Source organism: Alligator mississippiensis, chromosome 9 (genome assembly GCF_030867095.1).
Source record: "Alligator mississippiensis isolate rAllMis1 chromosome 9, rAllMis1, whole genome shotgun sequence".
In the NCBI taxonomy this organism is placed as follows: domain Eukaryota; kingdom Metazoa; phylum Chordata; order Crocodylia; family Alligatoridae; genus Alligator; species Alligator mississippiensis.
The window spans coordinates 46,378,857-46,493,156 of NC_081832.1; the positions used below are offsets into that span (position 1 = coordinate 46,378,857).

Consider the following 114,300-nt stretch of genomic DNA (forward strand, 5'->3'; position numbering starts at 1 on the left):
TCTATGACTGAGCAGAGTAGGGTGTATGCGCTGCAGTGCTGAGAACAAACAATGCTCATTTGGTCTCATTCTGCTGTGTAGAGCTCATTTCCATACCAACTTTAAACCCATGTGAAGTGCGCTCATTGTTTATTCATGCTGGAGATAGCTCTGCTTAGAACTCCTGTTAAACTGCTTTTCTATCCATTTATCAAAATTATTGTCTACAAAATATATATACTCCATTTCCATAATTTATCACAGATCTTTATATGTATATTTATACATAACCCCTTGCAGATAAGTTACATGTGGTACACTAAGCAAATGAATGCTCTTTACATGACCTCCTTTGCCTGAGATTTCTGGCCTGTTTTTTAAGTGTCTGATTCTCATCTTGCTTGCTGGGGGCTGCATGTTGATTCACAACAGATATCTTCTCAGATAGTCTCAAACACAGTTGTTCAGGGGAGGGTTTACAAAGCTCAATGTGAGCAGAGGAGGTTGCACTGGCTGCTGGCCGGGGTTGATTTTAGGCTGGGGTTTGAGGCCAGATCAGGACAGGGTTCAAATTTGGATTCAAAGTGATAGAAATCTCAGCATCTTAGCTACTGTGAAAGCTCATGAGATTCACAGGGTCAGCAACTGGGCATAAGGGGAGCAGATGGCATAGCCATTGACAGCATTAAGACATATACACTGATGCTCCTGAGCCTGCTCACTTCCTCCAGCACAATCAGCTATAAGGTCCCAGCATCCCGTCCATGGCAGGAATTATGCAGACTGCTCTCATTCCTTCCAGGTACAGCTTGAGGACCATGATAAGCACTGGTTCTGCAGTTTGAGAGCACTTGTCACAGGCTGAGATTTCCACAGATTTTGGTAGCTTCCAGTCAAGGAACTGACCACCATGCTCAGACACAAGTGGCTTCTGAGGGTGTCAAGGCATGCATCCTGGCAACTCTCAACACCCTGGGAGCATTTTCTCCTCATTGTACAGATGAAGAAACTTCAGTACAGCAAGGGAAGTGACCTACACTAACCCATGCCAGGGCAGCTTGGGACAGAATCCACAGGCCTAGTGATCAGCTGTACATGAGACGCACTCAAAATGGGAGCATAGGAAATGGAGGTAGAAGTCAAAGGTGGTTTTCTATTGCTTAGTAACCTACAATATTTACTGCCTGGCCCATGGCCCTTTTTAGCCTTTTGGAAAGCTTCACCTTACATTATGGCTACTATCGGTCCTAAGGGCAATTCCAGCAGCCTAGATTGGCTGATATATATTGATGCTCCAGCCACATCCATACATGGGTAACACCCAGTGGGTGACTGCAGTGGCTCCAAGTCACTCAGGGGCCACATCTACATGAGATACTGACTGCACAGTCATTACTGTGCAGTCATTTATTACTTGCATAAATAAGTACTAAATGACTGTGCAGTAACCTGAGTTACTGCACAGTAGCACCAACGGATGCCTTTTTTGTGAGACTACTGCGTAGAAGCTTAATACTACTGTACGGTAGTGTCACATCACAGTTCTTGGCATACAATGCTACTGTGCAGTGGCATTGGACTGAAGTGGTATTGGGCTCTTCATCCAATAACTCATTTCATTCTCCCCTTAATGTGAGCTTCTATTTTCCCATTTGGAAGTCTTTGAGAAGAGCTTCATGAGCTCTTGACAATCCTGTTCTGGTTCCTACACTTTCCCTTCTCCCAACTCCCACCTAAAACAGCTCCTAATTTATTACTGTATAAGAATATTGGTTTCCACAAATTAATAATTTTTAAAGACACCTGCACATATAACATCAGAGACTTTCAAACTGTTTCAAGGCTGAAAATAAAATCTACATCTGAAGTTACAGAAGCAATTTTAATGCAGCATTTAAGGTTTAAAAGTGCTTCAGAGTCAGTAAGGAATGTTTAAGCATTTGGAAGTCAAAAGGCTTGCTGGATTTGAAGAAAGTAAAATGAAATGTTCAGAGTGGGTAGAGATGAACAATGTCCTCTTTTGGAAGTGATTCAAGGTCATACACAGAACCTAATGAATCTGAGCGTCAGTGCATCATGTAAGGGTTTGATTTGGTGAATGCTGAAAGTAAGGCAGCTCGTAAAGCAGCCTGTGGAAGCTTCTGGAACCAGTTAATGTGGCAAAAGAGCCTGTGTGGTTGTGTGGAAAGTTCAAAATTGTTTGATTTGCAGATGTTAAGAGCTGATATCAGGCAGAGGAAGCCATTGGCCATGGGCAACCAAACGAATTATTAGTTCAATAAACAAATTATATGTAGGTTATGTACCCCATAGCACCATCTACTGGCATTTATCTATTAACTTGCTCAGGAGTGCACCCTTCCGCTCCTATTCTGTGCATGCACAAGCAGGGCATCTAAGTAGTGAAGAGCAGTCCTCAGTATGTGCTCCATCACCACTCTCAGATTCTCCTGAGACAGAGAGCCTGAGAGCAATGATGGGACCATGCCCTTGAGACCAACTAGGTCATCTGTGCTCCCTAATTGCTGGTGTGAGCATGGGTGGAGCAGGACCAAGTAGGCAAAGTTTACTTCCTGAGGCAAATAAATGTGGTCTGGAATGTCATTTCAAGTTATTACCAGGGATCCGGGTTTTCCGTTTGCTGTGGAAAAATGCAGCAAAATGCGGATTTTCTCTTTTAAAGGAGAAAAATGTAGGAAACCACAGGTTTCCCCTTGCAGTTTGGGAGAGTTCCAGCCTGCAAGGGCTGCTTGGGTCTGAGGGGAGCGGGACACTGGGGGCAGGGGGCATCATGTGCATATGTGTGTGCACACATGCACGTGGCAGCCAGACAGCGGGGTGGAGAGCAGCTTCCACAGCTCCCTTCACGTAAGTAAGTATGGGGGCAGAGGGGTGGAGCATAAGTGACATGTGGAAGTTGGAGTGGGGTATAGGCAATGTGTTGGGGGGACACAAGCAAGGCTTTGGAGGGTGGGGGGGGGAAACAATCAAAGTGGAGGGGCGAAGGGGCACAGGCAATATGCTGGGGGTGTGGAGGAGGCAAGTGCCTCCCCACCAGATTTCTGTGCCCACAGCAGGCAGCCACAGTACCATGGCCACCAAGGGGAGGCACCGAATGCCCACCCAGTAACAGCAGGGGGCAGGCACAACTCCATGCTACTGCTACTGCACCTCACCTTGGTGGCCATTGTAGCATGACACTCCTCCCTGCACTGGATCCTGCCTGCTGGGTCACAAAGGTAGCTTCTGCCAGGTACAGGTCCAACTAGGCTGCAGCCCTGCACCCCACAGTGGGTGCAGAAATCTGGGGGGGTACCTGCCCCCCCATACCTTATACATCACCTATGCCCACACCCCCACTTCTCCACACACTCACCCCATTCCCCATACACTCACCCCCTTTCTCACACACTGTGGGGCTGGGGCCTTCGGCGGAGTGGGGGTGCAATGGGTTGGGAGTGATGGGTACCAGCAGAGCCCGGGGTATGTGGGTCAGGAGTGGGGGATGCTGGCAGGGCTGGAGGGGGAGGTGGGGGATTATGGGTCAGGAGTGAGGAGCAATGGAATGGGCAGGGGCAGGGCACCAATATATCAGGGTTGCTCAGCACCATAAAGCAGTGGGAGGGGACAGCTGTAGCTGGACCTGCATCCTGGCTAGCGGAGGGGCAGGGGGTGCTCTGATTTTCTACGATAAAAAGTCCAAAATGAAATGCCAAAATATATAGGTATTTAGAATTTATTTTATTATGATGATTGAGGCACTGGAAGGCTTCCAAATTGCTTTAAAGTTGTAAATATATCAATAAAATGTTGTGTTCAACTGCTCTCTCTCTCTCTCTCTCTCTCGTGGTGTTTCATTTTAATCATGGAAAAATGTGGATACTCAGTTTTTTAATGAGAGAATTTTGGATTTTTAAACAGAGAAAACCAGCATCCCTGGTTATCATTGACTTGTTCTTATTGTAGCAACCACCACTTAAAATCTGTTTAACCTTTTATCAAAGATGTAATGAGGAAAAATGAAATGCAATTAAAGGATTTATAATGTATGTGGTAAGGCTTTTATTTTAACAAAATATCTTATACTCTCCTTTTGACCATAGAAAGGTTTTTCTTCTGGGGGAAAGGGAATTGTATCTGACAAGTTTATAGGTGGTGTTAACTGTCCATTTTGGGGGAAAGAGAAAAAGCTAGTTGAGTTGGTCTAGAGGTGTTATTGCTGATGTCTGATCTGATTTCCATAGGACAAGTGCCAAAACGGGGAGAGAAGAACAGCAATAGTAGAAAATACAGCCCGTCTCAGCTGCTGACTTCAACTTTCAGCCTTGCTACTAGAAAAAACCCAGGTCCAGCCCAGGGGTTGATCAGCCTCTCCAAGGCCTAGCAAATTTGTACATGTTTCAGGCTGTTTGGGATACTGCTTTTAGCTGCCTCTGTTGTCAGAGGCTTCCAGCAGTATTACAAAAGATGGAGCTGTCTTTCCCACTTAGCCACACTTTAACTGTGCAGAAGGCAAAAAGCAAAAAAATAGGAAAAAGGAGAAAGGGTGGGGGGTGGGGGTGGATGGCATCTGAGGGAGGCATTGAGAGCAGGAACCCAAGTTTCTCATTCTGGGTGGTGCAAAGCCAGTGGATGAGAGGATGTCCTTTTCCCTTTTTCTGGACTGGCCCTGGCTGACCTTGTCTTGCCAGAAGGATTTTATGATGATGAAGATCTAGTAGATCATGTTCTGAAGATGGGGGTGGGAGCACAGTTGGGATAGTAACCATGATGAAAAAGCATAGCTATCATGGATGTCAAATCTCTATATATCAATATCCCCCAAGAGAATTTCTAACGTTGTATCTAACAAGGACACTGCTTCTGTTTCCATTGCACTCTCCTACTTTGTCCTCACATGCAGCTATTTCAGATTTGGGAGCTCCTTATACCTACAAACAAATGACACTGCCATGGGCAACATATGGCCACCCAGTATGTCAACATATTTGACAGACCTTAAAGTCTGTTTCTTCCACAGCTGCCCTCTCATCTCCCTGATCTATCTAAAATACAAACAATGACATCTTCATTGTATGGACATGTGAGAACAGAATCTCTAGAGAAATTTCACCCCTCCATTGAACTATGGAATACTCCACCCAGCAAATTTATTTCCTACACACTAAAGTAAACGTTTGCAATGGACACATTGCCACCACACTGTTTTGGATACCGGCTAACCGCCACAGTTACCTTCACCACAACAGCTTTCATCCAAAGCACACCACTGGATCCATCACCTACAGCTAAGCTCTACATTATAACCTGATCTGTTCTGATCTCACTAAGTAGGATGAACACCTTAAGGATCTGGAGCAGAGATTCCTACACTTACAATACAATCCCAAAACTGTAGCCACTCAAATCAACAAAGCCAGACTCAGAACTCACTCCAACCTAGTAGGGACAATACCAACCCTGGGACAGAATCATTGGCTGTGTCTACACATGAATTTAAGCACACTTACATGTAATGTGCATTGTTTTTTGGCAGGTGTCTACACATTCTGTGACTTGGGACTAAGTTTACTACCAAGTAGCTCCAGCCCTGCCACATGCCCCTGTGGGCACTAGTGGGAACTCCAGCCTCCAGACACATGGCTGCCAGCACTTGGCAGCCATGCTGAAGGCAGACAGCTGCCAACACTTAGCAGCCATCTTGAAAGCACACCCTCTTCACTGTGACCTCTGTGCTGATGCTTCTTGTATCAGAGCAACAGCATGGGAGAGACACAGGCAGCACATACCTACTCTGCTCCTGCCACAGCTGCACTTCCCAGCTGTGGCTGGCCCAGCTCCTGGCCCTGGCGCTGGGTGTTTTCGGTGGCACATCAGTGTCAGGGAGCTTTGCCTGCATCCACACTAGAGCCATGCAGCTGGGAACTGTGCCCAAGCTGCCACCACTGCTTCTTCTAGCCCTCTTCTCTCTGGCTGCAGTGCAGGTACAACTTCCAGTTGTTGGGGTGCTGCATTGTGACCAGTCATCTACAGACTGTGTCCACACTGCCACCACTTTTCCTTACTCCTTCTCCCCCAACAGCTGTGGCACAAGCAGAGCTAGAAGCTGCCCATATCCCCACCAGCTGGAAGCTGTGCCCATGCTACAGGCAGGGAGTGGGAGGCTGCAGGAAGCAGTAGCAGCACAGGTGCAGCTCCCAGCTGCCTAGCTCCAGCAGGGGTGCAGACAGGGCCATATACCACTGAGGTGCCACCAAAACCACTCAGTTCATGTTGGATTGGAGCCAGGAGGATGGCAAAAAAGCAGCAGTGGCACAGGCACAGCTGGAAGTTGCCTGGACCCAGCATGGGCATAAGCATGGGTACAGGCAAAGCCCTCCAGCTCTGCAACCTGGACCCAGTGATTCCGTGAGTTGGATCCAGGTCATGGGCCTTATGTTACAAATCCCTGACTTAAACACATCATTAATGACCTCCAACCCCTTCTGGAAAAGAACAATCATCTCAAGGCAGCAAGGAGGGATAAAGCTGTCCTGGCTCACAGAGGCTCCCTCACTTCAAATGACATCTCTCCAGCAACAGTCTAACTCCCACTCTTATTAAGACAGCAGGTCTTGCAATGGACTCAGGTGCCTGTTGTGCCCCCTCATCAATACAAACCACATCATCTAGGCTGAATAACATGGACTGTAACATCCAAGGTTCATTCACCTGCAACTCTGCCAATGTCACATGGGCCATCACCTGCTTACAGTACCCATCTGCTTTCTACATTGGACAGATGGGGCAATCTCTGTGTCAGAATAAATGAATACCAATCTGAAATCAGCTGCAGAAGGACACAAAGGCCCATGGCAGAACCCTTTAATCTCTCTGGACCCTCCATTACTGACCTCAGGGTAGCTGTTCTTAGGCAGCAAAACTTTAAAAAAACAACTTGAATGGGAAATTGTAGAACAAGAAATCATCTACTGATTAGATTGTGTTATATATGGTTGAAACAAAGACTGAATTCTTATCCCATTACCTGGATTAGCTTTTGTGACTCTTTTGTTCCCATAAGTTTATTGTTTGTTTGCCTCTCCCAGCGTTACCTGCCTTGCCCCATCTCTACTCCCTCCCTGCCTTATGTAGTCAAATCACTCTCATCTTTCTATATGTCACTCTGTGCATATCATTTCACAACATCTGATTAAGCTTGGGCTCACAAAAGTTTATGCTAGGAGCTCTCTTGCTCTCTCCCTCTCTCTCTGTAGATATATAACAATATATATACTAGCCAATTGCCCGTGGAGGGGGCTGGGATGGAGTGCTGCCACCTAACGCCCCATGCTATAGATATATCTATCTATAGATATAGATATAGATAAATCCTGTTCTGAAAACACCTGTTCCTTAAGTTGTCTAACATAATGGAAACCCAGCTACATGGAATTGTTTATAAAAGCCAGTGAAAATTGGGACAAACAGACCAGTGTAGCATGGATTAAGTTGAAGAAGAATTCACAGGTATCTTCAAGGCTTTTGGCAGAGCTACAGGTTGATCTGAGAAACTTTAGAAACTGAGAAATTTCTCAGAAACTCAGAAATTTCTCAGCAATGAGCTGAGAAATTTTAGAAACAGGAGGAAATGTTTATCACTGAAATGTGGTTCTACTGGCTAATACTAACAGAATAAGATTGTCATCTGCTCTTGAACATTGTCTGGGGACACTAAACAAGAAAGGAGCATTGGATTGGAAAATGATCTTAAGCCAGGGTAGATTTGCAGCTTATAGACTAAATAAATCATATATATGAGATAGATAGATAGATCTATCTATCTATCTATCTATCTCATATATATGATATGATGAGTGGTTTTGGTGATAAATAATATATATGATTTAAATGGAGTTAGGGTGAAGTGAGGTGGTGTGGGGTGGGGTGGTGTGGGATGGCTTCCTTATTTACAAGCCATGAAGCCATCAAAATTGTACAGGGTACCTTCAGCTCATGGCAGTTAATGCATTATATTGCATTGCATGCATTCACATATTTTGCTAATGTTACATGTTTGAAAAATTCTATGGTTTGAAATGTTTCAGAGGCATGATCTAGTATAAATTCACCTCCTGCACAATCATGTTGCCTTACACACCACAAATGGGCCCCAAAATAACAAAAAATTTAAGATGTATGCATTTTTTTTAATTTCAAAATTAGACAAAAAATTGTCTATGAATTGTGTCACAGGTTCAAGGTCCAATATCTCACAACCTGCCTGGGTAGGAAATGAATGTCATAGATCATGGGAGAGCCTAGCTTTCTACAGAAGTGTTTGGGCAACTTGTGAGGAGCTTGGTGGCCATAACTTCTTGGCTATATTTATATGAATGTTGTGTTAGTTCCCTGGTGATGTGATTAGGCATGCCTTTCCATGATTGCAATATATATTAACTTTAAAGTCTTTTCTTTTCTTTTCTTTTCTTTTCTTTTCTTTTCTTAAATTCATTTTCTTTCCATCTGTCACTTTTCTTCTTTATCCATTCACTTCCTTTATGTTTCCTTGTTCCTTCTCTGCTTTCATCCCTATCTCACATTACATACATGACTGATATAGCTAGAAGACTAGTGGAAAGCTTCCTGAGAAGGATGGATTAGCTGGCACTATGGGTTTTGCAGATGAATGTAAGTGCAATTTATTTAATGTTTCTGTAGCTTAGAACTTGGATGAACAAATTAAGGTATCTACTCCATAGTTAGTATAACTCTGTACACTGTAATCTAGTAGACTGAGATGTTTTATTGGAACAATTTTTTTTCAGTTAATTTAATATTATTCCATTCACAAATTGTGATTTCCTCAAGTTTATGTGTAGAAGGTTATTCAACAAATAGCTGGCACCCAGTGTCATTGATATTCATGGCCATTTAAGCTGGTTTCATACCACACAAAATGCATGAGAAATTTCTGTTCACTGAACGAAGTTTCGAGAGCTAATAAATGTGACTATAAAATCATAGTTCACTTTCTGTAGTTATTCTCCCAATTTACACTTGAAGTATTTCTGCTTTCTGATCAGATGCTCATTAACATTGATGGACATTGGATCAGACCCCTGTTATACAATCCCGCCAATACTTTTATTTGGTAACAAATAGGAGACAAAAGCAGCCTGATCTCTGGTGATATTATGAAGGAAAAATAGCTTTTAAAAACATAATGTGTCTTCAAAAATTAGGTTAAAGTAATCAGGGGCTGTAAATAATAAACTGCATTCATCATAATGTATATGTGATGGGCTAGCTGGCAGTGACCTAGCCCAGGGGTTTTGAAGGGGTAAAAGATGACTGGAGGACTTGGGATTCCCTTTCCTCACCAATCAGGCCCCAGAGATTCACCCCTCATGTCCCCAGATTGGCCCCTTGGGTCACCTGGAGGGGGATAAAAGGGGCAGCACAGCTGACTCAGGAGAGACCAGCGAGGGACCACAAGGAAGGAGCTTCAAAGAGCTGGTAAGAGCTGAGCCAGCGGGGTGGAAGCAGTTGCCCCAGAAGAGCCTGAAGGAGCAGGACCTGCAGGCAGCAGTTGGACCCTCAGCAGCACAGCGTGTGGCCAGCAGGAGAGGCTCTCTGCTGGGCTCCAGGATCCCCTACAAGAGGCTGTGGCCAGCAGGACAGGCTTCCCCACTCCAGCAAGGATCTGAGCAGCGACCTGAGGGGTTCCCAGCTCGGCTTCCAGCTCCTCCAATCGGAGATCAGGCAGCTCAACGTGAGGCTGGGGCTCCAAAAAGGTCAAGATCCCTAGCACCATAAAGCAGTACCAGTACTGGTAGCTGTGTGGTGGTGTTCCTGGCTACTGCATAGGGGATCAGAGTTCAAGCCCTAGCTTGGGGTGAGTGAGCTAACAATGAGAAATTCCTTTTTATATTTCCCCAACCAGTATTGTTTGCTCTGCTGTTTGTGTTTTATATTTTGTTAACCCTGTCTTTTGCCAATGATTGTGTCTACCTTTGTTGAATCCTGCCCCTTGGGGCATTGTAGTGCCCACTATACCCCCTGATTTATGCCTGTTTATGTTCCCAGTATTGTTCCATCATTAAAAGGTATATGGTTAAGTCCCCAGTGGTGGTCTGGCTCTGCTCTATAGGGGGAGGAGAGTCCCTACACCTCCCACAGCGCTTGTGCACCTGCTTTGATCCCTTCGATTGGAGAGGGGGTACCTTTTGGAGTACCGCCTGGGTTACATATAGTTATTGCATTGTGTTGCTTACAGGTTTTGGGGTCCTTTGACTTTTGGAATTTGTTTAAGCTTAACATTAATTTTAAGTTACTATTAGGTGCCAGTCATTTTGTTTATAGAAATATGCCTCTCTGAAGGCTGCCTCAAGAGTAGGAGGTAAAAACCTTAATAAGTGTTGTGAATGTTTGTTCAAACAAAAGTACATTTGCTTCAGTAGCATTTCTGCCCTGAGGTTCACTTTCCATTAATATTCTAGTGAATGAGATTCTTGGCAGGAATGTTAAAAAAAAAAAAAAAAAGGTTTAGAAAGGTAGAAAAGCCACAGCTTCAATGGGGCTTCATGCAGAACCACATTGAAAGTACGGTTCTAAATGCAGGTCTGAGGCCCAAGTGAACACTAGAGAATATTTGTGGTAAGTCAAATTTGAAATCAAATGTCTTTGCACTGGATACCAGAATCTGAGTCAATCCCATCCAATCAAGAGAAAAGACTACCCTGGGGCCTCTGTATCCAACTGAACTATCCCACATGGCTCAATTTTTTAAATTCTGGCTAGTAAGGATTCACAATGAATTACCTGGGAACAATTTACAGCTCAAGAATTAGTGGCAGAAATTATTCAGTGAATAATTCAGAACAAGAAATAAATTTGACAAACTTCAACACTTGTGGGCATTTCACAGGGGAGAAAAGAGTGAATCCATTGACTATTAAAGAGAGTGAATCTATTGACTATATCATTCTGTGTTAGTTATGCCAGCAGAGGATGAAGGAAGTTGGGAACATTTAAAATCAGCAGTTGGAAATTTCATCCTTTTTCTCTCCATTTGGTTCTATTTAGGTCCAATTAAAACTAATGTGATTGGGAATATCAGACCCTTTCAGACCCTGACTGAATCACAAACTCAGTCAGAATCATTCAAACTTAAAGTTGCTCAGTCCCTTTACCTCAGAGCTGTCTTGTTTTGCAGATCTCCCTGAGATCTGTATGGTAAAGAAGAAAGGTTTTACTCTGCTATTGTGCTATTTGGCTGAGTGGGGTGTCAAGCAAATTTGTAGATGGCCCAAAAGATTTTAGGATAGAGAAGGGGCACCCCAAGGACAGTCATGCAGCCTCTCCTGGAGATGTAGGAAGCAGAGCATGATGCTCAAGAGCCAGTGAGAACAACGAAGCAGCCAGAGCTGGCCTTAGGGAAAATGGCACCATGGGCAAACTTGTACTTTGGTGCTCCCCCCACCCACCAGCACCCTGCCAAGTCAGTGGCACTGCTTCAGGCAGACACAGGCAAGCAGGGGCACGGGGACAAAGTCTAGCGGGGAGGCAGAGTGGCATGGTGCACCAGGCAGGTGGGGGGCAGACACTGCTGCTGCTACCTGCACTGCCTGAACCAGCTCCTCTTGAGCAGAGGCAGCGGGACAGGCTGGGCTGGGCACCCCTCCTCCTGCCTGGGGCAGGAATCAGCCAGGGCAGGGCAGGGGGAGAGTGCTGCTTTGAGCATGGGCTGCTCACATGTGTGTGTGGCACCTGCTTGACCACAGTGCACTGGGGGGTTGCCTACATTGCCCACCTCTAAGGCCAGCTCTAAAAGTAGCCACAAAGTGGTATGGAAAACACTGGTTAGCAGTACTCTTTGGAAGGTATAATGGGGTTGGGAGCACTATAGCTGGGGAGAAAACAAATATGATGCTTCTTTGGAGTTTACTGAATGCAAGCTTCTTAGGGAAACTGATAAGGTTAGTTCATTTTCCGCTTCTCAAAGATTGTATTGCTGGGCTTTGTTCCTAACATCTGCACGGTGCACACAACTCTAATTTCCAGCCCAGTCACAAACTACAGCTCTCACTAGATAGCCTCTTCCTTTTGACATTTCCAGCTAAATTTTGCAAATCCAGGAGATTCTAATAACAATCTAGCAGGTATTCAGATGCTTATGCAAGCCTAACTTGCAGAGATACGCCCATCATTCTCTATTGTTGCTTCATTACCTGCTTCTGTGCACATGGCAGTTACGGTTCAAGCAGAGATCAAAAACCAGTTGGGATCAGTGCACTTTTAATTAATGTCAATTTCATGGAAAATATAGCATGTCAAAAACCACCCTGCTAAGGGTTAAGGGCCTTGCTGTTTTGTTTTTTTTTTAATCACATGCATCAAGATTTATTGAGACATCTGAATCACATTACCTGAGCTTTAGGAGGCTCTTTCTATTACAAATGTGCAGATTTTTATGTGTTTAGTAATGTATTTCTGATGGAATTTTGAGGCTGAGAAGAAGTCATTAGCTGTGGATTCTTTGGGGCATAGTTGCTTTCACCTCAAGAAAAAAAATGGAGATATATTAAAAAAACCTTAATGAAAATATATATTTGTATAAACAATCAACCAGGATCGTATTTGTGTGTTAAGCAACCACCTTGAAATTAGTCTGCCTCAGAGGACTGAGCAAGTGCAGACTACCTTAGCATGAATGATTTATGACATTCATGAACTTGGCAACTACATCGGTTTTCCTAAACCTGGCAGCAAACACCACCTGCATATTAAGTGAAGATTTATGATTTATAAAACTCACCTCATTATGCAGAGGTACATGAATTGTCTTATGTGTGCAGTCTATAACTCCCCGGACAGATGAAAAAGCAGCTCTGTCACACAATTTATGCCTCCTTGCCACTGAAGTTTGTGAGGAAAAAACGGACAAAATAATAGTTCTTCTTCAAAGAATATCTTAAAACTACACATTCCACCCCAGAATGATTAAGTGGCTAAAATTGTATGGTAACTTGGAGTGGGGGAAAAACCCTACAAAGGTTAATGGCTAAGGTCATTTTAATCATTATGCTAAATTATGCCCACATTTTGAAAGGCACAGAAATAGACAGTATCCTAAATGACTCCTTGGAAATAACAAACATTGTGTTGGTCTAATTCTTTTTATTTTCTGTCCATTTTTCTGTCCTCGGTGATATTTTTCATCAAGAAACTCAGGCAGATTCCAGACTTAGTGACATGATTTTCTGAGACAATAACTTCATGCAGTGAACCTGTCATATTACTAATTCCAAGTGGTTATAAAAGAAAAAGCGGTACTGAAAATATCACATAATTAAACCATGGAACTCACTTCCACAGGAAGTTACAGAGCAAATTACCCTGAAGCTTTCTTTTAAAATGGATTTTACTTTTGTTGGGTGACACTAGCATTGGCAGAGATGTTAACTAGATTGAAAATTAGGAAGATTACCAAAGAGACAGCATGGGTCCAGCTGAGAAAAAAACATAGGAGGCAGAGTCCTGAGATTTATGCTACTGATCTGCTGTGCAACGTTCAGCAGGTCATGGCCTCTCTGCCCAGGGATGGATCCAGAAGGAAGGCAAAGGGGACGTGACCATACCCCCTTTGGCTGTGCAGTACATATGCAGTGAGGTCTCTGAGCTCGCTGGCATGTTAGTGAGGCCTCCTGCTGGACTGCTGCATGTGCCATGAGCTCTTGGAGCTCACCAGCTTATCAGCACAAGCTTTGGCTGGAGCCCCTGCTTTCACAAGGCTTCAGACCCCAGGAGGTGAGTGCTGTCTGTCACTGTTTCCTCCTCTTCCCTCCCCCCCCCCCCACTTACTCCTCCCTCCTTACCTGATCAATTAAACAGCAGAGGAAAAGAGGGGATGAGCAGGGTAGAGGGCTTATCTTCTTGTTTCTGCTGCTGCATGAAAGCAGGAGCTGTGGTCAGAGCTTGTGCATATTAGTTGGTGAGTTCAGAGCTCACCGTTCATGAACTACACAGTCACACACCCCTGGATCCACCTTTTTCTGAACCTCAGTTTCTTCATCTGTTAAAATGGAGATAACAATTCTGTTTTATACTTATGTAACCCACACAAAAATGTACAAGCCATTTTGTATTGCAAAGTGTGTTGTTATGTATATGGTTTTAGTTAAATGTGATTGTATTTTTGTTCTGCTGTGCTGTATGTACTCATGCTTTCTTTATGTAAGTACCTTGCCTCCTCTTTCCTACTTGGGTAATCTGAGGAGACATGAGTTGCATGTAAGCAAAAAAATCCCCTTTTGTTTAGGCCTTTTGCTTAGAAGACCCTGTTGTTTCCTGTAAACAAAAGGCTTATTTCCCTCAGGAGCACCAGGGAAATCAGACCCCCAGCTTAATTGGCTAGGTTGGGGCAGTGCTCTATTAAATTAATTGGTTAAAAGAAAGGCTAAAAGCCTGGTAGCCCCTAACTGGATAGTTGGGAGTGATGTCAGGCCACGGTTTATAAAGATCTTTCAGTTAAGGCTCAGGCCTCTTGGAGAGCTGCTACAGAGGCTGTTGTTGGAGAACTGGGGAGGTAAACTGCAGAGAACTGCTTCCCATGGGGGGGTTCACTGGAGAAGCAAGTTGAAGCTATGTGAAGGGAACACCCGAGGTAAAGGAAGAGGAAGTCTGTCTGAGTTTGGGACAAAACTCTCTCTCTTTTCCCCTTTTTCCTGGGTTTTTAGTGAGATAATTTAATAGATTTCATAGATGTTAGGGCTGGAAGGGACCTCGAAGATGATTAAGTCCAATCCCCTGCCCCAGGGGCAGAAAGTCAGCTGGGGTCAAAAGACCCCAGCAAGATAAGCATCCAAATGCTTCTTGAATGAGTCCAGAGTAGGTGCCTGAACCACTTCTGGAGGCAGTCTATTCCAGGTCTTGGGGACTTGGACATTAAAGACATTTTTCCTTATGTCCAGCCTAAAACAGTCTTGGAGGAGTTTATGACCATTGGTCCTTGTTTTCCCTTGGGGTGCTCTGGTGAACAAATGTTCTCCCAGATCCTGATGCACACCCCTTATATACTTATAAGCAGCCACCAGGTCCCCCCTGAGCCTGTGCTTTTCCAGGCTGAAGAGTCCCATGGCTCTCAGTCTCTCATCATAAGGCCTATTCTCTTGCCTTCTGATCATACGCATGGCTCTCCTCTGGACTCTCTCAAGCTTCTCAACATCCTTCTTGAATTGTGGAGCCCAGAACTGAATGCAGTACTCCAGCTGTGGCCTCACCAAGGCCGAGTACAGCGGGAGGATGACATCCTGAGATTTACTTGAGAAGCATCTATGGGTGCAAGCCAGAGTTTTGTTTGCTTTGCCAGATGTGACATCGCATTGGTGGCTTATGTTCATCTTGTGGTCATTCGTGACCCCCGAGTCTCTTTCAGCCATGGTGCTAGCAAGCATAGCACTGCCAAGCCTATAAGCATACTGCAGGTCTTTTTTCCCCGAGGTGGAGTACTTTACATTTATCAATATTGAATGTCATCAGGTTTGTATCCACCCAGTTACTAAGTTTATCCAAGTCAGCCTGGACCACTAGCCTGTCCTCAGGTGTGAACGCTATGCCCCAAAGTTTAGTGTCATCAATGAACTTAGCCAGTGTGTTTCTGACACCAATGTCCACATCATGATAAAGATGTTAAAAAGAACCAGTCCAAGGACAGAGCCTTGGGGGACACCACTGGACATGGGGCACCATGATAATTCACTACCATTGACCACTACTCTCTGGGTCCGACCTCAGAGCCAATTACCCAGCCATTAGCCTGTGGCCACAGTTGGCCAATTTTTCCATGAGGAGGTCATGGGACACCAGATCAAAGGCTTTTTTAAAGTCCAGATATATGATGTCAATCTCTTCTCCCTTGTCCAGGTGATATGTCACCTGGTCATAGAAAGAGATGAGGTTGGTCAGGCAAGACCTACCCAAGACAAATCCATGCTGGCTATACCTCAGGATGTTGCCCTCAGCCAGCTTATCCAGAAGGATCTCCTTGATTATTTTCTCCAGAATCTTACTGGGGATTGAGGTCAAGCTGATTGTCCTGTAATTCCCAGGATCTACTTTCTGCCCTTTCTTGAAGATGGGTACCACATTGGCCTTCTTCGAGTCTTCAGGTACTTCACCTGAGTGCCACGAGTTTTTGAATATTTTTGCCAATGGTTGGGCTGTGACACCTGCCAGCTCCTTGAGTAGCCTCCCAGTGTGTGTGTGTGTGGGGGGGGGGAGGTGTGAAGCATGGGGGGCCTCAAACAGTCCCTTGCCAGCCTGCAAAGGAAAACCCATTGTTTCCCATGTTTTTCTCCCTTAATGGAGAATCCATTTTTAAAGTTTTTTCACAACCCTTTCATATATTCTTGCAACCCACTTTTAGGTCATGACCCACAAGTTGAGAAACGCTGACCGACAGTCCAAGCTCTTCTTGAACAACTCCAGTCATAGAAGCTAGGGACAGACATTCAAAAAGCCAGAACCTGAATTGATTCATTCTTTGTAAGTTAGTCTAAGCTGCGCAGCTTAAACTGATTAATAACTAGGCAGACATTCTCTGTTAAATCAGGAAATGCAGGCACATGCCTGCAGTGGCTCAAGCCAGAAGCCAGGTGGTACTAGAGCATGCCTGCCACCCACTGCCAAAGGGGAGGGAAGAGATATGCCCTCCAAGGCTCTCACCCCTCCCTGCTGGAGCAGAGTGGGCATGGTCAGGCAGCAGCCAGGGCTAGCAGGACACACAGGATGCCAGCCACCAGGCTGGGGGGGGGGGTGGGGGAAGAGCTGCTGCCAGACTGAGGAGTGGGGATGGGAAAAAAAGTCCTTTCTCTGAAGCAAGCATATATTGAACACAGCAATTTGCAAAGCATACAAGAGGAAACTACCAAAAGTCTTCACCCAAGCTAAAATACAGCCCAGTAAAACACAGCATACATAATTTGTCTTCCTGCTTTACATTTTCAGTTAAACTAAGAGAAAGCCTTGCATAAGTCTTTCTAATCATGAGGTCAGAGTGCCTCCTTACAGCCAGGCATTCAGAAAGGCTTTGTTTAGGTTTTACAGGTTCTGCTTTATAATGTAAATGTAGCTTTCTGCATTCTTTGGTCTGCAACTGCCAGCCAGAAGGTGTCTGCAACTAGCAGCCGGAAGGTGTCTGCAACTTCCTTTAACTCCATCTCCAGCACATGTGGGATGATTGTCAGGTCTTTGCCAACACTTCCCACTTCTCAGTATGGTCCTGCAGGTCTTAGCTTTGGGCTCACAGGTGCAGGTCGTGCTTTCTTTCCCTGCTCTGGGATCGCTGTGAAATTAATCTTTAACAAATTCTTCACCTCCATTTTCTTGTGCAGGGACCGGGACTCCCCCACCATGTTTCAAGACAGACTCAAGGGGAATGCCTCCAGACCTAAGGTTGAGGACAACCGGGTTAGAGTGCTTCTGCAGGGGCTGGACGTGTTCAAGTCAGCAGGTCCAGATGCTCTCCACCCCAGGGTGTTGAGGGAGCTAGCAGGGGTTTTTGCTGGGCCCTTGGCATGGCTTTATGAGTGCTCATGGTGCTCGGGCCAGGTGCTAGATGATTGGAAGATAGCCAATGTGGTCCCCATCTTTAAGAAAGGGAGGAGGGAGGACCCGGGCAACTACAGGCCCATCAGTCTTACCTCAATCCTGGGGAAACTCAATGAGCATATCTGTGATGGGCTGGCATTGGGGATGATGCTCAAGGGCAACCAGCACGGTTTCATTAGGGGCAGGTCATGTCAGACCAACCTGATTGTCTTTTACAATCAGGTCACAAAAGCATTGGATGCAGGTGTCGCCGTGGATGTAGTCTTTCTGGACTTCAGCAGGGCCTTTGACACTGTCTCCCACCCCATCCTCATTAAAAAACTAGGCGACTGTGGCATCGATGCCTACACAGTCAAATGGATTGCTAATTGGATGAAGGGTCATACTCAGGGTGGTGGTGGATGGGTCATATTCGACCTGGGGGGAAGCGGGCAGCGGAGTCCCCCAGGGCTCGGTCCTTGGGCCCGCACTGTTCAATTTCTTTATCAGCGATTTGGACGACGGGGTGAAAAGCAACCTGTTCAAATTTGCTGATGATACCAAAATTTGGGATGAGGTGGGCATGCTAGTAGGGAGGGAGGGACTGCAGAAAGACCTGGATAGGTTGCAAGGGTGGGCTAACGAAACAGGATGCGTTTCAATACGGACACATGCAGGGTGCTGCACTTGGGCAGTAGTAACCGGCAGAACACTTATAAGATGGGAAACTCTCTTCTTCAGAGCACGGAGGCAGAAAGGGATCTTGGAGTCATCATTGACTCCAAGATGAACATGGGCCAACAATGCGAGGTCATGGTCGGCAGGGCTAACCGGACCCTATTGTGCATCCACAGGTGCATCTCAAGTAGGGCCAAGGAGGTGATCCTCCCCCTCTACGCGACACTGGTCAGGCCACAGCTGGAGTACTGTGTCCAGTTCTGGGCACCCCGCTTCAAGAGGGATGTGGAGAGGGTCCAGAGGAGGGCCACCCGTATGATCTGGGGACAGCAGGGCAGACCCTACAATGAGAGGCTACGGGACCTGAACCTGTTCAGCCTTCACAAGAGAAGGCTGAGGGGGGATCTTGTAACCGTCTATAAACTCACTAGTGGGGACCAGAAGGGTTTGGGGGAGACCTTGTTTCCCCTAGCCCCCCCCCCCCCCGGGATAACAAGGAATAAAGGCCACAAGTTGTTGGAGAGTAGGTTTAGATTAGACATCCATAGGAACTACTTCACAGTTAGGGCTGCTAGGATCTGGAACCAACTTCCAAGGGAAGTGGTGCTGGCTCATACCCTGGGGGTCTTTAAGAAGCGGCTCGATGCCTACCTAGCTGGGATCACTTGAACCCAGTTTCCCTCCTGCTCAGGCAGGGCATCGGACTTGAAGATCTACAAGGTGCCTTCCAACCCTACTTCTATGATTCTATGAATCTCCTCCCTGGCTGCAGGCAAGCTGGACAGAGGGAGGAATTAACTCTGTCTCTGCCTGGCTGCAGGAAAGCCATGGAGGTGTGGCTGCGGCTGGCTAACCCCAGCTGTGGTCCACAGGATTTTCCAGCGGTGGGGAGAGGGGATGGAAGGAGGAATTTGCCTCAGGGGCCATGGCAGGCCAGCATCTGGTCATGCCCCATCCCTGTTCTGGCTAGAGAGCAGAGGAGAGGGTCAAGCCCTGCTGTGGAGCAGAGAACCCCACCCAGCCCAGAGAGCATGCCAGGGTGCTGAGGGTCTCTGATTTAACTTAAACCAGCAAGGGGTCTGGGACAGTCATTGTATATACCAATTTGAGCCAAATCAGTTAAATCTAATACTACTACATTCAACCAGGTTTATCTCAAACCAGTTTTGGCTGCTGTCAAACTGGTTTATGTGCACTGAATGTCTGTTCTGTTACAGGTTTAAACCAGTTTCTGATCACTTCAACTGGTTTGTGTGTGATGTCTGTCCCTAGCCAGAGAGTCCACAACTTCCATAGACAGTCTATTCTACTGCTTCACTATTCTAACAGTGAAAGGAGTGGAGGAATACTTTTGGAAGGAGTGGTTCGCTGTCTTGCCTCAAGCTAGATGGCAACGCAGACAGAGGATGATGCTCTCGACCAGACCACCACCGTGCTGTGTCCTCAATCTTCACTATACCTGAGGTGCAGCTGCATATACAGCCCTGGAGCTGCATTTGACTGAGAAATTCAGGAAAGTATTAATAGTAGAAGGAGATGGAAAGGGGAAAAATAAAAAGGCCTGTCCCTCAGTCCCTTTTGTCCTTGCTAAACTTATCCTCCTCTTGATGTAAGTGATTTGATCTGAGAGAGGCAGCTCAGTGCATAGTCTTTTGTGCAAAACTAGAATGCTTCCAAGCCAAGCCATGCATCTGCTAATTATACCTTTTGGTATCAGCTGCACAGGGAAAACCGCTCTGCCATAGGCACAGAAATGCAGCCCCTCTTGTGAATATATGTGGTACTATATGAAATGGGTTCATGCCCCAGCATGTTATGGGGTAAGCTGCAAGTGCTATTTGGCATTTATGACTGTTCTGGCACTAGTACAAATCCCTTCTTGGCCTCTTGTCAGCTAAGATCAAGTGTGGTACCTATGGACGTCTTTACATGTGCTGCAGGGGAGGCAGTTTAATTAGTGTGGCTCCAAGAGCCGCTCTAATTTACATGCCTGCAGCATCTTGTTTATTCAGCATCCCATGTTTCAAAATGGTGGCGGGGCACTTTAACTAGAGCTTGTTCAATGAGCTTTAGTTAAAATGCCCCCACTGCCATTTTGAAGTTCAGAAAGTCTGAATACATGAGATGCAGAGTCTGCTGGAATGTGCTAATTAGCATGCTCCAGCAGACTCAATTAATCAAGTCTGCTCCGATGCACTGTAATTACACCGTGTCAGAGCAGTGTCCCCACACGTCTACAAGTACCCTATGTTAATACAAACTTCCCTCCTGCTGATAAGCCCTTAATGAGAGAGTCAGTATTTGTTAAAGAAAGTTCCAGAAAATCTGGGGTCGTGATCAACCCAATTCTGACTAGAATCCCCACTTCAAGGCCCCCAATATAACCTAATTCCACTTCAACCTTCCCAACTCCAAAGTCAAAGAGAAAAATTCAGTCCCACAGTGAGACAACAGAGAAGTACTGTGGGTACAAAGGGATTTAGGGTGCAGATAGAAGTGACAATTTTTGCCTGATCTGGCCCCTGAAAGTGCTTTAAAGCCATGACCAAAGAGAAGTGCACAGCTGCAAAGTACTTTAAAAGGGCCTGATTCCACAAAAATCTGAAACCTGATGAAGACATTTCAAAACATAACATCTTCTGTAACTTGTGTCTGCCTGCCTCCCAGCATCTGAGCTGTTTTCAAAATGGGAAGGGGGGGGGGGTGGAAAGGGCGTGGAGGGAGTTTGGGGTTTTTTCAGCCCTCACTGTGGGGGTAGGTTGGGCATATTTGAGCCCCCCAAGGTAGGGGGGATCCAATTCACCCATTCCACCCTCCAGAGCTGTCTGGGGAACCCCTAGATCAAGCTCCCTCTGCTCCCTTTCCCCCCTCCCATTCTGAAAAAGGGACAGGCTGACAGGGAGGAGGGGCCATGGCTAGGGGAAACCAGCTGGAGGCTCATAGCCAGCAGCTAGATTCCCCTCCCCCCTGGAACCAACAGTGAACTTCTGTTTGGTCCGGGGGATCATTGTAACTCAAAATGCTTCCTGCAAAACCTTCTCAGTTACAGCAGGGAGCTGCATTTTTGTCTGCACCCTTAAAGGGACCTATGTATGGAGGTTTCCGGACATACTGGAATATACCTGTGGTGCACTTCTGCCTGGCATGTGGTACAGGGAGGAGACACTCTGATTCCTGCAAGGACCCCAGTTATGACTCAAGGGCCATCATATGAAGTAGTGTGCTGACATTGCAGGTCCAGAAATGGGCTCAGGAAACAAGGGGAATTTCACATTTTTATATAGAAAATCATAGGGGTTAGGGACACAAGTCAACAGACCAAAAGAAGGGAACAGGTAGGAGGTAAACACCATAGTAACATACACTCAGCACTTTAATCCGCCCCCGGTGGTATCCCCAGAATAGCATTTAGTCCCTAGAGTGCTCAAACAGCAGCCTGCAGCTGCCCCCAAGTCTGAGTCCAGCTCCTTCAGTCCACAGCCCTGGCTGACCCAGCCAGTGAGATCTCCAGCTCCACTGTGCACTCCTCTGTGTAGGGCTGGCCAGGCTCCATGCTCACGTTGCTCTGTCTTCCCCCTCCTCCAGCTTTAAGCAGCTTCTACCTTTTTCCCTTGCCCCCTTTTTTCCCCCCCCAGCCCTGAGGGTTTCTGGAAGTTACAGTACAAATTAACAATTAGGACAGCTCTGCAGACTGCCCCTGGTTCCTCCTGCTGTTACACACATTATATTCACATTAGAGTAGCTTGGGTATTTCCCTACTGCCTGCCTGGTATGTACATGTTATCATTATATTTTCAGCTCCAGTTTGGCATGCATTTAAAATGTAAAGAGCATGGTCAACAGAGCTCCCAGTAGTTAATCCTGTCTCCTCTCTAACTTGTTTTCTTGTCTCTTCTCTTCTTAGTCAATGCCTCCTACTCGGTTCTAATGGGAAACTGGATCTAAGCAAAGAGGCCTGAAAGAACTGAAATACAGAAAGCAAATCTCTGCCCTCAGAGTTATGCTTTGCATCTCTATTGCCATACTGTGCTGACCTCTGCTTCACGGACAGGGAAAACATACTAAATACGAAGTAGCAAGCCACAGCACATTCTAGTATTATAAAAGTCTTAATCTGTCTGTTTGTCCATAACACTTCATTCATGCTCTGATTGGCTGACAAACAGCCAATCAGAGTGTGAACAAGGATTCAAACAGGAGCTGGCGGCACGGTGGTGTGCCACCATGATGGGGGGAAAAGGGGGACGGTGGGGGGGTCGAGGCCAGCACAGTTGGCCTCACCTCCTCTGCTGCCCTGCTCCCTGTAGGTAGGGGCAATGGAGTGGACAGGACAGGGGGAACGAGGCCAGCAGTGCTGGCCTTGCCCCCCCGCCCTGCTCCCTGCAGGTGTCAGCAATGGGGGGGGGCAGGCCACCGGAGCTGGCCTTGCCCCCTCCCCTTACTTCTTGCAGGTGATGGCAGCAGCGGCGTGGTGGTGGGGAGCAGCGTTGGGATGCCGTGGTGGGGGGCGGGGAACAAGGATGCAGGCTCTGACCTCAGCCTGCCCCTCCCTTCTTCCATCAACGCCACCTGTGGGGCCCAACGCAGGATGACGTGGCAGCAGTGGGGGGAGGGTCAGGCGCGACATGAGTTGGGGGAATAGCAGGCATGCCGAGGCAGCATCAGTAGTTGGGGGAGGGGAAGAGCGAGCCCAGGCCCGACATGGGGGAGGAGGAGGACCGAGCCTGAGCTGGAGGAGAAGCCGGCACGCTGTGGTGGTGGCAGGGGAACAGCAGGCCTGGCCTAACATGGCCTGATGCGGGAGCAGCTGGGGGAGGGGATGAGGATCACTCCTCCCCGCCCTTGGGCCTGGGCCCACTCCTCCCCACCCACCCCTTCCCCCACGTCGGCTCTGAGCCCGCTCCTCCCATTCCTCCACCACTGCTGAGTCAGCCCAGGTCCACTGCTCCCCCAGCCGCAGCAGGCCGGCTTCTCCCACAGTGGGCCTGGGCCCGCTCCTCCCCTCCCCCTGCTGCTGGATCGGGGAGGGGGGGAGTGGACCCGGATCCCAAGCAGCAGGAGGTACAGGGGGAACGGGCCCAGACGGGGGGAGCACAGGGCTCTGCCCCTATACACTCCCATGCATCATTCCTGATGGGCAATTAGCTAGTATATATATATATATATATATATATATATATATAAGGTCAAAATTTTGCCTACAGTTTTCAAACCACAATGATTTATTCTGCCAGCAAAAAGAGGACTTTAAAACTAGATCTTTATTCTTATTACATGTCAAATAATATGACTGAGTCTACAGGTGAGATTCTCCAGGGCATGTATAAAGTACTGGACTGGTTTGGTTTGTTCTGGTATGTTATTAGTAGATTTTGAGAGACTGGTAAAAGAAATAAAACATTTATAAGCTACTGTAGAGCAAAGCAGAAACTGGGGAGAAACCGCAGTTTCAGCAGAACAACTTTTTTTGCACAACCCTCCATTTTTTTCAGCTACATCCAGAGAAAGTGAGGCTAACTACACCCACCTGCCAGTGCCAGTCACCAGTAGTTCCCCTGAATCTCATATAGGAGGATTTAGTACCTAAGCCTATGCCCGCTCCTAGGGTGGCCATACTGGTACTGGAGTAGTGGTACCCTGTACTAGCCAAGCACTTCTAATGTGAACAGTGCTGTACTACCAAAGATATGCTCTGTTCTAATACAGGGAAACCACCCCCCACAAGCAAAATAAGCAATCCAAGTAAAATCATGTATCTGTCCTGTGGGCCTCTGTTGGCACAACTCTGTCAGTCAGGGATCCCACCTCTTCACATCCCTGACTAACATGGATGTCTCTGTTGACTCAGTGGAAGAACCTTGCATTAGAAGCTGCCTCCTGGTTACAGGGAGATATTTCCATATGATTTTCAATCAGGCACTTTAAATCCCCTCAGTTAAACTGTCCCAGGAGCCTGAAAGCAGCTGTGCCTGTGTGTGCAGCTGTGCAGAGCAGGGCCTATCTGGCTTTTCCCTTCTTTTTACATAATATCACAAATGGGGCTGCTGAGACTGAGGGCTGGAGCAACTTGAGGCCCTGCACTCCTGCTTCAAGAGTTCCAGGAGACTCCAATAGTACCTCAGGGGGTGTGTCTACATGTGCTATTAATCCCACCACCACTTCCAGGGGGTCATTGACTTGGTGCACGGTGTGACCCAGCATGTTTTAGAGGGCACCACAAACCTCCAGAATAGCCTCTCCAGAGGTTGCCTTGCCCACCCCAAAGAAGTGGCCAATGTACTGCAGGCTGACAGGTGTGGCCAGGTTGAACAGGGCAATGGAAGGGGCGGCCACATAGTGGTGTCCTGCCACTCCAGGTGCAAGTGGAAGTGGTTGAGGAGCTCCTGGAAGGTGGCTCAGGTCATGCAAAAGGACTCCAGCCACTGCCTGTCTTCCCAGGTGCTCTGGGCAATGTGCAGACACCAGTCTTGGATAGCTGAGTGGCCCACAGGTAGTGCGGCTGTATACCACATGTACATGTTCATTTGGGGGGGCCCCTTCAGAAATTTCAGCTATGTACCTTTTGGCAAAAGCTAACATGGGTACTAACTTATGGTTTGTGTTCTACTTCTATGTTGGTTCAGCCTGCTTTTGAGTATAATTCAAAGCCAATTAGCATGTGTAAAGGCCTGAATAGAGGGGACCTGGCCTAGCTCACTGGAAGCATTGTCATTACTATGGACACATGATCCAATATTTTTTAATGAGAGTAGTAAGACAACAGGACTGAATCCAGTTTCATTGCAGCCCATGAAATTTTGCCATTGACTTCATTGTGGGGTAGGAGTACACCCAAGTAACACTGTTGCTTACTTTGGTCTAGTCAAGGTCCTGGTAGCTACTGCATTAGAACTGTCAATTGGTGTTCGTCAGAGTAAATACACATTTATCTGAGCTACAGAACATGGCATGTCCACCTGGGAGGGAGTGCATAAAAGGCCAACAAGAGCCAAGGAAGTCCATGCTGAATATGAATAATCAATAACCTGTGAGATGCACCTGTCACTGGGAAACCAGAGACAGTGCAGTGCCCAGCACCTTGCCAGAAAGGTCTCTTCCAGAGCAGAGTTAGCATCCCCCTACGCTCTCGCTTGCGATGCCTGTCTATGGCACAATGCAGTGCTATGTTCTAAATGAGCTGGCTCAGGACCCATCTACAGCATCACGCATGCCACACATGCAAGCATTCCCTGCATTGCTAATTTGCAGCATGGGAGTTGTGGGGAGGGCTATACTGGAAATCCCAGTGTAAAAAAACCCCTGTGCCTAAAAAAACACAGGGCAGCATGTGGCAGCAGTGTGTACTACCCAAAACTGGTGTTTGGCTGGTTGAAGCCATGTTCCTTCCGGCTGCCAGCCAGGTTCCCTTTTGCCAGATTGCCACAGCTGCAGCCCCTGGAGGCCTCCAGAACCCCAGGTAAGGCTGCTGGGGCCAGCATAAGTGCTGGCCCCCAGACTCCCCTACCCCACCTGGGGCAATGTGCCACATGCCAGAACACATGTTCACATGTTCACAGGCAAGTAGCAGCAGCACATATTGTGCCACTGTTGTTTGTCCCCAGGGAAATGCACTCGTTGAGATATGCCCATGGGGACCATTACAGTAATACAGCTATGGATGTAGAGAATTCAGGAGCAGCAATCTGTCTTCCTCAGATTCCTGTATGGCCTCTTACCTTAGTGCAGTGATTCCCAATCTGTGGTATGGGTACCACCAGTGGTATGCAGACAACCTGTCCAGTGCTACGTGTTAACAGATTTATTATAATTATTTCATATGACAAAAATGTGGTGGTGGTACTTAAGGTTGTATCATTTTAAATTGGTGGTGCACAGTCTGTCAGAGTTTGGGAACTGCTGCCTTAATGCATGAGCACCTCTCCCTCTCCTTTGTATTTACCCCCAGTACTTTAAGGCTATTATTCCCCCTGTACTGCTGGGGGAAATTTGCTACAGAGAGGCTGTGACTTAGTCACAGTCACATTGGCAGTCTCTGGCAGAGTAGGGAATTGAACCCAGGCTGTTATATCTTACACTTGTGCCCAAACTCCTGATCATGCCATCCTAAATCTGTGACACCCCAAAACTTAAAACCACTCAGGCAATGGGTTGACATGCTTCCTCACTGCAATTCTTTCATTTATACTAGTCTCCAAAGCCATCCTGTTATCCAGGATCTGCTCATGCACACAAGTCTCTTTTATCTCTATTGTACAGTAACCTGCTACATTCTGCACATTATGTAGGTTGCATTAATTTAAACTCACACTGAATATTGATTTTTTTTTATTATGCCAAATGACTGTTTCCAGATTAAAGTTCAATTTCTCATTCTCAGTATCCCTGAAAATATTTGCTGGGTATTTATTAAGATCAATAGTGATATTGGCCCTAGCCATTATATAGGTATCATCTCACTCAAGTGCTGACTGGTGGGCCAAGAAGGATTTATCTCCAGGAAAATAAATCTGCTCTTGTTGGCCTGAAACATTACTGTGGAAGTGCCATTGTCTGACTTCAGTGGTGGCATAGAGATTATGTATTCCTTTTCTCTGTGTTCTCTGTGTGTTCATTGGTTTACCTGCCCAACCTTGCCAAAACCAAGAGGTCCTGACTACTGTCTTAACTCATATTGAGTTGTATTCCACTACTCAAATACCCAAGTTAGTTTAAATGGTACACAGAAAAGGTAGAGCGCTACTCAATAAAGGGAACAGTGGCAGGTTTCGGCTGACAGTTTGTTCCTAGGGATATACAAACTTCTGTAAAGTGAGTGTCCTTCACAGGGGAGTCATAGTCAGGCTGTACCATTTGAGAGGTCTGTTGGGTGAGCCTTGTGGCTTGATCACAGGATCCAATGTTTCTAGGATAAGGCAGCCTTGTTCACTCAGCACCTCTGGTGCCTGCCTCTTCCCTTTTATGTCTCATTTCCTGCTGATTATTAATGACGGCTGGAGCATCTTCTTTCCAAGCTTGACTCTTTTGGTAGGAGTTGCACAATGAATTTAGGTTCTTGGACCAGATCTTTATCTGATGTAAATCAGTGTCGTTCCATTGAAATCAAAGGAGATATGACATTTGCAACAACATGAGGATTTGGGCCTTGCTTCCAGGAGAAACCAACCATTCATCCTGTCCTGCCCTGTTGGGAATTAGAACAAACACTCCATCACAGAAACAAATATGTATTTTCTCTGGAATAAAACATGACGTTATTTCTTTCTCCAGTTTAAATGTAAGATATTCTAAAAGTTGTGTCATGGGTGTAACTATTACCAAATCAAAGCTCCCACCAATTAGACTGCTGGACTTCAGGACAGAGGCCAAACTATCTGTAGATGTATCTTTTTTAACCTGAGCATATAAAGGGCTAGCCCTCTTTGAACATGGCTGTTTATACAGAGAACCCCACCTCCAAATAGAACTAATTTTTGTGGAACCTCTCTTTTTCTCGTTTGGACCTATAAATATATCATTTGGAAATTTTCATTTGTGACATGCTAATTGCCCTCATTATTGTGATTTCTGAAGGTACCTAACATACCCATTACAACAGGTGCAGTCATATAAGGGTGAAATGCAGTTTGGTGTTCCCCACTGCAGCCTGCACTCTTAGCCTGAGTAACAGGTCACTGCCAGTTCAACAGCAAGAAGGATTTTTTTTTGTAGTGCTTGCAGATTCTACAGCACACTTCATTTTTGTCTACTTGTTCTGTTGTTTCTAGGTAACCTTGCCATTTATTTCTATCTTCTTCTGTGCCATAATCAGCAGGTTTGCAATAAGATTCACACCCATGCATCAGGTAACATGTACTATGGTTATTGCAGGCAAGGTTCTTTGGGTACATGTGATATCTTTTATTAGAGCAACTAAATAGTTGGAAGAAAGTTCTTTGCAAGCTTTTGGGCTCAAACTTTGCCTGAAAGCTTGCAAAGAACTTTTTTTCCAGCTATTTAGTTGCTCTAATAAAAGATATCACATCTACCCCAGGAACCTTGCCTGCCTATGTCCTTAGACCAACATGGCCACAACCAACAACCCTACTGTTATTGCAGCACTCTGGGCTAGATTAGGTTACCATTTGTGGCGGGCTTGCCTATCTTAGCCTGGTTCCTCAGGCTTAAAGAATTGCCAAAGCGATTGGTGGGCTAAACCCACCAATCAGAGACCAGCAGGGGAGGAACCTTGGGAGGAGTCCACCCCACCCCTACATCAGGGTGAGGCGAGGAGTGGACCTAATTGAAGACTGTGCTCCACCTCCCCCCAGTTAGTTAGTCTTCAATCTTGGGGCAGAGCCCCAAAAGGGTATATAAGGAGCTGCATGCACAGCAGGTGAGAGAGAGGATGACAGATGGAGAAGAAAGAAGAAGCTAGGGCTGAGGAAGAGTTGGGAAGAGCTACCCAGAGGGTGCTTCCAGTTGCCCTGAAGAGCCTGAAGACTCTGCCATTAGATGGGAGCAGCAGGCAACCGTGTCCCCAACCCCTTGCTGCAAGAGAGCATGGCGTGCCAGTGCAGGCGTCGCTGCATGGAGGGTCCACGAAGGACCGGGACCCTGGGAGCTGCTCAAGGAGGCTCAGGTTTCTAACCCCGGCACAAGGACAGCAACCTCACTCCCAGGGCCCTTGGAGGGGGCAGAGGGCAGCTCGGGCCCCATTCCCCGTTGCTAGGCATGAGGGCCTGTGGGCAGCGCAGGCTTTGCAGCACAGCAGGCCTGTACTGGAGCCACATATCCCATGCGGGGACTGAGACAGAGTACCCACTGCAGGAGCCACTTGCCTAGCTGGAGATGAAGCATTGGGAACCCTTGCTGGATGCCTACTCGCTAGGGAGCGTGAGTTCTCAAGCAAGGGGCTTCCCATCAGGGAGGGACGCAGTGGATAGCCCCATCAGAGGGGTTTTAGGCTAGAGAGAGAGAGACTTCTCTAGAGGAGGGGGGTATTTGGGATTACCACATCTTATATTTTGGAGTGTTTATTACTTGCTTGTTGTGTTTTCTATTCTGGAGAGTTTATTAACTGTTTATTGTGCTTTACATTTTGGGGGTGCTTACCCATCAATTGCTGGGACATACTTACCCTCTGAGGATACGTGGGTGAGGTTTCTCTTGTTGGTCTTGGGGACTGCTATACTTACCTGTTCTGTTATTTGTTGATTTGAATGTATTATATGTAAATGTTTATCTTTATCATCCATCCAGTTTATTCTGTCCCTTCCTGTTTATTCTGCATCTGAATAAACCATGTATATAATTAAGATATTGTGTTCTGGTCTTCCTCTTTAGAGACACCAGAGAAGGGGAAGCTGCGAGAAAGCTGCATTTTCCACCCCCAGGACGTATGCCCCGCTGATCATCCCCTTCTTTTGGAAAAGGGGGGTACACACTCCAGTATACCTGGGTTACACATATGTCCAGGTTTTCCCAGACGTCCTCTTTTTTGGACCTCTGTGCTGCATCTAGACAGGTTTTTAAAATAAGAGCCAAATGTCCGGGTTTCATGAACGATGCGTGCCCCCAGAGGCTGGGGGGGGGAGGGGGGGGCGTGGTGTACAGCAACTGTCTGCAGGTGGCAGCAGCGGCAGCAGGGGTGTGGCGGTGGCGAGCTCCCACAGGCAACGGTGGCAGTATCGGCGGCAGGAGCAGGCCGAGCAAGGAGCTCCTGCAGGCGGCCGCAGCACTGTCGGTGGCGGGGGGCGAGTGCCGACTGGAGGTCGGCAACTACCCGCAGATGCCACCAGCAGTGGCAGTGGCAGCCAGTGGCAATCAGCGACCACTCACAGATGCCACCAGAGGTGTCAGCGGTGAGGGCGGAGGGGTATGGTGAGTGGCAACTGCCTGCAGGCACTGCTGGCAGCATTAGCAGTGCTTATGTCAGGGGGTGCACCGCCAATCTCACGGGGGAGCATGTGCACCTGCGTGCACCCCCTATGTGTCGCCAGTACTGGGGTTTTTTCTGTTCCTCTGCTCTCCCAGGCTGGCCATTTGGGGATTTGCTGTCAGGGGTCACGTGCTCCCTGCATGGGCACTGGAGGGGGAGAGAGAGAGAGAGAGAGAGAGAGAGAGAGAGTGTGTGTGTGTGTAAGAGAGAGCAGGCTCCTGTGCAATGCAGGAGCTGCATGGGTAGCAGGGCTGGGTGGCAGGGGTCTGCGGGTTGGGAGCAAGTGGCACCAGCAGGGCTGGGGACCAGGGCAGGGGGCTGCAGGGTGGAAGTGAGTGGCACTGGGGGGCAGGGGGCTTTGGGTCAGGAGTGAGGGGTACTGGCAGGGCTGGGGGGCAGGGAATTGCAGGTCAGGAGTGAAGGGCACCAGTAGGGCTGGCAGGGAGCAGGGGCTGCGGATCAGGAGTGAGGTGCACAGGGAACAGGACAGGTGACTGTGGGCTGGGTGTGCAGGGCACTGGCAGCACCCGGGGGTTGTGGGTCAGGAGTGAGGGGCACCAGCAAGGGGTGGGAGGCAGGGTACTGCTATTTGGGAGTGAGAGGCACTGGCTGGTGGAGGATGCAGCTTGTCAGTGGGAGGCAACAGAATGGGCAGGGGCAGAGCACCGGCATGTCACTGCCCCCCACCCCCCAATCACATTCCCTCTGCCCTCTGACAGGTGTCCTTTTTTTTGGACCTAGAAACATGGTAACCCTAGGCTAGATTCAGTTCTGCAAATCTGGAGAAATTCTTGAAGCCAATGGAAATACTGTGGTAACAAGCGTGGGACATCTGTCTTCTCCCTTTGTGATAAATGGTTACCCCAAATCCATTTACACATCCATTCCTATTTCAAATAATTTATCAAGTCTCCCATTTTCTGTGATGCCCATGTTAAGCTGCAATTAATAATAGCTAACATACAATCTATGAACCCCTCGCTCACATGCAGCCTTATGTTCCTCTGATTGTCACTGCTGTCTTCCCAGCCCTTCTGTTGTCTGTGTTGTGTCCCTGATCCAGCAAACAGTTAAGTGTGATTAACTTTAAGCATGTAAATACATCCACTGACTTGAATGTTTTTCCCTTACTATGTACCATATATGTAACAGAGAGCCTGGGGCTCCCTGTTACTTTAAGATAATAGCAGCTCAGTTAGGGAGCAGCACAGGCTAAGCAGCAGCTGCAGGTCACCAGGGCAACAGGCTAATTGAGTAATTAGCAGGCACCTATAGGCAGTAAAGGGACCAAATATAGGCAGGGCCCTGGGAACATATAAGCTCAAGACTGGGTCATTATTTCCATCAAGGCATGGCAGGAGAGGTGGGATGGCGCCCTAGGGGCAGAGCAGGCACAGTTGTGGAGCCACCAGGGGGCAACATATCCACCCTTGGGACCCCAACTTTGTTACACTATACAGTTGGTGCACTGCATAGTAAAGCAAATTACTGTGTAGTAAGCATCACTGTCTATGTGTACAGATGCTTACTGCACAGTAAGTTGCTTGACTCATGAGTTAATTTGCTACCTGTAAATACAAGTAGCAAATTAACTCCTGAGTATTTATTGCACAGTAATGCTCATGCAGATGCTGACCAGGAGCAAATTTGCTGCTGGACAGCCCCACCACCAGGGGACAATCCTCAACCTAGCCCCAGGACCACAGGGCTGGGAGCTTCTCCAGCCTCAGGGCTGGAACAGCTCTTTGCTTGGACCAGCCCCAGGTCCTTAAAAGCGTACCCCAGGCCACTCACAGCAGCCTGCCTGTGCCTGGTGCCCAGCACAGCATCACTGCACACCTATCTGTCTTGTGCCGTGCCCCTTCACTGGGCACTGCACGCACCTGCCCAGGCCTGCCAACACTGAGACTGCTGCCTGAAGGCCCAGTGAGCTGTCGAGGGAGCCATTCCAGCATCCTGCCTGCAAAGGAGGATTAAGGTTTACTGGGGCCCTGGGCAAAAACGAAATTGGAGGCCCCTTCCCCCTGCCGGAGCTGGGCTCCAGCTGGGAGGAGGGGCCTCTTCTCCTGGTGCTGCCACTGCCAAGGGTGGGCCTTCATGCTTCGTGGGGGAGGCTGGGTGGACCCGGCTGGCCTGGGGGTGGAGGGGCACATCCCTGCTTCCCCCCCGACACACCTACCCCCCTTCCCCCACAGCCGCCATAGCCAGAGCAGAGCCCAGAGGGATGAGGGCAGATCTGGGATGCTTTATGCGGGCTCAGGGCTCTTCACCCTGCTGCTTTTGCCCTGGGGGCACTCTCACTTCCTGACGCACACGCACACTTTCCGTTGGCAGGATCTTCCCTACCCCCACACCTCAGCCAATTCCTCTGAGGATGCTTCTCCTCCTCACTGTGCTGTACCCCCAGTCCCAAGGTTTCCCTGGGAGGTGGCATGCAGGAGCAGTGGGGAGCAGATCCTGGGACACAGGGGCACAGCAGCAGGGCACAGAGGCAGGAAGGTGTGTGCAGCAGTGGGGAACCATCCTCTCTCCCCCCCACACCTCCTGGATGAGCCATCCATGGCTCTGTCTTGCTCCATGCCCCGGCCCCAGGTCCCCAAGCCCCAGCTCCACTCCCTCCCTCCCTCCCTCCCTCCCTCACCATGGGGGCCTCTATCTGCCCACACACTCCTTCCCTCCTATTAGACTTACCTGTAGAGCACTGCCTGGCTGCGTTCCTGGCCACGCCTCAAGCCGGACCTTTTGCTGGCTAGACTGCTGCCTGTCTGCAACAGAAAACCTGTCATTGCCAAGGAAACCCAGGCATCTGGGAGCCCCTGGGCCCAGGCCCCACTGGTCTGTGCGTTAATCTTCCTATGCCTCCCCCATGGCAGATGCTGCCTTCTGGGGCCACAAACGGTCCCAGGAGGAGACTGTGGACCTTGTGGCAAGGCTGAGGTCCTCAGCCAGTTTGCATGGAGTGGGTGCTCTAATGTACACATCTATGAGGACCTGCTATGCCATATGCAGGAACACAGGCACAACTGGTTGTTGCCACATAAAGGTCAAGGCCATGTGAGCACAGTGGGTCACCAGCACTGGCCGCAGTCGCCAGGTGGGGGCTGCCCACAAGTCCATACCCTTTATACAGAAGCTGGACAACATCCTCGTGCCCTGCGACTCTGGCCAGAGCAATGCCATGTACATGAGCACAGGTGACCTGCCTGAGCCTCTAGTGTGGCCTGGCACCTTCGATAAAGTGTCACCAGGGGAGGGCCCTCGGGCTGCCAGGAGCCCATCCCGGCATGGTCCCTGCCCCTGGCCTTGTTCAGCAGCTCCAGGAGCCCAGGCCAGCACTTGCCCTGTCAGCTCCAGACACATGGCCCTGCCCAGGAGGCAAAGCCAGTCATGGCATTGCTGGCCTTCAGCAGCATTAGCTCCTCCCTGGAGGGGGCCTCTACCCGGGCAGCTGGACGTCATGCCTCTTCACCCCCAGACACAACTGGAAGCCACATGCCCTCACCCTCAGCAAGGACTGACTCAGGCTGCTGGGCACATCTGGCACACCTACCTGGTAAGCCCCACACTACGGAGTGGCCCTCTCTGCCCCTGCCCCTGCCCCTGCCCTCCCTCCCCACTTGGTCTGGCCACACTCTCTTGGCACCCATGTTCCCACCCTTTGCCCCCCCCCCCCCCCCCCCCCCGCCACAGCACACAGGGAGGTGGAAGACAGTGCAAAACTTTATTGAGTAGTCTGTGCCCCTGCAGCAAGGTGAGCATGGGCCTCTCGCATGCGGAGGAACGTGTCAATGCCAGTTGTCCTTGTCTGTGGGGGGCACGGATGTATAGCACAGCCTCCAGGTGGTGACAGAGGTTGCAGGACAGCATGGGCTTACCCTTCGTACCATCAAGGTTCAGAGTCCCACGCCAGGTTTGCAGGCGCACCTGGGGCACCATGGCAACCAGCAGCCACAGGGCATATTGGGTCAGGCACCCCTTGGTCCACACAAACAGCTTCTCGCAGCGTGCCTGGGACACTCTCAGTAGGGGCATGCTTAAGGCACAGAGCTGACGCAGAGGGGGGTTGGCCACAGGGCACCTCTCTGGAGCGGCTGCCTCTGGGGAGGACAGGAGTGCCACCAGATCTGTATCCCAGTCATCTGGGAGCCCCTTACCCCCCACCACCCCCAGGTGCTGTGGGCTTGATGGCAGTGCAGGAGACAGGATGGCCTGGAGGAGAATTGGGGGGGAGTCACTCTGGAGCCATGACAGCAGGTGCTGCCAAGAACCAGGCCTGTCCCAGCCTGGGAACGGGGTGGAGAAGGCAGGATGCTGGCAGCCAGCACATAGCAGCCCAAATGCCCCTGCTGAGCAACCAAGGACGGGAGCTCAGCCAGCGGCTACCTGTGCCAGGGCCTGCCAGGCCAACTTACCATGTTGTCCGTGGGCACCCATGCACGTATAACCCCCAATCTGAGACTGGGTAGCACACAGCCCCTTGGTATTGAACCTGTTGTCTCAGAAATGTTGCAAACCCTCACAAACAATCTCTTTCTTCTGGCTTTGTAGGACATGCAAGTACACATGGGGGAAAGGCACAAGTTGGTAGCCAGGATCACCATGTGTATGTGCCTCAGCCAGGGCCATGTGTATGTGCCAACTTTGGCAGCATAGGACCCAGGACCAGACCCGGCTGCTGGACTGCCTGATCACCGTGACCAAGGAGTGGCTGACAGACTTGCAGGCCTGGTGCATGGAGGACATCGCCTGTGAGTGGGAGAGGGATGCACGCAAGGTGGCGAGGGACTGGGTGAACCAGTAGTTCCACGATAGGCTCCTGGCCCTGGAGGAGAGGCACCTAGAGGCCCAGGAGCTCCAGGCTGCTGTGGTGGCCAGGGCAGTGGAGGCCACGGTGGAGGACTGCTGGGTGCTGGACACTGTCTTGGCCCTGGTGGTTGCCTTCATGACACCCACTGCCCTGCCCCTGACCCTAGCTCTGCCTGCTCCCTAGCAGCCACCCACTGCCCAGCAGCAGGGCCTCTGTGAACCTGGGTTGAGGGGCAGTGGTGCCTCTACCAGTCAGGTGCCCCTGCCCCAGCTCCCACCCTGGGGGCCACCCAGACCCCACAGCTGGGCCCTGACCTGTCACTTACCCTGGCTTCATGTGGCCCCGGAGAAGGAGCTGTTTGCAGTGGGGCCAGTACTGCATGCAGGCCCTGCTGGCTTGGCCCACTGGCCACAGGAGGGGGAGCCAGTTGCACTGGCAGAGTAGCACCTGCTATCACCCCTGGAGATGTGGTCTGAAGCCAGGTACTGGGCACCTGTCCCTGGGCTCTGCCCCCTAGGTGCCACCGCCCCGCTGCCCCCCACCCTGGAAGTGCACACATATGGACATAGTCTGCGTGGGGAAGAAGTTGCTTTATTGTTGATAGGTGGGGTGGATGGTGGAGGGACTGTGTGGTTCGGAAGGGAGGGGAGGGACAGGGTCTGCTCTGTGTTTGTGGAAGGGAATAAAGTGCTTTTCTGTGAACTGTCCACAGTGAGCATGGTGCTGGGGGTGTGTGGTGGAGCTGGGATCTGGGGCTGGCCTTCCAGGCAACTTACAGTGGGGAGTGCAGGAGGAGCTTGTCAACCAGTCCCTCTTGCACCCAGTGCCCTGGCCCCCACTGGTGGGTGAGCAGCTCGCCCAGGCCCTTGCCAGGGAGGGCATTCCACTGTTGTTGCCACCACAGCTAATGTTCCTGGTGCCAGGTATCCTACTCACACTGTACCTCCCCTGCCCAGGCCTCATGAAACAGCTCCTCCTGGGTCTGGCAGATGTTATGCAGCACACAGGCTGCAATGATGACCCGGGAACATTCGCCTCATTGACCTCAAGCCAGGTAGTGAGGGTGTGTCAGCGTCCCTTCAGACAGCCAAAGGTGCACTCCACCAGCACACAGGTCTGGCTCAGGCACCAGTTGAAGTGTGCCTTGTATGGGTCCAGCTGGTCAGTGTAGGGCCGCATGAGCCAGAGGAGGACGGTGTAGGTAGGGTCCCCAGTGAGGAGGGGCATAACCTGCATCACACATAGCTGGAAGTCCAGTACCCCTGGCATGAAGCGCTTGCTCTCCACCAGGGCTGGAAGGAAGGAGTTGTGGAAGACATGGGCATTGTGGGCACTGCCCACCCAGCCAGCGCTCACATTGGTAAAGGCACCATGGTGGTCAATGAAGGCCTGGAACATGGAGTAGAAGCCTTGCCGGCTGTAGTAGGGGCAGTCACTGCAAGGCAGGCAGGTGACAGGGATGTGGATTTGTTGGCTACAAATGTCCAACTCGGGATCCTTAAAATTCTGGTTTATTAGGCGGATTGAAACACTGTAGTGAGTTAAATCATAAACCTTGGGGCTGGTCCTTCCACACACACACACACACACACGCACGCACACAGTAGCAAGATACAAGAGTCAGGTATACCTATCCCACAGGTGCTGGAGTCTGTCATTAAAGCTTCTTTCAGCGTGGTGTTATCTTCCAGAAGGGGGTCACTGGCTGGTCCTTCTGGCTGGACAGGTAGGGTGCTGGTCAAGTTGGAGATCAAGAGGGCGCCACTGAGGGTCACTTTTCACTGCCTTTTATCTGTCCTTGGCAGACTTTGGTGACTCCCCAGTTTTCAGGTTTGCCCAATCCAAGGGTCGTTGACCCTCATGGGACTTCCCCCCTCGGTGGCTACTGGATAGCATCTGTCAGCCCCAGGGGTCGTCCGCATGTACATGCAGGTTTGGGAGTCCATTGATTAATTTTGAATAGGGCTCTGGGAGCGGTTGATTTGGAGTTATTCAGCCCAAAAGTTGGTCCCCGGCATTGATTAACTCAGACCAGGGCTTCTAGCCCTTGATCAGTGACATTTAGAGATGTCCTGGTTGCTACATTGTCTTCTATTGAGTTCTTCCTTTGGTTGATCTGCAGTTTCCTTAGGTGTTAATTGCTGCCTGCTACCATGTTACACATTCAATCACTGATTCACTCGCTCTTTCAGGGGCCAGCCTGATACAGGGAAGGACAGTTTGATTCCTGCCCTTGTTAACATTGTTACAATGTATAACTTACTTATGAAACTAAACACATTTAGTTAAAAGTTGAAAGGTGAGGAGTATAAAATATAAGCTACAAAAGTAATGCCATGGCACACAAATAGATAAAAATACCAAAATACAAGGGGAGATACAAAATGCACACATACAAATTTCAAAACACAATTCCTTATCTTAAAGTGAAAGAAAGAGGAAGGAAGAAAAGGTAGAAGAGGAAAAACATATCCAAGGGGGGGAGAGCAACTTCAGGCAAGAGGAAAAGGGACTTTCTGCTACAGATTCTGTCTAGGTTTCCATACACTGCGGGAAGCCTAGGGTGCAGAACCCCACCACCACCTCCAGGGGGTCATGCACCTGAAGCACAGTGTGACCCTGCACATCCTAGAAGACACTGTACACTTCCATGTCAGCCTTTCTGGCAGTTGCTCTGTCTACACTGAAGAGGTGGCCAACATGGCAGACATTGGCGTGCGTAGCCAGCTTGACCAGAGCAATGGCCGGCCGGGTGTCCGTTGGGAGGGGCGGCTGCATGGTGGTGGCCTGCTGCTCCAGCTGTGGGTGGAGCTGGTCGAGGAGCTCCTGGAAGGTGGCCTGGGTCATGTGAAAGCATTCTAGCCACTGCTTGTCATCCCAGGTGGTCTGGAGGACGTGCAGCCACCAGTCTTGGCTGGCCAGGTAGGCCCACAGGCAGCAGGGCTAAAGGTCCAGGAGTACATGGACAATACCGGTGGTGACGTTGGCATCAAAGCCGACTCGTGCGGGGTGCGGGGCAAGTCAGCCCGTGCAGGGCCCTGTCCCCACTCTGATCCCGTGTGCCACGGACCCAAAGAAGCTGCCGTTGCCATTGGCACCCTCAATTGGGGGGGGGGGGGCAAAGCGAGAGCTGGACACAAAGCTGTCAACAGCAGTGTGGAGTCACCGTGGCCGTTCCGCCTAACTCCATGGGGACTCCCAAAGCATGGGACCCGGGGCGGTCACCCTGATTTGCCCCACCCCCCAGGGATGGCCCTGGTTGGCATCTGGGCAGCAGCACAGGGTCAGGCCAGCAGAAGCACAGTGGCTGGAGGCCTGGGACACTGTGTTGAGCCTGGCCTGGTGGCTGTGTTATGTGGGGGGGCCACCAAGGACATGACTGACCTGGGCCAGGCAGCAATCACCACAGCAGGCCAGCATGGTAAGCAGGGTGATTAGCATGAGCCTGGGGCAGTGGACATTGCTGCCGGGGCCTGGGGGTGGAGCAGCCATGGTGAGGTGGGCACAGACTCCGGCGATAGAGCCGCTGCATTCTCACACAGTGCTCTGCAGACTGCTCCAGGAAGGTAAGTGGCCAAGGAGCAGCACACAGGACTGCCTGTTAAAGATGTCCACCAGTTGCAGGCAGCTGCGCCTGAAGCCTCCAGTTCTTCCTGACTGCTGCAGGGGGCCAGAGCAGGGCCGGGGGGGTGGGAGTAGACTGCTGCCAGGAGCAGCAAACCTACTCCCAAATGCATGCATGTGTAGGCACCTGCTCAGGATGGGTTTACTCCAGATTAGACTAGAGAAAACTCAGCCCGCCGCATTTGCACTTGAAGACATGCCCAAAGTGTAGCACACTGAGAATGAGGACCCAGTTTTAAGACGGATCTCTAATCACATAGAACAAAGGCTAGTGTCTTATTTTTACATTTGTATCCTTGATACATGGGTAAAGCTTGACTGCATATTATGTTTGATCAATCAGTGTCTTGAACTTCATTGCAGTGAGTAGGGAAGTGATTGAAGTGCAGCTTTGACAGCTGCACCTCTGCACCCATCCATACCAGGGCAGCTGAAGCAATGCTTTTATAACATACACATAGGAGCTCCAGAACAATAGTCGCCGTCGAATTGTCACAGACAGGAAAAAATTACCATGGAGAAGCTAATGCATAGCTCCCTGCAGAACTTGTCATATTTGTCTACTGATTTAAGCTGCCTCAGCAATGACAGATGCTTTATACAGATTTGTTTTATTGAAGACTGCATGTAGCCCTCTTGGTTTTGCCTGGTACAGGGGAGCCTGCTTAAGACAGATGCAGAATGAACAGACGTTTCCCAAAACAAAGTGAATATGGCACAGAAAGTCTGTAAGACCCAATCCTTTTTCCTCTGAAGGCAATGAAAGTTTTGCTGCGGGAACAGCACCAGACCCTGCGGAGAATATTTCTGTGGATTCTCTCTCCTCACTAGCAGACTCCATTATTTCAGGATTACACTGCTAAGAAAACCCAGCTTCTCAAAGCCCATGCTAATTAACATAAAGCCAGTTACTTGTATTCACAAACAGCCATCCCTTTGTCCATTTCTGTACCATTGCATTCTGGGACCCAGGGTTCACTGCATAGATCCTTCATGAGAGGCTTGTACAGAAACGTGCAAGGTACTCTGGGTCTAGACAGGCAATCTTGGAGATCATAGACATGCCAAAGTCCCCAGGGCATCACACAGTGATCCCCAAAATAGTAGTCCTAGTTTCTGGCCTTTGCTCCTCCTGCCAGCTGCTCAGAGGTTCTATACCCTCTACAACTGCTCAGCTCCAGGAACAGCAGATATAAAATAGTTCTGCAAGATGCATTCCTCACAACACCCGAAATGAGGGCAAATTGAGAGCCCTGGGCATCTTTCAGGCAGGCTCAGTTTCTTACAGAATGGGTCACCACCTGCCCAGGTGCTTTTCTGGAGTGTTTTAACATATTTGTAATTAAGTCCAAGACACTGATTAATCTCCTTTCTAGCCCTTGTTTTGGCAGGAGGACAAATGCTCATAGGCTTCACAGAAGAAGTGTGGCTTAAGGAGGAACAGGAAGGAGAGGTGGATATGTGGCAGACCAGGTCAGGAAGGACACTGACTAGACAAGGATTTGAATGCAAAATGTTTGAGGTCTGAGAAGGGGTTGCATGGGAGCAGGGTTGAGGATGAGAACAAGGCAAAGAGGGAAATGGGTATAGCTGTGGCAGTCTAAAGAGGTAGGTGAAGGGAATACAAATAAAAAATTCTGCACTCAGTGGGGCCAACAATTGACTTGCAATACTTCATTAAAGAAGTACTCATTAGGCCTTGAGTCCAGCACTGTTGTAGGGCCCTGTTTGGAAACTGAAACACGTGCCCTGACTTTTCAGGAATGTGCTGCTTGGCTAAAATCAATAGACTCTGAAATATTAAACAAACCAGTGTTTTGTAGTGTTTTGGTAGACTTGATGAAGAATGCCTTGCACTTGAAAACTTGTCTAACTATGGAATAGGTCCAGTAAAAGATACCATCCACAAAAATCCTTGCCTCTAAACATACCACTATCCCAAAAGTTGCCAAAGGACATTTCAGCTTCTTCTCTTTTGCCAGCACCTGGAGAAAATTTTTCATCCCTGATATTGTTCAAGAGTTTCCTACTTCATTGGTTATAACAGCACCCCCAGAGGATACTGAAAGGTATTTGCCTGCTGCGCTCTTGATGGCATTGTGTGCTGTTAAGTGTGAGCCAAGAATTAGCAGCTCATTTTCTGCAGGACCGGAAAGCCATTTTTTCTTGCGTTGACTCTGCAGATGAAAAGAAAACAGAGGGACTGTTGCAGCCTAAGCTAGAGGACAGCTCCCTCTGAGTGTGCTTTTGCTTAATTGCAGCCTTGCCAATACTTGAAAGTTATGTGTCAGTTATTTGAATTAAGTCCTTTTTCATACTGGTCACGATTCGTGGGACAAGTCTGAAGGAAATGCAGCTTAACATGGCTGCGTGCTGCCCCCCCCTGGTTAGTGAGGACGGCTCACAAGATATCCACGCACGCGGGTGCACCTCGGTAGGAAATGGAAGGTGGCCCGTGTCTGCGTGCACGGCGGACACGGACTGGCCGCTGGGAAGGGCTCCTGCCCGCAGACACGCGGGGCCTTTCCAATTCGGACTCCCAGTCGTGTGAAACGCCCCAGCTGTCCTGGAGCGGGAAGGCCGCGGCTCGGAGGAAGGTCCGGGGCTGCGGACCCCGCTGCGGCACTGACTTGCTACCCAGCCCCCGTCACGTCCCTTGGGCCGGAAGTAGGGGGGGTCACTCCCCCCCCGGCACCCTCCCCCCCCTCGTGACTCTGTCTCAGCCGCCCAGCGCGCACGCGCGTTGGCTCCACCCCCGGCGCAGGCGCCCCGCACTCGGCGCACGTGGGCGCTCCCCGTCCTTGCATCGGCGCGTGCGCAGTAGGCCCAACGGGAACAGCCCTGTCTTTGCCTCACTTGCGCATGTGCGAGGCGGGGAGGGTGGCGTTTGCACCCAAGCGGCGCAGGCGCAATGCGCCCGCTCTGACGCAAGACAGCTGCAATCTTCCTGCGCTGTAGCCTGTCCGACCTTGAGGCCGCATTTTCACTTAGGACCCCGGCTGCCCTAGCAGCGCCTGTGTGGAAAGCTGCTCGCGGATCAGCGAAACGGAGGGGGTCTCGCCCACAACACGGGGCAACAGGCCGGGGGAGGCGGCGCTCGGTGTTTCTGCGGGGCGTTTGTTGCGGGCCAGGGGCGGAGGGGCTGCTTTGCCATCGGGCGTTTGGCAAAGGCAGCCCGCCGGGTCCTGCCCCTTCCCCACGTGAGAGGAGGTTCTAGAAGAGCCGCGAGCCGCCCGCCGTTGCTGCCGCCGCACTCCTCCTTCTCTTCGACCGCCGCCATCGCCATGTTGAGCGCCCGCCGCGCCGTCTCCCGCCTCCACCTGCTGCTGCTGCCGGGCCCCACGGCCCCCGGCCTCTCCCAGGTGCGCGGCCTTCACGGGGAGGCCCGGGGGAGGCAGGGCCGCGCTACGCGAGGGGCCGGCCCGGACTCTGCGGGGCCGGGACCTGCCTTTCCCCGCGACCTTGCTGGAGCCGCTCCATCTTCCTGCCTCCCTCTGAGGGGCCGCCTTCGGCGCGGGATTGCCCCGCGCCCGGGGTGAGGGAGCCCCGGAGTCTGGGCCCAGGCCGCAGCCCTGGTGGAGCTGCGATTCTCATCGGCAGCCGAAGGGCGGAGGCTCTACGGGGGGAAAAGCACGTGGCCGAGGGTGGATGGGGCTCGTCCTCTCAGGGTTGAGCTGCTGTCCGGGCCTGCGTGCGCTGAGGAGTCTGGTTTGGTCCCGAGTGGGTGCGCGGCGGTCGATGCCCGACAGCCGAGTCGCTTGATGCCTCTTTGTTTTTCCTGGTCCCTCACGCTTGCAGCAATAGGGCAGGGAGCCTTGGAGGAGATGCTCTTAAATCCAGAGAAGTGAGGGTGTTGATTGGTAGCACTTGCAGTCTCCTTTCTGTAGTTGAAGCAGTTCCCTCAAAAATAAATGAAGTTTTCTCTCAGTAGTAAAGTGAGTTGTATCTGGCTTTGTAATGAAGGTTCTGAATAAGGAAACTAAAATGCTTCAGCACAGACAGACAAAATATTATGTCCACTTTGTGGCAGGGGAAGCTGCAAAACACAAACCTTAAACAATTTAAAGTTAGTAATTGTTTCACTAGAGGCTGTTTTCGCTGATTTTAACCGCAACCTAATTCATTATTTTGTACGCCCAAAATGCTGTGATAGATCCTGCCTACTGCCTTTCCTTCCTCACCTCGAGACCAGGTAGATGTTAAATAAGGGGAACCTCTGTTCCCTGAACACGTTACGTGAAGACAGTCCTTTGTCCACTCAGATGCTAAAAGTGAATAATGTGTCCCATTCTTTGAACCCAATTCACAAAGTGAACTGAAGGATTGTTGGTAGTTAGTCTAATAATGCTTCTGAAAAAAAAAATCAGCAAAATCAGTTAATATTTCTTTTGCTGTTATGGGATGCTGATATATTTTTAGCAAGTTTCCCATAATTTATGTCCAGTCATAGCAAGGATCAACTGAGCAAATCTGCCAGTCCAGGGTAATATAGGTCCCTTTCCATACTAATTAACAAAAAAAAGATTAGGTCAATACTTCTTGTTCTATGGCTATATGATGTTAGAGTGAAATTGTCCTTGGTTTCCCTTGGTTTAAAAAAAATAAAATTAAAGATTAAATGAAATATCTTTAATCCAACTAACTTTGCAACTTCTATTATATGGTAACATTGTTTTGTTTTTAAAATACTAGATGCGATCATCAGAAACAAAATTAAGCTCTTACAATTCTACCATGATTTTATTTTATAGGCATTCTGGAACAGTCTCAGTCAGAATGTCCTCAGAACAGTATCACATAGACAATATGCGTAAGTATTCCCTTTTTTTAGTAATGAAAAAAAACAAACTGGAAAGCCTCAAGCTTGATGCATAAATGGACATACTCTAATAGTCTCAGTCAGATGTATGTATAGGTAGCTCAAAAAAACCTGCCAAGACTTCACAAAATTGCAGTTGCTGGCACTGAAAAATATGAAGCTTAACAACAATTTTTTTTCTGTACATGTAAGTTTTTACATTTCAAGGTTCTGAACAAAAACCTATTTGAGAACAAAGAGTTATTAAATGAAGTAGAACAATAATCTATCAGTTTGTCTCATTGGAATCAATAATGATTGATTTACACTGAAGATTAAACAAATAAGTTTTGTTTAATGAAAGCCATACATTGCGACCCTAATAGTTAAAAGGGTTGCAAACTGAGATTGTCAGTAAAGTGAATTGTACATAATGGTGTATGTACTAATGTGTAAAACCTCCCTATATATGCTCACTGCAGTTGAATAAATCAGTCTAGTAATCACTGACAGCATGTTGTCAAGTGCTTTTTTCCTTGACTCCACATTACCTGTGTTTGTATATGGGCTCAGAAGGCCTTGCTGCAAAGGAAATTTAAATTCTAATGGAGAATTGATAACACCTTATTATAAAGGATGAAAAAACCTTCACTAAATTAGATTAAACGTGTTCAATACCTCTCTAATCACAATCTCCCTAGAATTAATTTCCTTCAGAAATACTACTATTACAAACCATCAGAGTTTAAATGTTTGTGCATATTATTTCAAAAAGAAAGCTAGCTGTTGCTCCTAATATTCCAGGCCCAGGGTAATCACAAAGCCTGAGTTGATCCTTTTATCTGTGGGGTGCACTTTTTGCCCTACTTAATGTTGCCTAGTAAACAGAAATGGGCCTTTTTATAGCATTTAATCTTCAGGCAATTGCTTCTAAAGCATGTTGCAGCTCATTTGATACCACAGCCTCTCAGTTTATTTTACTTTTACCACCCCCATTGAGTTCTAATATTAACCATATACCTTTCAAGGGTGCTGCAGGATGCCATGCAGTGTTAGTCCTGTTAGGTGTCTAAACATCATTCACAAAGATAAACCCAGAGATTGCAAATAGGAATCCATAGTGTTGAAAATCATCTGACTGATGGCCTTTCTGAGTTCTTTGCAACAGAAGAAGAGTTTTCTTCATTTTCGGCAGTTAAAAAAATGAGTAAAAACTAAGACCTGGCATTTTCTGAAAGGTGCCTTTAGTCTAAAAAGGTTGAAAACCATTGGTTTTGGGGAATAGTCTTCTGCATTGGAATTTGTAATCAAAACTAGGTGCATGATTGACTGTAAAAAGTTTTGAATAGAAAGCAAAGTGATCAGTTCTCTACTTCAGAACAATATTACTTCAATGTACTTCAATCAGCAGAAGTAAGGCCTTGCACATGAAATGTTTGGGGAGAGTAGAACTGTCTTGATGTCCGTTTTAGAGACAGGCTCACTGGTGTAGACTCCTAATGTTTAAATCAAGGTGCTAGGAATTGGTGAAGACCAGTATATTTAACCACAGAATAAAGAAATAAAATAGGGATTGGATGTATTACAAGTCAGAAACGACCAGATCTAATACAGAACCATGTAGTATAGCTTTATTTTTTCACCTGCCAGTAGAAGTGACTCCTTCGCCCTCCCATCTCTAGTGTAGGATGTTTTTTGGCTTTCTCAGTCTTCCCTGGCAATAAGCCCTAACCTTTATCTTAAATATTCTTTGCAGCTCAGAAGCAATCAAGGGTGCTGTTATTGGCATTGATTTGGGCACAACTAACTCTTGTGTGGCAGTTATGGAAGGAAAACAAGCAAAGGCAAGTTACTACCAACTACTAGCGCAAATCAGGATTTCCACTGTTGCGGACCATTTTTCTTAGTTACAGCCTGTCGCTTTTTCTTATTTAGGTGCTAGAAAATGCTGAAGGTGCCAGAACAACCCCTTCTGTTATAGCATTTACAACTGATGGTGAGCGATTGGTTGGGATGCCAGCTAAACGGCAGGCAGTCACTAACCCACACAATACGTTCTATGCTACCAAGCGTCTCATTGGGAGGCGCTATGATGATCCTGAAGTAAAAAAAGATATGTAAGTAAAATACCCATCATTTCCTCTTTCTGAACAGAGTCTGCAGGGTGTAGCAAATACATGATCTCAGCCATAATTAATCTAAGTGGTAGAAAAGTGCTGTTTGTACCTAGTGGCACTTGGAATGTGTGCTTCGTGATGTGTGGGCTAATCGCTCATGTTCCCTAAAAATGTATCCAGATTTCACTTAATTTATTACTGACCATTTTTAGGTCTTCAGAGGCAAAATCATGAATGTAACTAGGTGTTTTATGGTGGACCTGGTGCTTGAACTACATGTGGCACAAGGGGTTGATCCAGGGTATGTGCTACCAGACTCACCCTGGATGCTGGCTCCTGGGGCCGGTCTGGATTGGGCCCACAGACTGGCCCCACACACAAAGGAAAAGTGGACAGGAGAGTATGAAGCTTAATGGACAGAGAGATTGGGCTGTATATTTGAAGTATTAGGACAGAGAGAATGAGGCAGATATCGAGCTGCACTGGCACAGGTAGTGTCCCAATTATCTGTTTTAGATTTGAGTAAATACTTCTATCTGGAAGCTACCAGACGGTGACAATTCATTTATTAGGGAGGGGGCAAAGGAGCAAGTCAGTTGACCCTGAACTTAACCAATGATGTTGGCTTAAGCTGGTGTCAGCATGTTAGTCCAGCCAACTTTGCTTAGTATTGTCCTTTCTTTGCAGTAGTTGGGATCTAGAATGTTAGTAAATGACAGAAATTGCACCATTAAAGCTAAGGCTGAATACAGGATGTTTTACTTTAAAATCCTGCAGCAGCTAAAATTTGCCTGTCTCAGGTTAATAATATAGGGGTGTATAATAAATTCAGTATCAGTTATACAGCATTGTTTAAGCTGTGAAATTCTTGTTTTGCAGTAAAAATGTTCCTTTTAAAATTGTCCGTGCGTCCAATGGTGATGCCTGGGTAGAGGCTCATGGAAAACTGTATTCTCCAAGCCAGATTGGTGCCTTTGTGTTAGTGAAGATGAAGGAAACTGCAGGTTTGTATGATGAAATGCAAGAGCGTTTGATTTGTTTGAACACAGCTATAACCGCAGTATTGGTAGCAGGAGCTTGGCAAATCTGTTGTACGATCACAGTAATTTCCCTCATGTAGATGCTTGCTGATTCCATGGTCTGTAGTGGATTAGGTTATGTGGGGATAAGTTATTATAGCTTAATGGAGAATGAAAGGCCCTTAATTTCATATTGACCCAGTCAAGGTATATGCTGTACTGGAACTGAGGTAAAGCATATTACTGAAGCTGAGTACAGCAGTTAAGTAGTTCAGTTAGGTACATGCAGGGGTTCCTCACTCAGTGCACTGTTCTGAAGCTCTCACTTGAAGTTTCTCTTAGTATGCAGATATTTGAAATTAGACAAATCTATCTGGAATGGTATGTCTGTCTCTTCAGTGCATTTTTTTTTTCTTGCAACCCAACTCCCAGGACCCTGTGTTCATGCCATATTTCAGTGGCTGCTGGGTAGGTTGGGCTCTGGGTACACTCAGCAATTACTTAGCTTCCAATTCTAGAAGGGTTAAATGCCCTTAATTATATAATGTTTTAGCTCCCTATTCAGGCTCATTCCTGTACAAGTTGAGCTCTGCCAGGTCACCTTACATGGCAGCCATGCTTCCTGAATGACTTTTGAGGGCTGGTTCTTCTCTGGCTAGCAGATGTTCTAAATGGTCCTTGTTCATGGCTTGAGGCTCTCCTGCCTAGCTAGTGTGGAGCTCTGTCAGAGAAAGGTGGGATGATCAGTTTAGTAGACTTCCTCAATTACTATCATTATCTCACGGTAAACCCGCATGGACGGCGATACAGTGCAGTGAGACAGTGTGATAATTTTACATCTAGTCTAGGATTGGTGACTTCTGATCAGCAGTTTGGGTTTTAAAGCATTCATGTACCCCAACATAAAGGCTGCTTGCAGACATTAAAAAACCCCCAGTGCTTTATTTTAAACTCTGCATGCTCCCAAGCGAGTCCAGCAAATGTCCAGATGAGGCAGCACCTTAATTGGACCCGGCTTACCTGATGTCTTTATAGATCGGGTGCGTTAGTGGGACTCTCGGCACTTCTCTTTAATAGCTGATTGATTTAGCTTTCTATAGAAGTGCCAAAAAGCCCCACTGAAGTGCCTGATCTATACAGACGCTATGGAGGTGGGTCAAAGTAACATGCTGCTGCTTTCAGTAAAGTGTGGTGGTGTTTTTTGTTGTTGTTGCTTGGTTTTCTTTTTTATATTTGCAAGCAGTCAAAGTGTTCAGCAAGGTGAGACAATAGGCATGTGTTGTATTTGCATGCAAATACACACAACCTTATGGTTGAATTGTTAACTGCCAAGGTCTAGTAAACACAGGCTGGAAGGTGCGGGTGCTTGAACAGATTCACTCGAAGGTCCTGATCACCTCCAGGTTTTGGGAACAGTATTGTTTGGCTTTGTAGAGGAGCCCTCTTTTACATTGGTCTGCTCACACTATAGTCAGCACAAAGGCTGTATAAATTACACTTGAAAGTGAGGAAATACTCTGAGAGCAAAGCAAATAGTTAGGCATTGGAACACATGTAGAGTGGTTGTGGAATCTCCATCCTTGGAAGTTTTTCAGGAGCACATTAGATGAGCACTTGAGTAAGATGGTTTGCATAGGGATGATCCTGTCTTGAGCAGAGGGGTTGGACTAGATGACTTCCTTAGGTCCCTTCCAGCCATTAATGTGATTCAGTTAAAATAATGTTCATAGGTTGAGAGCCTTTGAGATGAGCAGTATCCCTCCAAAGATTTAAATAGCTTAAAGTATGCATTTAGTGATGGAGTATGGAGTGACTTCCATGTGAGGAGAGACTAAACAGGCTAAGACATTTTAGCTTAGAAAAGAAATGATTAGGACGTTGGGGAAGTGTGACAAGCTTAAAATATGATAGTGCAGAGAAAGTACATATAGGTTTGTTGTTTACAATCTCTTTAAAATATTAGAACTAGGGATTGTATGATAAAACCCTTAGAGTAAATTTTAGACCAACAAGAGGAAGTTTTTTCATGCAGTGTATAATTTGTGGAATGTGTTGCCATGAGTTGTTGTGGATCGGTTCAAAAGGGGATTGGACAAGGTCATGTAGGAAAGGTCCATCAGTAGGTACAGGTTTCCCTTGATTTATGTGGGTTCTTTATATGTTAACTCGCTTTTATGCAGTGAGCATATTTAGACCCATAATTCGTTATATGCAAGGTAAATTCGTTCTTTTAATGTGATCAGCATAGACTCCTGCCCCCCCCCCCCCACACACACACACTAACACAAGTAGGTAAGTGTGGGGGGAGGGGAAAGGGCTCTGGCTCCACTCTCACCCCAGCCCTGGCTGCAGCGACCCCGGGACTGGCCGGCACCAGCTGCCTGCAGCTGCTGAGCTGCACCATGCTCCACCTGTTTCTTCTTCTTCCCCCTGTGCCTGGGCTCTGCTTCTCTGCACCCACCTCTGTTCCTGGGTTGGGCTGTGCTGTGCCCTGGTGCAGGTAGCTGGTGTCAGCTGCTCCCAGGGCCACTCCAGCATAGGCTGAGGTGAGTGTGGACAAGCAGAGCCCCAGGCAATGTGGGGTGCGGCACTCACCCTGGCCTCAGGAGCAGCCGACACCAGCTGCCTGTAGCAGCTGGGTTGCACCGTGCCCCAAACCCCCCCGGGGCTCTGCCTGTCCTAACTCGCCCCAGTTTATGCTACAGCAGCCCTGGGAGCAGCCAAAGCCAGCGACCTGTAGCCTCTGGGCCACACCGTGCCCTGGTGCAGACAGCTGCTCCCAGGGCTGCTCCAGCATGGGCTGGGGTGAGTGCAGACAAGCAGAGCCCTGGGCAGCACAGGGTGTAGCACTCACCCCAGCTGCTTGCACCAGGGCATGGTACAGCCCAGTGGCTATAGGCAGCTGGCATCAGCTGCTCCTTGGGCTGCTGCAGCAGGGGCTGCGGTGAGGACAGGCAGAGCCCCAGCGGGTTCAGGGCACAGTACAGCCCATCTGCTACAGGCAGCTGGTGTCAGCCGTTCCTGGGGCTGGGGTAAGTGCTGTGCCGCATGCCGCCTGGAGCTTTACTTGTCCACACTCACCCCAGCTGGTGCTGGAGTGGCCCTGGGAGCAGCTGACACCAGCTGCCTGCACCAGGGCATGGCACAACCTAGGAGCAGAGGTGAGTGCAGACACGCGGAGCCTGGGCACAGGGGAGTCCTAGCCTCATTCCTTCCCTTCTTCCCTCACCGCCATGGGAACCTATCCCGATTTATTACACTGTAAAGTGGGTTCACTTTATGAGAGTTCCATTTATGTGCCGTTCTCTGGGAATTCATGTACCTCATAAATTGAGGGAAACCTGCATTGAACATAATAGCAGTGAAGTTTCTGAATCAAAACTTCATAAACCTCTGAGTGGTAGAAGCTGAGGTAGGACAGGACAAGGGGTGGAGAATCCTGGACATGCCTTATTCATCCTCTCCCCATGCATCTACACTTACTTTGTGTGAGAGAGGACATTAGCTTACATGATCCTTGATGCCCTGCACCATGTGGGGGGGCTCTTCCATGAACCCCCGAGGCTACACCAGGAGTGGTGAGTCCCAGGGCTTTTCTCCATTGTTTTTTCTTAAAGGGCCGGAGCTGGCCTGGGTGGGGTACCCGTGGAGGGGCTGGGGGAGTGATGGGGGAGGTCAGGGGGGCTCATGCAGAGTCCCCCCCCCCCCAATACAGTAGGGGTAGTGAGGATTGCCTTCCTGCCTGGCAGCACCGGGTGAGCACTCAGGCTTTTTTTTTTTTTTTTTTTAAGTACCAGGAGCTAGAACGGGCAGGGCAGAGCAACCGTGGCGGGTTGGGGGAGCTGGCAGGGGTTCTCCCATGGTCCCCTCCCCACTCCCTTGCCCCCTACTTACCAGCCCAACTCCAAGTCCAGCTGCAGGTTCCTGCTGCAGCCACCGGGGACTGCCCAAATCATCAAAGCTCTCTGAATCTTTTCCAAAGATTCAGAGAGCTTTGAATTGATTGGGACCTTTTAATTGGTCCCCTGATTCGACTCGGAGATTCGGCCGCCGAATTGGGCTGAATCTCCACCCGAAGCTTCACGCAGCCTTATTGGTTACAACCCCCAGGATGAGAACTTTGTATTCGTAGGTGAGGGAGTAAAAAGCAAATACAAAAATAGAATACTAGAATAACTTGGCATTCTCTTTCAGAAAACTACCTGGGACACTCGGCAAGAAATGCTGTTATCACAGTCCCTGCTTATTTCAATGATTCTCAGAGGCAGGTAGGTTCACAAGTTCTTTGTATAGTGTCATCCTCTAAGCAGAGGCTTAAACTTCTCTCTGTCTAATTACCTCTCTTTTTCAGGCTACCAAGGATGCCGGACAAATTGCTGGATTGAATGTTCTGAGAGTGATTAATGAGCCAACTGCTGCTGCCTTGGCTTATGGTTTAGATAAGTCTGAAGACAAAGTGTAAGTGTCTGTCAGTAACCATGCCCTCTTCTTTAGCACAACATTGCACAGTTCTGTTTTGACGTGTGGCCCAGAATCTTTACCCAGGTTCTGGTTAGTTGATGTATAGGAGCCAAGGTTGTGCCCCGAAACACTCGTTTCTTTAGTGCCTGTTAGGATACAAATAAACATGACCTATTTGAATCGGTATTACTTCACCAGTTCATCAAGAACAGACCTAATGCAACATAAATTTACTTGTTTATAATGTTAGCATGTGAGCATCCTTTGCTTCTCCTTGTTTCACCACCCCCCCAAAAAGTATCGTCATAACTGAGAAGCATGGATGTGAGCTCCATACCTGTGATTTTTCTTGTGTTTTTATATGGAGTAAAGGCTGTGAATGCAGACTCTTAACACATGTTGTGGCTTTTTAACTGCACTCTCCTGTTCCAGCCTTTCTGCTCCTTTTATTAGGAGCAAAAAGTATTAAAGCCTTCCCTTGGAGAAGCATTCCCTCATATAGTAAATAATGAAAACAATTACCAGAGTTACATAATTGGACCATCTTGCAGTCCTTGTCATCCCAGATGTCCTATTGGAGCTCAGGGAAAACTCCAGGTAGGCAAGGAATGCAGCACTGGGCTCATAATGTAAGTTTGATAGCTTTATTAGGGAAGGCTTCTTCAGGGAAAAATTTAATCTTCTGTAATTCTCACACAGAAGAAAGGAGTGAATGTTGCATTAAGGCAGATACTGAGATTCCATAGGTTAGTGTCACGCCTCGGATCCTTTTCAGAGTTCAAATAACAATCAGCAGTCTTGAAATGAGAGCAAAAGGAATGTAATGATCAGGCCCACCATCTTAACAGCCTTCCCCTTCCTAGACAGTAATCTCTAAATGGTATATACTTCCTGGGGCTGTCCAGACTCATCTTGATGCTCTATCTGTATGTTACTCAAAAGACTCCTAATGTGTAGGAATGACATGTTTTCTCTATGTTCTTAGTATTGCAGTTTATGACTTGGGTGGTGGCACATTTGATATTTCTATCTTGGAAATTCAGAAGGGAGTCTTTGAGGTGAAGTCAACCAATGGTGACACTTTCTTGGGGGGTGAAGATTTTGACCAGGCTTTGCTGCAGTATATTGTTAAAGAGTTCAGGAGAGAGGTAAGAGACTTCTGCACAATGAAAATAACATCCTAAGTTGCGTGTTGATTTATGAAGAACGTGAACTAAGAAATACAACTTTTAGGGAAGGATGAAGATTTCTTTTTGCCATGGAATGTTCCAGGTTTTGGGTGTAGACCATGAACTTCAGCTTAGGAAGTATAAAACCGAGATTTGTTGGGCTGGTTTTTGGTTTGTACTTGCCTTTAGAAATTTAGCTTGAAGTAGAGTTATTGGAGCTGACATCTTCTGAAGGACAAACAGGATAGCAAGATTTCTATTTTTCCTATAGGATTCTGTTTTTTATCACAAGTGAGTCTGTGTGAATACAGATTTTGTTGCCAGATGCATTTGGTGCTGCTTCTGACACTACTGCCCATCCAGTGCATGGAGTATAGTGGTAACAGTCAGGGGAGTGAACATGTTAATCATAACTTTTTCACTCGCCCAGTATTGCCTTCAGCAAATTGCAGTGTCAGTGCCCCATTAGTTTAATTATTAGTGGTTATATCACTAAGAAACTGCATTACAGGCTGCTGAAGCTAACAGGTTTTTGTAAAGTGTTAAGTAGAATGTGTATCTATGGCTAAAAATATGGGGAATCAGCAAAAAGCACAAGGTATCGTTACGTATTTTTTTGCAACCTTCAAAAAGACTTGAGATGCTTTTTTTGCAGGGGTAGGGAAGGATATCATGGGTTTTAAAGAATGAGCCTCCTTATTAATACATGTTTCTCCTCATTGGTTAGACTGGCGTTGACCTGACTAAAGACAACATGGCTCTTCAGAGAGTGAGAGAAGCATCAGAAAAGGCGAAGTGTGAGCTTTCTTCATCTGTGCAGGTGAGGTGACTAAATTTCAAAGCACTTCAGTGGGTTACTTTGGCATATTGCTTTTTGCATTGTGTTTATTTTGCAGGTAATATGATTGCTTTTCATAGCATCAGGGGGGGAACTTTATTATAACTAAACTAAATTATAGGAAAATACTTTGGCAAAATAGTCTTGATATTAAATTTTCTCAGGTTATTAGCTTGTATAGGTAATGCGACTGCTTGAGGTTTAGAATACCAGTGGGTGCTGCTGTTTCTGCCTCTTACATGAGAACATTAGTCTGTTAGCTTTAACCCCAGACAACATTCTCTCCCTCCTGTAGAATTGTTCCCAAGTACCAGAACTGTACAAGCCATCAAGGAATAAAGTTGTTGATAATCTTGCTTCTACTACACTAGCTTTTGTTCTGGCAATTCAGAGTCTCATCTTAACATAATGAGAACTTAACTGAATGAGTTATTTGCCTAATGGCAAAAAAATGGTACAAAATTTTCCTTTAAAAAAAACAAAGAACACCCAGCACACAAGGGGCTAATCACTGCACATGCTAGGCATATTGACTCTACCATATCTCACCCACTTGTTTCAGCTCTTTGATTCTCTGAGACGTGCCCTGTTTGTCTGCAGTGGGGACCAAGGCCCCTGTTACTTTACGAGGGGAGAAGCAGCAGGCCTAAGCTGCATTCTGATGGTGGCAGCTAAGCTTAGGCCAGCTACTAAAGAAGCAGCTCAGCTGTGCAAGCTGCAGCAGAGAAGCAGACAGCCCCTAGAACTAAAGGGGGTCACTTAGGCTCAGTAAGGGAGCTAATATAGGATGTCATGTGACCAGGAAGGTGAGGAGTTCAGCTCTGAGCCAGAGCTGTCAGGCCCTGCTCCCCAAATGGAGACAAGCTTCCACCTGCAGGAGCGACTGTGGGTAAGCTGGCAGTATAGCCAGGAGTTTGCAGTTCATAGAGACCTGAGGTGAGGGTACAACCCTACATTAGAGATTGAATTTGTTTGCATTTTGTGTTTTAAGTTGCTGGAAGAATGGGCTGTGGCTATAGGAATGTTCTCAAAGCCACAGGAGGGTGCTTGAGGGCTGTTTTGTGTCTGGGCCCTACAAGGGTCATGAAGTGGTTTATGCTGGGCGGGCCCACAGCTGAGCCAATCAGTAGTGATGCTAGCAAGGCTTGGGCATGGCTGAGGGAAGCTGGAGGCCCTGATTAGAGCTCTTAAGGCGCAGTTAGGGCCGAGGGCCTTGGTTAGTGCCTCACGGCAATATGGTCTAGAGAGCCCAGATAAGTGCCAAGAGGGCACATTTTGTGCTAGTAGGGCATGAGTAGTGCAAGGCAGCCAGTAGAGGGACTTTTGTTGGTGGAAGGAGGGAAAACTGAGGGTCCAGCAGGGGAAGGAAGGGAACCTATGGATAGTGCCACCAAAATCACTCCAGGACTCTGGGGTAGCCTCCTAATGTGCTAAAAAGTTATATCAAGGCATGGCAGGCAAGAAAGCAAAAATGCATATGCAGAACTGGAGCGAAGGGCCAAATTAGTTCAGCCACTAGGGGGCACCACAGCTGCCCTTAGGCTGGTTCAGTCACAGGGTGGTTCTTGTATTGGAAAAGAAGGGAGGTCACAGGAAGGATGTTTCTTAGACCGGTCACAAAAGATAATTTTGTATAGGGCAGTGGTTTTCAGTTTGGTCTGTGGACCCCAGGGGGTCTGCAGACTGTCTAACCTGTCTGCAAAAGATGACTGATCCAATCAAAAGTATATAAATACCCACACTTACAATTCAAAGGGATCTACACCTCCATTCATAATTTTATAGGGGTCTGCAAATGAAAAAATGGTTGAAAACAGCTGGTCGAAGGTATAAACACAGTTCTCGCTTGCTAGGTGACAGAAGAGCCATAAAATGCAATTCATTTGTACCAGGAAAAGCTGGCTAATTTAACTCCTAACGATGCAGTAAAATTACCAACTTTAAGGCAGGTCTTCTGGTTTTATTCATGCTACTATGTATGAGGAAGGAGTTTGGCTTTCATCCATAATAACAGATCAGTTCTGGCTTTACAAACAGTCCACTGAGTTTGTGCCAGCAAGACATGACTCAGCATGTTGCTATGATTTTTGCTATGCATTGATTCAAAATTAGTGCTGTGAACTTGCGAAATCCAATGGGTCTATTTAAACTCTTGTATCACTAATCAAAGGAAATGTGTATTTGTAATGTTAAGTGCAGATAAGCTAGGTATGTTGAGACTCAAGCAGGTATTGCTTTGGATACCAAAAAGGGCAGAAGGCTGCCTTATATAAAATATTAGGAAATAAATAAATGATATTTGGCTAACATTTTTCTTGGCCCTGCAACAATTCTAATGCTTGTCCACCTGAATGGTGACTTCCCTTTCCTGCACCCCGCCTCCCCACTTAGTTTTAACTTGGATATGGACCTTTTGACTCGAGTATATTGGGTGTGCACCAAAGAGCCAACTGCTGTTCCTTGTGTCTTCACATGGTTGTCTGCAGAGCTGCAAATCTTTTTTTTTCTGCAGCCTTAGTTTAAAAATAAAATTTGAGTGGAACATGTCCAAAAAAAATTCAAAACTGAGTAAGCTGGAAATAATACTACCTGGGATTGTTGTTAGCCCTGGAGAAGTTTAGTAATGTTAAATACTAGATTCCTTTTAGAAAGTTTTATTTAATATATTTTCTCCAGCTTGTGAAAGGTTGTTTTATCTCTGGTTATTAACTTTTGATGTTAGCAGTTCAGGTCTGTCTACTGTGCTTAATTCACCTTTTACTAATTCTTTATAAACATAGCATAAATGGGATCTTTTATAAAGGGTGATAAGTCTCAATTGGGGGGGGTGGTAAATTAAACATGCAGAAGCTGTGTGAGAACTTCTTAGGCTTAAGCTCCATATAGGGACCCATTGTCTTTAAAATTGATTGCTTCCCTCAGTGGCTACACTGAGAACTCCAGATCATTGTCTCCCACTTCTGACATCTGGAGATTTCTTGTGTTTCAGACCGACATTAACTTGCCATATCTTACTATGGATGCTTCTGGACCAAAGCACTTGAATATGAAATTGAGTCGTTCACAGTTTGAGGGGATTGTTGCAGATCTGATCAGGAGGACAGTAGCACCATGCCAGAAGGCCATGCAGGATGCTGAAGTCAGCAAGAGTGACATTGGTGAAGTCCTCTTGGTTGGTGGCATGACCAGAATGCCTAAGGTATGTCTCATTCCCTCTTAATGGGCAGCACTAATTCTGCTTGTCAGAGTTTCCCTCTCTTCACCCCCAAGTCTCCTATTGAGCAAAAGGATTTTTATAGGGGACTTGCAAAGGAAAAGCCCTTATTCCAGCAGTCTTGGAACTGGTTTATGCTAGGGCCACTTGCAGCTTGCAGAACACAGGGCAATATCAAGCACATGCTAATGGAGTGGAGCAAATGCAAGTGACTTTGTTCCCTGCTTTTGTTGTGTTGACCTTTGAGCTGGGAGCTTCTCAGGAGGATACTGTGGGCTGGGTTTAAATTTTACAAAGGCAAATTATAGCTGGCAGAAGTCGAATTCTATTCCTGGGTGGTAGTAGATTAAACACGAACAGCATAGAGATGCAAGAATTTAAGGCTTTCTCTAGCCCCAGAGAGGTGTATCTGAAGTGGCTGATATATTTAAACTCTTCTAACATTTTTTTTTCTTTCCAGTTAATTTACCTTTGTCATTATTGGGCACTATGCTCACAGCCAGCAATTAAAACAGATCCATTCCATAACCTGCTTCTAGTGTATAACCTAGATGAATGTCTGTTCCCTGGGCCAGGCACTGTTTAGCCTATTTGGGTGACCATGTGGTCTAGTATTGGTTACCTAGATGCTTAGCTGTTGTGTAATGTGGTGATCTGCACCAGCAACCTGACTTGCCAACCTTGCTTTGCTGCTACTCAGTTTTTTGCAGATGTGGTACAGGCTTGTGCTGATGTGCTGTCCCATTCTGATTATATACAGAGCACTGTTCCACTGCCTTGAACTTGATGGTGACCATTCATGTACAGTGTTGTCTTAAGAATACAGGCTGTGCAACTACCCTTAGTTCCTCATAATTTGGAGACCAGTAAAAGCAGCTTTGCTACAAGAGCTGTTTGGGGATTCTTCCTGTCTTAGTGTGTTATATAGTTATTGCCCAGGCTCCAGAATGCTTTTGCTGGTGCAGAGTACTGACTGGGATTGCATTGGCTAATGTGCCACATGCCTCTTGCAGCCTAGGTGTGGGTGATGTTCAACACCTGCATAGCCAGTTAGTGAACAGTCTTGGCTTTCTCTTTTATTCTCATCAGACTTTGACAGGTCTTTTTGGAGGAGGTGAGTAACAGCTGTCCAGGTTGAGTTCTAGTGTAGGGTGACTGTACCCTGCCCTGTAAAACAGTCTCAGCTGGATGTAGTGATTTCCTTTGTTCTGTTATATAATACTGTAATTTGTGTAACAGCTGCTTCCTTACACCCCAGAAATGACTGCATTTCAGTAGTGGTGGAAGCCCTTTCTGAAGCAGTAAGTGTCCCTTGGGGTGGAAGATAGTGCTTAAATATCAGTTCTTTATTTATATCTCCCCAGCACCTGTGGCCTTGCAAGGTTACATAATGCTTCCCTGAATATCTATAGTCAGAGCTATAACTGCAGGCTCAGCTGGGTGCTGGGCATACCAAGATCTGTTCTTGCATATTGCGCACAGTGTAGCTTTCTCCTTGTATTGAACCCAGCTCTCCTTCACAGCTTTGCTAGGAGTGACACTTTACCTTACTTGGATTATTCTTTCAGGGCCAGTGTTCTAGGAAAATGTCAAGTCTGTGATTAGAAGTAATGCTTCCTCTGTATGTAAAACGTGCCCCTAAGGGGAAAGTCTTCCAGTTAATTACATAGCCTTTAATATAGGTAACAGGCCAAGCCTCATGTATAGGAAGCGTTCTCACATGGAGGAGTTAGTGATGTGCTTGAAGTATACATCTCCCTGTGAGCATAGTTCTCACCTTTTACAAAAAATGGTGACTATATTCCTGTAGCTTGTCTTGGAGAGAAATATGAGCTTCTACTGAAAGTCCATACCAGTCTTGGCTGTGAGGTGCCTTCCCTTGGAAAAGAACTGAGAACTGTGTAGTGCTGCAAACAGTTGCATTATTGCCTGGATATTTCAGTATTGTATCTAATTTATCTTCATTTGCATGTCCTGAAAAGGCAGAGCAGTGTCATGTTAATAACACAGTATCTGCTGAAACAGCAGTTTCACCACCCTGGTGAAATAGCACATTAAATAAGGGGGTGGAGTTACTGTTCCTATTTGACTGTTCATTTTTTAATACACCCCTCCCTCCCTGAGATGTCCTTATCTTTTGCAGCTTGTCCCTGGGGTACTGTGACTGCCACTGCATTTCAGTCCCCAAACTGTGACAACCCTCAGGAGTATAAACTAGGAATATGCTAATTATTACAGGAAGCAATTCTCAACTGGTGCACAGATGGGGTCTCCATTTAGCTCAAGTGTGTTGCTATGTCATTGTTGTGGGCAGGGGCTTAGCAGAGGTGGGAGTATTATCCAGAATTTGCTTTGAACTCTGGAGACCTGTTCTTTGTCTCCCTCTGTAGCTGCTTCACTGCCCATTAATTTGCTTGGAAATGAGGCTGTAGACAAGGGGTTGATTGGGTTTTCCCTTCTAAATAATATGGATGCAGGGTAGATGCGAGTATACCAGTGAAAGCTCACTAGAGCGCCTGAAGGTATTGGGGCAGGGGGAGTTGCAAGTCACTCCTGAAATTTAATCTGGTCTCTTACTATTCAGACTCTGTGCTGCAGAAGTAGTGAGGAAGAAAATTGAACTAGTTTGGGGACTTCGCAGGATGATGGGACCCCTATTTCAAATCTTTCACGATAACCTGAGATGGACACATGGCTGCAGTCCTGTGTGGCAGTAGTTTTTGATACACGTGCTCTGTGTTCTGTACCCTTTTAGGTGCAGCAGACTGTGCAGGATTTGTTTGGCCGTGCTCCTAGCAAAGCAGTTAATCCTGATGAAGCTGTTGCTATTGGTGCTGCCATTCAAGGCGGTGTGCTGGCTGGTGATGTTACCGATGTACTGCTCCTGGATGTGACTCCCCTCTCCCTCGGAATTGAGACACTGGGAGGTGTCTTCACTAAACTCATCAACAGAAACACCACTATTCCCACGAAAAAGAGCCAGGTGAGGTTAAAACACCCAAGTTACTGGTTGTGAATGGAGTTCTGTGCCACTGTCCTGGTACAACTGCAGATGCATAGGGCCTGTCTTGCTTATTCCTGCCTCATCCTTGTATTTGTCCCCTAAAGACTGCAATCAGTATCAACTTTTTCTCCTTCCTTGCTGCACAAGAAAGTCAAGCTGATGCTGTTGCCTTGTGGCTTATCAGCCTTATGGCACTTGTGGCAGAACCACTGGCAGAGCATTGTGTTTAGAAGTGGTAGCACAGCTCTCATCTTTTTGCTGGAAAGCATATGAAGGGAGGCAGAGTGAGAAGAGGTATAAAGCATTTGGAAAGGTACACCCAGCGAAGGTGCAGTTGCCCTGGTAGTGGTCCAGTGCTATTACTGTTGGGTGCAGGGTTAAGCTGTATCCTCTCTACACAAGGCTGGGAATCCTATTGAGGCAGTGCTCTGCCTAGGAGAGAGGTTATTTCTCATGTCACCCTCTAGTGATTGCTCGAGGCTGAGAAGAAACCTCTTGTGGATACAACGTGTGGCCTCTGGAGGGGTGAGTAAAGGGATCCTAGGATAGTCCCTTTTCACCCAAAGAAAGGCCTAGGCAGTGGTAAGGGAGTTGGAAGTAAAGACAGGTAGATTAGTGAATAGCTTTTCCTCAATAAGGGCTGTGCATGTAAATATTTCTAGTTACTAATGCTGCCTCGACTTCCCTGCCCTTTCTTGGGGAGCATGTAATAAGGAATGTGTTGCTTCTCTGGTTCAGGACAGAATCAAATTGTGTGTGCTATGATGTAATATCAACACATCATTCTGAAGAGAATGGAACATGTGGAGACTTTTTTTTATTACTGAGCACAACACGCAGATAAACTGCCTTTAGTCTAGGTTCATAGGAATAGATGCTCTTTTCTTACACGCTACCTTTCTACCAGAACTAGATCTACTCTACGGCTTTGACAGTTATGCCACAGGGAGTTATGTGCAAAACAATTCGAAGTTATACACAATTAATTACTGGGGGTGTTTTTACATTTCATCTTATATTCTTAATATCTGTGCCAGAAACCCCATCTGGGTGGGTGTGCTTCACCCCTCCACCTTGGTGCATAGCCCCTGCTGGGGACATTGCTCCCTGGTGGGAGCAACAGTGGGCCTTTGGAATGCTCGTGGCCACGGCATGTGGCTCCATCTTAGTCCTAGGAGCTGTATGTCGTGGTACGGAGCCAGCCTGGCCCGTTAGCATGCATCTTCAGGTGAAACCAGGTTGGCTCACAGCACTGCAAGTAGGAGCTGCGTACCATGAGGCCAGGTGGGTTCTCTGCTTCCATGTGGGGCTTCTAGCACTCCAGCAAGAAGCTGCACATGTAAGCACAGAGTCGCATGCTTTCAGGGCGGGCAGGCTCTGTGCCTCCATGTGTGGCTTCCCACTGGAGTGCTGGAAGCCCCATGTGGAGGCATGGAGCCAGCCAAGCCCAATGGCATGTGGCTCCTGCCTTCAGTGCCATTTACTCCATGTGCTGGCTCAGAGCCAGCCTAGTTTGGCTTGAAGGCATGTGCCAGCAGGCTGAGCTGGGAGGTCTGTGTGACACCACGTGCAGCTCCCAGGACTTGACCGGAGTCACGTGCTACCAGGGGCTCTGCCTTCTGCTGACATGAGTGCCCCAAGGTGGTGGTGGTGCTGCTGCTGCCATAAGTGGCAGATGTTGTGCGTCCCCCCCATTCCTCCTGCATGGTGGTGGTGAGGGGATGCATGTGTGGTGGTAGGGTTCCCTCCCACCAACACCCCCTGCAAGCAGGAGCTCACCTCATTCACCAGCTGTCTAATCACATGCCACTGAGCTTGGTGCCTCCACGTGGAGTTCCCAGCTAGAGTGCCGAGAGCCCTGTGGAGTTGGAGGGACAGAGCCTGCCCAGGTTAAATTATGCAATTATTATGCAGCCTAGCTTTACTGAAATCCTGTCCTGTTACCTGCTGGTATGTCTTCTTTTTTTGCTGTATTAAGCCTTTGGTCTTGGGCGTGACCATAAACTCCACCCAACTAGAGGGCCTGCTAGTTTTATAGGAGGGGTAATTCCTATAAAATTCCACAATGTTGCAACCTGCAGAATAAGGTGAGTATAGGGTGCCTCAGTATCCTAGCCCCCACTGCTTTGTGGGTACTTCTTGGTTGGAGAAAGGCTAAGGGACATCACCCTGACAGAAACGTGCCATCACTGAGGCGTTGGGCAGTCAGCGGCAGTTCTGATCTGTTGTTCTTTGTCAGAAGCTGCAGCCATCAAGGCACTGAATGTCTGGACTTGATCTGGCCTTAAGGTTCTGTCTCGGTGGTCTAAACTAAAGGGGGCATGATAGGTCTTGGGCAGCCTCCGCTCCTCTGTACTCTTGCCTATGTGTACATGTTAAAGGTCTTGGTATGATGATTGCACGGCTCCATACAAATGGATTCATCAGGTGCCTGTCTAGACCTCTTATGCATATACCATGATCTGGAAGATTGACAGTTGCCTGCTGTTGTGAGCTTTTGAGCCATGGGGGAATAATGCATGCTTAATTGTTTCTTATCTGTTCAGCTTAGCTTATTTTTTATGTCTTGCGTTGTCCTTTAGTTGTTTTGGGGTAACCAATTTAATTTACATATTGCAGGTGTTTTCTACAGCTGCTGATGGGCAGACTCAAGTGGAGATTAAAGTATGCCAAGGGGAGAGAGAGATGGCTAATGACAACAAGCTTCTGGGCCAGTTCACTTTGGTATGTTGGCTCTCAGTATTTATGACCTTAAGCTTAACTTGATAAGTTCAAAGCCTTCTCCATTTTCATTTGACCCTTTCTCTTGAAGGTGATGTTTTGAAACAGAAGTCACTTGATTGTCTTCTTTGTTTTTACTTCTGAGAAACAAAGCAACCCTCTAGGCATAAATCTTTGGATTCTGGATCAGTCTTCCAGTGGCAGTGGAAGGAGGCAGCAAAGAAGTTAAACCTTCAAACTTGTTAGACTAAGTTTATGGACAAGACAGCCCATAGTTTCCTTGAGAAGCAACTAAGTGGCTCAGTTGATCCATTTCAGTCTTAAAATTCTTGTGTTTTGTATGCCCTGAGTGATACCAGACTTGCATGTCACTGGACCATAAAGTTACCTTGCCTTCTATAGCCATCTGTTCTCAGGTACTGATTTATGTAGCTCAGAGCTAGGTTATGATGTCTGGCCCCAAGATCTAAATCAGTTCAGATTCTGCTTCTCAGTTGTCGGTTTTCCTTGAGGCACCCTGTAGCAGGCCCATCACTACCTCCTTTTAAATCCCTTTGGAACAGCTTAGTTAGATAACTGTCATGTGCCAAGGATGAGCATAGCCTGTGGCTATTGCACTTCAGCATGACTGGCTATACCCAAAATCAACTGATCAGACTGTTAAGATACGTCTTCCTGATTAAATGGAAATTTGTGTTAATACTGTGCCTACTTCTAGCCACCTTCTTAGAATGGCTATGAAAGTGGCTGTCCTGCATTTGGTCTTTCTAAGCTTATCTGGGCTCCTGAACTCTGGCAGACTGTCAGCTTCTTCCTTCCTGACCAACCCCATTCTAAATGAGTTGTAAGAAGAAGCCCTCTAATAAGGTAGAGGTTAAGATCTCCTTAAGAAGCACCCCAGACGGACCTTCACCTCTTAGATGTGGTAGCTCCACTGAGTATATCAAGGTGAGGTGGCCACGCCCAAAGTAAAACTAAGCAGTTTGCTAGAGGAAAGTGAAGCTGCTATGTACAAGGAGGGAAAAACAGCTAAATAGCATTGGCTTCTGCTTTAATGTTCTCTGAGCCAAATTTGTTCTTGTGGCTTTCTTGTAACTTGTGGGAAGAAATCTGTATCCACATTTAAATTAAGTCTCTCCCATTTAAATCTATCAAGATGCTGCTAATTCACTACATGAGTCTTTTGACAGGAGTATATTGGATTGTGCATTAAGGTTGTTTTAGTTGATTAGCTAGTTGAGTTTACACTTCACTGAGAGTCTGTATAGTAAAGGTGTATACACCAAGCCCCTGTCTGGGGGAGCTGATGGCTAACCATTTCTGATTTTTGCAGGTTGGAATTCCTCCAGCTCCACGTGGAGTGCCCCAGATTGAGGTCACTTTTGACATTGATGCTAATGGTATTGTTCATGTTTCAGCCAAGGATAAAGGGACTGGACGTGAGCAGCAAAGTAAGTGTGGGTTCCAAAAAGGGAGGGAAATGTATGGAACAATAAACACGCTCAGTTGGCTGAGGGATAGGAGGCATTAATCCCTTGATATCCAGCAGTGTGTTAGGTGCCTCTAACAGAAATAATCCATTCATTAGTCGTGGTTAAGCAAGTGAGGATGACAAGCAGGGAAATGGGGGCTGGGGAAATGTATGTAGGGCAGTCAAAATCAACTGAAATGGAGAGGAGGGAAAAGGTGCTAGTAACAAATTGGTCTGAACTCTGCTACACTGAAGAAACAGCTCCTACACTCAACCCAGTATCTTTTCCATCATTAGATATCCAGGGGTTGTCCTCTGACTTGCGTGCTTTTGCATGCAGAGTAGTACACGGTATGTTCAATATAACCACCCTTTTTCTAACTGTCCTCTATGGCTCTTCAAAAGTTCTGCTTGTAATTCATAGGGCTGGAGATCAGTCAATTCAACTATAGCCCCTAGCGAGTTCCCAGACTTGCACATATTACTACTTTACATCCAAGGGTTACAAACCCAGCCAGGGAGCATGTCTTGATTTGGCCAAGCCTTGTGTCAAATGAGTCCTGTATGTAAGCAGCCTCTGGAACTAGCTTTTGGTGGAAAAGTAGGGCCAGGGTTCAAGTCCTCCCTTCAGTCAGGAGGACTCGAAAGCAGCCTGTCTTTTGCTCAGTTACACATGTGATACATGCAAAAGACCCTTGTGAAATGTCAGATAAGATCAGCTGTTGGATTCTTCAAACATCCAAAGAAATTGTATAGCTGTGCAGAGACTACATGTCTTTGCACTACTTGGGTCAAAGGCTAAATTAGTGCGCTCTGAAAACTAGACAGGTTTCTGTCACTGAAGGGAATGGAAGAGAATCATGGTGGGGAATGTTCTTGTGGCTTGCTTCTGAGGGGGGCTGGGCCACTTTCCAAAAGCGAAAGGAAACTCCCATGACCTGGTAAAATGATTCCTCCTGTTGCCTTGCAGGCCAGTGTGCCCCCTTGGCCTAGTGACCAGGTACACAGGTTCACTTTCAGATGAAGTAACTAAAGAAAAGTTTGGAACTTGCAAACTGTTATGTAAGAAGTGTCTGATAGAAACAGCCCTGATCTGAGGTGCCAAATACTCTTTCCTCTCTACCCCAGTGCTCTTCCAGTACTGTTCTGTCCTTGTACTTCCTGTTATCTCCATGGATACACTAACTAGAATCTGTATAAAACACTAACCTTAGTGAGGTTGCAGTTATTCAAGGACTCTAATATGCTTTGCTGTAGTCTCACCCCCTCAAAGGTACATTTTGAGGATTGTTTTCCAAAACGAAATGCCATGCATCATCAGTTAGTACTACCTCTGCATGCGAGATCAGAGAAGTGGTTACTTTCAGTTATTATATGCAGTGCTGAGAATGAACTAGGGATGTAAATATTATTTAAAACATTTAGCCATTTAAACTCTTCTAATTATATTGGTTAACCATTTAACCAATAATACATACCAGCAGAGTAGCCAGCACCTGCTCTGCTTGCCTTAGGGCAAGACAAGTAGTGCTCCTGCTTCCCCTTCCCTGCCTCTCCTCTGGGGAAGTCTGGTTGGGCTGGGCTCCACTGCCTATTCCCACCACCCTGGCTCCAGCACTGATTTACATGGTGTGAACTGCTGGTGGAAGGGGGCAAGTGGCCTGCAAAGGCAGGCTGGGCTGGAAAGGTAGTCTGGACAAGTAGTACCATTATACCATGCACAACCTGGTCTGTTTTAAATGTTAACTGTAATGCATTAACAGAGCAAATATAGTTTAACCTTTCACATCCCTAGAATGAACCTCTTTATTTTTGCTTTCATCAGATTTCCTACTTTGTTTTTACTAGGCATTTTTAAGGTTACTAACACACTGACTCAGATACTACTTTTAAGTTGCTCATTGGCACAAGGAAGTTATTCTTGGCAATGCAAGCTTTGTGTGGGTTCCTCACTAAGAGTTGCTTTGTCCTCAAGATGGAGTTAAAGTACATAGTTCAGCTTTTAATCCTTATTTTCTAATGCAGTTGTGATCCAGTCTTCTGGTGGTCTCAGTAAAGATGAAATTGAAAACATGGTGAAGAATGCAGAGAAATATGCAGAGGAGGATAGGCGAAGAAAGGTAACTTGATGATATGTATTTGGGGTCTTCACTTGGGTACCAGTTCACCAGCCAGTTAATAAGTCTTCATTCCCTATTATGAAACTGCACCCTATTTGGGGACTTGTGGCAGTGCATCCTACCAGGTGCAGCTGCAGTATTGGTGTGAGAGCTTACCTAACAAGAGCATAAGTAGGGACCTACCTAACTCACGGTGAGAGAGAGCAATTTTTGTGGCTGGGTCGTAACCCGAAGAGCCAATTTTTAGTAATTTTGTGGCGGCCCTACCCCTCAGCACTGATTGGTGGAGAGGTGCCAGGGAAAAGAGGAATGAAGGGGTGGTTGCCATCTTGGCTGTTGGCTGCCCTTTGTGAAGCCTTGCCCCTTGTCATTGATTGGCAGAGAGGCACAAGGGGACACCTGCCATCTTGTCTGCTGCCCCTCGTGCCATCCTACCAGCTGATAACTTCCCTTTCCAGGTTGGCTGCAAGGCTGTGCTGCAGTAGCAGTGAGGACTGCTCCTCCCACTAGGGAGCCAGCATTTTATTTTTATGAAGTTGGTGCTTTTGGTTGATTTCCTGGGAAATTGTGGCCAGTGCCATTTTTCATGGACATTGCTGTTTTTCGCAGTTTCCGCAAAAATTGCGAAACTGCAATTTTTAAGTGGGTCCCTAGATGCAAGATCTCTTCCCCTACTTGAGAACTTCTGTCTTGACGTAAGGGTCAGATTAAGAGGCCTTAAATGTCACTAGTTTTGCATGTGCAAATGTTTATTTAGATATCCACTTACCTCTGAGTTATACGTGCAGTTGTATCAACTGTGCAAGAATACATAGGCACCTAAAATGCACAGATTTTTGAGGCCTCTTTTTAAATATAGGATCAGCGATTTAAAACGATCCATAATGTTTGAAGGGACAAGCTGGGCTTTCCTATGCTTCTGCAGCAACATGTCCTGGGAACACAGGGCTGAGCATGCCCCACCGATCTTGAGTCCATGGGTATGATTCAGACTTGGAAGCTTACCAGTGAGGCTGTTCCAGGCTTGTCTGCAGCCCCTTTTCTCAAACCTAGAGCCATCTCACTAGCAAGCTTCCAGGTCTGGAGTGTGCCTGCAAATTTGAATAGGTAAAGAGGGCTCAGTCCTGTGCTCTCTAGGACCAAGCATTTTAGATGGCAGGCCAGCCATATGCAAGCTGGCCTGCCTATTAATGAGACCTGAATTGAGTTTGAAAAATCTAATTGAATCTATTTTTTGTCACTTGTGTTCTTATTTCATGTATCTTGCACACTAAGGGTAAATATCTCATGGACTAAGGCAGTGGGGGCCAACCTCTTGGAAGGCATACCACAAACTAAGCCTTGTACCCTCCCTGGATGCCACTTCCCCAACCAAATCTGCTGCTCTGCTTTTTGCTCCCTGCCACCCTCCATGATCATCTGTGTACCCCACGCAAAGGTTGTATGTGTCACGAGCGCCATAGGTCATCCACCCCTAGACTAAGGAAGTCTATCCTTAAATATCCCCTGTTGCATTGCAATCAAAACTGTGTTCACCAAGCCTCTTGAAATGTTTGGGTTTATTCTGTAAAATTTGAAATGATGCCTCAACTGACTGGTAGTCCCCCTGCATTGTGTAGTTCTAGTATATAGTTTGTTTAAAAGCCTGGTCCTCAGCACCTTGAGTGCCAGATCTCAGCTAAATATCAAGGTAGAAGCAACTTACCCTGTGGCATAGAAGGTGGATTTCTACCTACACAACACTTGCTCTGCAGTAACGCCTTTGTAGAAAATAGTCACAAATAACCACCTTGTCCCAGGGTAGTTTCCTTTTGAGCAGCTGATGAAGGGCAACATCCTGTCCCTTCCAATGGTGGTGACTTCTATTTGTGTCCACCCTGAGCCTGGGTGTTTGTTTTGAGGCAGGAGAGGCCACTGAGTCCCTATTGACTTCCTCTTCCTATACCTGAATGATTTCAATCCTATGATATTCATAATGTCAATGCCTGGATTTAATTGGCTTAATAAGGGTTATACTAATGAATTGCACTACTAAATATAGAATGTTGATTTAAGCAGATGTGCTGAAGAGCTGCTCTATTTTGTGGCACCAGCATATGCTTAATGATTGCTGAAATTGTAGATGCTGTAGATGTTTTACTTCTGTTCTATATATAACTTGTAATCTTGTTCAGGCAGCTCTTGTAAATCTGACACTTTTTAGGGAAAAGTTCGGAGATGGGAAAAGAGAATACTTGAAACAGCTTTCTATGAAAGGAGTTGAATCTTTTTGAGAATTACAGCTGTTTCTTTTATTCTTCAGAATTGTTGCAGCCCAGAGGCCCTGACTCTTGCATATGGGAATTACAGGCATAAAATACTTTTAATACTCCATGTTTGGCAAAGAGTCTTTATAAAGAGGTAGTGCTTGTATAATAAGATGTTCTGAAAATTCCTGCCTGCTGTCTCCACGTATTATCACCGGGACATGTGCTGCTACTTCTGGCCTCTGCACCAGACTGGTCCTATGCCCCTTATCCAACCCACAGGGCTGGATGAATGACACCCGTGTGCTGGTGGATTGACAGCCCTGAAATGGTACTGCCCTTCTTGAATCATGTATACAATAGATAAGAGCAGCGGAAGATTTCCTGTGCTGCCCACTAAGCTACTTAAGCCATGGCCTGAAGCAGCGGCTCTGAACCGGGGGTCCATAGCTCCCTGGGGTGCTTCAAGCAGGCTTCAGGGGGTCCATCCTGCCTGGGGAGGAAATGCCTCAGCTCCCCAGGCTGAGGCAAGTTCTGAGGAAGGGCCAGGGGCAGGCTTACCCTGCCCAGCCCCACAGCCTCCATCAAGTGGGTGAAGCTCTGCAGTGCTGCTGCTGCTCAGGTGAGTGCGGCCCTAGGGATCCTTGCTGCTAAGCCCCACCCTCTGCACCTGGAGCCAGGCAGCTAGTGAGCTGGGCTGGTCCTGGGGGGGGGGGGGGGGGGGGGGGGGGGGGGGGTGTTGAATACCCCTGACCTGGAGTAACCAACCATGAATGAATGTAGTCTAATCTCCAAAGTCCATTTTCTTAATATTGGTTCTCCTCTCACCCTGCTGGCTCAGGTTGCCAGTTGTGGGCTGAGAGCAGGTGTCTTCCAGCTATGAATAACTGACAGTGCAGCGGCCAGTAGAAAATAATGGAGAATGTTGGCAAATGTTGTTGACCTTTTGTAACTGTATTCCTGTGCAGCAGTATTTCAAACAAGTAGATCACCCAGCTTGCTGTCACCGGTGCAGTAGTTTGTGTTGACACCTGCATTGGGCCACATTCTGGTTATCTTGGCCCCCAGAAAAGCTATGGCCTTGGAGTTTTTAACAAGCAAATCTGGTTTGGAAAAAGCATCTGGGAGACCAAATCTGGATGACCCAGACATCACCATGCACAAAGTTCACTCTAATGCCCCGGCTGCTGTGAGGCTCAGTAGTGTCTTCTGAAAGCGAAGGCTGCCTTGTCTGGCCCAAAACAATAGAGTAGGGACATCGTATTGCCTAGGCCATGCTATGTCATATTGGGCCCCAGCCATTTGGGGAAGTAGAGAAAAAATTTCCAGTGGTATGAGGCTTGTCTTGTATTCCCAGACATGGATGTACCTGCAAGTGACCTGCTTTCTTTGTTTGGAAGGTACGGGTCATGGGAGAAGATCCTCAGAGAAAAGATTAGCGGTTGTGCTTCAGTTTCACTGATTGCAACTCTCTTCAGCTGTCCAGTTCTTTGCTGTTGACATAGTGACAGGTGTGAACAATGTGTAAATTCTTACCTGAACTCTCTTACTCAGGAACGGGTTGAAGCTGTAAACATGGCAGAAGGCATAATTCATGATTCAGAATCCAAGATGGAGGAATTTAAGAATCAACTGCCAGAAGATGAGGTGCGTGTTTTCTTGTTCCTTTGTGTAAGGAGGCAAGAGTCCCTGTAGTGTTCTGGTGAAAACTTGATATAACACTGTTCTTGGGCTTTGCATGTGCTTGGGACATGATAGAGACAGACTTTCCAGTTGGAAGGAGTCTAACTCTGGAAAACGAGCACTGCCCTTGACTAACTGCTTTTCATTTCACTTGGTGGCATAGGCAAATGAGGCTGATAAGGGGGACCTCTTTAGAATAGCAAAGATCCTGGTTCCAGTCTGAGCTGAGTGACTGAAAATCTGAGTGACCTATGAAGTCTATTTAATGAAAGGCTTTTAAATGAATTAGGCCCTTGATTTGACTTTACATGGCTTCTGTTAGAAGCCTTTACTTTTTGAGTGGGAAGCTCTCTTCCAAAAATAAATATTTAAAAAATGCTCAACTTACAGGCAAAGCAACTTAAAAGAAGGCTCCTATTTTGTCCTGGGAGTCTGTAGATAGTGGGTATGCAGTCCCCAGAAACTTGGAGGCAACTTACGCTCTTCCAGCTAATTTAATTTGGGTGTTCCTTCGGTGCCTTGAGTGAGTCATGCTTGGTGTCAAAGGAGGACGTTTAATATTGCTCTAAAAGTGACTGTCTCATCTCTGCATTATTAATTTCAGAAGTAAAGTATAAAATATACTTCACAAGCTGTGAAATGTCTTGACTATCAGTATTGTGCAAAGAGTACAAATGGCTTGTGGGTTTTAAGATGATGGAGCTTCTTGTCAAATGCCTTTGATCAGTTTTGGTGAAGATGTAAACTATGGGTTTCTCTTTAAGATGATCCTGAGTTCACCAGGGATTTGGGGAACACAGTGACAGGAGTTAGAATTATTTTTCTCCAGGGCAGCAGCATCTGACAAGGCAAGATACTGCCTAACTAGCCTTCAAAGTGGGAAGTTTATGAGAAGTGTGTACAACTGTACCATTGTCTGTGTGGGAATACCAAATGGGCAATGTTAAAAGGAACATTAAGAAGCTTTGATCAGGGAAGAGAAGCCTATCATTGGCTCAGGCCTCAAAAACATCTTTCCTCCACCATTCGGCAGGTCTGAATGTAAAGAATTAATTGTGGCTGCCTACATTCTGACCGCAAGCACTGCTGAGCAAGCTCTCGATGCAGCTGTCCTACAGTAACTTTTTTTTCTTAAATCCTGGCCCTCCAGCAGAGTGCCAGTCTGACAGAAGTGCCAGATTGTGTGATGGGTTTGACAGATTGCCATAGGGACTGGGATAGGACCATACTACTTCTGCCTCTCTCTTCCTCCCACATACAACAAAGGGATTAAACTGTTTAGGGCCCAATGTGCTGAATAGCAACTTTCCTGAATTTCTGGTCGCACCTTTAAGTTTAAACGACGAACAGCTTTTTCCGCTGTTCTTGATTCATGGGTGATTTGTCATTAGCTAATGTAGTGTGCCAGTGAGACCAGCTCTCATCTGAAGGGGGCCTTTTGGTCTCCATGGCCCATTCAATCCTTTGCATCTCTGCTGAGACTGCAAACAAGAAGACCAATTAATGCCAACTGTGGTGCTTTTAGTGCTGTGGACACATGCCCATTGGGAACTGGAAAAGCTGCTTGTTCCTGCAAGCTTTATGGCTTAATTTGAGTCTTAAATTAATTGTATTTAGCAAAAATTGAGACTGCTAAGACCAGCAAGGTAGATATTAATAAAATAACACAGTTTTAATTAACTTGCATGCAAAATAACCTAATATTATTTGTAACTTGTTTACAGTGCAACAAGTTGAAAGAAGAAATAGCTAAAATGAGAGAGCTTCTGGCTCGTAAAGATACTGAAACAGGAGAGAACATAAAACAGGCAGCATCTAGCCTGCAGCAGGCTTCTTTGAAGCTCTTTGAAATGGCATACAAAAAGGTAGGTGCTCCAGACATCTGTCTTGCATTGAAACTTGCACCAGAAGAGGGAATCAGTCCAACTGAAAATTTAGCCTGAGAAACTGGTGAATATTGGAGGTAGTATTTGAAGTTGTATCACAAATCCCACTGACTAGTAAGTGTTGTATTAGTGATATCTAGAAAAAATGAAATGTGACTTCAGATGTTGACTGTGTAGCTCATTTTCTTCGATCTTTGGTAGTGTGTGTATGTTGTGCTGTCACTGATGACGTTACCTTTCTATATAAAATTATCTTGTAGAATCTAAGTTGTTGCAAAACTTTATAAAACAGTATTTGAGACTATGCACAAAAATATGTAGGCATTGGGTAAACAGGTCTGTCATCCAAAGGATTTAATACTTGGCTACATGTTGAGTATGCAAAGGGTATTTAGAGGATCAGTTGCAATTCTGAAAATCTTAATAGTAGAAACTGCTAAACATTTTCTAGCCACTGGTTGCTGCTGGTTCTGCAGGAGGCTTCTGATTAAAACATTTTTTGCCTTTATCTTCATGCAAGAATTCTTATCTGTCTAGAACAACCCCCATCACCTGCTTCCAGGGTAGCTGGAAGCTATTTATCTGCAACTAATCGACTGAATCTTTCACAGATGGCATCTGAACGAGAGGCTTCGGGAAGTTCTGGGGACCAGAAAGAGGAGAAACAGTAAAAGCCACAGTCTTATGGAGAAAAGAGGAAGGTGATTTGTTCTGAAGCTTGGGAGCCAAGGAACTTTCCTGAGCAGAAGTGGGCAGAATTCAGTCTTACTGTGTTTTGGCAGTATTCTATATATATATAATTTCTTTTAATGTATACATTTAGTGATGCGTCTACTAGATAATCATCACTTGATGAAAGTTAATTCATGAGAGAGTTCTAAATGTTCAGCCCTGTCGCATTAAACTGAGCAGCCAGGGGACTCGCTGATCATTTATTCCTAATACTGGGTATGACGGTGTACTGAATTTTGTCCAACACTTAAAACCATGTCACAAATCTAGGGGTGGGGGCAGGCGTCTGATGGAGCTTGAAACACTTGTGGATCCTCTTTGAAGCAAGTGCTTGTGAGCTGCGTGCAATAGATCCTGGATATACCAGTGGCAGGCCCAGCTACATTGCTAGAGATCGTTCAGTTTTGCAGCTAGCCTAGTATTCTTGTATTGAAGAAGATGGGTCACTTTAATTTAGGTGTAATTTTTTTTTCCCAGCAAATAAGATCACATTTGAAGTTACATGCACTGCTTGCATAAGCTTTCTGCTCCATCCAATGTCTGTTCTTTGCTTATGGTAAAACAACTTCCCTAATGATAAAATTGTTGGTTTTTTTTTTTAAATAAAGGAAGTATCCAATTCCTCTGGCATTCTTGGCTAACTGATTCTTGGTGTTGGGGCATTTGTTGGTGGCCAGACTGTATGAATCTGAGCAGTTTCTCTGTATTGGAATTGGTTAACTTCAGTAGCAATTAAACTCCCTAGTAAACCTTGCTTAAGGATTCTACTGCCTTTTTGGTAGCTAATGCTTGTGTAAATTTCTTGACGCATAGGAATTACTCAGCTAGAACAGACCAGTGGTTCCACTGAATCACTAACTACTGGAGAGTAGGAAGGTGCAAGAAACCTAAATGCGCAATTACAGATTAAACAAATCCATATGGTATTACTTCAGACATTTTGTGGTTGACTTGTGCTGTGAGGCATGAGGGTTTATACTCATTCCTGCACTTGTGCTCTAAGTTTATATTATGACTTGTTCGTATAAATGTCTGCTTGTTTGGGCTGGGTACACTTTTTTGATAACGTTTTTAATCATTTTTTAGAAATCCTTCATCTGTACTGCCAGGAAGGGAAGCAGCAGGGAAGAGCTTTTAGTGTCTAGTTTTTATGAGGAGGCAAGGAGAAAATTGTCTTGTATAATAAAAATGCTTCCTGAATGTTGCAATCTAAGCAAATCAATACTTAACTCCTGCAGTACTGATAATGGCATTCTCTTAGCTTCCAAGTACCCTGACGGAACAGAGAGGTCACAGGATAAATCAAATCCAGTCATCTCAGTTGCAAAACGTGCCCACTACTTTCTCCCTTCAGGTGTTGTACAAACCTACCCTACAAACATTTGATTCTGCTGGCTTTCCAGAGCTGCTTCTCATCATGATGAGCATCTTCCCCTTGCCTCTGACACTAGCCATCTTATTGCCCTCAGCCTTCCCACCAGTCCTCACAGCTGCTGTCTTAAGTATTTAAGCATCCTACATCCCTTGCTACTGAACCCTCCCCCTAACCATAAATCAAGATTTCCTCCTGCCCACCAACCCTATTCTTGGCAGTGAAGCCAGCTCACTTTACTGGTGCTCTTATCTTGCACCCTAGAATGTAGCCTGTCTTCACGTGCTGCTGCTCACGATGTTTGGTGTCATAATGCAAGATTGTCAGCTTGGAGTCTCATCACCTCCTCTCCTGTTCTTTCTTCTGGAAAAAAAGTGTTTAATGGGTTTTCGATAACTCCTTTTTAGAGAAATTAAGAGCATGTCGAGTCCATTAAATCTAGTGCATTGTCTAAATGTGATGGAAAGCTATAATTAGCTGCACTCAATAAATCTGATCTGCAGGTGCTGCTGCTTAATTGAAGCAGTCCAGTGAAGATGCTTTCACTTCCAAATTTAAACAACAGGGATATGTCAAAGACTGAAATACTAATCTAAAAATGCGGTATAAGGTGGAACAGATGTAATACCTGGATTCTTAAAGAGCACTTGACACATCCTCTCTTTTACTTGCAAAAGAAACTTGGTAGAAGGTTGGTACCAAGAATAATAAATAACATTGTACCAAATGATCTACTGTAGTACTACAGGGAACAGTTTGATGAAGTGGTTAACGCAGGAGTGATTTGAAAAATGGAGGTGGGGCAGGGCTAAAATTAACAGTGATCGAATGATACGAAAGGGGGGCAAAGGTGTGGAGATTAAAATATTTGCAGTGGTAATGACAGTGATGAAACTGAATACACACAAGTCAAGTATGTAGCTTTAAAAAAAAAAAAAAAATCCAGAGTCTCACAGTGGAAGAAGGTCTGAACTCTTCAGTGCAGAGAGATGTAAAGGTGTGGTCCTAGGCGCTGCAGCAGGCAACGCTTTCTACAGTGGACTTTGGTTGTCTTGGCACAGGAAAAGACATGCAGAGAAACTGAGGGTAGCAGTGATGCATGCTGCATTTCTATGCTGTCTGTTTTTTTTTACTTAAGTGGAAGCACTGGTAGCCAAAGATGCCTTTTGCCTGTTTATGTGGGGTATTCATTCAAGTGAACTGGGATTGGGAGGAGTGTATCCAGTAGAAACAAACGATGTTTCTGCTTCCCAAAGAAAAATCATAGGGTTACAGCCTTTATTTAGTTCCCTTTTCATTACAATCTAAATGTGACATGATGCCAAAAGGCCCTTTAGCCCTGGACATCTATGGATGAAGTAACAAAAAGGACCTAGTGCAATAGTGGCTGAGAAAAACCATTTACAAATTAGATTGAGGCTCCAGCTTCTCCAGCAGAGCTAGGATGATTCATGGGGGGGGCTGGAGGCCAGTGTTCACAACCTGTTTAGCTCTCAGAAGGTTGCTGCACTGAGGATGAGCCACTCAGCTGTTAGCTGTGGTTTAACTTCAGTGGGCACCTCTTTGCTCAAGTGGAGCTCATCAGCAGCCCTGCACAACTGCTTGTTGTGGCTCTATATACTCCTGGTTATTTTGCAGACCTGCAGAATGGAAGGCCACTTAAAGAGATTTGGTGAGCTGTTTGGGGGTGGGGTGGGGAAGGCAACTTATTCTGTCTGGCTATGTCTGGGAGCCTGAGGAGGGAGGGCTGTGCCACTGCTCTGCCACAGCCCAGGCTGGGCCCCCATGATAGACTCCTCTGTCTCTGTGCATCCATTGCCCATGCCCCCCAACATCTATCTCCTTCTTCCAGCTTCCTGTTGGTGCTACAGCTGTGCAGTCCTGGCAGTGTGGCAGCTGGGCTTGTATGGGACTGGGCACAATGCAGTAAGCTAAGTAGCTCTCCCAGTTAGCCACCACCATGTGCCACTGCTGCTGCCATCATGCCACACGGAATATCACGGATGGCTGCTCTGGGCCAAGGCCCCTTGCAGACAGTATGGACAAGTGCTGCCACAACAGCGGTAGCTCACTGTGATGGGTGGAACAGCTACTTGGCATACTGGATCACGCCCTGTCCTGTGCATGTCTGGTGGCCCTGGTGCCAACAAGAAGCTGGGGAGGGTGTGTGTGTGCAGGGGAGGGTGAAGGAGTCTGCACGCTGTGTGGCCCAGCCTGGTCCTGGCTGCAGCAGAGTGGAATGGCGCAGCCCTCCCTCTCTCAGCCTCTTGGCTGTGGCTGGTGGGCTGGATAGGATCAATTGGCAGGCCAGATATGGCTCATGAGCTCTAATTTGCACACCCCTGGGGTGGAGGATGGTAAAGAGCCAAACCCAGCAACATAATAAGGTTCTGCTGTGGCATGGATGAGGCTCATTCATTCCTTACAAAGGAACAAGGTGATCATGTTTAGGCGGGACCTCTGCAGACTTGAAGCCCAGCTCTACTGTGCTACTGCTTTGCCAGGTTTTCCATTAAAATCTGAACATGTGAGGACTCTGAATTCACTTGGAAACTAAGCTCAAACCTTCATGGGCAAGCATCCTGTTTAACTGTGTTTTCCCCATTTTGGGGCAACAGTTGTTATAGGTCTGTGTACAGCGGAAGTCTGTAGTTGTGCATGCATTTGGTTGCTCTAAATTGAGGCTTAGCTTTTCCATCTCATGACCCTAGATGCTTTTCTGCATGTAGACTTTGCTAATGGCAGGAAATGTGTAGCAATCAGAATAACCTTGTTTACAAAATTAGATTATCAGCTCTGATCTTTTTCCTATGCTTATTGATCTTGTCAAAGTAATACCCCAAATAGACTAGGGACAGACATACAAAAAGCCTGAGCTTGAATTGATTCTATCTTTGCAGGTTAGTCTAACCTGACTAGGCTAAATCAGTTTTGTAACCAGACAGACATCCCAGAAATGCAGGCACATGCCTGCAGTGGCTCTGGCTAAAAGCCAGAAAGGGTGGGGGGCACTAGAGCAGCCCTCCCTTCCCTTGTATAGAGCTGAGTTGAAGGGGGTGTGGCCAGGCCCCAGCAGGATGCTGTGATTAGGGAGGGTGTTGTCCATCCCTGTCCCCCGCCCCCAACAGCCTAGTGGGGAATGTTTATCACCCCTAAATCAGTTCTTTATCATCCAATTAAGAAAACAGAGGGACATTACCAGCTATCTGATGATTCTGCCTTTGTCCCCTGTGCCACAAGGTAGCCAGCATGTGGTCTGCTAGCTAATACTGAGAGGGTCTGTGAAGGATGGGGAATGCCTGCTTAGCAGAGAGTTGGGGGGCAGAGGGGGAGCAGAAACCAGGCAGATGCCTGCAGAGACTGCCCAAGCTGCATCCAGGGAGCAGAGGGGAGGGGACAGCCCTGCTGTGGAGTAGAGAGTCCCGCCCAGCCCAGAGAGCATGCCGGGATGCTGGGGGAGTCTGATTTAAACTAGCAAGGGGTCTGAGACAGTTATTGCATAAACTGGTTTGAGCCAAATCAGTTAAGTCTGATACTACATTCAACCAGGTTCATCTCAAACTGGTTTATGTGCACTGAACATCTGTCCTGTTACAGGTTTAAACCAGTTTGTGATCACTTAAACCGGTTTATGTGTAATGTCTGTCCCTAGCCATAAAGTCTAGAAAGAAGAGGTGTTGGCTGGGTTTTTAAAATAAAAATATACCTAGCAATTTAAGTAGTGGTGCACTACAGCTTTACTTTGAAGACTCAACTTTTTGAAGCCACGTGAGCTACTCCTGTTAAGTTAATGCAGCAGCAGGTGGAAAGCAAAGGAGATGAATAGTGGGAAGACTGATTTCCTTTTCCTGTTCTAGGAATCAAATTGTTCTGTGTTAGGAGTCTCACCCACCCTCTACTATTAAAGCAGCAGGGACACAAAGTGAGGTGCAGAAGAACTATTACTGGACTTCCTTTGCCTATACCCTGCAGGGCTGGGGTGAGTACTGAGCATGCTGTTGGGGGAAGGGATAGGGAGAAGCTCAGTCATAGGCCCTGATGTTCTGAAATGCTACATGGACAGGTTGGGGTGCTGAGGGCTTTGTAAGGCAGATGGATTGGCAAGTTTGGATCTTAGGTAGTACTAAAGACATATCTCTGCTACCTTTGTAGCTCAGCAGGAATGGAGTTCTGATGTCCTAACTGCTAATCACTTGGTTTTGATGCTAGTTCACACTTGTCATCAGGAAAAAGGCATCTCATGAGAACACACAATTGCCTAAACAGCCTTCTGGGTTTTTAATTACTGATGAAAGTTGACCTTTGCTTTTTGAATGAGTCCTGTATCTTGCTGTGAGAGCTTACAGATGTGTCACGCAGGAAGAGGTTGTCTAATGGAATGTTGTTAGCTCTGCCTTTCCCTTGGAAAACTAAGTAATTGAAACAGTTAAAAAGGGATGGAATTAAAGAATTCCTTCTCATGGTGAGAACAGCTCCCTGACGGGGAAAACCGGTGAGATGGTGAAAGAAACAGCCGTTCAGCCACTACTCAGAAAAGGGATTAGTGTCCTAAGCAACAGCTGCTTTGGAGATGCATGTTTGGGAAAACATCTGTCAGCACAAGGACTGGATATTTTAGATTCATTGCTTTCTGTCATCTTTAATATAGATTCATATTCATTTTAGGAAGTCCCAATCTAGGGCAATGCTAAGCTCCTTGGATAATTTGTGCTGGATCCTGCATAATTTGGTGCCTTTTCTGTATCTGCACTGAGGGTTTTATGGGGCAGTAACTGCCATGTGCTTGCCAGGTGCATAAGGGGTTCCTCGCTCAGAGCTTAAGAATAGGCAATATGTATGATGTCATAAGGACTGATGTCATGAGCCCAGTTGAATAAGAAAATGAGATCAGAAGGCTCCTTGGAGGAACCTCTCAAACCAGGTTATTGATGCTATTTTGAGAGTACTGAGAATGCTAATGAAAGATTTGGGCATGCTGAACTTGTGCATCAACACTTCCACCAATGTCTAGTCCTTGGCATTAGGAGGAAACAATGTGGGGCCCCATAATCCCCACCTGCTTGCTGTTGAGTTTTTGTACCCTTCCTCTGAAGCATGTGGCGCTGGCTCGGGTGGACTGCAGAGCTGATCCAATATGGCTGTTCCTAAGTTTTACAGCAGGAGCATCAAAGAATCAGCCAGTGGGCTTGTCCTCTGGTTCATGGGGCTCCTAGAAGGCTGGGAATTTGGTGGTGGGGTGGGACAGAGCCCCACTGGGGATGCATGTCTGCAGCAGGGAGCAAACAATGGTCATGTTTGCCACCATGGCTCACTGTACCACTGCTGCTGCATCTGGATCCAGCTTTACAGTCTAGGTCTGGCCCGGGAGTCTGACTGAGTTTGTCACCTCTTGTTTTACAGTCTTACAAACTCAAGGAGTAGTACATATGGGACAAAAGGAAAGATGGAGAATGAGATATGTGGAGTAAATAGGTAGTACAGAAAGGCACTATTTCATTCATTAAGATGCTTGGGATTCCAGTGAAATGTATTCATTGAACATTAGTGACAGGCTAAGAAGTCCCCAGGTCTGAATGTGAGTCAGCTCTTAGCCAGCTCAGCTCCAGAGGCTCTTCCTAGAGCTCCTTGGGAGCTTCCAAATCTTGATCAACATATTTATGAACCCGTTTGTAGTGGGCATTATTCCATTTGTCTTGGGAAAGGCATATTTATTGGCCATTGATTTCAAGGCTGACTCATTTCCACACATGTAACTGTCCTTGGCTGAAATATAATTTTGTAACATTCTCTCAAGCAATATGCTAAGTGAGGAGAATGAGGCTCTCTTTCCTATCCCTCTGGTCGAATCCCATAACTATCACAAGGGTGTGCTGTGTCAGTACATTTTGCAAAGCACACTTCTGCTCTGAAACATGACTACATAAAGAAGATGCCTTTTTACTTCAACAGATCTGCTCCCTGGAAGTAGCGGTCACAGCTGCTGCCTTTCCTAACTGTCTTTTCATCACTGCAGAAGTAATTTAGGCTTGAGGGAATGAGCTGCTTTGTAATCTGGCTCATCTATCATCAGAATTGTTTAATTTAGCTTTGATTGCAGAATCTGCATTGGTGGTTATGCATGCATCAGAAAGTTTCTTTAGAAAGTGAATAAATCCAATCCAGACTGAGTGAGAGGTGCTAAATGTGATGATATTTTTCACATGGTTACTTCCTAGAGTAGAAAATGGAAGGTTGTAACTGAAGCAACAGGGAAAGTAGATGGTGTTGTCTATCTATCTCTATCTTATTCTCCTCATTAAATGTATAAATGCATGTCCCCACATATAAATGCTGTAAAGGTGTATGTAATCCACCTTCCTGATGCTTAGAAAGGGGCTTCTGTTGGGTCACTTGTGACCCCTTCTGACGGTAGAAAAAATCAAAATAAAAAAAACTGTGTATGGCAATTCAAAGTTAAGTGCTTGAACAAAGCTACAATATCCACACAGTTTCAGTGACATTTCCTTAGACATACTGTCAATAGGTAAGCAGACCTAGACTCAGAAATAAATGATCAAGACCTACAGGGACAGAACTTCAGCACGGGAATAAATGACACACTTACTCCAGAATATTCTCAATATATTTAAAGGGGTGGGAGGGGAGGTGGTGCAGACTCATGGCACAGCATTTACCCAGAAGGAAATACTGTTCTCTGAGATAAAGTTACTTCTGAGGAAATCAAAAATAAATTTACCCTGGAGAGAACTACTGTGGTGTGTGTTTGTGTGTTCCCTATTCTCAGTTTCACAGCAGGGGTTAGCATCTGCTCAGTACAAATCAGCCACCCTACTGCCTCACTGCCACAGGCTGGAGCAGCCAGCTTGGGAGACTGGTGATGAGACTCCTTGTTACTACATAATAAACTTATTGTGGGGTAAAGTATGGGGTAAAATACTTCAGAATATTCGAGTCCTATATTCATCACCATAGGTGACCATTTCAAAGCCAGCTTATTTGGACCGAAGTGCTTTTGTCTGACTTCTGTTCACATGGCCGTGTTGTTCAGCTATTGCTAAGGCATTATGAGAATATAAATAAAAGATAGAGATGAGATGGCCATGTCCTCTTTATGGTTCCCCAAGACAAAAATGTTCGCATCCCCAAATCCATCGCTACTCTGTTGTTAGTCTCAACAGAGCAGCCAAGAACTGAAGAGGCCATATTGACTGGACTCAGTTTCATAGGTGGTAGGGTTGGAAGGGACCTGCGCAGATCATCAAATCCGACCCCCTGCCATGGCAGGAAAGAGTGCTGGGGTCAAATGACCCTGGCTGGGTGTCTAGCCTCCTTTTGAAGACTCCCAGGGTAGAAGCAAACACCACTTCCCTTGGATGTTGGTTCCAGATCCTAGCCACCCTGACCGTGAAGTAGTGCTTCCTGATGTCCAGCCTGAATCTACTCTCAGTCAACTTATGACCATTATCCCTGGTAGTGCTTGGGGGAACAGGGACTCATTGCCTGCCGGTCCTCTTTGGCCAGTTTATAGATGGCCACCAGATCCCCTCTCAGCCTTCTCTTGTGGAGGCTGAACAGGTTCAGGGCCCGTAGCCTCCCTGTAGACTTCATTCTCAGCTCTTACCGTGAGTCCTTTAGGTTAGGTATAGAAGTGGGAAAGAGGGAAGCTGGCATTGCTGTATTTTTTTGTTCAGTGGACAGGGAGAGCGTATTAGTCCCCTTCTGTCAGTTTGGCACCTTTCACCAGCATGGGGCTCCTCGAAGTATGGTGCTTCCCCTGCAGTTACTGGGCAGAGCCACGTTACCAGCTCTCTGATAATTTAACTGGTGACGAACAGCAGAGGGGCTGGGTTTTTTATCATGACCTGTCTTGTGCAGGATTCAGCAGGCTTTGCCTACCTGAAGCTGTTACTTCATCCTGCTTCTCATTAGAACACAACCTGACCCCAGAGGACTGGCAGGGCCCTCACCCTCAGCTGGCATAATGGGACAGTCAGCACAGCTCTAATTCCTTATGCCAGACAAGGATCGGGCTTTGGGTGTTTATTCCAGGCTTAGCAGACAGCACCGTGCTGCTGTTAGCTACAAGCTGCACAAAGAATGGCTCAGTGATGAGAAATTGCTGGATCAGATCCTCCTGCACCTCTCCAGGCCAAACTGTGCTCTTAGCAGACTTGTGTAACTCTGGAGTAACCCCAGTGAAATCGGGAATCTCACTGGCTTTCCAGCGTCTGCCTGACAGCAGAACTTTGGCCTTCTGTTTGCATTTGATTTACATCATTTAATTAACATGTAAAAAACTGCCTACAGCCAGTTCTCTTCTCTTGTAAACTTGCACATAAATCCCTGCTTCCAAATGTTCCTCAGTGGGGGTGCCCTGCAAGTGCAGGCTCCTCCTGTCTGGCTTGGGGTGTGTGCGTGCTGGCAAAGCAAAACTTTGGGGTGGAACTAGCAACAAGGAGCCAAAGAATCCTGACTATCCCATGTGTGTAGGGAGATGGAGGCAGCGGCCCCTGGGCAGCAGGCTTAAATCTAACAGCCAGTGCATACGTGGCAGTGAGCCAGGATTCTCAGTGACCTTAGCATCGCAGCCAGGGAAATTCTTTTAGAAAGCCATGCACGTTGTACTTCCCTGCCACACCTGAGCACACTTGTCTTCAACACGCTCTGCCTCTCTCCACTATCGTGCATCTGAGCCATACATTGATTATCATGCATGTCCTCAGGTTTTCCTGACAGAGGAGGCCTCCCTCCCTCAGCCCTTCCCTGTTTCCAGTATCTGTGTTTATGATAACATTAGGGTGGTCTGCTGCCTTCCAAACAAGGGCCTGACTCACCCCACCCCACCCCAATGCTCCTTTACTCTGGTCTTGTGGCACAAAGCAGCTACAAAGCTGCCCTCACTGAGCAGCCAAGATCGTCCCAGGCCTGGAGGAATCTCTCTTGGGCATAGATATTGCACAGCAACTCCTTCACCCCACTGTGGCATCAGATATACTTGCAAGACAGGACTGGCAGGAGTGTTGCTGTGCTCTGGCAATCTGCAGCTGGCACAAATGGCCCTTTAAGGGCTGTTTCCATTCAGTCTGAGTGGAAACCACCTGAAGCTGCCTGGTGGATAGACAGTATATATGCATCTCTGCCTCCTGTATATCCCCTGAGCACAAATGCTGCATTTGCCTCCTATATACACACTGATCAGGGCTCAAACCCGTGTATGTGCGGGAAACAGTCAAGATGCCAGTGAACTGCAGCCACACCAGGGTTGAAATATGACAGCTATTTACCAGTACATAGTGTGAACAATGGATTTACCCAAATGCTGAGTGCACCTCTGAAAGTTAGGTCATTCATTACCTCCCCAAAAGCATTTGGAAGTTGGTTCCATATCTTCATTTAGGGCAGTGGTTTTCAATCTTTTTAGACATAAGACACCCCCACAGGAAGTGCTGGCTCTAAGCTTTCACTTGTTTGCTGACTACAGAAAAACAGCAGTGCTGTTGTGAAGAATTCAGATAGACCACAACAGGCTCTCATTTTTTTTTTTTTACACTGGATTTTTATTTGAAATCTCTGGGTTCAGCTTGTGAATCACATGTAGGGGTATGCACACCTCATAGTGATAATACTGAGCAACACCTTGTGGCACCTGGTTGGAAATAACTGATTTAAAGCCTGACCCTGCAAAATCTTACCCCTGTGAGCCAGGGTCTTACTCTAATCTACATCATGGCAGGGGCCTGGCAGGGGTTCCCCACAATGTAGAGCACTGCACAATTACCCTGTGAGCCAGGTGTTCACCAACATTCACAACAGTGCAGGTCTTGGCCACAGCCCCAGACAGATTTGAGGGGGGCAACAGTCTAATGTGATAATATTGGGTGCCTATACACGAGCAGTGAGCCTGCTCCGACACGCTGTAATTACAGCACATTGGAGCAGACTCATAGATTCATAGATGCTAGGGTCGGAAGGGACCTCAATAGATCATCGAGTCTGACCCCCTGCATAGGCAGGAAAGAGTGCTGGGTTTAGATGACCCCTGCTAGATGCATATCCAACCTCCTCTTGAAGACCCCCAGGGTAGGGGAGAGCACCACCCCCCTTGGGAGCCCGTTCCAGACCTTGGCCACTCGAACTGTGAAGAAGTTCTTCCTAATGTCTAGCCTAAATCTGCTCTCTGCTAGCTTATGGCCATTATGTCTTGTAACCCCCAGGGGCGCCTTGGTAAGTAAAGCCTCACCAATTCTCTTCTCTGCCCCCATGATGAACTTATAGGCAGCCACAAGGTCTCCTCTCAACCTTCTCTTGCAGAGGCTGAAGAGGTCCAGGTGCCCCAGTCTCTCGTCGTAGGGCTTGGCCTGCAAGCCCTTACCCATACGAGTGGCCCTTCTCTGGACCCTCTTCAGGTTATCCGCATCCCTCTTGAAGTGCGGCGCCCAAAACTGCATGCAGTACTCCAACTGTGGTCTGACCAGTGCCCGATAGAGGGGAAGTATCACCTCCTTGGTTCTCCTCTCGATCTGAGCATGGTAATAAACATGCTTTAGCAGAATCCAGTGTCTTGTGTATCAGTGTCTCCACACTTCAAAATGGTGGCAGGGCACTTTAATGCTTTGGTTAAAGTGCCCCTCCTGCCATTTTGAAGTGCGGGGACGCTGATGCACAAGACACTCCAGGCACTTTAATTACAGCGGCTCTTGGAATTACAGGGCCTCCTCCCCTCTTCCGAAGCACATGTATAAACCCCCATTGTGTGTTCAGTTCTAGAGGAGAGAGTCTGAGCAGGCATCCTGCTCTGTAATGCTCCGCATACTCTGCTGCCTTGGGCTTGCAAAGTCTAAAATTCATTGAAGAAAAAGAACCAGAGGGAGTCCCTCTTTGCCTGGGAAGGGTGGCATGTCACAACCTGCTCCAAAGAATCATACATTGAAGCTATCAGCTGTGCTACTTACTGACTTGTGGACCCACAGCATTCCTTAGAATTTACAAAGGAAACTGGCCAGCAGATGGAGATTTTTTTTCTGCTGTCAGAGTCCCTCAGCTCTGATGTTACACGTGGTGGCTAGAAGACAAAGAACAAACTCTTGAGGTACGCTGTCAGAGAAAAGGAAATGAAGAAGGACACAGAAAGGCTGAAGTTTGCCAAAACACAGGACTGCAAATGCAGGGTATCAATCTGATTATCCCTTTGGTTCAGATTGCTCACTTCATCTCATCTTGGACACCAAGAGCCACATGAAGCTCCTTAGCTTCTTCCTCATGCCCTTCCTTCCCTCACGTCACTACCGTCAAATATATTGTCTATGTGTGGCAATCACCATTTTGGCTGAGACATCTGGGATCAAAGCAGGGATTTCATGAACCAGCAGAATGAGCTGGTAGAACCTAAGTTAAAGAGTTCAACTTTTAGTTGAAGCTGTACTAGACTCATATTCTGTGAGCAGGGTGAGTAGGGACTAACAACCCATCCTCTCCAGTGTGTTGCACATGTTCGTGGGCTCAGTAACAGATCTGACTCCTCAATCTTCTCCTCCTCTACCTTCAGGCTTCCTGCTAGGTCCTCTCTGATGGCATCTCTCAAATTTGCCCTTCCTCCTTCTCTCCTCCATTATAACTTAGGTCCAGTCCTTGACCTAAGAGCATTTTCTTTCAGAGTTCCCTGCAAATATTTCTGACCAGGTCTGACTGGCAGTGCTTTGGAAGACTAACACTGTTCCAGAGAGAATGGATAAATCCCCCAGCCCTGGCAGAAAATTCCTTCTCAACTCTAGACATGGCAATCAATCAAATACTGTACTCTTGCTTGAAGTTCAGGGTCCTCGCTGGATATGGTGCTCACTAAAGCTGCACTCAGAGGTATCACAAACTGTTTTCCATTCCCTTCCTCAGCCTCGTCAGATGGATTTGGCTTCTGTGTCAGGGAAGCAGAAAATCCCAAACTTTGATTACTCAGAGGAAAAGAAGCTCTTCTTCAAATCTATCACAATACATTTCTACTGAGGCACCACCAAACAGGCAGGCCCAGATACAACTCCAATGCACTAGCCACAAAGAGTGAGGAAGAGTTCCTGCCCCAAACCTTTTCTCATTTTGGCTGACAACAGAAATAATAAAAAGGCCAGTGCCAGCTCAGTGACTAACTGCAGTAGGCCACAGGGGGAGGCCAGGAAGCAGAGCAGCTCTTCAATCCCTTTACCGGGCTGCTTGGTGCAGCTGCATAGTGATAGTTTCATTAATACACAGAGAGCCTATTTTTACCCCTGTTTAAAAATAGCAGTAAGTAACTATGGTGGCAGGCAGAGATTATAGCTGATGATGGAGTACCCTGGGAAATGATGGTCAAATCTGAATTCAAAAGCTCCAAAATTACTGTGCAGTATGGGCATGCATCTACACGTGCATGCCTGTACTGCACAGTAAATACGGTGACTTACGCCAACTTGAGCATACATTTGATAGCTGCATCATGCAGGTATCAAATTTACGCCCGATCAATTACTGCACAGTAACACGTGTAGACACCTTACTGCGCAGTAACACTGTGTGTGTAGACTGACTTGGGACTAACTAACAGTGTTAATGTGCCTTGATACTTGCACATGTAGATGTTGACCTATTCCTGCTTACTGCACAGTAATTTAATATGCAGTAAATGTAAGCTGGTGTGTAGACATGCCCACTAAGTACTAGCCCAGCCTCAGAGATTACATAGCTTTGGGGAGCAGTTTGTGAGAAGGCTGCTTGGGAACTTCTGAACAAAATGCAGTTTTTGGAACTTTCTGTTAAAACACACTGGCTTCAGTGCAACTTGTGAGGAAGGTTTTTTAGGTCCACATGGGTGGATCTAAAGGGGATGCAGTGGCGCAGCTGCATGCCCCTTTTGGATTGGAGCGCACCATGGGACTCTGGAAACTTCTTAAAGTTCCTAAAGCAAGTAAAAGTACTCTCTCCCTTCCTCTTCCTGCTCAGAGATGCCTCCTCCCTGCCCCTTCCCCTACCTGCCTTTTCTTGCTGTCTGGAGGGCAGAGAAGCACCAGAGCCAGTCCTGCCTGCTGCGCAGGGGCTGGGCTCAGCTGGGGATGGGGACAAGGGCAGCAGAAGTGGACAGGGGTTCCTCTTCACTGTGACCAGGCAGGGTGGGGGGAACTCTCCAGGAACTTACCAGGTGCCGTGTTGCCACTGTCCCCTCCCAGCTGAGCTCAGTCCCTGCTCAGCCCTGCTGGCTCTGGAGCTTCCCTGCCTCCCAGCTGAAGAGATGCAGCAGTGGCTGGCAGGGGAAGTGGGGGGAACAAGGGGAGGTGGCATGCCTCTAAGCAGAAAGGGGAAGGGAGAGGATATTTTCACCTATTTTACAACTTTAAAGATTCCCCAGAGGTTCCAGTAGTGTGGTCTGCCCACACTGGTGGGACAGAGGAGGCTAGGAGCAGGGAGTGCAGATACTTATTTTTATTTTAAAACTTTTAGTATAAAAGAATTAAAAGGTGAAAGTGCAGACAGGGAGAAAGAAATATCTGCCCTTTCTCTCTCCACAGCCAGCAGCTTAATGGTTTGTGCACTCAGCTGGCCTGTAAAAGATTAACATGCAGGTCCTTGCTCTGAACCAGCCACCATGTATGTGTTATTCTAGGCAAGGCTGTCTTTTTCCACCTGAAAAGCATTCAGAAGCTCTTAGTGTCTTTCTGCACTGGAATAGAAACAAATGCTGAGCCTTCAGAATTTGTCAAGAAATGGACACCTTGTTTTCCTGCCAGGCCTACTTCAGAGAGGATCTGACAGGTAAAATAAACAGCAGTCACACTCTCTGATCCACTAAATGAGATAGAGCTGGTTACTGCTGGCACAGCACCTTAGAAATGTAAAGCAAGTTGGAAGTGCTAAGCAGAGTTGGATGAATACTGTGCAAAGTGACTAGGAGCAGTGGGCCAAATTGGCCTTGACTGTCCTCATGGCTTTGTTTGTGTTCAGGTGAGGTACAAGTGTGGAGTGGGTTTCTTGGGAGAAATGCTTGTGGAAGCAAAACTCTGTGATTGGTGAAGAATATTTGCAGGAAGTAAATTTGCAAACACGAGCATTCAAATTGTAATCTTGAATTGTTGCCTGGCACTCATCCAATTCAGGAACAGACACAGCCCACGTGACCTTGCAGCTAACAAGCAGTAACCGGCACTGCTGGAGTTGTATTGACAGTGAAATGCTCACAAGGACTTGTTCACAAACAACTGAGGCGCCCAGAATTGTGGGATGAATTGTTTCAAGCAAAGAATGATTCTGAGAAAATCATGATCACAGCTATTCTATCAGTACACCGGCTGATTCCTTCAAAATTTGTCCAAGGAATAGTTTGTGAGCCACCCTGCTCTAGCGCTCAGAGTTACTCTGTTCACCAGGAGAAGATACAAGCAAGATAACTCGAATTGAGAATGCAAGGAATGTCTTTTTTAAACCTTAGGCTTTTGGCCACGTTTGTATCTGAAAGCAGAATAAATTGTGCTAGGCCTGATGTGCAGCCAGATTTGCATGGAAAACAGGGATGCCCATTCCTTTTGTTTATTATCGTTCTAGTGACTTATGCAGGCCTTGCCTAGGTAAAGAATGTGGAGAAAAGCTCTGTGTTATTTCCACCCATCTCCATTCATTCTCTCCCCCCCCCCCCTTCTTCCCAAGCATATACAATGACTCTATTCACATGGGGCCCAGAAAAGCACCAGCCCTGATTCCTCCCTCCCTGACCTGTGTTAACAAGCAACAGATGAGAGTTCATCCCTGTGTTACCCCTTTTCTACCATCTCCATGGAGAGTTGTGTTTTGCCTCACCTCTGTGCTCTTAACCTGCCCTTGGTTAATCTAAAACTGGGCTTCTGGCATCTCTCACTATAAGTCATGTTTTCTAGTCCATTAATCTTTCTTTTGGCTCTTCTCAGCCCTCTCCAAGTTATCAGCACTTGGTTCTGGACTTGGGGGCTTTTTCAGTTCTGCCACTACCAAGCAAGTCACGTTGTCTCTGTTCTTCTCTCACCTTTTGTGGATCTTGTCTGTTCAGACTGGAGGAAGGAACTGTCTTTTCCTCTATATTTGTAGAGCCCTAGGTTTGATGAGCCCCTAATCTCAACTGTGGCTGCATTAATGTAAAGTAGATAATGATAAGTGGAAATACGGGGTTTCTGCAGGAAGGAGTGAGAGCTCTGAGCAACTGGAAGCCAAATGGAAAGAGGAGGATGGGAAAGGGGGAGAAGTAAAAGGCATGAAAAGTGGTAACCCAGAAGGGGAATGTCCTTTCCTGATGCTGCCCAAGTCACTAAAGCATTGAACTTCTCATAACTAATGATAATAACAAAAAGATTAACTGCTCCACAAAGGCCAGGCGCCACCTTTGATCTACCTCTGGCCTTAGTGATGGCAGAACAGTCTAAGATGCAAACCCTAACCCACTGGCCACGATTCACAAAGGGACATGGCCTTCTCCACAGGAGTCTAGCTGCTCTAGCCTGGGACACTAACTTGTGAGGCAAGAATGCCACAGGGTTTTCCTCACTGCATGTGTCCCCTTCCAGCCTGGATGGAATCAGTCACCCAGGCAAGGCAAACTATCTGAAGGCAGAGGGAGAAGGACTGCTTGAGAAGAGAAGGTAGAGGCAAGTCTGGGTGCACAGTGGTGCTGAGATGTGCTCGTGCAGTCAGCTGTATGGTTACCTGCATCTGCACATGTGCTGGGCATACAGTATTTATCACCGGCAGACAGCAAACCTGAGGCTGGCTTTCCTCAGTGATATCATTACGGAGGGGAATTCATCAATTAATTATTTCATTTGTAAGTTTTTCTATAAGATGTTTCATCTCAGTGTCTGAGCACTTCAGAGATGAGGAAAATGCTGGTTAGCATTACTGCTCTCTAGTGGTATATGATTGTTGCTTGTCATGGGCTTGGTGGTCTCCTGAGAAGGGCAACCAGGTCTGTGTGCCATCCCCAGCTCAGCCAGTGACTTGCTGAATGACCCTAGGCAAGTCATTTCATGACTCTATGTTTTGGTTCCCCTTCCCACCCTGGTTAGACTGTGAGATCCTAGGAGCCCAGACCATCTCTTGTTACGAGTCTGTAGAAGCAGTAGCACCATACCTCCTCTCTCCCTGTCTCTGGGGCTTCAAGGATCTAGCATCTCACACCCTAATGGTGTCCTACCAGGGCTGCAGTCAGTGTCTGATGTGGGGTAAGATAAAGACTTGTTTCTCTCCTCATTTTCCAACTTGTCTCTTGCGCCCATGCCCCCATTTTTTTCCACCTTGATTCCATTTCCCTTGCCCCCCAGAAAGCCATCATGTGAAGGGAGGGTAAGCCTGGGCTGCATGCATACTAGTATGGAGCCTTAAAAGGCTTAACCCTTAAGGAAAATGTTGTTTGAAAAGGTGCTGCTAAACAGCAGCTTGGGGGCTTCTATTCAGGTCCAGAGCATTGTGTGTGTCATGATTCCTGGTTCCCAGTCCCTTATTCCTGGTTCCTTATTCCCAGTTCTTTTTTCAAAGCACAAATCCTTATACAATTAAACACTGATAGCAATGAATTACACAAGCTAAAGAGTTAGGATGTCATAAAAATGTGTGTTTACTAATAAAAATGTAAAATGATATCATGTATCAAGTAGATAGACTTGAAAAAAGACCTGAGATTAGGCTGGCCAAAGTCCTTTTTGGGTCACCCCAAAACACACTTCTTTGCCATCGGGGACACTTCTGAACAAGTCTGAACAGGATACTGCCTGACCCAAAACTCAGTTTTTGCATACTAACATGAAAACTGAATAAGGATCTGAGTTTGGACTGGGATTATGTGTGGAAATCGTTTTCAGGTCACCCCATAACAGCATCGAGGGACTCTCCTGAGGAAGCCTGATCAAAGTCCTGCCTGACCTGAAGCTCGGTTTCTGCAAGCCAGGCTGCCAGCTCACAGGCCCTGGGACCTGAATAAAGAGCTGGGTTTGGGCTAGTATTACAGGAGGAAATACTTTTCAGATCACCCCAAAATACACATCTCTGTCATTGGGAGACTCTTCCAAAGAAGGCTAGGCAGAGTCCTGCTCGACCCAAAGCTCAGTTTGTGAGTGCCAGGCTGGCATGTAAAAACCGAGCTTTGGGTCAGGCAGTGCCAGACTTCTTCAGAAGAGTCCCCTGGTGACAGAGACGTGGTTTGGAGTGATCCAGAAAGGATTTTCACGCATAACCCCAGCCCCAAATCATCTCATTTGGTGCTATGTAAATAGTATGCAGCTCTGGAGTGCCATCAGTTGAGGGGCTAGCACAATAAAGCTGAGATTTGGGTTGAGTAGAAACCTCCCAGAATTCTTTAGGAGAGTCTCCAGGTGGCAGTGATGTGTGTTCTGGGGTGACCCAGAGAGGATTTTACTTGATAATCCCATCCCATATTCAGATCCTTATCCAGGGCTAGGTGCAAAGCACATAGGCATGGGCCTGTGAGTTGGCAGCCTGGCACTCACAAACAGAGCATTGGATCAGGCTGGACTCTGCCCAGATTTCTTCAGAAGAGTCCCCAAATGGTGGAGACGTGTTTTGGGGTGATCTGAAAAGGATTTCCACCCATAATCCCAACCCAAACCCAGCCTGTTATTCAGGGCTGGGGCCTGTGAGTTGACAGTGTGGCATGCAAAAACTGAGCTTCAGATCAGGCAGGACTCTGTCCAGACTTCTTCAGGAGAGTTTCCTGATGGCACAGACATAGGCAGAGGACGGTCAGGGCTCAGAAAGCTTAGCTCCCCCCAAATGCAGAGCAGCAGGTAGGGCTGCAGGGCAGCCCAGCTGCAGCCAGGATTGCATCCAGCCAGGATCACAGCCCTGGTGTGTGGCTGCCCAGCATGGCAGGCAAGTTTTTCAATCTGCTTTCTTTGTGAAGGGGAAGGGGCAGATGGAGACTCCCCCAGTGTGGGAGGGAGTGGCGCAGGGACAGGGTGAATGGGGCCCCAGCCGAGCCAGGTGGTGGGATGCTCAAAGCCCGGGGAGTTCGTCCAGGGGCAAGGTGGGCTCCTGCCACAGTGCACGCCCCAGCACAGGCCCGGGGGCATATGCCCCCCCATATGTGCGTGGGGTGGAGGTGGCTGCTGCTGCATGCCACACTTTGCGTGCCACTGCAGCTGCCCTGGAAGCAGTGAGATACCATGTACCTGCCCCTGCTAAGCTGTACTGCACCCTCTGCCCATCCCACATCGGGATGCACGTGGTGTTGCATGGCTCTCGAGCCAGCTGCAGCATGCAAAACGTAGTGTGCAGTGGCATCCACCTCTGCCCTGTGCACAGGTGATGGAGCATGTGCCCTCCAGGCCTCTGTCAGGGTGTGTACAGCACCGGGAGCCTCTCCTGTGCCCCTGGACAAGCAGCCCGGGCTCTGATTGTCCCACCACTGGGCCCAGCTGGGGCCCCATTCAGCCCTGCCCCTTCCTCTGTCCCGATCCCTTCCTCACCACAGGGGCTGTGATCTGCACCCCCACGGCCCTTCCCCTCCCCCTGCCCCTTCCCCCATAGACTTACCTGCTTGGGTGGGGTGGAGTGTGTGCGCATGCGTGCACACTCAGCCCCTCCAAATAATGTTTTCTCCCTCCACCTATGGGCACAGACATGTTTTGGGGTGATCTGTAAAGGATTTCCACTCAATCCCAGCCCAAACCCAGCTCCTTATTCAGGGTTCTGCACAGAGCACACAGGCCTGGGGCCTGCGAGTTGACAGCCCGGCATGCTGAAACCACGCTTCTGGTTGGGCAGGACTCTGCACAGACTTCTTCGGGAGAGTGCCCTGTTGAGGGACTGCTCCGCAGACCTGTGTTTTGGGGTGACCCAAAAAGGATCTCCACCCATAATCCTAGCCCAAATCTAGCTATTTGTGTTGTGTACTGTACAGAGCACACAGGCCTGGGGCCCCTGAGTTGGCAGCCTGGCACAAAGAAACTGAGCTTTGGGTCAGGCAGAACTCTGACCATGCTTCTTCAGGAGAGCCCCTCAGTGGCAGAGACGTGTTTTGCTGTGAGCAAAAAAGGATTTCCACCTGCAATCCTAGGCCAAACCCTGCTCCTTCAGGCCTGGGGGCTGTGTTGGCAGCCTGATGCACAGAAACTGAGCTTTGGGTCGGGCAGGACTCTGCCCAGGCTTCTTCGGAAGACTCCTCCAGGGCAGATTCTTGTACCATGGGGTGAACCAAAAAGGATTTTCACCCATAATCCCAACCTAAACACAGTTCCTTATGTAGTGCTATATTTGTAGCACACAGCCCTGGGGGGTTATCAGTTGTAGACTGGCATGTAAAAACTGAGCTTCAGGTCAGGCAGCACCCTCCTCTGACTTATTCAGAAGTATCCTCCAGTAGCATAGATGTGTTAGGGGTGATCTGAAAGGATTTTGTGTCATAATGTCAGCCTAATTTCAGGTCTTTTTTTAGGGCTATGTACTTGATATAGGATATTATTTTACATTTGTATTAGTAAATATACATTTTGATGAAATCCCAACTCTTTAGCCTGTGTAATTCATTACTAACAGCCTTTTAATTGTGTAAGGATTTGCTTTGAAAAAGGAACCAGTAACTATAAATAAGAAACTAGGAACAGCCTCATCTGTGGGTCTGCAGCTTGTGACAGTACCAAACCCCATGCTGCAGATTTCATAGGTTTCATAGGCATTAGGGCTGGAAGGGACCTCGGAAGATCATCGAGTCCAGCCCCCCGCCCAAAGGGCAGGACGTCAGCTGGGGTCATAGGATCCCAGCAAGATAAGCATCCAGTTTCATCTTGAAGGTGTTCAATGAAGGCGCTTGAACAACCTCCGGTGGCAGGCTGTTCCAGACCTTGGGGGCTCGGACAGTAAAGAAATTCTTCCTTATGTCCAGCCTGAAACGATCTTGTAGTAGTTTGTGACCATTCGACCTCGTCATCCCTTGGGGCGCTCTGGTGAACAAACGTTCCCCTAGATACTGGTGGTCACCCCTGATAAACTTGGAGGTGGCCATCAGATCACCCCTGAGCCTGCGCTTTTCCAGACTAAAGAGCCCCAGGGCTCTCAGCCTGTCATCGTAGGGTCTGCTTCCCTGACCTCTGATCATGCGCGTGGCTCTTCTCTGGACTCTCTCAAGCTTCTCCACATCCTTTTTGAATTGTGGAGCCCAAAACTGGACACAGTACTCCAGCTGCGGCCTCACTAAGGCCGAGTACAGGGGGAGAATGACGTCTCGGGATTTGCTTGAGAAGCATCTATGGATGCAAGCCAGCGTTTTGGTCGCTTTACTAGCCGCAGCATCGCATTGCAGGCTCATGTTCATCTTGTGGTCAATGATGACCCCCAAGTCTCTTTCTTCCATAGTGCTAACCAACATAGCACTGCCGAGCCTATAAGGATGCTGCGGGTTTTTTTTCCCAAGGTGGAGAACCTTGCATTTATCGGTGTTGAACACCATCAGATTCTCATCCGCCCGCTTGCTGAGCCTGTCCAGGTCAGCCTGGATCATCCGCCTGTCTTCTGGTGTGGATGCTTTGCCCCAAAGTTTGGTGTCATCGGCGGACTTGGCCAGTCCGCTTCTGACTCCAGTGTCCACATCATTAATGAAGATGTTGAACAGTATGGGTCCAAGGACAGAGCCCTGGGGGACCCCACTGGTCACAGGACACCACGATGAGTGACTTCCATCAATTACTACCCTCTGGGTCCGACCCCGGAGCCAATTTTCCAGCCAGTGGATCGTGGGGGACCCAAGGCGACAATTGGCCAGTTTCTCCAAGAGACAATCATGGGACACCAGATCGAAGGCTTTTTTGAAGTCAAGATACATGACATCAATCTCATCTCCCTTGTCCAGGTGATAGGTCACCTGGTCGTAGAAGGAAATGAGATTGGTCAAGCAAGACCTACCCGCAACAAACCCGTGCTGGCTATCCCTTAAGATGTTGGCGTCGGCCAGTCCATTAAGGATGGCCTCCTTAATAAACTTTTCTAAGATCTTCCCCGGGATAGAAGTCAGGCTGATGGGCCTATAGTTAGCCGGATCCACTTTCCTCCCTTTCTTGAAGATAGGCACCAGATTGGCCTTCTTCCAGTCTTCGGGCACTACACCAGAGCGCCAAGAGTTTTCAAAGATCCGCGCTAGAGGCTGGGCTGTGATGTTCGCCAGCTCCTTGAGTACCCTGGGGTGAAGATTGTCAGGGCCGGCTGACTTGAAGGTATCCAGCTTCTCAAGATGTTCCTTCACAAAGTCAGCATTAATGGAGGGCAGGGGATCACCCTCACTCAGACTTCCCGGCCCTGTAGCGGGCACGGGCGTCCCATGGGGCTGATGAAAGACCGACGCAAAGTACCTATTTAATAGGTTGGCTTTTTCCTGGGCGTCAGTTGTCAGTTGCCCCATCTGGTTCAGCAGGGGTCCAACGTTGCCCCTGCTTTTCCTCCGGCTCCCCACATATCTGAAAAAGGACTTTTTATTGTCCTTGATGCTCAAAGCTAGTTGAGTTCAGTTGCAGCCTTGGCTTTCCTGGTCTGCTCCCTACAGGACCGGACCAGTGCAGAATAATCCTCCTTGGAGGTGACTCCCATCCTCCATCCTTTGCAGGCCTTTCTTTTTAGCCTCAGGAGGTCTGCTAGGTCCCTGGAGAGCCAGGGGGGCTGCTGTGCCCTCTTGCTGCCTTTCCTCCGAGATGGAATAGACTTAGTTTGTGCATGGAGGATCGTTCCCTTGAGGAGCAACCACTCTTCTTGAACTCCCCTCTCCCTGTGGTCACAGTCCCTTAGGGCCTCACTGACAAGCCTCCTGAGCTTGTCAAAGTCGGCTTTCCTGAAGTCAAGGACTTGCGTGTTGCTGACTGACTTGCCAGCTTTTCGGCGGATGGTGAAGGTGATCAGCTCGTGGTTGCTGTCACCCAGCTTCCCATCGATCACTAGGTCGCTGACTAGGTCCTCCCCAGTAGCCAGTACCAGGTCGAGCAGCGCTTTGCCTCTCGTTGGCCCATAGACTTCTTGAGTCAGGTAGAGGTCATCCACGCACGAGAGGAAGCTCTGCGACCGCTCAGATTTTGCTGAGCGATCCTCCCACGAGATGTCTGGGTAATTGAAGTCACCCATGACAACCATGGTCCTGGAGCAAGCTGCCTCAGCCAGTTCCTGGGCAAACTCCTGGTCTAGCTTAGGACTTTGGGTGGGAGGTCTGTAATAGACTCCCACCATTGTGTCCCCTGTGCCATGTTCCCCACGGATTTTAACCCAGAGGGTCTCCAGCCGTCCACCCTGGTCGCCAATATCGGCTTGCAGGGACGCATAGCTTTCCTTAACATAGAGAGCTACACCCCCGCCCCTTTTCTCTACACGATCCCTCCTGTACAGGGTATAGCCATCTATCCCCGTGGTCCAGTCATGGGTGGAGTCCCACCAGGTCTCCGTGATCCCTATGACATCGTAATTGTTTGCACTGAGCAGGAGGATGAGCTCCTCCTGCTTATTCCCCAAGCTCCTGGCATTTGTGTACAGGCAGGCAAGTGCCCCCTGGGGGGCTCCTTCCTTGCCCACAGATTTTACCAGGGCTGGGGCCGGGGTGGGCTCCCTTGAGTGCCGTGATCCGCTGGCTTTGCAAGGATTGTTCAGTGGGCCAGCAGTGGCGGTAGTCCCCCCGTCCCCCAGCGGGCTTAGTTTAAAGCCCGGTGGAGCAGGTCAGCCAGTCTGGCTGAGAAGAGCCTCCTCCCTAGGGGAGAGAGGTGGAGACCATCTCTTCCCAGCAGCTCGCTGCCTCTCTCGCCAAAGAGCGGGCTGTGGTCATGAAAGCCAAAGCCTTCCTGACGACACCAGCGCTGCAGTCTTTGGTTGACCACATAGATCCTCCTGTCCCTTCTCAGCCCATAGCCTGAGACTGGGAGGATGGATGAGAACACCACCTGTGCCCCCAGACCCTTAAGCCCCGCTCCCAAATCCCTGTAGCGCCTCATGACCTGGCTGGGAGTGCTCCGAGCCGTGTCATTGGTGCCCACATGAATAAGGAGCATGGGATAGTGGTCTGTGGGTTTGAGGAGCTTGGGGATCCTCTCCGCAATGTCCCGGATGCGGGCCCCTGGGAAGCAGCAGACTTGCCGGGCTAAGGGGTCAGGGTGGCAGATTGGCCCCTCCGTCCCCCTCAGGAGGGAGTCTCCCACAACAAACACCTTACGTTTTGTCTTGGGGAGAGCAGGGGCGGGAGCTGCAGTTAGGCCCATGTTGCCTGTGGGGGCCGGCAACTCAGCAGGCTCTGCTGGGGCAGCAAGAGGTGCGTACCTGTTGCTCAGCTCTGGCGGGGGAGGGGCCTTGGTGCGGCGGGCCTTAGGGCCCTGACCACCTTGGTCCATGCCCCTGGCTGGACACAGCAGGAGGTCCCAGAGTCCTCCTTTGACCTGGAGGGAGACTGTGATCTACCCTCTGCCTCCCGGGGGAGAAAGGCCTGGCAGTAGGAGTCTATCTCCTGCTCGCAGTCCCTGATGGCATGCAGTCTCTGGACTGTGGCCTGGAGCTCCTCCAGCTGGCGCACCAGAGACCCCAAAAGGGAGCAGACCCCGCAAGGGGAGGTCGCCATGCTCCCAGGCCCCAGAGCCTGAAAAAGGGACAGGCAGCCCCCGCAGCCGAGAGCCAGGGGCTCCGTCTGCGTGGAGCCCGGAACCAGGGGCTCCGTCTGGGTGGCCGTCTCTGAGGTGCCAGGGGGGGGGCCGCGGAGCCCGAGGGGACCCTCGGGGTGCGGCGCGTGCCCATCCGTGTCATGTCTCTGGTAGGCTGGCTACGGCTGGGACTGTCTACCCTGGGGGGTGCGCAGGCAGGGTCCGGCACCCTCCCGCACGAACTCCGCGCTAACTCACCCGCCGGCAGAGAAGCGCGCCTGTTTGTGCAGCCTGTTCGTGCGGCTCCGGTCGCGTGGCTCCCTGGGGGGCTGGGCCAAGTAGGGGCCTGGGCGGGGCTTGACCCGGCCCGGCTCCACTCAGCTGCCGCCTCCCACACACACACTAAGGGGGTCAGCCCCTTCTCTCCACGGGCCCCGCTTACCCCGGCTGCGCTGGGGGTCAGCGGGGGGCTCCGCGGCTGCTGGAGGGTTTGTGCTCCGAAAGTTGCACTTCATGCGATCACAGTAACATGTTGCTAGCCATTGTGGCTGCAAAGAAAATGGAAAGCAAATACAAACTGGCATGGTGACATCTGTGGGAGCCTACAGCAGGTATACAAGCCAGTGCTCTGCGAGGAGTGAATGACACCATGCATCTAGGTAGGATTATCGTTATCACTCATTAGTGTTAGTTACAGCTGGAAGGGATCTGTTGGCTCACTGAGTCTGATGGAACCACTTCAAATAATCCCCTTTTTAGGCTGATCCCCCTTCCTATGGCAAACAGTCAGGTTTATTGTCCCCCACCCCAACTCCTCCCATTTGGAAATCAGAACCTCATTGTTCTGATGCTTGGAAGCCCCTGTCTAATTCAAGTCTACATGTGTTCATGGCCTGTTTATACTCATTTGTCTTGTGCCAAGAATCCTTTAGCTTACAGAGCTCTTTTCCATCCCTGGTGTTCCCTTCTGGTGCAGTTAGACAAGGGAAGCAGTGACAGGTGGGTTGGAGGAGGGAGTGATTGGGATAAGAAGACGGAGACAAGAAAAAGGACTGAAGGGGAGAGAGGAGAGTATAGGGAAAGGAAAAGAGAGCACTAGTTTGGGGATGATGGCAATAAGAGTGGGAGAGGCAGCTGGGTCTGAGGGGAGCCTGCTGCATGCAGCTGCCTTTCTGGTGCATTTCTCTCTCTCCCTCTATATGACTGCTATGCCTTTGAGACAGAAAACCCTACAGCCCTCCCAGCAGCTTTGGAAGTTTGTGGGGTGGGGTGAGACAGGACAGCCCCATCCTCTGCCAACAGAAAGGGGAAAGCCCGCAGCATGCAACCCTGATTTCTGTAGCACTGTCTGTGACCAGGCTTCTGCACCATCTGGGAGGCAGGGAAGTGTCCTGCAGTATGTGAAACAGCTGTAAAGAGACATTGCCATTCAGAGAATCAGCAGGGGATTCCTATTACCAGTCCCACATGGCTCCCCTTATTTTCTGACTGCTTTGTTCAGCATCAGGACCTAGATGTGAAGGATTTCCCAGCAAAGCTACTGTAGAGGGGAAAGGAGTTCATCTGCCTTCAAGATTTGCTGATGTGTTTGCAAAGAAAATGTATTGGCCAATTTCAGTGAGACTTATCTGGTTCAGTAACCTTGGGGAAGATGCATAACACAACTGTAATGCTGCACTTTTCAGAGTGTTTCTTAGAGATGCATAATTCTTTTTTATTTTTTTAATGCTGTGTATAAAAGTCCCACTTAATTATAGGCAGACAAGGTTCTTTGGGTGAATCTGATATCTTTTACTAGACCAACTTAAATAGTTGGAAAACAATTATTAAGCAAGCTTTCGGGCAGGAAGCAGATGGCAGACTTGGAGGAGGTGGGAATGTCTGCAGCACAAGTAGGGCTGGGGCTGTAAAACCTGCAGTAGAGGGCATGAAGCACAGCTCTTCCCAGTTAGAGGGGAATGGGACAGCAATGGGAGTGCCAGTTGAAGTACTACAGTAGAGTGGTGATGAGTGATGGGTGAGTGGGCACTAGCTGGGGGTGACCACTTAAAGGGGGCACAAGAATGGCAGCTGCTGCTACTGCCAGCTCCACTGCCACTGCAACTGCCACCCTGGGTGCAGAGCCTGGGTGTGATGCCTCTAGAGTAACATGCCCCTGTCACTCAAGCGGAGTGGGGGGCACCCTGCAAGCTGACTCAGGGAAGGGTGATTTTCTGGTTCTTGTTCGTAGGGAAGAAAGAACGAGCTGTCATGTTACTGGATACCACTAGATGGTGCTATTATGGACAGCTGTTTGTACAGGCGGGAAGACCTTGGGCAAATGCTGGTGGCTTGCTGCAGTACAATATCACTTGGAATCGGGGCAAACTGGCAGTAAACATGTTTGCTCACTTTGTCCTTGTGACTGAAATGATTTCTTAGGTACAGAGCTGCTATCTAGGCCATGCCCACAAAAATAATTTCATAGACACCAGGAGCTGCTTCGCAGTGGGGGAGAGGTGAGTCATAGTTTTCATGGATTTCATAGACATTTGGGCTGGAAGGGACCTCAGAAGATTGAGTCCAGCCCCCTGCCCCAGAGGCAGGAAGTCAGTTGGGGTCATAGGATCCCAGCAAGATAAACATCCAAATGTCTCTTGAAGGTGTTCAAAGTAGGTGCTTGAACCACCTCCTGCAGCAGTCTGTTCCAAACCTTGGGGGCTTGGACAGTGAAGAAGTTCTTCCTTATGTCCAGCCTGAAACGGTCCTGGAGGAATTTATAACCATTTGACCTTGTCATCCCTTGGGGTGCTCTGGTGAACAAATGTTCCCCCAGAACCTGGTGAACACCCCTGATAAACTTGTAGGTGGCCACCAGATCACCCCTGAGCCTGCAATTTCCAGGCTAAATAGCCCCATAGCTCTTGGCCTGTCATCATAAGGTCTGTTTTCCTGACCTCTGATCATGCGCGTGGCTCTTCTCTGGACTCTCTCAGGCTTCTCCACATCCTTTTTGAATTGTGGAGCCCAAAATTGGATGCAGTACTCCAGCTGCGGCCTCACCAAGGCCGAGTACAACAGGAGAAAGATGTCCTGGGATTTGCTTGAGAAGCATCTATGGATGCAAGCCAGCATTTTGCTCGCTTTACTAGCTGCAGCATCACACTGAAGGCTCATGTTCATCTTGTGGTCAATCATGACCCCCAAGGTCTTTTCATCTGTAGTGCTAACCAGCGTAGCACTGCCAAGCCTATAAGCATGCTGCAGGTTTTTCCTCCCAAGGTGGAGAACCTTGCAATTTTTGGTGTTAAACACCACCAGGTTCTCATCCACCCATTCCCTGAGCCTGTCAAGGTCAGCCTGGATCGCCCTCCTGTCCTCAGGTGTGGATGCTTTACCCCAAAGTTTGGTATCATCGGCGAACTTGGCCAGTCCGCTACTGATACCAGTGTCTACATCATTAATGAAGATGTTGAACAAAATAGGTCCAAGGACAGAGCCTTGGGGGACCGCACTGGTCACAGGGCACCATGACAATTGAGTTCCATCAACCATCACCCTCTGGGTCTGACCATGGAGCCAATTCCCCAGCCAGTGGATCATGGTGGACCCGAGTCCGCAGTTGGCCAGTTTTGCCAAGAGGTGATCATAGGATACCAGATCGAAGGCTTTTTTAAAGTCAAGATATACGACATCAGTCCTTCCCCCTTGTCCAGATGATAGGTCACCTGGTCATACAAGGAAATAAGATTGGTCAAGCAAGACCTACCCGCAACAAACCTGTGCTGGCTATCCCTCAGAGTGTTGCCGTTGGCCAGTCCATTAAGAATGGCCTCTTTGATAATCTTTTCTAAGACCTTCCCCGGGATAGAGGTCAGGCTGATGGGCCTACAGTTTGCCAAATCCACTTTTCTCCCTTTCTTAAAGATAGGCACCACATTGGCCTTCTGCCAATCTTCGGGCACTTCACCAGGGCACCAGGAGTTGTCAAAGATCCGTGCCAGGGGCTGGGCTATGATGCTAGCCAGCTCCTCAAGCACCCTGGGGTGTAAACTGTCAGGACCAGCTGACTTGAAGGTGTCCAGCCTCTCAAGTTGTTCCTTCATGAGGTCAGCATTGATGGAGGGCAAGGACCCAGGCCTCTCTGTCCCATAATGGGCAGGGGCATCCCATGGGACTAGTAAAAGACTGATGCAAAGTACCCATTTAGTAGGCTGGCTTTTTCCTGGGCATCACTGGTCAGTTGTCCCATCTGGTTTAGCAGGGGTCCAATGTTGCCTTTGCTTTTCTTCCGGCTCCCCACATATCTAAAAAAGGACTTTTTATTATCCTTGATACTAGTAGCCAGTTGGAGTTCCATTGCAGCCTTGGCTTTCCTGGTTCACTACCTGCAGGTCTGGACCAATGCAGAATATTCCTCCTTGGAGGTGGAGCCTGTCCTCCATCCTTTGTAGGTCTTTTTTTTTAGGTGCAGCAGGTCTGCTAGTTCTTTGCTGAGCCAAGGAGGCTGCTGTGCCCTGTGAGTCTGCAGGCTTTTAAGTGTACTTACCAAAGGCATGAGCTAATCACAATTCAGTCCCTTGCAGAATACCTGATGTTATGTCCTATCTCTTGGAAGTTAACTTCTGGGGGCAGCGGGGAGGTGGAAAGGGGGTCTGAAGCAGAAAATTTCCATTTAGTTTCCTCCTGATATTTGCATTTCTATTTAAAATAATATCCCCCACCTTTCATCAGGAAGAGTCCCAAAACTGCCTCTTCAGACATGGACAGAGGGTTGCAGGATCAGCTCTTACACTACAGACAGATATTGCTTTCTCCTGTTTTAAAGTGTAGCCATCTCTGGGCTGGAATATGTCATATATTATATGACTATAAGGGCACAAGGTACAACTTTTTGGCACAGAGTCTGATTTATTCTACTGGTGAAATGAGAGAAGCAGGATGTAATTCTGCACATTGGGTGACACCACATTTTTTACTGTCAGCTGTGGAAAGTCTGTTTTGTTCCCCCCCTACGAGGCAGGTGAAGCAGCTGACTGTACTGACTTCAGTAGAATCATTCCTGACTTACACTGTAGGCAGCTGCAAGCGAAACCTAACAACAGCTCCTTAAATAGGTATTTACATTTATTCATGTGACTAGTCCCTTTTAAGCCACTAGGTTTACTAATGTTTAAGGTGCTTTACTGGGTCAGGATCATAATTTCCATCACATAATTTTCATGCATTTTTCTTCAATGTTGCTTTAATTAGTGGCAGTAGTCCCCATCTGCATCCTTCATCTATCCCAGTTGGGAAAAAATGATGGGCTTTATGCTCTTTCTATATGTGAGAGGTTCTGTGGCTGCTGTTTTGGAGGTAAGAAGGACTCTCCTGCACACAGCTCTCCCAAGTGTAGCTGCCAAGTGACAAAACCAACCTGAAGAGTTTAAAAAGGCCCCTCTCCAAACAAGCGTTTGGGGATTGGCTGCCAGCTGGGTGTGATGAGCTAACTGGGCTTTCCTGATTGTGTCTCTGGCTCCACAGACAGCACTATCTGAGCTCTGTGGGCTTTAGGCAGGGAGCTTCCCTGCTCTTGTCATTCAACTGCTTGGAAGGACTCCAGGCAGTCACATGGCTTATCTTCAGCTTGCATTAACCCAAGCCAGGGATGGGTGCTACTGGAAAGCTGAGTCAAGGTCCAGTGCTTATGTTCATGCCAGATGCAGACAGCTGTTGGGTGCTGCTGATGACCCAGCTGCAGCCCACAGCACATGTGTGAGGAATGTTGGAATCAAGCACCAGGGGGTGGAATTGTGCAAAGGAATCTTCCCTAACAGCAAAAGGCCGAGGACTATGAAACACTCTCCTTCACAGATGTAACAGGCCACGTAACCACTGTTCCATTCTAGAGGTTCTGCATGACAGACCTGGCAGAGGTGTCACATTCGTTCCACAGCAAACAGTTCTGCGTCAGCAAGGAGTACCAATGGGAAGACGAACCAGGCCCCTTCCCTCTCTAATGTCCATGAGTCTACACTCCTGACTCTTGTCCATTCCTATTATGATGGAGACAGCTACAGATGAGGAAATACTTGATCTAACCCTAGGAAGTTCTGTGGCCAACAAAAATAATCTTTTGTTGGCCATTGCCTACTTCATCAGCTGCCACTAGGCATGTCTACACGTGCATTAATGGGCTGTTGCTACTGTGCATTAAATTTAATACCCCTAATATGAGATGTTAATTAAGTGCACAGTAGCCAGTGCTACTGCGCAGTAGCAAAGGCACACAGTCTTTCTGTTATGCTTAATGCAGTCTACTGCACATTAGCATGGCTTTTGCCGTGATGCACTAATGCATAATAGAATTTGTCTGCTGTGCATTAAGCATCTCATGTAGATGTACCCACTAGGTGGTAATACAGCAGATAAGAGCTTGTTTGCCTTAAGCAAATGGCTACTCTGGGATAAGTTAAGATACATGATGCATATACCAGTTTAATTTATACCAGTAGGATTTTACCACTGATTTTTCCTTGAGGTAATTCTACACCACATTTGAGTAAGTTATACTGCCACTGTAGGTTTGCTCCAGCTTTTTACACCAATATTAAGACCACTGATGTAAATATATCATAAGTCCTGGGGCTAAGGCACAGTGACCAAGAGATTAAGGGACTTGCCCAAGGTCACACTAGCAACCTGTAGCAGAACTGGGAACTGAAGCAATATTGCCAGTTCCCAGTATGAGATCTTAATGGTGAGGCTGCTCTTCTTTTACACGTCTACAACAGATTTTGTGTAGCCATTCTGTGGCATGAGTTCAAAACCAGGCCAGGTCAGTATTGACAGAGAATAGTTATCATCTTGTGACTCCAGTCTACAGGCTTTTGATGGAATGCTGGTACAAGTCCATAGTTACATGTGGTGCATGAAATGATTTATTCCGTTCCCAATGGACAGCTTGTACACATCATACAAACAGCACTGCAACTGGTACTAACTGGCTCACACATTGGAAATTTCAGCAAAAAAAAAATTGGGGCTGACTGGGATTGGCACAAACTATTCTTTCACCCTGGGAATTGTTCCTGTTATGAGAGCACTATATTCCCATGCAAAGTAAATCTTTCCTCTATCTGCAGCACAACAGAATGAGCTAGATTCAAAGGGCTTGTTTTTGTAGCATTTCTCTGAAGCAATAAGCAAAATGGCTTCTATTTAACCATGTATTTACATAGTTCCTGTTTCTGGAAACTCAGGCCTAGATCTCTGACACTATTTAGTCACTTAAGTCCCATTGATTCCAAGGGGAGTTAGGCACTTTGGTACCTTTAAGGATCTGGGCCTAAGGCAGCACTGCTAGGGGCATAATACTGGAGTGGGTGGACCAATGTTTGGGTTTTTTTTAATTAGGGCAAACCTTATGCACCTGTTTTTTCCTGAGGAAGCCTCATCAGCTGAGGTAGGAATGGAAGAGCCAGCAAACACACAGAAGTAATCAAACAGACAGGTCTAATGCTTTGGTACATGCACTAGCCCTGTGATGGTGTGGGATCTCTTCCTGTATTGGGCAGATGCTTCTGGTCTTCTCTGGAAGAAGCTACTGCATGTGAACAGAACTGCATTTAATTGTTTTTTTTAAGCAGCATGAACATCCCCCGGTACCCAAAGCCAGCACTTTGGGGCAGCACAAGTGTGTTAAAGCCAGCACTGAATGAAGGGAGTGCACTGGGCCCATTTCCAGCAGGCAGCCAGGCTGTTGTTAATGTGTGTTTATGGAAATTGCTGTCTCAACTCATCTGGGGAAACTCCTTTCTGGTTCTGAAATGTTTCATTCGTTACTTGCACAGTAACTCAGTGATTCACTTTGGGAACTGACATGTAAGCAGAGCCACCTGCTAGTGGAAAGGACTGGAGAGGCTCATGCTGAGGCTGTTAATCCACAGCACAGCTGTGGATTTGACTGTGGCCTGGGTTCTGCTGGGGACTGCACTACTGAAGAGACTGCAACACTCAGTGGACTGGGCAAACAACACAAATAGAGCCTTTCTTTCAGGGATACAAAAGTCAGCTCAAGAACACAGGCAGTAGCTGCCCAAGACAAGCAACTTAAACTAAGGAAGTAATTCCTCAGCTGCAGTTGACTCATTCCTGGTAGACTGAAGCCACTTGAGTTGAAGGGCTCCCTGAATATACACTGGATAATACAAGAGAAAGCCCTAGTATACATAAGACCCTCATTTAGGAGGAAGGTCCCTGCAAAGATAACCTATGGCATCAAAACACTGGACCTGCTGGTATAGAACTTCCCATAGCACCAAGCAAGCAGAGAGATTGGCCCTTTCAGGGTCTTCATGGGTGTCCATTGCTTCCTTTAATAAGCACTCTCCACCTTCCTGTATGTCCTTGGAAGTCCCCTCCTTGTGGAGCCAAGTATAACCCTCCCCCACAAAAAACCTGGACCCTAGAGCAGCATTTAGTACTACTGCTAGGTCACATGAATGCTCATCTCAGAGTTTTCAAGACTCAAGGTGGGGGGGCAGAGGGTAGAATGGATATGAGCAGGGCTGTCCAACCTGCAGCATGTGTGTGTGACATAAGTGGCATGAGCAGCCTCTGTATGTGACTTGCAGCAGGATGTGAGAACAGGCAGATGGAGGAGGGTACAGAAAGCAGAGCACCAGATCAGGCAAGGGAGCACAGGGCAGGAAGCAGAAAGAGCAGCAGGTTGGACAGGGGAAGGGGATTGGAGTGGCATTTACAGAGTCTAATTTGTGGCACACCTGCCAGAAAGGTTGGTTCTGATGACTTAAAGGATAGAGAGCTGGGGTAGGAGATAGGGCACCTGGACTCTATGTCTGGCTTCACATTGGCATGCTGGGGGATCTTGGACAAATCACTGCCTCCTCTGTGCCTTCATTTCCCCATCTGCAAAATGGGAATAGTGCTACTGATTGTCCTTGTAAAGTGCATTGAGACCTGCTGTTGAAAAGTGCTTTGTAAGAGTAATCTATGACCATCATTACTGTGCCTGGTATTGGAGTTGTCAGAGCTTCTGAGTCTGTGCAGTTCCACTGTTGAGACTGGTGATGCCTTACGCATTTATTCAGGGTCTCCTGACAGCCCTGGGTCTGTCTGTCCCAGGTCTGTTTCGAGTTAGTCCAAACCATGTGGCCCATTTCAGGTCTGAGCTTTCAAGGGAGGCAGCAAAGAGTGGAGTTAAACTTTCATTTTCATCCCTGGGCCAGATACTGGTTCCCTCTGGTATCTGTCTTGCTGCTGGAGATGGATTCCCCTTACCTAAATGGTTTGGGCAAGGGGAAATTGAGAGTCCAGCCTGTCCTGGCTGGGAGGCACTTATGTGTGGCTGTGGGTAGGGACTTCTCACCTACGATCCTCACCTTTGGCATTCTTTCCCCTTGGCAGCCCATTAGAGCCTGGCTTACCCTTTCTAGGTTATGACACAAGACACATTTATTTGTTCAATAGGTTTGGTTTCGTCCCAGTACTTTCATGCCTGCTAGTTTGTGTCCTAATCCATGATGAAAGCACCTGACAGCCATAGCTCTAAGGGCCAACAACTAGCAAAATAATCCGTGTGGTAGGAAGTTAGGGCCTCCTACAATGGCTGGAACCCAGAACAGAACTCTTTTGGCCTTGCAATGCACTCAGCTTGGAGCCCAGATGGAGATACCACAGAGGTGTCAGAGTGCAGTTAGCACCCAAAGGGCAAAGAAGGAAGTGGAGGAAATGTGCATGGGGGCTCCTCTTTGGGCACATTTGGACCTACAGCACCTGCTGATACATTTTGTTAAGTCACCATGGACACTGAATGTTCACTAGTACCATATTTCAAAGTCTGAGCAAGCTGAGCACTATTTCAGTGGCACTTAAAACTTCTTACTGCTGCTCAATAAATATGTTTCCAAGGGTTGCAAGTGAGCAGAAGGGATAATGAAGGCAAATACAGTTACAGCCTCCATGTTGGGCATCACTCATTGGAGAGGCAGTTGGCTACTCCCAGGCTCCTTACCTAGGCCTTGCAGTACGACTAAGAAACTTGGAACTTGACCCAGTGAAATTCCCATCACTGTGGCTTTCACACATTCTGTGCTGTCCTAAATATACCATTAATGCTTCCTTCAGATAAATATACCCAACCCCGATTACTGCTAGTAACTGTGGTCTTGTCTAGATTAAGAAATGAGGTCAAAGTAGGCTGGGGTTAACTAACACATGTCAGCTAACATGGACATAAGCCCACCTTTTTCCAGCATAGATGCAAGCTGACACCTTCCGCCTTGATTCAGATAGAGGTATGTAGCTGTTGGCTACAAACGTCCAAGTTGGGATCCTTAAAATTCTAGTTTATTAGGCGGATTGAAACACTGTAATCATAAACCTTGGGGCTAGTCCCCACACACACACACACACACACACACACACACACACACACACACACACAGAGTAGCAGGCTACAGTCAGGTATACCTACACACACACACACAGTAGCAGGCTACAGAGTCAGGTATACCTATCCTACAAGCGCTGGAGTCTGTCGTTGAGGCTTCTTTCAGCGTGGTGTTATCTTACAGAAGGGGGTCGCTGGCTGGTCCTTCTGGCTGGACAGGTCTGGTCCAGTTGGAGATCAAGAGGGCGCCCCTGAGGGTCACTTTTCACTGCCTTTTATCTGTCCCTGGCAGACTTTGGTGACTCCCCAGTTTTCAGGTTTGCCCAATCCAGGGGTCGTTGACCCTCGTGGGACTTCCCCCCCTCGGTGGCTAGTGGACGGCATCTGTCAGCCCCAGGGGTCATCCACATGTACGTGCAGGTTTGGGAGTCCATTGATAAATTTTGAATAGGGCTCTGGGAGCGGTCGATCTGGAGATATTCAGCCCAAAAGTTGGTCCCCGACATTGATTAACTCAGGCCAGGGCTTCTAGCCCTCGATCAGTGACCTTTAGAGATTTCCCGGTTGTTACATTGTCTTCTATTGAGTTCTTCCCTTGGTTGATCTGCAGCTTCCAGGTGATAATTGCTGTCTGCTACTATGTTACACATTCAATCACGTTACACATTCAATCACTGATTCACTCGCTCTTTCAGGGGCCAGCCTGATACAGGGAAGGGCAGTTTGATTCCTGCCCTTGTTAACATTGTTACAATGTATAACTTACTTATGAAACTAAATACATTCAGTTGAAAGATGAAAGGTGAGGAGTATAAAATATAAGCCACAAATGTAATGCCATGGCACACAAATAGATAAAAATACCAAAATACAAGGGGAGATACAAAATGCACACATACAAATTTTAAAACACAATTCTTTATCTTAAAGTGAAAGAGAGAGGAAGGAAGAAAAGGTAGAAAAAGAGAAACATATCCAAAGAGGGGACAGCAAATGCAGGCAAGAGGAAAAGGGGGCTTTCTGCTACATAGCCAGTCAATGCACTTTCTTTGAGGCTAGAAGTGCTAAGCCAGAGACCTCCCAGATGTCTGGGCTTTCATATAAAACCACCAAGCTACAGGTAGTCTAATAACCTCTTAGAAATCCGTCTCTTGAAATCAACCAAGCTACAGGGTGCTGAGGCACTTATCAACAGAAGCCTTTCCCTTGGTGCCAAACAAAGCAGATGTGTGGTGCCAGTGCCTTGCCTTGACATCAGATCAAGAATTAAAAGATGTTTGTTCAGTGATCTCACAAAGGATTGTGCCTTAACATCAGTCCAGTCAGTTGGAGCTGCTGAGCCTGGGAGCTCATAAAAGTTATACCTTGCCATAAGCCTAACACCCATTGGGTCAGAAGGGAAACATGTTATTTTAAGTAACCATTTACTTAAAGTCTGAATGTGTCATATTGCAGAATCAAAATCCCACTCCTAACAATTTCTTCAACTCACCTTCGTTCTATGACTGCTTCTCTTACGATCTTCTCTCCTGCCTTGTCTTCATCCTGCCAATTTCTTTCCCTCCCTTTTTAGCAAATCTCCTTACTATCCCCACCTCCAAAAAACATGGAAGGAGAAAAGAAGAATCATTAGCATTAATTAGAATGGAAATATTTGGAGTCTGGGTTGTTTCACACACAACTCTATGGCCTGGCATCAAAGATACAAGAAATGTTTCCTTATTCTGACAACTTCATGGGCTTAAATAGGCTCAAGCAGAGCTCTGGTGATTTTTTTTTTCTTTCTGAACTGGGAAGGATGCACTAGGTGAGGGAGTGTTTTCTGGAATCTAGGGTTGGCTGTTACTGATTTGATCTGTGACCTTGGCCAGCCTTCTTCATCATCACTCCATCCATCTGTGAAATGGATCTGATAGTGTCTTCTTCATGGGAAATGGAGCTACACTGTTTGTCTAATAATTTAACTGTATTAGTTTGATTTAAGCAGTGCAGTGGCTCAGAGTGGAATCCAGGAAATCAGTTGAGGACTGGGCACATAGCACGCCTGTCTACACTGGATGATTATTTTTCAGTTGAATTAATTCAACAGAAAACTCTGTAGCAAGTTAACACCTTTAAGATCCTTACAGCTGCCTGCATTGTAAGTGAAGTAGGAACTGTTTTGTGGATGGTATTTACTGGATTGCACTGAGGGTTTATCTGAATTTAGAAGTTATGCTGCCTTTTGTTTGGTTGGCTTACAACAGACAATGCTCTGGGCCAGGGTTCTCAAACAGGCTGGATTCAACAAGCTGGATTCTGCCTTGGAAAAATTGCACAGGCTGGATTCGGCCATGGAACCATTGCAACATGGGCCACCAGAAGTGCGCGCCCTGCAGTTCTATGCAGCCACATCCCTGATGCTGCCAGCTGACCAGAGCTCTGTGTTGCTGGGCAGTGGCATGGAGCTGGGGATGCACAGCTGCATGAACATGGCTCTGTGCAGCCTCATATCCTCAACTCCATGTTGCTGCCCAACGGCACGGAGCTCTGGCCTGTTGTAAGTGTCAAGGGCATGCAGCAGCATGGATCCAGGAGTGTATGGCTGCATGGAGCCATATTTATGCAGCACAGAGCCAGAGGTATTTGTCTTCTCTGGCCCAATATAGCTCTCTGCTTCTGCACGACTCAGCTCCAGGTCACTGCATAGACCCAGCTCCGTGCTGCATGAGGATGGCTATTTGTAGTTGCCTGGCCTGGACCCACACTGGACAGTCTGGGAGGAGCCCGTGCAGCCTGGATGAGGCCTAGGGCCCATTGTTTTACACCCCTGCTCTAGGTCAACAGAACATACAGACCTGGGCAATTAGACTGGAGCTTTACCACCTCACCATATGCAGCAGTGACTGCTGAAGCTGTGGTGCACTATAGTGGTGCATTATCATGCCTATACAGATATAGGCATCCCAGTGTCTCTCATACCATCAGTCAGCGTAATCAATGTAGCACGCTTTTGTGCAGCATCCAGGGAATCAGTATCTAAACAACTATCTTTTCTCTAGCCGACCATGTTCTCTGCATCCACCATCAACGTGAATCCTGCCCCGGCACCAGAATTCTCATTTTACAGACAGGTTGCTTGATTCTTCAGAACTTGAAGAACTGAAATGGCACTAATACATACTATAAACAGCAACTAGGGATTTGAGGAGGATGACACAGGACTTGTTGAGAACGGGTGGGTGCTACAGGCACTCGCTGACCTGCTAAACACTATAGAGTGGAATTTCTTGGCACATAAAACAAGTGCTGAGTAGCAAGATTGCACTGCAGAGCAGTTCTGGGGGATCAGCACTGGCTGCAAAACTTTCAGATGAAGAAAGCTGTAGCCTTAGAGTTGTGTGCTGGGCTCAGCCCAGCCCTTCAGCATGGAGGCACTGAAATGACAGCTACTTTGGCAGTCAAAATGTGGACAGTAATCCCACTGTGGAATCTGCAACCCTAAAGTGTAGTCATGCAGTGGCCAACTAGTTCAGGTGTAAAAAAGCCCTAGCGGAGGCAGTCACCACACAGGACTGCAAACCCACTACATAGATTTTGCTATTTAGGAAATGGGGAGACTTTCCAAACTGAGGAGGGACCATACATAGGATGCTTATCTCCATTCTGGCCTCCTCCTTGCACACTGCCTTTTGAGAACAGAAGAAGGGATTATTTTAGCATTCTTCCCCAATCAGTATGTTCATGTCGACTGTGGTATGCTGATGCTCCTGCTGCCACTAGAAACTCAGAGGTTCCTAGCTAGAGGGTTTTGCTGTTCTGCTCAGGGCCAGTCCAATTGCTAAATTTGGAGTCAGGAATTTTTCTCCTAGGACAAATTACCACAGGCTGCAGGGGTTTTACCTTCCTCTGTAGTATAGGTCACGATCCTCTTCCTAGGATCTTCCTGGTGTGTACTTGCCAACTACTTCCCTGTCAATGAGGTGGCAGGGCATTGGCAGTGCCCTCATCTTTCCTTCTAACTTGTGGCATATTATAAGGTGCTGGTGTTCCAAGTGTTGTGCCTTGCAGCTGTGGGTAACTAGTACAACCCCCTGCACGGAGGCAGGATCAAATATGCCTAAATCATCCCTGATGGATGTTCATTTAATCTATTCTTAAAACTCTCCAATGAAGGAGATTCCACAATGTCCCTAAGTAGGGAGCCTGCTACAGGATTTCATGACACTTCCTTCTGTATATAACCTAAATCTGCTTTGCAGCAAGATTGTCAATTCTTGTCTCCACACTGGCCATAACAACTGACCACAGTCCTCTTTATTACAATCTTTTATGTACTACATGACTTTTATCACATCTCCCCTCTTTTCTATGCTAGAATAAACAAACTCATCTCCCTCAACCTTTCCTTGCAGATCATGTTTTTCAAACCTCTTATGATTCTGGAATTACCTCTGGAATGAGATTTACTTTTCTTACATCACCACATTCATGCCTCTCAGTTTGTGATCCACTCTAACCACAGATTCTTTTCTGCTATGCTGCCGCCTAGCCAGTTTTTCCGCTGTTTTGTATTTCTTCTTAAGAGCAGCACCTGGTACTGGTCTCCTGAATTTAAACATTCAAGTGTGTTGCCTACAGAGCTGCAGGGTGTCCTTGAGTACTGGCTTTGGTACCACCCAGCCTGCCTGTTTCTTCAAGGGTTGGTCCTTCCATCCCTGGTCCTTGCCTGGTTTCTCCAGCAGATGGTCCCTCCACCAGTCTCTTCTCTCTGTCTCTGTGTAGCTGACATACCCAGGGGCCCTGTCAGCCCTTGAACATCTTTTTGTCTCATATAGATCAGTTTTTCAGTGGTTATGGAGGCCCTACTTCAGATACTCCAGCCAAGCGCACTGATAAAATACAGACGGAGTTTGTTAGATATATAGTAGTAGTGGAAAGGTTGAGATAACTGTAAGGACTCCTCCCTAAGATATTTCCCTTTAAAGAGCTTAAGGGCCATATGCAAAGGGGCAGCCTTTTCTCTGGGCACCTGCTTCAGGACCTCTGCAGCTGCAGGCCTGATGATAGTGCACAGAGTCCCTGAAATTCTATAAAGGAGGAGAGTTGGTGGAGGTGTCCTAAGTTGAGAGTATAGGGACAGGGCAGTAACTGTTGATAACTTACTACCAACATGGGAGGTGATAGCTGATAGCTCACTCAGAGAGGAAAAAGGCCTTGAGAAAGCAGTTGCTTATAAGGCATCCTGGAGTCAGCTCAATGTGTCTGCCGCCTGGCTGTTCATAGTGATGGTGCCAGCGGGACTCATCCTAGAGTGGCACAAGACAACATCTTATCATGGTGGAAGAAATAAAACTGCTGTTCTTAGAAATCCCAGGGAGAGGATCAAACAATGGCTGCCATTAAAAAAAAAATCATACAACACTGCATTTGCCTAAGCTCATTTCTCTATCTGCTTGGTTCCTCTCACATGATCCCAACCCCATTGTATTTCACAGAGCGACTGGTTTTCCAAAGGTCCAGATCAACCTCAGTCTATTTTCCATCTCCTTGCTGTGTACTTGAGAGGCTGCATCCTCCAGTGCAGATGAGGTAAGTACAGTATGGACAGGAGTGGGGTCCCCACTTGCTCTTTGTAGAAAAGTCAGTTACTGGGAGGACTGGAGTTTGTGTTCTGCGACCACACCTTTGCTGTGCATCTGCTCTGTGGCTCTATGTAAATGTCCCTGTTCCTGAGACTGTTCTGTAGCTGGCCTGCATAGATCCACAGGCCACGGATACCCAGCATTTGGGTTCTGCTCCAGGCACAAATACCAGGTTTAGATCATCAAGTGAAGCCATATCTTTGTTTGTAACAGAAAGAGAAGCATTTCTAAAACATACTCAACAATTTAAGGAAGAGCAAGTTTCTAAGCACTGACCCCAGTGACAGGAGTGGTTATTCTTATAATTCAGGGATTGAGGCTGGGGGACTGCTGGGATTTAACAGCTAACACCATGTCTGCACTCTCGTTGTGTAGATGGCTGTGGGCCTGTGTGCTTGGGGAGGCGATACATTGGTGAGGAACACCCCAGTGCAGATTTGATGCAATTATATAAGCCCACAACCTGTGTGCTGATCAGCTCTGAATTCATGGATGTTTGGAAACAGTTTTGAGACTTTTGGATAAAAGGCAGAACACTGCTCTTACACTTCAGCAAAGAACATGGGAATCTCCGAGATCAGCGGACCGCTGGCGAGTGCAACAAAGCTCGCTGCATGGAGCTACAGGCTAAAATACAAGGTTATGCAGGAGTCCGCTGGGCTTAGTGAGGATTGGTACCAGGTGTGCGAGGAAATGGAGTCTCTTTCCCAGGGGAGGGCGGGCTCCCATCCGCGTGGGCTGGAACAAGAGGGCGAGGTGAGCGCGGCCTGCTGCTCCCTCCAAAGCGGACTCTGGATTCCCAACTGGCTCCGAAACCCACCTGTTCGCGGCCAGCACCGCAAAGCCCCGCTCCTGGCCTGCGCCTACCGCGCCCCGGGAGCGGAGACCCGCCCAGCGCCGCCAGCAGCTGGGCCCGCGGGTCATCTCCACACCTCCCAACGCGCCCGGCCGACGGCTGCCGGCGCTTCCAGGTCCTCCGCGGGACGAGGGCGCCAGCTCGGGGCTGGGAGGCGGCTCGTGGCGCAGCTCTCCCCGGCCCCAGGCCGGGGCTCAGCCCAGTTCCTCTGCCCCAGGGCTCTGGGGGCTGGGCCTGCTGCGACCTGCGGGAGCACCCTCGACGGGCACTTCTGCCACGAGGAAGCGTCCCGCCCCGCGCGTGGGGAGTCACGAGAGCAGGGCCGGGCCGGGCCGGGCCGGGCCGCGTGACCAGGCGGGCCCCACGTGCAGGGAGCGCCAGCAGCCGCGGCCCCGAAACGGGCGCGTTGCCCTTTAAGCCTGGCTCCTCA

At 47.7% G+C, this 114,300-nt stretch overlaps 1 protein-coding gene and 1 non-coding gene across 2 annotated transcripts; both read left to right on the forward strand.

The window, feature by feature from the left end:
* Window positions 1-41,828: 41,828 nt before the first annotated feature.
* On the forward strand, window positions 41,829-72,685 carry HSPA9 (heat shock protein family A (Hsp70) member 9). Its single transcript, NM_001287291.1, has 17 exons — window positions 41,829-41,938; window positions 43,328-43,386; window positions 45,131-45,218; window positions 45,310-45,491; window positions 46,371-46,495; window positions 50,705-50,778; window positions 50,862-50,968; window positions 51,957-52,119; window positions 52,868-52,960; window positions 55,968-56,177; window positions 58,948-59,175; window positions 61,816-61,920; window positions 63,251-63,368; window positions 65,414-65,508; window positions 69,309-69,401; window positions 71,162-71,302; window positions 71,935-72,685. The coding sequence occupies exons 1-17, from the start codon at window positions 41,861-41,863 to the stop codon at window positions 71,992-71,994; spliced, it is 2,019 nt and encodes a 672-aa protein (NP_001274220.1). The 5' UTR covers window positions 41,829-41,860; the 3' UTR covers window positions 71,995-72,685.
* LOC132243433 (small nucleolar RNA SNORD63) lies at window positions 59,953-60,028 on the forward strand. The gene has a single exon (XR_009455007.1). It is a non-coding gene; the product is annotated as a small nucleolar RNA SNORD63 (small nucleolar RNA).
* Window positions 72,686-114,300: the final 41,615 nt, after the last annotated feature.

Bases quoted from the DNA above. Each gene is read 5' to 3' on its own strand.
- HSPA9 (NM_001287291.1), top strand. From the start codon at position 41,861: ATGTTGAGCGCCCGCCGCGCCGTCTCCCGCCTCCACCTGCTGCTGCTG. The intron at 61,921-63,250 runs GTATGTTGGCTC...TGATTTTTGCAG, and splicing joins TTCTGGGCCAGTTCACTTTG to GTTGGAATTCCTCCAGCTCC. The intron at 71,303-71,934 runs GTAGGTGCTCCA...AATCTTTCACAG, and splicing joins TTGAAATGGCATACAAAAAG to ATGGCATCTGAACGAGAGGC.